This window comes from Leptodactylus fuscus, chromosome 6 (genome assembly GCF_031893055.1).
Source record: "Leptodactylus fuscus isolate aLepFus1 chromosome 6, aLepFus1.hap2, whole genome shotgun sequence".
Classification (NCBI taxonomy): domain Eukaryota; kingdom Metazoa; phylum Chordata; class Amphibia; order Anura; family Leptodactylidae; genus Leptodactylus; species Leptodactylus fuscus.
This window is the reverse complement of record NC_134270.1, coordinates 149,769,932-149,881,910: the sequence shown is the minus strand read 5'-3', so window position 1 is coordinate 149,881,910 and position 111,979 is coordinate 149,769,932. Positions and strand designations below refer to the sequence as shown.

Genomic DNA, 111,979 nt, shown 5'->3' with positions numbered 1-111,979 from the left:
AAGATGAACAATACCCCCTGTGTGTATCTATAAATGAATAACTTCCCCTTATATAAGTACTGCCCCTTTACGTTATGCACCTCCCTCCCCCACCCCCATTCCGCTAAGTACATAAACTTGATGTATTCCTAAATAAAGTGTAAAAACTAATGAAATGGTTATAACTGTACTTCAGTAGCCAAAGAAACGTGGCTAAAAGGTTGAAAAACACTGAAGCAGAAACCTATGAAAACCAAAATTTGTGTCAGTCTGAAAATTTTTAGCCACAATTATATGTGCAAAGAGCATCTCCTGTTTTGTAGGACCTGTCCTGCATTACACAGACAACCCATTGATGTGAATATCAGTCAGTAAATCTCCTTGCTGTCAGTGAATAATATCCCATCTGTAACCAAACAGCCAGAAGTACATACAAGTACATAGAAGACTTTTCTTACATTCTGTAACATGTGCAGAATGTTCAGTCCTTTGCACAGAGCAGTTTAGAGTATGTGAGGAGAATCAGCCCCTCCCCTCTACATCCATTCTGTGAAGACATAACTGATTGGCTGACACACTTGTGCAGCAAAGCGAAGCAAAGACCAGAACATGAAGAGAGACTGTCCGCTAAATTCCCAAACAGGTGATTATAATATATTTGGTATTTCAAGTCTTCCTAGGTATTATTATTATTTTTTTTAATACAATATCATGAACTCTAACATAGGGATTCAATAATACCACCATAGTGCTATTGAATAAAACCCACTATACAAAAACCAGTATTACCAACATACAGTGACCATATATAGTAGATTCTAGTGCTACACAGCTGCAAACACCTCATCCTGCTGCTCCTCCTAAGGTCTAACTGTGGCCCCTGCACACAGTATGATGCCCCATTGTGCATCATCCATGAACATTTATTATACTCAGAGGTCTTTTCAGACTCCAGAGTATAAAGATCGGAGACTCAGGGGAGGATACAAACATAAAAGCCACTGTCACTTACCTCTCCTGAGCTCCGGCGCACTTCCTGCTGATGTTGGCCGTCTTCAATGACGGAAGAGATGTCACTTAAACTGGGTTTGCGCCACGGTGCATAATGACATAATGACGCAAGCCCAGCCCATGTGATATCTAGGACGTCACCAAGTAGACCCAAAGCCTTCCGGAGTGTAGGAGAAGTAAGTAACGCAGTTTTTTATGTTTTTATGTTCCCTCATCTCTCCTAGCCCTCTGATCATTATACCATTATACTTGAGGGTCTGAAAAGACACCCCCTCCCCACCCGAGTATAATGATAGCAGTGTTTGAGGGGTTCGCGGGCCTGCGGCCTTACTTACCGATCCTGGCTCCTGCTCACAGCCACCTCAGAAGAAGGGGAAACGCCAGAGGCCACGTGCAGAAGGCAGGATCGGTAAGTAATTAGGGCCTCCTAATGTCCTGGGCCTTGTAACAGCCACTACCGCTGCTACCCCCGTAATTGCGCCCCTGTTCAGAATGCTACTCCTTCATTTCTATAGGGACCTTGTACATAATCCTGAGATCTGTGCGGGCAGAGAGTCAGTGCCACAAAACACAATACAGGTCCTATTCCCGTCCTGTTTTGCGGCCATGCTCACTGGCCACAATGAATGGGGCCACGGAAACACGATCTATGTAATCTTCAATATTCTGCGCTGACCGTAGAACAAAGCCTTACAAGCTGAGTACAGTATTTTCAGCTTTGCATACATGTGACAAGCCCTGGCATCACTACGTAAGCCGATGCCAGAAAGAACCCAGGACTTGTTTCCGCCGCTAATAAGCCGCTAATGTAATAGGAGCGATGGTGATCTGGTTTACAGAAATGAGACACATGGAAAAAACATGCCATAATGGAGAAACAGCCAAATCGTACAAGTATAGCTGTTACCATCCGCAGCAGATGGGAAGTAAAGACAATTGTATTCACAGAGAGTAGCATTAGACTCATATACACCACAAGCAGATGGACATTAGTACTTCTTGGAAGTTTCCAGCTTCTTCTATATAGAATAACAAGTCCCACAAGTCTGTCATGTATTTTTCTAACCGTAGGGTCTCATGCACGGGAGGAGGCTGTATGAAGACATGCAGAGTCCCCGAGGCTTCATATTACAAATCCATAGGAAGTCCATGCACGTGGCGTGCTGCTCCACTTTGCGTCGCCATATAGAATTATCCTCCTTACCAAGTTATAGCTCTGCCATACATCATCTAATGGAGCGTGCCCAGGTCATTTTAGAGGACATTTATACATAACAGATAAAAACTCGGTATGATATCAGAAGCACGGGGGGGACATGAGGCAGGGGCCAGGATCGGTATGTGATGCCGCGGGCCCCACAGACACTATTATTATGTAACGTCTTGAACGTCATTGAAGATGGCCGACACCACTGAGGACTGCAGCAGAGCTGGAGATAGGTAAGTGACTGTTTTTTTATATTGATTCCCACCCCCCCGATCTCCGATTATTATACTCTGGGGCCTGAAAAGACACCAGAGTATAATAATTGCTCATGGCTGTTCACAGTGGGACATAATACTGTGCATAGGGGCCACTATGGGGCGTAATCGTGTGTACAGGGGCCACTACGGGGCATAATAGAGTGTGCTGGGGCAACTATGGAGCATCATACTGTATGCAGGGGCCATTATGGGGCGTAATACTGTGTGCAGGGGCCACTACGGGGTGTAATAGTGTGTGCAGGGGCCACTACGGGGCATAATACTGTGTGCAGGGGGCCACTATTGGGTATAATACTGTGTGCAGGGGCCACTACGGGGCATAATACTGTGTGCAGGGGCCACTATGGGGCGTAATAGTGTGTGCAGGGGCCACTATGGGGCGTAATAGAGCTGACAGGAAAGCGGCGGGGGGGGGGGGGGTCAGGTCAAAAGTTCGCCACAGGGCCCTGCCATTCCTAGTTACGCCACTGTATATAGACTATATAGAAGTATATAGAACTGTATGGTGTTGTTTTGGGGTCCTTCAAAGCACTAGTATTCCTATTATTTTGTAAGCTATCTTTTCTAAAGCGTACAGGATGCCCCCATACCCCTTGATCGGTCCCTGTGTGCCATGAAGTGCACTTTGCACATTATGTCTTGGCTTTTGAATCGCTCAATTTGTCTGCAAAAAGCACCGAAAACCATTAAGCGAGAGAGAGGGGTATGATTTTCAAGAGTTAAACTTCCATTTTCCGCTAGCGCCATGACCGAGGGCAGACTCATCTAGTGACACACTTTCCAGCCGGCATTGCAGAGAACAGTTAAATACAGACATCAGTATATACAATGGGAGAAGCTTCTGAAAGTAGAACAAAACGGGAGAAATAACAATATTGATCTCAAAGTGAAAATCTTAGTACAATAGGTCTGTTATGTAAGATGAAAACCTTTTGTAAAATAAAACCTTCTGTGGGAGCCCATGCCACATCACCGGCATCTTCCTAATAATGGAGAAATGAGACATCCTCCATCTGCAAAGAACCTTAACATAATGATAGGAAAACCGAATAATGTTCTGCGTCGCCTCCAAACGTCTCAACTTATCTGTAGGATCAGGCTCCAAATGAGTAAAATGTTACATCAAATGTTACTCTGTGCCAGCTTTTTGGTTCCCCTTCATTATCTCTATGGCTCCCTGTTCCGACATATGTTGCAATCATATCCGCGTTCTGCAAACCGGAAACGAAAATGATACTTATATCTGTGCTAAAAGCTCGGATGATGCCATCGTATGTCAGAATTAGTTCATTTTCATTATCTGGCCCAGATTTGTGCTGTACCTTTGTTTTGATGCTACTAGGGCTTGCTGTAGGTGGGATTCTTATAGAATTACAATTACCTGCATACCCCTCTATTAGAAAGTAGTCTGCTACTAGAGATAAGAGACATGTGATGTGTCATATCCAATATTACAGGGAGGAGGAGATTACCCTGTGTTCAGAGTACAGACCTAACACAAGGATGACATGACCAACAGGAGCACAGTCATTTCACTGTATATGAGACTAGTGTATACAGGCTTCTCAGTTACAGACAGTACATTAGTAAGGAATACATTTCTCTCAGTGGCGTAACTAGGAATGGTGGGGCCCCAGGGCGAACATTAGACCTCAGAGTATAATAATCGGAGACCCAGGGGAGGATACAAACATTAAAAAAAAACACTGTTACTTACCTCTCCTGGGCTCCAACGCACTCCCTGCTGATGTCGGCCATCTTCAATGATGGAAGAGACATCACTTGAGCAAGGCTTGTGTTGCGATGCATAAGGACACCAGCCTGGCCCACGTGACGTCTGTGATGTCACCAAGTAGGCCCAAAGCCTGCCAGAGCCCAGGAGAGGTAAGTAATATTGTCTTTTATGACGCCTCACCTTTCCAAGTTCTCCGATCATTATATTCTGGGGGTCTGAAAAGACCCCGGAGTATAATGATAGCAGCGTTTGTGGGGTTTGCGGGTCTGTGGCCTCACTTACTGATCCCAGCTCACAGCCTCCGCAGAAGGGAAAGGGCCAGTGATCGTGAGCAGGAGCGTGGATCGGTAAGTGAATAGGGCCTGTTACCTGCTGGAGTAACCCCAGCCTATTAAAAAATAAAATCCTCAGTGGTAGCGGCTGCGGTTGGGCCCCCTGACAGTCATTGCTGCTGCTACCCCAATAGTTACGCCCCTGATTTCACTGCTGTAAACCATTTGCACAGTATTTTAAGTCAGAAAATCCCTTTAATTCATTCAGTAGACTACATATTGTCTTGCTCATGTGTTTTGGGGCTATGTTCCGTGTGTGTGTGTGTGTGTGTGTGTGTATATTTTTTATTTTAATATATATATATATATATATATATATATATTTATATATATATATTTATTTATTTATTTTTCATTAGATTCAGGTAAATTAGATGACAGAGGAGTGATAACAGGACCGGATCATTTACACATCTCTCCACGGTGGATGACATGGGTGTCAGGAGCTGGAGCGTCTGAGTCATGACACAGGATTCTATCTTCAGCGTTATAAGATCTTATTCAGCAGTGACAGTTGTTCTTAAAAGGCTTCTTAGAATGAAAATCTAATGATACAATGACATGTTCATGGTCTTCAGTTATTCTCTTATTCAGCTGACACATTAGTGGGATGTCAAGGATACATAAGCTAGTAATGTTACCGTATACCAGTGTGACTAAGACCCAACAGCACTGTACAGGGCCGCCACCAGGAATTTTGGGGCCCCATACACCCCAAGTGTCTGGGCCCCCCCCCCCCCCCCCATTTTAACACCACTTTATTTTGTGACATACCAATTATGTATTACGTCCCAACTTTTGAAGAATAGAAAGAGGGAGAAAATGTGCGGCGCGCCCTGCGCGCCGCAACAAGTTTAGCTCCGCCCACTTTTCTGTAAATTACCTGTAAATTATATGTCCCCCCTCTATCTCTCCCCCACTTTCATATACACCCTTCATCTACCCCTAGTTTCATGTCCCCCCCTCCATCTCTGTCCCCAGTTTCATGCTGTTCTCCCCCTTTCAACTGCCCACAGTTTCATGTCCCCCCATCTCTGCCCCAGTGTCATGCCGTTCCCCCCCTCATCTGCCCCAGTGTCATGTCATTCCCCCTTCATCTGCCCCAGTGTCATGCCATTCCTCCCCCTTCATCTGCCCCAGTGTCCATGCCATTCTCTCCCCACCCCCTTCATCTGCCCCAGTGTCATGCCATTCTCCCACTTCATCTGCCCCAGTGTCATGCCATTCTCCCACTTCATCTGCCCCAGTGTAATGCCATTCTCCCCCCCCTTCATCTGCGCCAGTGTCATGCCATTCTCCCCCCCTTCATTTTCCCCAGTGTCATGCCATTCTCTCCCCACCCCCTTCATCTTCCACAGTATCATGCCGTTCCCCCCCTCCCCTTCATTTGCCCCCCAGTTTCATGGGCGCCCTTCATTATGTTAAACACAAAACAAACACTTATTTACACTCACCCTTCCTTCATCGCTCCCTCGCCGCTCCTCTCTCTGACGCTCCTCTCACTTACAGGTGTAAGCGCGATGTGACGTCGTGACGTCATGCCGTCACGTACGATGTGACGCACGCCGAAGCCGGGCGCAGCATTAAAGCAGGAGCTGAGCTGAGCTCCTGCTTTAATCGCCTGTGTATTCAGCTCAACAGCGTCCGACGGACGCCGATGAGCTGAAATCGGGACAGGCAAGTGCTGTGGGGCCCCAAGAGGCTCTGTGGGCCCCGGCACTTGCCCGACTATACTATAGTGACGCCGGCCCAGGGCACAATTGCTGCTGCGGGCGCCAGGGGGCCGGCCAAAACCGGGCCCCCCCCCCATTTTTCAATTTGGCCGGGCCCCTGACACCAGTAGCGGTAATACTGCCCTATTGGCGGCCCTGGCACTGTACATTACTATAACCATATAATGAGCTCTCCCTAAGATGTCACATACAGATCATATATAGCCATAGGCGGAATACACCAAAGAAGGACTCCTCCAAAGGGTAAAGGTCACGCCAAATATTGATGGAATTTACAATTGTCTTTTAATTGTCAACAAATAAATGATTAACCCTTCTATCTCTGAAAGCATTCTTACTTTGCATGTCTAACACTTTGCACAGCACTGCATGTCCAGATATAAAGCACATCCATAGAAATAATCTGCAGAAAGTGGTTGTGATTTGATTCACGTTTGTTCCCACCTTATAAAGAGACAACGTGTTGTTAGGATATACCGTCACTTTATGATCAGTGGGGTCCAATATGTAGGTGCCCCAGTAATCCCGAAAATAAAGTGGCCATAGTACTGTACAGTGCTGATCCCCCTACCATGGTCAGAGAAACAGTGGCGGGTACTCAGGACTGCACCCCCCTTTATTCTTAGGATAACTTGGGGTCCCAGAGGCCGGTCCCTGCAATCATTTGGCATCTAATAATTCTATGACTTTAGAAGATGAGAATTCTCCTCTAGTCACAAGTTTTAGAACGAAAAGACTTCCCTCTGCTGGTCAGAGCTGATATTACCACTCTGTAATTAGTTATTTTTAAAGGGATTGTCTAGTGTTAGGAAGTAAGTTACCTCTAGAAGAGCGGAGAGGTTGTGGCCACCAAAACTGATGTGAACGTAGTCTTAACCCTTTCCCTGCTCTGTGCAGCCTGTAATAGAAGTGGTGGTATTTTGCAATGCATTAAGATAGTAATACATTGTATTAGTGATCAGACCCCCTGGGGTTCAAGATGCCTAAGCCTAAAGCCCCACATTGTAGAAATGCAGCTTTTTTTGTTGTTGCAGATTTTGTTTTTTTCAGCCAAAGCCAGGAGTAGATTGAGCAAAAGGTAGATGTATAAGAACTTCCTTTATATTTCCCATTCCATCTGTAGCCATTCTTGGCTTTGGCTCAAAAAACCGCAACAAAATCTGCAACAAAAAAATCTGCATTTCCAAAATGTGGGCCTCAGCCTAAAGGTATCTAATAATTACAGTAAAAAAATAACTAAAAAAAAATTATATATATATATATATATATATATATATATATATATATATATATAATTTTATATCACCGTAATGTAACCAGTCCATAGAACACAAGTGTCGTGTCATTTTGGCTGCACAGTGAATACCATAAAAACTCACGTCTGTAAGAAAGTCGCAGTTTTTCTACAATTCTACTCCATTCTGGATTTTTCTCCAGCTTCACAGTATATCGTACAGAGTTTTAAATTGTACCATTACAAAGTGTAATTTGTCTCACAAACAGTAAGCCCTCGTATGGCTCTATGAATGGAGTGATAAAAAAGTTATGGGATTTGGAAGGCGGGCAGTCAAAAACAAAAATAGAAAAATGCCTGTGGTTAGAAGGGGTTAATGCAATGCTTTGAACATACTCTGTTAGGCCGTGTTCACACAGGGTTATTGGACCAGATTTTGACGCGGAGGCCGCCTCAGAATCCGGTCCAAAAAACGGCTAGCTACGACAGGACACCGGTGCAGTGCATCGGCATCCAGTCGCAGCATTCGGCTCCGGATTAGGCCCAAGTAAATGTGCCTAGTCAGGAGGGAGGTGTCGCGCTGTGGACTCTGCGCCGGAATCCGCCTCAAGAAAGGGCAGGTTACTTCTTTTTTTCCGGGAACAAACTGCTCACGGAAAAAAGAAACCCATTGAATGCAATGAGAGGCGTTTTTTTGAGCCGGATTCTACAGCAAAATCCTGACCAACAAACCCCGTGTGACCCCGGCTTTAGAAGGGGCCCTTGATGATAAACTGACCACTAGGTGGCACTCTAGCAATCTGCTGGTGAACCTGTTATAATTGTTTTATTTCCCTGCAGCGCCTGCACAGGTATAATTGTACAATACATAGTTCTAGATGAGACCAACTGGATGTTCATGGATTATGTAGCCCTTACTAGTCAAGGGGGCATTTGAAGGGTCCACCCTCTGTAGTCCTGGGTCAGTTCTAATGGACAGACTGGTGACAAAGAGGCGCATTCATGTCCTCTGACATCCGTGTTATTATATCATTCTAGCACACAGTAAGCTTTGCCGGTCTGCGCCCCAGTGCCAGAGATATCTGTGCCATTAGTTTGGGCGCTGATACCACTTCATTGTCAGAGGGGCGGGACTTACAGCTCAGCATCATCGCTGGTCTGTGAGGGACGTCTTCCCTGACAGTGCTTCTCCATAGCCTTGTATTGTCAGGGGGCATTGCTTACAATCTAGCGGTGATACTAAGCTGTGAGGCCTGCTCTTCTGACAGTGCAGGGATATTGGTGCAGAAACTAATGGCACCAATATCTCTGACACCAGGGTGCCTACTAGCAAAGTTAATAGTGTGAATAATTTTTTGGCAGTATAAAATACCGCAGGTGCCAGAGGACATGAAAGGTCTTTAATATTGGCAACAGCAGGTAAAACTGGACACTGCAGGCACTCACTGGACTGTAGCAAAGCCCTGTAAGTCAGCGCCAGTCTGGAACCAAACTGGTTTAGTGAGTCTATAGCTGTCCAACTGCATGGTGTGATCTATGACTAGTCGCTATAGTATGGCACAACATACAGTAGGTCAGAAGATTTCCCTTTAAAATTAAGTTCAGAAAAAAAAAAAAAAAAATTTAGTTTGGGGATTCACCGTCACTTGGGCAGCTATTTTTTAACCCCTTAAGGACGCAGGGTAGTTTCTACGTCAATACTTTTTCATTTTTTAACTTCCCTGCCTTCCAAAATTCCTAACTTTATATTTTTCTGCCCACATAGCTATGTGAGGGCTTATTCTTTGCGTGATGAGTTGTACTTTCATTTGGTAACATTTTTGAGTACATAAAATTTTTTGATTAGCTTTTGTTAATGTTTTTTGGAGGTCCATGTGAAAAAAACAAAAACCCTCACAATTCTACCATAAGTTGTTGCATTTTCTTTTTACGGCGTTCACTCTGCATTATAAATGGCAAGGCAGCGTCGTCCGTGGAGACATTACGATTACGACAATACCATAGTTACTTTGGTTTTATTATGTTTTTTCACATTTACAAATAAAATGTCACTTTTTGAAAATGAGCGATTTTCCTGGGGTCACCATATTCTGACACCTGCAACTTTGTTACTGTTTTGTTGATGGAGATATGTCAGGGCTGTTTATTTGCGGGACAGGTTGTACTTTTCATTGTTACTAATGTTTCTGGTGACAGTAACCTATCTATCTACAGGGCTGGGGTGATATGTTGGGTTCTGGTGACCCTAACCTATCTATCTGCAGTGCTGGATTGATATGCTGGGTTGATATGCTGGGTCTGGTGACCCTAACCTATCTGCAGTGCTATGTCAATATGCTGGGGTCCTAGTGACACTCTCCCTTTAAAGGAGATGGGATGTGTATAGTGCTATTAACCTCTTCGTAGTGGTTTGCATTGAAGAGTCCAAGCTGACATATGGAGACTTACTTACAGACGCATTAAAACCAATTGACTAGTCACATGTTTTTTGGTTTGGCAGTGAAAAACTAGGACATCGCTATTAGTTAGGCTGCTGCGGCATCATCATATCTTAACACAGAAGACATACAAAAAACATTTCTCAATGACTTATTAGTTTTTCTTGTCTTCTGTGATCAGATATCCCGCTGCAGCGGTTTAACCAATTGCAGAAGTTCAGGTTAACTCGGCTACATCTGTATGAATGAACAGGATTACTTTACTGACACATCGGAGATATTTTACAAACTTACACGCACTCCAGGATAGTTCCGCTCTCTTGTAGCCATCATCCCCCCAGTCTTAATGTTGTGCCAGGGGAATATATAGCACCTCACAGCTTCCGATGTGCGCCCATTAATTGCAGCCATTGTTTCTCCTCTCCAAGCAGGAAGACATCTGTCGTACGAACACAAACCACTTATTTCCCAATCAAGACAGAAAAGGAACAGAGAGCTAAAAATACGTTGGGTGTAAAGACTTGGAGAATTGCAGTCATAACAATCGCTCTTAATAGGGGCCATAGCGTTTGTAGAGAATGATGGCGCGGCCTAGAGCACTATTCTTTATATACAGTATATACTATAGCCCGTACATGGCCTGTTTACAAGGACAATGACATCAATCTTACAGAGAAACGGCAGACTGAGGAGAGCTCATAGATTTGGATTTTTATTTTAGCTTGCTATTGAAGGGATTTAGTAATAAGGGATCCTAAGAAACAGCGCCTCCATTGTTCTTGGGTTGCATTTGATATTGCATAGTGGATGACAGAGGCTACACGCATTCAGTCCCATAGTATACCAATACCAAATCCGGATCAGGCCGAATAAGCCGGGGCAAAAAAACAAGAGGGCAAAATATCACAAATATTCATTCAAATCCCAGGTTCAACCATCTAAGTCTGCCAAAACGGACAAAGACAGAGTATGTCTTTGCTCTTCTGACTGTGAAGAGCTACGGAACCGGAACCGATAGCGCTTTACCCGGGGCACAGATCGGGAAAGCCGACAGTGCGCTGAATTCAGCACACTGTCTTCTTTCCAGCAGTACTGCCTGTGCCCCGGACCATGAAAGGTCCTCTTAAGGGGTGTTCCCCTATTTGTACATACTCTGTCCTATAGTTAGGGGTTAAGTGTCTGATTTCTGGCCCAGCAGCTGGGTCCCATATTGATGAGAGGGATGGGGGACTGAAAGTCCCCCTAAGGGTCCATTCACAAAGAGGAAAAGGTGAGGAATTTAGTGTGGAATTTCAGCGCTGAAAAAAAAAAAAAAAGCCTCCCATTGATAGCTACCCCTAAGGGCTCATTCACAGGAAGGGGAGGGGGAGCGGATTTTGGCACCGAGAGTGACGCAGGGAGCCGCGTCACTCTCGGGACAAACCCCCTTCCCCGCCACGACCATCGCAGTCGTGGCTTCCCCCTCCGGAGTCAGCTCAAATGAATGAGCCTACTCTGGAGGTCGCTGCCACCAGGTAGAATCCGCCTGAAGAAAGGAAAGCCCACTTCTTTTTTCCGCTAGCGGCAACATGCTGCTGGCGAAAAAAGAACGCTCGTGGTCTCCATAGACCACCATTGTACGGAGGCGAATTTTGAGGCGAAATCTGCTGTCAAAATCCACCTCCTTGCCCCTGTGATTTGGATATTCTGCTGCTGCTTTGGAAAAATAGAAGTGACGGATAATGTGACTGATTTTAGTCCGAATTTGAAGCTGAATCAATCTCAAAATCAGCTCCAAGTTACCCCATGTGAACATACCCTTAGTACACGACCAGCACTCCATGGATAGAGGGACGACAGAGGAACAAACAAGGTAGGAAGCCTGAGGAACAATACTGTATATGGCGAGACAGAAGCGGTTATCTAGGATGGTAGGAGCTCCTCCCTGCAAAATATAGTCCCATACAGTAATCAGTCAGTGACAGCATTTTGCAGGGACTCCTAGCATCATAGATAAGTGTAATGTTAGGAGTCTATATCCCTGTATACTGTGCAGGCCAGGAAATCCATTGCACACAGAGTTTTTCATGGCCGAAACTTGGTTGTGAATAAGGTCTTAGTTTTGTTTGTCCTACTAATTTTTTTTTCTTCATCCCAGAAGTCTTAAGAATATTTAAGACTCTAAACCAGACGTCTATAGAGATCTGCTAGTGATTTAGCTGACAAGTTCCCTATAAACTTAATCTACACAAGTCTGGATAACACAAGTAACACAGATTATTATATCAAATATACTATAATATAATATACCACAATAATCCTGCACACACACAGTCCGGCTACGTGGAAAGGAATAGAATTGACATAAATGCTGCATTTGAGGAAAAATTTACAGAATTTCTTGTGCAAACATGTATTACCTTCTACTTCTCTTCAACCATCGCATCTGATATCTGATCAAAAGCAAGCATCAGATGGCCCTATCTGCTTACATAGAGCGTGGACTGACGCCGTATCATGAAATTTAACCCCTTTTATGTCTTTCATATATAGACCACAACACTGAGCTGAAAATCTCTTTATTGGAAAAGAACAAGATTTACAGATAACTTAAGCCGAGAGATTTACCAACACATTGGCCATGTCCGCTCCAAGGGAACATCTATGGCGAAGTGCTATCCTAAAGGACCAGGGGGACGGAGGGAAGAAACACACGCTTATAAATACTGTTTAGAGACTAGAGGAAAGCTAAGTGCAGAATACCTTGTGCCTTCATGTACGTCTGTACATAAGTATCGTATCCCTAGGACTGGACCAAGACATCTTCAGTCAAGTTTTTAGAACACCGGGACTCGTGTATATAAAAGAAGTGGTCAGCGTTGTACACAGCCATAAGATACCAGGTCATGTGACTGGTTGCCATGTATGACACTGTTGGGGCAGCTTTATCTATAAGGCCCAAAGTATTTTCACACAATGTTATAGTCCAGGACCACTAAGTCTATGACCACATCTGAGTCAGGCAACTAGAACTGCAGTCAGTGGAATCCATTGGACCTCATGTGACATCACATGGTCACATGGCCTGATCGCGCCTCAAGTGAATGGGCCGAGATGTGATGCCAAGCACAGCCCTGCACAAATGTACGGTGCTGTGCTTGGTCAATACTGAAGAGGTTGTAGCACCCAGCGGAGTACTGCATGGCCAGGGGTCCCTACTGATCTTTAATGACCGATCCAAGGAATAGGTCATCAATTATGTATCATGGAAACCCCCTTTAAGGAAGCAGCTCTTATACTGTAAAGATACTCTATATAATATGTGGGTTACTCTTGCTAAATGCCAATACAGAAAGCTGCCACCATGCTGCAGGACTTTACTCACCATGCGGCCCTAACCTCTGTACCCTGAAGAAACCTGCGACTTCTTGTGGGTCATCAGTCTTCGGGTGAAGGACAAGTATTATTCTTCTGTTCACTATTAACAAATAGCTTTAGAATTAAATAAATTATAATTGAACACAAATCAGGACGTCGACACTGGAGACACACTAAAGGGAGTCTGTCACCAGAACCAAGGATACCAGCCGCCCCTGTATGGTTTAGGTGACCCTTACCTGAGGGCTGGCATGACATGCTGGGGTCTGGTGAGAGACTCCCTTTGAAGGGACAGTTAAAGCAGAAATACATCAAGAACCCTCAAAAAACCAGCAGATCAGCTTATATGGAGATCATAATTCAGCAAACCAGAAGCCAGAGCTGCACGTTCCAGAAGCTCGACGGGTCTGCACAAGTCTTTAGGAATCAACATAAAATACAACTTCGGTTTCTTGTGGTATATTAGAGACACTGATCACAAGATTACTCGGTGTCGGGTATATCCTTGTTTAGGACTCCAGCAGCTCCATGCAAGTGCTATGATTATGCTACAGTGCACACCGTCAGAAACGACTGCTGTAAGTGCGGATTTGTTCATTATATAGAACAGGGGAGAAAATAATTCATTTTCACGGACACGACGTACGGTGCGAGTAGCGGACGTTAATGCGGAGCTGGAGTTGCTAAGTGTAAAGGCCGTTTCAGTATTCATTGCACAAGTCCAGAGATGTCAGGTCGCTAAAATCACAGTCGAACAGTTCGCTTACACCCTCGCTGTTCTCCAGCCCAAAGTGGTACTCGTGGGAGAGGGGAGGAGACAAACTGATGAACTCATCTGAAAGGAAGTCTGGCAGGACCGCGGCGGTGACAGGGGACAGGTGAAGGTCTTCTGTGGAGTAACTCAGGGGGAGATCTGTCTCCGGCGAGAGCAAAGACTCTGGAAACAAGTACGAAATATATTAGTTACCAGGTTTGGTAGTCACATCTACAAGTGAGGGGGGGGGGGGGGGGAAATAGCAACGGAACTACAAAAAATATCATCAAAACTACTGAGGGGGGGGAATATTAAGGCTCATTCCATACAGGCTTTATGTATCACAAGGTAATGCACAAACCCAGAGGAAGAATGTAAACTATGTATAGAAGTACACAGAAGGTCTATAAATCGACAGAGCAAGACATAAACCATTCTGCCTGCACAAATCTTAAACTGTGTGTGTGGGGGAACTCCTGACACTGTCTATAAGGAGATTGAAGTAGTTCCAGCATTTGGGCGAGCCTTATGGCATCTTCAGTACGAGGCACAGCTAGGTACATTGCATTGTGCCACCTGAAGGAGACCATAAATAGTAAAGCCATGGAAAATACCTTTAGGCTATAGCCACACATTGCAGCCTGCTGTAGGAGGTTAGCAGCAGGACAGACCCGCTCGCAGCAAACCAGCTGGTTTTTGTTGCAGGTTTAACCCCTGTTGCTGAAGGGACTTGCCTGCAGTTAACCCCGACAACCTATAAAAAGAGTGTAGGGCTCTCTCTTTGCAGTAACCTTGAAGTTAGGGCACATTAATGTTGCGCTCACTGCAGCCGATAATTTATTAACATACATGAGTATCCCTATGAAGTACTATTGTGAGTACAAAATCAAGTTGGATAAACTGAATACTTTGATAGGATTAAGATTGCAAGAATGCCGTTATTAAGTATAAAACATTTTATTGTGTGTGCATGACATAAAAACCTCAGGTCAGTGGGATTCTGCAAGGAGGCCTATGCAACACCCAAATCATACTGGCGGCGTAAGGTATTGCACATCTTTGTTAGGTGACACAGACAGTTGCAATACAATTTTAGCAGACCCAGCTAGGTACAAAGGGGCCACAACACTCACCCATGTGCCATGTCAGCTGAAACATGGGTGTCAGGTGTTGAACCCCCATGGTTTTGCCTCATTCAATACATGATCCTCTAGAATAATGGTGCAACCATGTGAAGTCCTGTACACCAAAAGTGAAACTGGCTTAAAGACTAGCCTATCTTACAGGTGCATTTCATGCCAGTGTGAGCTGTAGTATATATGTGGGGATAGCCCTCTGCCAAAAAATGAGCCACTGTTGTGTCAAGAAACTGGACTGAGCATAAACCCCCTAGTTATGTTCCTTCAAACAGCACAATAGAGGAACAATACAGTCACTTTACCGAGGAGACAGCACTATGCGGTTTCAACATACAACAGCTGGATACTTACCTTGGTCACAAGGAAGCAACCCTATACCCATGTCCTGAGAAGGTGTCAGCGCCGAGGACCCATTTGGGCTCTGTTTGCTGGGCGAGTTGTCAGAAGAATTAGGAGCTTTGGTAGGGCTTTTAACTGGACTGCAAACCCCAGAAGAGTCATCTGGACAGAGGAACACGTCAATGGGTCCATGGGTGCTCTTAAGAGAAATCTGCAGGGCCTGCAAACAAAAAGCATCCAAAATACTGGGTTATAGCAATGACAACATAATCTACGTCAGATTCAGGTCCTGTACAAGGAGGTGCACAGCTTTGCAGCAATATGGGTGGTGCTCTGCTCCCCTGTTGGGCTTGGATACCCCTGACTTATTTAGGTATTTGCCCTTAAAAAGGCTGTTTACTTTTTGTGCTTCCCTAGTCCGGGCCTATCAGTACAGGCTCTTCTGCTTACCTCTGAAGGATCTGAAACTTGCATCTGTGTTTCTGGAGGGGCTTTAATCACCATCAGCATGCGCTCGGAGGGGTCAGCTATACTACGGAGGTCCTGGCAAGTCACATACCCCAATGTACAGGATGTTAAGGAAAAGCCAAAACTTAAAAACTTCTTGATATAATTTCAAATATGGCATCACCAAGCCATTAAGCCTACATGGCTTCCAATAATAGAAAGTGATGGTCCATCCTTAAGACAGGTCATCAATCTCACTGGGGCTCAACCTCTAGGACAGGGGTAGGGAACGTACGGCTCTTCTGCTGTTGCAAAACTACAACTCCCAGCATGCATACTTGCTCTGCTGTTCTTGGAACTCCCATGGAAGAGAATGGAGCATGATGGGAGTTGTAGTTTCGCAGCAGCTGGAGAGCCGAAGGTTCCCTACCCCTGCTCTAGGATATCAAAATACTTAGTCATCCATAGGTCAAGGTAATGATTAGAGATGAGTGAGTACTATTTGAATAGCATAGCAATAGCAATGAATGGAAGCGGCCGGCACGCAGGGGGTTAAGCGGCCGGCCGCTTCCATTCATTCCTATGCGTGCGTGCTATTCGAAACGGGAGTTTCGAATGGTACTTGCTCATCTCTAGTAATGATCAATGACAATGATAGGGCATCTTAAAAAGCATTTTCCAGGAAACCTCATTTAACAGGTGGCACCTCAGAATACATTCTTCCAAATCTCCATTGTGACAACAATAAGGTTGAAAGACAGTATGAGACGACTTCTAATAGAAAGGATATTGTTGGCTCTCAGACTCCTCGGTAAGAAGTTTCAGCTGTGTGGTGCACATGTGAAGCAGTTCATCTAAGTGCTGCTCCGTGGTCAGAAGCTCCTGACAGTCTTTGGCCAACATCTGGTATCGAGAGTTAGACTCCACCACGGATCTGTTCCCTCTGAAAAACAGCAGGTGGTACATTGTATAAAGGAAAGGATAGAAAAACGTGGTTTGTTAATAATGCAATGGCATCTTCACTCACATTATTAGTATCTACTTTGCCAACAAAACACTAAAGTGTTTTTCTGGATGAAGGTATTTATATACTAGATAGATGAGAACTGTGGGATCCTTGGTTGGCCCCTCCACCAACCTCAGGAATGGTGCATCTTGGTATCTCCACCAGCCATAAAAACCACAGCTTGGAAGTGCCCTGTGCCCCATTAAAGGTTCATGTCACACCTGAGCAGGGTTTTTGGCAACATTTGTCATTGCCACAGATTTTGGATTAAAGAGGACCTTTCATGTCGTGTTATATACGGTCAGCTTTACCGGTAGGTTCCCCTTTAAAGAGATATCAGTAGTTTCAGTTTTGGCATGATATCCCTGCACTGTCAGATGGGCTGGCGTTACAGCTCAGAATCATGACTAGGCGCTCAGGATTGCACCCAAAACTTCAAGGCTATGGAAGTATACTATCCAAAGGGTGAGCCTTCCCCTTCCAGCAATGACGTTGCGTTGTGAGGCCAGCCCCTCTGACAGAGAAGGGTGATCTAAACGAACAGCACAAGTTTCTCTATAACTGGGGCACGTACTGGAAAAGCTGGCGGTGCACTGAATTCGTTGCACGGTCAAGTTTCTAGTGGTATATAATACGGCCAACGTCAGAGGGCATGAAAAAGCCTCTAAGAGCGGTGATCAAGGATGCCCAATGTCATCATATCTAGACTCCTCCTAGCCATGGTCTTTCAGCTGGGGGTCCCAGGTACCCAGCTCCCTATTGTCAGATCCTTACCTATTGAGTAACTATCACATATACAGCGGATTTGGATGTGGCACTTCTTTTATTCTCATTTACAAAACAAGACTTTTAGTAATAGAAGATGGTACGGTATATACTCGAGTATATACGGTACTAAAAAACGAACTGGCAGTAAAGTAGAGAGGACAGAAGGTAGCGATATATGTCAGTATACATTTCTTTACAGCCCTCCCTAATAATTTGACAGAATTCCCATTTCTAGCACTTACAGCCACTGGATGTGGTTTTTAGATTTTTTGGTGATCAAGTGGATCCCTTCCAGCACATTGGTGATGTCATAGATCCTCCTCTTCTGCACATTTAGCACCTGGGCAGCCCAGTTTAGATCGACCACCCCATCGGCAGACTTGCTAAGAAGCTCCAGAAACCTCTTGGTTGTAAGGTTCAGTGAGGTCTCGTATCGGGATCTCTCTCCTGGAGACTTCACACCTACAACAAAGAGAGTCAGGACATGTTCGAATAGAAATAATAATGTAAATATAGTCTCAATATTATAGTATTTCTTATACAGTATTATAAGGGTTACGGCTCAAGAGGTGAATGTATCATGGAAGTCACTGTCACCCCAAGTGTCATCCAGTTATGCCACTGCAAACTCGACCGCCATCATGTGCATGGGATCTTATAACATCTTGGTTTGTTGTTTAATGTATCTTATGAAGTTTATGCGTTGTTATCTTTGCTTAGCTACAATGACAACATTTTAATTTCTCTTTGTTGGGATTAATAAAGTTGTATCTTATCCAAGATGAAAATCTGCGCAGTAGTGAAGTAAATGAAACAAGTGTGAAGCAAAAAGAAAAAGCCTGACTATTGATAAATTTACATACAGGAATTTTGTACAGATTTTGACTCAGATTCTATCTGAAATCCAGAGTCAAATCTGACTCAACAGGAGGCAGAAACCAACGCTGAAAAGTAAGTGGCCTGCTCCATCTTTGCACAGATTCTGAGGCAGTTTCGGCCACGGCACCCACATAGCGGGTCTATAGCTTATTAGCCCCATTCATCTGACCCAAATCAGCAAGCAGGACTCTCTAGGGGCAGAAGGTGGAAGTGTGAACAGACAATGGCGGGTGACACCTACTATAACCCAAGTACACAAACCTCTAGCAGGATTTCTTGTCTTTCCACGCGGTGTCTGAAGTCCTTCTGCAATATACTTGTGTCCTGCCTCCAAATCCAACTTTCTTTTCACCTAAAACAGAAGAGGGGGCAGATAGTTAATAAGGGAAAGGCAATAGGACTTGTCTTATAAGGAAACCTTGCACCCCATATGACAGCGGTGTAAACATGGCAGTACATGGAGTCTTCTCTAGTCCTGTATTATGGAGCATTCTGAACTCTGTAAGCCGATATAGGGTATGTGATGATATATTATAGGAACGTCTCACATATGGGCAATGCTAAAGGTTGTGTCACATATCTGGATTGTTGATCACGTCCGTTGAGGTCTGTATTGACACCAACCAACACTACAGTAGGTGCCCCTCTCAATTTGGGACTATACAGATGTGCCGGAACCTTAAGAATTGCCATACACATTAGGTATTAGGTGGACTCATATGTCAGGGTCTTCTGACTTTCTCTCAGTGGCAGAAGGACCAGGCAAATGGATTTCAACATGCCCAATCTTTCTTCTATGGGAGATAAGAGGTGCCTGGCTGTGGTTTTCTCCAGTACACATGCATGCTCAGCTGTACCATCTGTGCACGTGAATAGGGGAGGTCAGAAGAGACAGCTGTTGGCCAAAGGAGCATCTGCCTGACAGCTACGCAACGTGTATTGCCAGCCTTACGCCGATTACATCAGCCAGGTGTTCCAGTCTGAAAACTATAGCTGCCGCGTTCAGTTTAACCCCTTATGATATTCACGTATTGATCTCTGTGACAGCAGACGCCATGTTTGGTCAGCTCCCTGAGAAATAGAGAGATACTTGATATGCTGTATGCGGCCTAGTAGCACATTTTCTGCAGCACTCCACGCAACAAATATAATTATTTTGTGTATTTTGCATTCGAGGGTTAAATCTGCAGAAAGACTACACATAAGGCAAGGTTAAAGCCTGTACAGCACAGACATATTTCACAGCTTGTGTCATACACATTGATGCTACATTGCAGATTTTCCATCCGCAAACCCAGATGGAGAATCCACAGCGTTCGCATTACTTGCAGATGTCCCTTAAAATGCGAGTTCATTATCAGCGAGCTCCATGTACAATATGGAGAATCTGAATTTCAGGCATTTGCTGAAGGCAGAGACTTTAGAGGTAGTACTGTGATAGACATGCTTCTCTCCTCGGACATACCTCAGCGCCATGAGGAACACGTTTGTCTCGCTAGACGCCACACCTTGGCTAACATCTGCTCAATGAATTTCTCCACCACAGCCCATGCTGGTTTCCCAAGTTCGGAGCGTGGGTGAGAGTCTTCCACCAACCTATCCCATATTTGTTTCTCCACATCTACAAGACGCTCCCCTACAAGCCTGCCAGAGGGAGATGCATCACATTACACAGACATGAGAAACCCAGTGAGGGAGGGGGAAGCGACTTATCTAGAAGGAATCCTACATCTCTCTCATATCTCTGTAGACAGAGGGGCCAGATATTAGAAAAACATGGCCTTATCAGAATCACTCGTCAATGGCTTGTGACTGGTATTGCAGGTCATAGCTTCACCAAATTAAATGGAGCGATGCTGCAATGGTGCGAACAACCAGGGGGCAGAGGTGGTACCAAAAATAAATAAATTAAATATCTATTTCTAATCTTGGACAAACCCTATAAATCATTCTGGATTCGGTTTCCATTTTTCTAGGTACTATAAGTGGTATCCATGTCCTCAGATACTGGAGGGAATAAGACCCAAGATATTGCTGGAGTCCATTTATCTAGAGATGTCTCATGTGCAGATGGTTTTATGTCTCAGCAGTGATGAGGTAAAGTGAGAGTCTCTCCAGGTCAAAAACCTTTCCCATTATTCACACGAGACGTCGCTCCAGAGATTGCAGCCTCTCAATATTAATGATTAAACTACATAATAAACTGAACTACCAGGCCGGGTCACCTGAGGACATAGTCTAATTCTACTATACAGTGAGAGAGAAGCTGAGCTCTGTGATATATAGGGTTATATAATAGAGGAGAGAAGCTGAGCTCTGTAATATATAGGGTTATATGATAGAGGAGAGAAGCTGAGCTCTGTGATATATATATAGGGTTATGTGATAGAGGAGAGAAGCTGAGCTCTGTGATATATATATAGGGTTATGTGATAGAGGAGAGAAGCTGAGCTCTGTGATATATAGGGTTATATGATAGAGGAGAGAAGCTGAGCTCTGTGATATATAGGGTTATATAATAGAGGAGAGAAGCTGAGCTCTGTGATATATAGGGATATATGATAGAGGAGAGAAGCTGAGCTCTGTGATATATAGGGATATATGATAGAGGAGAGAAGCTGAGCTCTGTGATATATAGGGTTATATGATAGAGGAGAGAAGCTGAGCGCTGTGATATATAGGGTTATATGATAGAGGAGAGAAGCTGAGCTCTGTGATATATACAGTCCTATGAAAAAGTTTGGGCACCCCTATTAAACTTCATTTTTAGTTCTAAATATTTTGGTGTTTGCAGCAGCCATTTCAGTTTGATATATCTAATAACTGATGGACACAGTAATATTTCAGGATTGAAATGAGGTTTATTGTACTAACAGAAAATGTGCAATATGCATTAAACCAAAATTTGACCGATGCAAAAGTATGGGCACCTCAACAGAAAAGTGACAGTAATATTTAGTAGATCCTCCTTTTGCAAAGATAACAGCCTCTAGTCTCTTCCTGTAGCTTTTAATCAGTTCCTGGATGAAGGGATTTTGCACCATTCCTCTTTACAAAACAATTAATATCACTTTTCTGTTGAGGTGCCCATACTTTTGCATCGGTCAAATTTTGGTTTAATGCATATTGCGCATTTTCTGTTAGTACAATAAACCTCATTTCAATCCTGAAATATTACTGTGTCCATCAGTTATTAGATATATCAAACTGAAATGGCTACTGCAAACACCAAAATATTTAGAACTAAAAATGATTAAGATTAATAGGGGTGCCCAAACTTTTTCATAGGACTGTAGGTTATATGATAGAGGAGAGAAGCTGAGCTGTGTGATATATAGGGTTATATGATAGAAGAGAGAAGCTGAGCTCTGTGATATATAGGTGTCACGGAGCGAAGGTATACGTCTTCCTCCGGAAGGTCTTTTGAATCAACACGGACGCAAGAGGTCGGGAGACAACAGCAATTTATTGTAATCCACAAAGTTAGTAGCCGGCGGCAGTCACATCAACCGTAATAACAATAAGTCCACAGAAGTCACAATCCAATGATAGCTTTGGCTCCTTGGTCCTGTAACTAAATCCTGGCTCTCTGCAGAGCTGTGCACAGGCCGGCTAACACATACTAACTGCTAGCTACATACTATATACTAAGACTGTTACATCCTATATCTGTGGGTGGGAAGGGCTGAGTCACAGATCCTTCCCCCCTCACCTATACCAAGGAGAGCAGACTCCCTGTCTCCTGTGGACAATGCACCATCCAACATCTTCTTGGAGACACTGATCAGATTATCTCCACCCATTGTCCTCACTGGTCCTCACTAGTTAGAGGTATTTGCATACAATGTGCTAACACACTAGACCCTAATCAGCCAACTACACATTGATGTATACAAAAGGTTAGAGAATACATTCCACATGAAATATATATTACACATTGCCTATAGTATAGACTCTAACCATCCCGTGACAATAGGGTTATGTGATAGAGGAGAGAAGCTGAGCTCTGTGATATATAGGGTTATATGATAGAGGAGAGAAGCTGAGCTCTGTGATATATAGGGTTATATGATAGAGGGAGAGAAGCTGAGCTCTGTGATATATAGGGTTATATGATAGAGGAGAGAAGCTGAGCTCTGTGATATATAGGGTTATATGATAGAGGAGAGAAGCTGAGCTCTGTGATATATAGGGTTATATGATAGAGGGAGAGAAGCTGAGCTCTGTGATATATAGGGTTATATGATAGAGGAGAGAAGCTGAGCTCTGTGATATATAGGGTTATATGATAGAGGAGAGAAGTTGAGCTCTGTGATATATAGGGTTATATGATAGAGGAGAGAAGCTGAGCTCTGTGATATATAGGGTTATATGATAGAGGAGAGAAGCTGAGCTCTGTGTTATATAGGGATATATGATAGAGGAGAGAAGCTGAGCTCTGTGATACATAGGTTATATGATAGAGGGAGAGAAGCTGAGCTCTGTGATATATAGGTTATGTGATAGAGGAGAGAAGCTGAGCTCTGTGATATATAGGGTTATATGATAGAGGGAGAGAAGCTGAGCTCTGTGATATATAGGTTATGTGATAGAGGAGAGAAGCTGAGCTCTGTGATATATAGGGTTATATGATAGAGGAGAGAAGCTGAGCTCTGTGATATATAGGGTTATATGATAGAGGAGAGAAGCTGAGCTCTGTGATATATAGGGTTATATGATAGAGGAGAGAAGCTGAGCTCTGTGATATATAGGGTTATATGATAGAGGGAGAGAAGCTGAGCTCTGTGATATATAGGTTATATGATAGAGGAGAGAAGCTGAGCTCTGTGATATATAGGGTTATATGATAGAGGAGAGAAGCTGAGCTCTGTGATATATAGGATTATATGATAGAGGAGAGAAGCTGAGCTCTGTGATATATAGATATATGATAGAGGAGAGAAGCTGAGCTCTGTGATATATAGGTTATGTGATAGATGAGAGAAGCCAGCTTTGCAGATAGATAGGTTAGGGTCACCTGAATCATACAATGTGTTCCACTTGTGATTTTCATCTTCCATTGCAGATAGATGAAGGCATTTTTCAATATGCAAATGAGCTCTTATCTTTGTATCTTACCTCTGAGGAGCAGGACAACCCCCTCATTACTTCAAAAAACTTATTTGCATATTGACAAAAAAATGAGGCCGCTATTCACAAGCAGAACACAACATTCTGAACGGAATTTGTCCCATTTAAAGGGTTTAGGCCACAAAACATTTGCCCGCTCTCCATAGCATAACATTGTCTGATCAGTATGTGAACTGACCACCGAGACCCCCACTGAGAACGGAAGGGGGGGGGGGGGGGAGAGGGTCAACAATGTATCCTCTGTGTTATAGTGCTGCGGCATACCCAACTTCATCCTATGGATCTGTGATTCTTCTCCAATCTTTACCTACAGGTCAGTTCTATTAGAACATGACGGAGTAAGGGAAGGACACGACATATGATCATTTACACAGTGTGGCGGCACTACTCCTACACGAGGCCCACTATATGCAGTATAGATTACAAGATGGAGGAGAACATCTGAAACTTTCTCACATCATAAACTTGACCCTTTACCTGCAGCTGGTAGATAAGACCATTCAGTGTTAACCCCATTCATTGCCAGACTGTACGCACTATTCCAGGGTGTCGTATACCGTCATAATGGCAGGTTTATAGCTGACAGTAAGGGAAGCTCAAAGGTTGTCTCAGCACAACAGGCCATCCCTGTACTACAGGCACTTAAATATACCCGGAATATGGCCGCTCCCATACAGACCCATGTGTGTCTTAAAGGACCTGCAGCAGATGTATCACTGACAATATAACAGGCCAATAGAACAAAGAAGCAGCTGAACAGAATTATTCAGAACGGTGTATGGTGACGGTCCTCTGTTATTCCTACTGGAAATGTATCAGTGAAAAGGGTTTGTTTTCTCTTTGTTTTTAAATATAGATTGTGAGCCCCATATAGGGAGATATATATAGGGATCACAATGTACATTTATTTTCCGATCAGTATGTCTTTGTAGAATGGGAGGAAATCCACACAAACACGGGGAGAACATACAAACTCCTTACAGATGTTGTTCCTGGCGGGGTTCGAACCCAGGACCCCAGCACTGCAAGGCTGCATTGCTAACCACTGAGCCACCGTCTGTTTTTGTTTTTTATACCACACCTTCTCTGTGGGTTTTTAGACGTTGCACCTCAGGCTTTTAGGTTGGTTCTGACCCCGGGTCACATCCAGGGTTGCTCGGTCTCCTCTCCCGTTTGCAGCACTAGTTACCTGTGCTATAGGGGTGGCTTTATTACAGTCTACCTGGAAACACCCTTTAAATTGACAACTGGTTGTTAGCACTTTGCTTGTCAAAGGGGCGTGTCCTCAGTCTGATCTGATTGGACACACGCCAAACTAGAAACAACCAGAGGTCAATTTATTTGTACATTTCTGCAAAGAATAACAAAGGCCATGTTCACATCTGCATTGTTTTGCCCGTTCTGGATCATTGCAGGACCACAAGGATGGAAAAGCGCTCCATCTAATGACAAACACCAATAGTCCCTAATGACTAGTCCCTAATCCCTAATAATGGGCAGCATGGTGGCTCAGTGGTTCGCACTGCAGCCTTGCAGCGCTGGAGTCCTAGGTTCAAATCCCGCCAAGGACAACATCTGCAAGTAGTTTGTATGTTCTCCCCGTGTTTGCGTGGGTTTCCTCTGGGTAACGGGACTGTTGGTTGACCGGTTTTAAGATTTGGGAAAAACTAAGGCTCGTTTCAGATCTGCGTTCGGGCCATTCCGTTCCCCTCTCCGCATGAAAAACGTGGAGAGAAAGTCCTGCAAGCAGCACTTTTCTCTCCGCATTTTTTGTACGAAAACCACATGGACCCCTATTATAGTCTATGGGGTCTGCGGGTTTCCTATGGAAACTGATTTCTTATGTGGATTAGGTTTATGTATGGGGGGGATCCCATGCACAGATGAGAACAGGGCCTTTTGTTTTGGGATTTCTGATGGACTCCGTGCCAGGTTTCTGATGCAGACGTGACCGTAGCCCGGTGCCATGACGCCCCCAATGCTTTGTTACAGATGCAATTAGACGACAAGGACCCTTTATAAAATTAAGAAAAATCATATTACCGGAGGCCGTCCAAGGGTTGGCTTCTGCCCCGCACATCCTGGGCTTGGTCCTTGTGGGGTTGTAAAAAGCATCAGTTCAGCCTCACTGAGGCCGGCGTTTGCGGATCCATCTCCAGGGACGTCCGGAGTCGATATAATGACAATCTGCTGTTCGGCCACATGGATGGTGCCCCCGCTTTCCCAAACTGTCCCAAGTTCTCCTTCGACGCATCCATAAGTGACCCCAAAGTCCTGGGACATGATCAGAGGGGTTATTCCCTCAATTTCCCAAAAAGCCCTCGTCCCATGTTCTTAAATCACGGCCAATCCTACATCGGAAGGAACCTCCAACCAGACCCGGCAGTCTTCAAGGAGCAACATCCATATCTGGGAAAAAAACAATTGTAGAAAAAAATTAAATTAAGTCATTTATCAAAACTTGTCTGAGTTGTAGTAAGACAAGGGAGGTAGTCCCAGCAATGTATACATACGTGAGGTCATGGGTTGTGTCCGTGCCAGGAAATCTATAGAAGGTCAACAAAGGGGAGGGGGTTTAAAGCTCCATCGCGGCCAAGGATCCAGGAAGGTTATAGCTGGGGGGTGTCAAAAATACCCCAAAAATACACAGAACACTACAGCCACCCATGTACTAGGTCCAGGACAATACAAAGCCCATTCAAAGTCAATAGGAAGAAGCAAAACTGCTGCAGAAGTCTCCAATCTATAAATACATACACAGATATCGCCAGCAATCGATCAACAGATCATCTATCGCAAAATTCCAAGGACTAGGTTCACAAAGTGCGTGTAAAAAAGCCGCATACAATCCGCATGGGTCATTGATGTCGCCGCAGTTAAAGGCCAGTTCACATCAGACGTCCTGAGACATCACAATCCACTGACATGTGATTGACTCATTGAAAGACAAAGTCTCCAGGCAGTGTCCGGCCGGGGCGGAGGGCAGTGGCGGCCGAGCCCGTTGTCCCAGGAGCGCTATTGTTTTCGCCCCCCAGCTGATCCCCGGATCTCCCAGCTCTCGCCCATTTGCGCGCCAATTCCTTTTTTGCCGCGAAACTTTAGCCTACGTCATTGGCGACTTGGGATTGGCTACTGGGGTCTGATGAGACGCGTCGGATTGGCTGAGAGGCAGTTCGAAATGGGCGGGCGGGAAAGAAGGCTTTGATTGACGCGGTGAGGGACCAATGGAGGAAGAGAATGGAGCAAAACAAGAGCAGGGATTGGTGACATGCACGGCGGTGGGCTGGCCTGTGTGTCCTGACAGGAAAATACAGTCTGGTAGAGAGACTATAAAGGAGGATGAATGGGCAGTGATGTTTACTGCCTGAGAGAAGTTTCCATAGAGCTGCGGGGAATGTCTATGAGAGTTCTATAGTATTAGCATTTCTAGTGACCTGACGAGTCATGTATATACATGTATATGCCCACATTGTGTGTGTATATATATATATATATATATATATATACACATATATATATGTGTGTATATATATATATATATATATTATATATAAAATCATTAAACTAAGGCCTGACATAAAATAACTCCCAATTTTCAAAGGACTGAAAGAAGAACAAAATCCGTAGTGTGCACGGTGGTGAATTTACCTCAAATAAGCCACAAATCTAACTGCCCTAATCCTCGCCCCATTCCAAGGTATCATACCCCCTTGTGGGCCATACACAATATAATAACCACCATAATGTCCCCCTTTTTAGCCCCCACACTATAATGCCCATTACTGTTGCCCCCACACAGTATAACTAATTTCCCACATAGTGTCGCCCCCACAATATAATGCCCCCTTATTATTGCCCTGCATAGTATAAATAATGCCCCCACACTATAATACAAGACTTCTCCCGAGTTGCACCACTTCTCTGGAATGCTCTACCCCGGACAATCAGATTAACTCCCAATTTCTACAGCTTCAAGCGCAAACTAAAGACACAACTTTTCCTAATGAAAATCCGTCTGTACCGTAATTAGAATTCCTAAAACGAACCCTCCTCTGTACACACTCCCACATGATATGATGCCATTTTAGGCTAACGTTATATGTCCAAGCTCCATCCACATGTTAAAGGACACGACTGGTGACGGCTCATAAAGTCTTATGTTTATGTAATGACAGTCACCTCTATTACAAAATTGTCTGACCTCTGTATAAGCAATGCCGCCCCTGCTACCTCTTGTGTCACCCCCTCTACCTCATAGATTGTAAGCTCTTGTGAGCAGGGCCCTCAGTCCCATTGTGTGAAGTAACTATTTCTTTCTTATGTATCTTTTGTCTGTACAGTATAAATAATACCCGTCATATTGTGTCTCCCACACTATAATTCCCCCTTATTGTTGCCATGCATGGTATAACTAATCCTCACTGTGGCCCTCACACTATAATGTCCTCTTCTTGTGGCCCTCACACTATAATGTCCTCTTCTTGTGGCCCTCACACTATAATGTCCTCTTCTTGTGGCCTCTACAGAAAAACGCACACCAAAAAAAAAAAAAAAAATCTGGTCTTGCTTGGGGGCAGCAGGAGTGGTGTAATGATGTCACTACGTTGCCCCTTCCTACTTCCAAGCTGCCAGGAGCAGAAACGGGCAGAGTGGTGAAAGAGAGATCGCACACCAGTCATAGCTTCCCATTTGTCCTCGACTTTATGGGGGACTTTATCAAGCCCTCTACGTAAGAAAACTGGTGTAAAGGGGTTGATAATGTTCCCCCATTAAATTAAAATGTGTCATATTTTTGGTGCAAGGCGCCCTCTTGTACCGAAGGTACAACACTTCCCCCGTTCTGTGCCTCGCTTGCCACTTTCCACAAATTGGTTGGATCAGGGCAAGTTATGGTTTGGATGTCTCAGCCCAAAATATTGACTATAACGCCTGCCAGTAATACGATGGGACTTATACTATCGAATTCCTGACTGGCTTAGCTCTTCATTCTGACGCACGGGTGTGCAGTGATTTAGGAAGAGTCTGGAGCTTCTTCATAAATTGACCTTTCTTAAGACTCTCATATAAAAGCCAGCCTTAATAAATCGGCCCCTAGCTGAGTCTGAGATGAAGCCAGCCATCCACCATCCAAGACAAAGGGTCTGCACCCCAAATCCATGAATGAAGCCCCAACAGACTTGTGTTACCAACTCTCCATTTTCTTTATTGGGGCTTACAGGACGATCATCTGCACTATCCCAGTGAATTGAATGGAGTGTTGATCACACAAGAGCACTGGAGCTTCATTCAGAAGGACTTTTTGAGCTCCCCTTCTCCAGATCGCTGGAGGTCCCAGCAGACAGACCCCCAGTAGTGGAAGGGGCACATTGTGTAAGTTCTGGGTGACAGACTGGCCGCTGTCTAGTAGGAAGACTTTAGTGCTGAGTGTTCATCTGGGCAGAGCACTTACAAGGTTACACACTGAGCAATGTGATAAGCAGATAAGCTACCAGCAAGGCATTAGTCATGATATCATGTACACGTATGCACTCTGTATGTAACACTGCATCCACGACAGCTCGGTTTAGGATACCACATTTGTATTTTGTAGCAAATCGATAAGTTCCCTAGACTTGAGTACATCATACAGTTTGTACTGAAAACAATGGGCTGTCTGTGGAATACAAGGATGTGTTGGAGCTATACATGCGACTAGTCACTGGAATGAATGGTGGTCTTTGTTACGCTAGGGTCACACCGGTGTTGCCTCTCAGTTGTTCTGGCTTGTTGGAGGAGCAGAACACTATATAGGCGGATCGCTAAAATAGCGGCAACACATGGCTCAATGACTATAGTAGGATCTGTCAAAGTCTTTTACCTCTGACGAATTTCAGGCAAACTCTGCAATGGAGTCTCAAATAGATTCACAGATGTGAACATAGCCTAACATTGATGCATTGGCTCTTCCCAGCAAGAACTCCTTCATCAGACTGGTTAGTGTCCCCCCGCTATAATGTAGACATGTCCCAAACTGGTGATGCCCTAGTAAACAACCCTTTTAAGGCCTTATTCACACATCAGTGTTTGTATGCCAAAACAGGAGCAAGAAGAGGTGCAGATCTTTCCATTTATCTATATGCACTTTTGACTCTTGTTCTAGCGAACAAACACTGATGTGTGAATAAAGTCGTATATAGTTGTTGATAGTGATGGTTATGGGTGCTAAGGAGTTTTAACAACCTTAGGCAGGGTTCACATCTGCGTCTGGTATCCGTCCGCGTGCAAACAGTTTGAAGAGAAAAAAGTTTGGTACAAAAAGGATTCCAAATGGTTACTCATTGGATACCCATTTTTTAGACGGATTAGGGGGCCTTCACACTTGCACCCCTATTTCCGCCCGCCAAGTCTCTGTCCTATTCCCCAGGGAAACTGCATAGGGGACGACTTCCCGGAAGTCAGTTTTAAAACCTATTCATTTGAATAGGTTGTAAAAGAAAACCGCCGGTGTGCGTATGCAGCCTCTCCGCGGGGAAACCGTTTTTTCAGGCCAGACACAAAGTCCTGCACGTTGGTGCAAAAAAAATTATACAGTTTGGTTGGTGACTGTCTGGAATCCTTATTTTTAGCACGAAGACAAAGTCCTGCAAGTTCTACTTTTCTCTCTGCACAAAAACAGCAGAAACCAGACGGAACTGATTCCGCCATGCTACACGTCCCCATCAGGGTGTGCCGATATGCATCTTCTGCAGCCCATGGTCTGGCCAGAGACCCCGGGGTGGTAGTAGCCCCCAGTACCTGTCCAGTATTGAGGCCTAGACGGACTTCCTCTATAGACTACAATACACATGTTTTGCAGTCTATAGTGCTGAACCAGGATCAGTGCATGGCTGGTTCAGGTTCCCTAGGGGAACACCACTAAACACGACTGCAAGGTGAAGCGCTCTGCACCACCATATAGGCTGTTTTTTTCACGAGATTCCTCACAAGTTAATTCAGATCAAATGATATTGGAAAATTTTGCGAAGCTACCGAATTGAATTTTTGAAAAATTGTCTCAACCCTTCCACCCCTCAGATCCCCCATGATGAGATTGCGGGCTCCAAGCTCCACAGACCTCTGTCAACCTACCCCTATTCCACATAGGGATAATATGTGCGATGTACTGCAACACAGAAATATTGCAGAACATTGTACTGGGGATCAAGAGATCCCGAGTACCCATCCCCTTGATGGAAAGAAAAAATCTAAAAATATAAAAAAAAAACAATGTAAAAACATATTAGTGATCCTCATGTGTGTTTGCATTATCCAAAATTAGTGTTATTTATCCCCAGTTCCAGTCCTCTTTAGGAACAGGGGAAAAAAAAAATAAATTGTAATATACAAAAAAAATACATAAATGTAAAAAAAGAATAATTAGTTACCCCATAAATAGTGTTATTTATCCGGTACGTCACATGTCCTCGCTGTATCTCCGTCCCACCAGCGGCATTATGAACCATAGCAACTAGCAACTAAACAATATATGACGGCATGCTGGTTATGTAGTGAAGAGACTACATACTACAACCTCTCCCAGCATCATGACCAGTGGCGCAACTAGGAGTGGCGGGGCCTTGTGGCGAACCTTTGACACGCCCCCCCCCCCCTCCCCCAGGATGAAGACCTTAACCAACCCCCCCCCCCCCCCCCACATTCCTACTCTGGGGTCTTTTCAGAGTATAATAGACCGAGAGGGGGGATACAAACATAAACACTATTACTTACCTAACCCTGCGCTCCCCGCTGTTGGCTATCTTCAATGACTTCAGGGACGTCATGTGACCGGTGGCCTGCATCGTGATGCATAAGGACGCAGATTCCGGTCATGTGACGTCTGAGACGTCATACAAGTAGGCCCCGAAGCCTTCGCGGAGCATGGAGAGGTAAGTAACACTGTTTGTTATGTTCACTTACCTCTCCTGGGCCTCCGATCATTATATTCGGGGTCTGAAATGACCCCCCCCCCCCCTCCAAGTATAATAATGATGTTTGCGGGGCCGCGGTAAAGGCCTATTAACAAAAAACAAACAAACAACGCAGCGGTAGCGGCTGTTGCTGGGACCCCTAATGACCCGGGCCCTGTGGCAGCTGCCTCCACTGCTTCCCTGGTAGTTACGCCACTGATCGTGGCCAATCTGATATGGATGTCTTATCCTAAGGGGCTCATGGTATCCAAAAATTCATCACTGATAAACCAGCCCAGATAATTCCTTTACAATTTACATTGTAAGCTCTTTCGGACACGTCCTCCCATGTTGAACGTCACTGGATGTTCACATACGTGCTCCCACCTGTTAGGGTAAGTTCACACTGGGTTTTTTGGGCAGGAATTTGAGGCCGTATCTGCCCTTATAATCCTGACCAAAAAGATGTCTTCCATTGAAATCAATGGGAGCCGGTCAGTTCTTTTTTCCGGCAGTCGTTTGTTCCGGCTCCTGGAAAAAAGAAGCATCATGCTCATTCTTTCAGGCGGATTCACCTCGCAACATCCGCCTGCAGACCCTCCGACCAGGACCATTCATTTGGGCCTAATCTGCAGCAGAGTGCGCGACTGGATCCCGGTGCACTGTATCGGCATCCAGTCACAGCTACCCGTATTTTGGTCTGGAACCTAAGATGGCCTCCACCTCAGGTTCTGGACCCAAAAACCCCGTGTGAACTTACCTTTACAAAGTACTGTGGAAAATATTATCACTTAACAGATATTTCTACCGCACAATATGATCCGGGAACACAATGAAAAAAACAAAAACAGACAGACTATTGTGAAGGTAAGATTTATTAAATTATTAATATTCCATATTTACAATTTATTCTCATTGGAAACCACAGACATAACAGGAGTTACATTTTTTAGGTGGACTGAATTTAAGAAATAATTTCATTGTCCTTTCATGACATTACAGTACATACGATATAGTGACGTTGGGCTTAAGTCCTTACTAACACCCAGATGTTCGGTGGTAGAACTACAACCCCCAGCATGCTCTCACAGGTGCAGGGGCTGTTGTATTAATGGAGGGAATTTTTAAAAGGGGTTATCCGGTTACTGATATTGGTGGCCTATCCTTAGGGTAAGCAATTAATATTAGATCTGCAGGAGACCCCCACAGATCAGCTATTTGAGAGTGCAACTCCCAGTAATGTTTACAAACCACGACCTGCGCTGTGCTGCCGTACAATCTGAAGTGGCTAGTGTAGGTATTGCATCGCTTTACCACTGAAGTCTATAGGACAGCACTGCGGTACCTACAACCGCCACAGACGAGTAAGCATTACTGAGAGCCACACTCTCTCAACATAGGTGATCTGCAAGCGTAGCGTGTCAGACCCCCGCAGGTGTAATATTGATCACCTATTTTAGGGATAGGCCATCAATACCAGAAGCCGGAGAACCTCTTTATTGACTTTTCTCATGATTGAGACTTTATCACCTATACACAGGATAAATCCAAGATATAGCCTTATCAGCTGGGTCCGATCAGTGGGAACCCTACCACAGATCACAAGGAGGAGGGTTCAGGGGTCCTGTTTGGGTGGAGCAGTGGATAAACAGTCATTCTACTTCTTTATTCATTGACGGCCAAGTTCAGAATACAACATTCAGCTATCTCCAGCAGTACCATAGCGTGTGAACGTAGTTGTAGTCAACATACTTGGTCTCCCCACCATTTAAATAGGGCACATGAGACTGACACCTACTTTGTAGATGGGTTACAAAGCTGCAATCTTAGGAAATAAATTTAAAAAGTAGATACAATTATAAAAATAACATCAGAAATGAATAGTACAGGCGAATATAAGAAACTTTGTAATATATCTTATTAAAGGAAACTGCTTCTTTCTCCACTTATCAGACTGCTCTCTTCCCCCTACCCTTCACTTAGCCTGTTATCACTAATAGGACCTGTAGAGGACCCAGAGAGGAGATGGAAGGTCGGCCGCACACAAAGAAATCTCATTCCACCATAAGCTTATGAGTGCAAGTCTATCTACACTCTGATAACAGACGATGGGCTGATAAATGGAGGACAAAACAGATCTCTTTAATAAAGATATATTAAAAAGTCTCTTATATTCACCTGAACTAAACCACTAAGTCAATGTGTTTGGCTGTATCCATAGGGGGCATTCATACGGAGGAAGCTGGCACTGATTCTGGCGCGATAACAGAATCCACGCGGAAATAAAGCCTCCCATGGATTCCGTTTTCCACACGGAACCCAATAAAATCAATGGGAGGCCTATTCCGCATGGAAAACGGAATCCATTAAAGTCAACGCAAGGCTTTATTTCCATGCGGATTCTGACGCGAGTTATTGCACCAGAATGAGTGCCAACTTCCTCCGTGTGAATGCCCTCTTGGGTGGTGGTGGTGGTGGTGGTGGTGGTGGTGGTGGGGGGGGGGCAGTCAAGCCATGCCCTGCTGCCCAATCTGACTTCAACTATATACTGGACAGTCCAGAGACTGAGGCAATTGCTCAACACCAGTGACTGGGAATCGGGAAAGGGTCTCATTAACTAGAATTGGTCCAAACTAATGGGACCCATGAGCAACCCAACTGCCTAGCGTGATGCCGTACCTCTCCATGTCCCATCCCCGGGATAGTATTCTTGGACAACCCCTTTAGGCTAAGGCCCACGTTGCAGAAAAGTTAATTTTTTTTGGCATTTTTTTTTGAGCCAAAGTCAAGAGTAACAACAATAGGAAAGGGAAATACTGTATATAGGAAGTTCTGGAGAAGAAAGGGTGTAAGGTCACGTCACACAGTTATATATCCAGTATTATAAAATGTAGAAACTTGCTTCTGGTGTCGTATGAAAGAGGAGATTCTCAAGACGCTAAAGACATGCAGTTCTACATGTATTACTTCCAGAGATATCACAGTAATGATTGAGAGCGCCTGCATATAAATATCCTGATCCCAAGTGGTAGATTTAGAAATAGCGAAGTAGAACTGCAGAGTCATATAAAAGATGAGAATCTCCTCTATCATAAGACACCAGAATCTCATTTCTATGTGATATAATTGTGTGAAGCGACCCTCTCCCCCCCACTTATTTTCTTGCATTACACCCAGGCCCGTACACCATACACAGTGAGAGGCAGGGACTACATAGAGAAACAAAATGTTACAATATAAAACCGTATGGCTCCTACCTGCATAACAGGTGTGGTACATTCAGCAGGAGCACAGGCTGTGTGTGTAACCAATACCAATCCCTCTATATAGCCATGATATACAGAGGCTGCACATACAATGTTATGTACAAAGCCCTAACACCTGCTACTCTAAACCCACCTATTACAGCTGCTACTTCTAACATGTTAGTGAGGACCTGTCCTATGTCCACTGCAAAACAAAACGTACATCCTTATGTACAGTCCTATGAAAAAGTTTGGGCACCCCTATTAATCTTAATCATTATTAGTTCTAAATATTTTGGTGTTTGCAGCAGCCATTTCAGTTTGATATATCTAATAACTGATGGACACAGTAATATTTCAGGATTGAAATGAGGTTTATTGTACTAGCAGAAAATGTGCAATATGCATTAAACCAAAATTTGACCAGTGCAAAAGTATGGGCACCTCAACAGAAAAGTGACATTAATATTTAGTAGATCCTCCTTTTGCAAAGATAACAGCCTCTAGTCGCTTCCTGTAGCTTTTAATCAGTTCCTGGATCCTGGATTAAGGGATTTTGGACCATTCCTCTTTACAAAACAATTCAAGTTCAGTTAAGTTTGATGGTCGCCGAGCATGGACAGCCCGCTTCAAATCATCCCACAGATGTTCAATGATATTCAGGTCTGGGGACTGGGATGGCCATTCCAGAACATTGTACTTGTTCCTCTGCATGAATGCCTGAGTCGATTTGGAGCGGTGTTTTGGATCATTGTCTTGCTGAAATATCCATCCCCGGCGTAACTTCAACTTCGTCACTGATTCTTGAACATTATTCTCAAGAATCTGCTGATACTGAGTGGAATCCATGCGACCCTCAACTTTACCAAGATTCCCGGTGCCGGCATTGGCCACACAGCCCCAAAGCATGATGGAACTTCCACCAAATTTTACAGTGGGTAGCAAGTGTTTTTCTTGGAACGCTGTTTTTTTTTTGGACGCCATGCATAACGCCTTTTTGTATGACCAAACAACTCAATCTTTGTTTCAACAGTCCACAGGCTTGTCCAAATGTGCTTTTACATACCTAAGGGGGCTCTGTTTGTGGTGTGGTTGCAGAAACAGCTTCTTTCTCATCAATCTCCCATACAGCTTCTCCTTGTGCAAAGTGCGCTGTATTGTTGACCGATGCACAATGACACCATCTACAGCAAGATGATGCTGCAGCTCTTTGGAGGTGGTCTGTGGATTGTCCTTGACTGTTCTCACCATTCTTCTTCTCTGCCTTTCTGATATTTTTCTTGGCCTGCCACTTCTGGGCTTAACAAGAACTGTCCCTGTGGTCTTCCATTTCCTTACTATGTTCCTCACAGTGGAAACTGACAGGTTAAATCTCTGAGACAACGTTTTGTATCCTTCCCCTGAACAACTTTGTTGAACAATCTTTGTTTTCAGATAATTTGAGAGCGGGCTGTCCATGCTCGGCGACCATCAAACTTAACTGAACGTGAATTGTTTTGTAAAGGGGAATGGTCCAAAATCCCTTCATCCAGGAACTGATTAAAAGCTACAGGAAGCGACTAGAGGCTGTTATCTCTGCAAAAGGAGGATCTACTAAATATTAATGTCACTTTTCTGTTGAGGTGCCCATACTTTTGCACCGGTCAAATTTTGGTTTAATGCATATTGCACATTTTCTGTTAGTACAATAAACCTCATTTCAATCCTGAAATATTACTGTGTCCATCAGTTATTAGATATATCAAACTGAAATGGCTGCTGCAAACACCAAAATATTTAGAACTAAAAATGATTAAAATTAATAGGGGTGCCCAAACTTTTTCATAGGACTGTATATATAGAACAGTATATCAAAATACTATGTGTACTGTATATACATGTAACAGCGCTGTAGTATGACAGTACATTCTTAGCTGTGGCGACAGTACATACAGATGAACCATATTAGAAATCAATGGGGACAGATTTTTATCTTCAGATTACTCAACCTATTACAAGAAAATAAAATTTTGCTTAGAAATCTTTATCATGAAGTGCCGCAAACTGCAGGCTATTGCTATGTACCTCTCTGACAACAGACAATCCACTGGAAATCACTTACCAACATAGACATTAGCAGGAAATACCGCAGAAATGTTATAAAAAATAGATTAAACCAAGAAAATGTGCAAGTAATGACTAGTCACTAGTGTATGTTATGAGAAGGAAGTAATGCTGATTTACTTAGACTCTGAAATGTGCAAATCCCTCATAATCTGGCAGGGGCAATAATAATCTCCATGTCAGATTACCAAAACAGAGGCCAGTGGGAAAGCATGCCCACAAGTACCATCAAGTGCTCCTTTACCCCAGTATTGCATTGTATGCAACAAATGTAAGGCAGAGAGTCAAGCCTTAAAGGGATCTTATCATTGGATACCCTTTTTTTCGGACTAACACGTAGGGATAGCCTTAAGAAAGTCTATTCTTCTCCTACCTTTAGATGTCTTCTCTGCACCGCCGTTCGGTAGAAATCTGGGTTTTCTTCGGTATGCAAATGAGTTCTCTCGCAGCACTGGGGGCGTCCCCAATGCTGCGAGAGAACTCTCCAGTGCCGCCTCCATCTTCTTCTGGAACGCCCTCTCCCTGAGTCTTCTTCCGTCCTGGGTTTCAATCTTCTAGGCTTCGGGCAGAGCCGACTGCGCACAGACCAGCTTACTATGTAAGCGGCCACAAGAAAATGGACGCTTTCACAGCTTACTGTGTAAGCAGCCATTTTCTTTTGGATGCGGACATGCGCAGTCGGCTCTACCCGAGGCCTAGGAGATTGAAACCCAGGACGGAAGAAGGCACAGGGAGAGGGCGTTCCAGAAGAAGATAGAGATTTCTCTCGCAGCATTGGGGACGCCCCCAGTGCTGCGAGAGAACTCATTTGCATCCCGAAGAAAACCGGGATTTCTACTGAATGGCGGAGCGAAGAAGACATCTAAAGGTAGGAGAAGAATAGACTTTCTTAAGACTATTCCTACGTGTTAGTCAGAAAAAAAGGGTATCCTATAAAGGGGTATTCCAGTTAAAACAAGTAACTTGCTAATCGGTGGGTGTCTCACCGCTGGGACCCCCCCAATCTGGAGTAAGCATTGTTGTGCTGTGTGACCAGGCATTCTGGTGGGAATTAGGGTTTTTTAGAACAGTGTGGGTCGCAGATGTGGGACCCCCCACCGATCCCGAAGATGCACCTTTCCTGTGGATGAGGAGTAATGTGTTCTAACTAGAGATGAGCGAATAATATGCAGTTTCGTATACCTCGCTCCAAAGGAACGAATGGGAGCGGCCGTGCGCCGGCCAGCGCTCAACCCCCCTGCAGTTCGCCCACACCCATTCATTACTATGGAAATTTGGAATAGTATTCACTCATCTCTAGTTCGAACGGGAATAGCCCTTTAAGAGAATGGCCTGAAGGGTGTACTGAAACATAATGGCGGTGCACTGCTTGCCACGTAGCATGTGAGGTTACTGCCATTCTGCAGCCACACAGGTGAAACTCCTCGAAATCCCAGCCATGGCAATTATCGGTAAAGACGCATGCAACATAAAATAAACGTTATGTCTGAATACACCCCAAGGCAGAGGGGAAAGGACATATGTGCAAGTTTTTCAGAATCTTCTTCTAAGAATTGCTTTCTCAGTGACTACCGGTCACTTGTAGGGCCAGCCGTGCCAAACTATAAGAAATTTACTGCAAATCTGACCAATGTAATGTTGTTACATCTGAGGAAATCAGCACCATTCAAGAAAAGCTATGTCCGCTGCTACCGTCCCTGATATCCAAGTCGCTCCATGAGGTTTGCAGTGCGAGGTCGTCCTGTGTTGCTCTATTTTACAGGCTTAGGTTTGTTGTATACCAAGAAGTCGGAGATGTCGTGCCAGATATTGCTGTCGTCGTACAGATAAGTCATGGAGGACTGCAAAGATGGCTGCAGAGTGTGTCTGTGGTATTCAAAGAGCCACAGCACGAAACCCCAAACTAAGGCGGCAAACCAGGGAAACACCTCGTGTTTAGGTTCAGGGATATAACCTTTCTCAACCGACAGTTTTGCAAGAGCGAAAAGGACGCGAGATAACAGGTACATATTGATCTGCAAGGAAACAAAAGGGTTAATACAACAGGTTTTATTCACAAGCGACCACACTTGTCCAAGCATGAGAAATGTATCAGCGAGCAGCAGCGGGGCATGGAAGTATATGGGGCCCGTGAAGGGTGCCCGGATACCTATCGTAACTTGCCTTTATATCGCTTAGAAGAAAGCAATACAGCATCAGATGAATATGGTCATGTGTTCAAAGAAGAAAAAACTTAAGGGAAAGTCCATGTTTTTGCAGTTAAAGTTTGTAACACAGACTAATGCAGATTTCTAATATACTTTGTGTTTCAATTCTTTACCATATTCAAGATAATAACCATCTTCCCTATAAGTTACATAGTGGCAACATATTCTACAGTGCAGTACAATTTAGGAAGTGACAAACAAAGTGAAAAAACAATGAGACATGAGGAAAGAGGTCCCTGCCCACAAGAGCTTCAATCTACATGAAGTGGGACGAGTGACAGTAAGTATATGTTGCTAGCGTGGGGAATATAAACAACCCTGCATAATCTTGGGGCAACACGGTGGCTCACTGCAGCCTTGCAGCGCTGGAGTCCTGGGTTTGAATTCTGCCAAGGACAAAATATCTGCAAGGAGTTTGTATGTTCTCCCCGTGTTTGCGCGGATTTCCTCCCATCCTGCAGAGACATACTGGGAGGAAAAAAAAAAAGAAGTCCATTGTGATCCCTATATGGGGGCTCACAATTTAAATAAAATAAAATAACCCTGCATAATCTATCACCTGATGATTTTATCGCTAACATGGATATAAGGTGTAGAGGATTGAATGTGAAGGTGTAGTAAATGGAGAACAAAGAGCGGTGTTATTTGTGACCAGGTACAGACTTATTGTAGAATAGAATTCAGAACCTGCTTAAAGGGGTTTTCCAAGAAGAATTGTTTATTTTTATTTTTTTTTAAAGAAATGTCTTAGTGCTAGTGATGGGTTAATAAGTATACCCATATATATTTAACAGTTATTGGAGCGATTTCTGAGTGTCTCTGGTTGCTGCTAGCATCCTCTGTGTTTGTTTATATGGTGTTAGTTTCCTGCTGTGCAGCTTCCTGTTTAAGCTGCTGCACTAACTCCCTCTAACTCAGTCCCTCCTCCCTCACTCTGTTACAAAACCCTCCACCTCATTATCCTAGCCCATCCCACTGTACCTGTCACACTAAGCCTAGTCCCTCCCACTCACTGACTAGAGATCCCACCCATTACTAGCCCCTCCCACTCTCCCTAGCTAACCTATTCTGCCCACTACTAAAAGACAGGAAGAAGGGGAGGACCCGTTCCCCGGACACAGGAAGGCTTGGTAAGAATTGCTGGGGAAAGGGGAGGGGGGGATGAATGATGGTGACGTTCTGTTTTAGAAGTTGTGAAACGGAATGTCACCGGATTATCAGAAAGTGTAATAATCTTTATTAATATGCCTGGAAAACCTCTTTAAAACTGGCAATGATAAGAGCACGTTTAAAGGCAAGAGGGTGCGAATTCCATAGAAAAGCTGCAGCACGGGAGAAGTCCTACAGATGGGAGCAAGAGAAGGCAATAATGGTAAGTCACTGGCTGAGTGAAGAACATGAGCGGCTTAGTAGACGAAGAGGACTGTAAAAGTGTACAACATGGTAGACAGCTCTCAACTACAAAAAGTGTTTGCAAAAAAAAAATTCTTGAATAAATAAATGATCGACAGAGACCAAAGGTTAGAATATCCACTGGACAGAGAGATCAGCCTGGCTGGTTCGCGTAGTGAAATGCGGGTCAGTAATGAGTTAATGTGACTGAGGCAAGAAATGAAAGGAGCCTGGATAATGGAAACTACTGAGCAACCGAAAGCAAAATATACTGGAAAGTTTCAGAAAGTTATAAGAAGAGCCCAGGGCCTAATGTTTTGTCGCTCCTTACCTCTTTCCTAGCAGGAAGACTTAGTTTATGTGAAGTCATGTGACCCAAGACTGCCAGGTCGTGTTGCTACACCGCACATAGTGACAGGCAGCAGGGGTTGTGCTGCATATTTTTTTTCCAGCAGAGTAAAAATAATCCTCTTAGTATTATACAGGAGTATTTTTACCCAAGAAAGAGCATGAAATCTGCAGAAAGGAAATATTGCAATGATTGCTATTCACGCGGCTATAAGGCTCCATTCAGATGACATTTTTCAAGATCATTTTGCATCTGTTGGCAAAAATAAGGCATGTCCTATTTTTTGATGGATCATTGGAATGGACCATCAAAAAGCAGTAGTGTTCATCATGTCTGTGTGAATAGAGCCGGTCTTCATGGCATAAATAGTGATGGGATGGAGGAACTCTACGCAATGCTATACCCCCTGGCCGCCTCAGCACCAGTACAATCTCTTCAGACAGAGTGTGAAGTCTGATGTGGGGCCAAGTTTTCTGCAGAATGTACTTGGAAGATACTCGGAGAGACAGAGTGCATTCTGTGATGGTCGCAACACTATGGGGCTTTCGATGCGTTCTGTTCCGATAACACAGAACCAGACATGACCTTCTCTATATTCATCAGAAGAGGCGGATTGGCAATGTATATCACCATGAACATTCCCAGTTGGCTGACAGACTGGATACAGAATATAGGCCACTGGGCCGGCAAGCTCCCTACTCTAAGGCCCGTTACCCTGACTATTACAGCAAAGGCCGCACTGACAGTATTTGATAAGCAAACCTTGTGAAGTTCACCCAGTGGTTTTGTTCAGACCCAACAGGTCCAAAATAAACCTGCTCTCCAGTCCCCAGAGGAGGTGATTAAACATAATGAACAGTATTACTCACCTCTCCTGGGCTCTTTCACAATTTCATTCAGAGAGGCATGTGATCAGGGTGGGATATGCCAGCGTCAATTTGTGCCATGAACGCTGACGTGACCGCTGAGGCCCAATTACAGGCCTAAGCAGTCTCTAACTCCAACACTGGAGCTTGGGAGAGGCGAGTAACACCGTTTATTATGCCTACTCACTGACCTTATATAGTGTGGGCTTCATTGACGAGATACAATGAATTTGCTGACAGAAAGCCATATTTTCAGACTATACTAAATAAATCTCACTTAAAACATAACTTTTACTCTTCCACCACTAAATGAACACTAACTATAGAAGAAGTTCCTACCTAGATCTCTATATTCTGGGGCCTCCTGAATCTTCCCCCCTGGCAGATGTTGGGGGAAATAAGAAATAGGCCGTTGGTTTTCAATGACCCAAATCCTTATGTTCCTGGAGAAAAGCCACGGCTAAAAGTCTGAGATGGCTAAGTATTCGGTCACCGGCCATCCTATATGTGTATGGCCGGGCCAAGGCATCAATGTTTTCCATCTAGGCTGACGGGACAGCTTTATACCAAACCTCGGACTCTCCTTACCTGGCTATTAATGTGATTATTCTCTCCGAACACCAGCCATCCGCCTACACAAGCTGCCAGGAAGGAGTGGAATTGCCATTTGCTTCCTTGTATTTTCTCTTGAGCTGCCAGGAGACCCTTATAGGTGAAGACGAAGTAAGCCAGATTCCGTGAATGTGTGAATGTCGCCTGCAGGATCGCCTTCAGCTTCTCTTTCAGACTGGAGACATAAGTAGTAAGAATTCAGTAACATGGAGCACAACAGTCATGACACTTACCATATAATGGTCACAGGTTGCTATTAAAAGGATTTTCTATAGCAGATAGCTATCACCTATCCACAAGAGAGGTGATCAGTGTTTGACTACGAGGACCCCGATGGTCATCAGAACAGGGGTCCTGTGTCCCCTCGTATATGTCTCTATGTGCTTGACCATAGTGTATGTATGGAGAGGAGGCAAAACGCGTGTGCTACCACCCCATACAGGATCTATGGTGGTTATATGGACAACTGAGCACGTTACTGGGGTACTTCCATCTTATGTAGTAATAACATACTGCTAGAATACGCCCGCACTTTATGACGGTGGGAGTCGCAGCTTTAGGATTCCCACTATCCTGATAATAACAGTGCCGAAGTGCTGATGTAGGGCTGTAGGATGTGTCCCCATCACTTTCCCCACACAGCGGGATACAGGTCACTGCAATACAACTCCATTCCAGTTATGGGAACGGCTGCCGTTCTCTGGATAGCCAGTTGGCCACATGTGAAGATGAGGAACTCACAAGGATACGCAGAGCGACACCAGAGCCCCAACCCCATCATTTTCAGGACTCCTGACTAATCATAAAGTGAGGGCATACCCTGGGGCTTTAAAGGGCTTCTTAAGGGGGAGTCTCTGAATACTCACATCCTCCGGGGATTTTTAGGTGATGAATCCAGAAGTTCTGGCCTGGTTCCAACTTTAGATCATGTGATTGGAACCAGCCCCAACCTCCCCGAATTACTCTGCCTCCTCCCATATTCACTAGTATTACCTGTACCATAGGGGATGGCAGACTAGATCATTCTAATAGTAAATCCAGCCCCTACTGAACGGGCAACTACCTGGGAGAGGAGGCGGAGAAACTTGGGGGCCAGGTGCTGCTTCTGATCATGGGACCCAAGTTGGGAACCAGCATGGAACCCTTGGGTTTGTTACCTAAAAGCTGGGAATATGCCTTTAATGCATAATGAACCATTAGAACTAGGCTTCATCTTTGTCAGACACCCCCTACTCCACTAAACAGCTACAATCTTATGGATGACACTCAAGAGGGTTTCCCTCATCCATTACCCCAAAACCCATCCAGTTACATATCCCATCCTCCATCGCCTATAGAGAGACTTACCTTCCACTTTTAAACAAGAATGTCATCACCAGTGCGTGTGGGGCCCGGATTTTAGCCCCATACCTTAAAAGAAAAAGGAATTTATTATAATTCATTGATAACATCAGAAAATATGTATATGTTTTAGGAGAATCAAAGTCCTAGATGTCACAGCAAAGAGGATCTACCTGCTGCGGTCCCCAGAGGCGAAGCTACTGCTAAGAAAACAAGGATATGCAAATATCCCCCCTAAGAGCCCAACGTACATCAGATCACATGATATCACCCCCTATAGAAGGTTACTGTCACCATCCTTTACACGCCCACCCTGAGTAGTCAGCAGCCCTTGCCCACAGCACAGTCCTCATGTCACATTACAGATCACTGAAGCTACAGACTGCAAGTGTAAAGGATGGATATGGTGCAGATGACTAGAGAAACAACATAGATAAGAAGAGTCAGGGGTGGTGAGCAGAGCAGCCGGACTCAACTGGATAAAACAAAAACACTGGGGCAGAGTGCTGACCCATCTTAAGATAGGTCACCAATATCAGATTGGTGGAGGACTGACATTCGCACCCTTAGTGATCAGGTGTTCTCAGCAGCTGATATGCAGAGAATGGATCAGGAAGCAGACAGCGCTGTTCTCTGTGTAGTGGCCACACCAGGTACTGCAGGTCAGACCCTATTCACTCAATAAGATAATCAGATAAGATAATCCTTTAATAGTCCCACAGTGGGGAAATTTCAGTATGTTACAGCAGCATAGTAATACAGGTACAGGATAATACACAGTAATATAATACAGACGTAGACATACATAAGCTGAGAAGATATACTAGGAGTCCGTAGCAGCTAAGGAAAAACAGAAGAGAAAGAAGGAAGACTTCAGGGTTTCTTAGTTCTCTGTGCGAAGTGATCTTCGCTTGGTCTGATGTAGATTATACAGCCTGGTCGCGGTTGGAAGGAAGGACTTGCGATAGCTCCTTCTCACACTTGGGGTGAAGCAGACGGTCACTTACAGTGCTGCCAAGTGCCATCAAGGTCCCATACATGGGGTGGGATTTGTTCTCCCGAGGTCACCACGGATAGTATCTTTCTGTCACCCACCACCTGTACTGGGTCCAGGGGGCTCCCCAGGACAGAGCTGGCCCTTCTGATCAGCCTGTCAAGTCTATTTCTGTCCCTGGTTGATATACTGCTCCCCCAGCAGGCCACACCGAAAAAGATGGCTGATGCTACCACAGAGTTGAAAAAAGCCCTATGAAGTGTCCCCTGGACTCCGAAGGCCCTCAGTCTCCTGAGCAGGTAGAGTCTGCTGTGGCCCTTTCTGTGCAGCACATCCAGGTGATCAGCCCAGTCTAGTTTATTGTTGAGGAGCACACCCAGATACTTATAGGTCCTGACTATCTCAATGCATGTCCCCTGGATCTCCACCGGGGTCGGAGCACTTCTCTGTTTACTAAAGTCCACCACCATCTCCGTCTTCCCAGCAATAATCCTGAGCTGGTTCTGCTGGCACCATTCCACAAAGTCCTGGTTTAAGTCTCTGTATTCCCTATCATCACCATCAGTAGTCACTACTAGAGATGAGCGAGTACTGTTCGGATCAGCCGATCCGAACAGCACGCTCGCATAGAAATGAATGGACGTAGCCGGCACGCGGGTGGTTAAGCGCGCTGGCTACGTCCAAGCGGAAGTACCAGGTGCGTCCATTCATTTCTATGGAGCGTGCTGTTCGGATCGGCTGATCCGAACAGTACTCGCTCATCTCTAGTCACTACATAACAGAGCTGTCTGCTCCATATCAGCTGCTGAGACCTGTGGGGATGATAGGGGTTAGACCCCCACCAATCTGATATTGATGAAATAGCCTTAGGAGAGGTCAGCAATATTTTTAACCTGGAATACCCCTTTAAGCTGTCTATACACATGACGCTGGGTTCACACTAGCGTTCGGCACTCCGTATTAGGTTTCCGTCTTCTGCTGGCAGAAGACAGAAACCTGTCATGCTGAGTCCGGCCGTCAGTGCTGGTGAGCGTTTTGAGCTCTCCACGGCAAAAACGTTTTTTTTTTTTTTTTTAAAACCGGACACAGAGTACTGCATGTCCGACTCTGTGTCCGGTTAAAAAAAAAACAAAAACGGTTTCGCCGCGGATAGCATAAAACGCTCACCGGCGCTCACGGCCGGACACTTTTCAAACCCATTCAAATGAATGGATTTGAAAAATGCCTGCAGGTTTCCGTCCCCTGTCCTGATTCGTGCAGGAAACGGAAACCTGCAGAACGGAGTACCGGGCGCAGATGTGCACGAGCCCTGAGATGATTGTCAGCTCAATCTGGGGATTTCAGAAGGTTCATCGGTCAAGTCTGATGCAGATGTGCACCCAGCCTACAATAAAGATAACTGTATACAAGCGCCGTACATTGTCCTTTAACTCATTGAGAGTCATGTTAAACTTGGCTACATCTGTATATGTCAATGTGATACATTGTAGTAAAGAGTCAGAGAAAACCTGAGCTGCTTCTAGAGTGGATATAACTATATGTACATGTCAGCTGGGACCAGGTTCTAGGTCTGGAGGAGTTTTTGGTCTCGTGAGGGTTTTCATTTAGTGACAGGAAACGGAGATGTTGCCCTATATTCACACAAATGTCATAATAGGCCACGACAAGGTTACATTAAAATTCATTCACGTGAATGGGGGCTATTCACACGACTGATAGTTTGACAATCTGTTTTAACTCTTAACACTACAATGATGTATATGGATATTCTTGCAGAGTTAAGAAGAAGGGGGCCGGCTGCTCCTTCTATAGGGAACCTTCGGCTCTCCAGCTGCTGTGAAACTACATCTCCCAGCATGCTCCACTCACTTCTAGCAGAGTTCCAAGAACAGCAGAGCAAGTATGCATGCTGGGAGTTGTAGTATTGCAACGGCTGGAGAGCCAAGGTTCCCTACCCCTGGTCTATAGGGAAGGCAGGGTTAGTTTATTACTATCCCTGCCTTCCCCATTGCTCAATGAGCGGCACCACGGGCACATCACAGGTTCTAGCCTCGCCCCAGCCATACAACAATTCGTCGCCAAAAGAAGACGCAAAAATTATTTGAAGAGCCAAAAAGTTAAAAAAAAACTGCATGTATGGAAAAAAAAAGAAAAAGAAAAAAATGCGTCTGGCTATATGGTTAAAGAGAACCTATGACCATCTCCAACTCTTTGCATACGCCAGTAGGGGTCGCTACACGTATTTCATAGCAGTTGAAGTTGTTTCTCTAGCCCTTACTGATCCCGAGCAATCAGTCTGTTTAGGCTGGGTTCACAGAGGCTTTTTTGGACCGGATTTTGACGCGGAATTCGCCTCAGAATCCAGTCCAAAAAAAACGCCTCACATTGACTTCAGTGGGAGCCGTTCACTTCCTTTTTTCCGTGAGCGGTTTCCTCCTGCAAGAAGCAACATGCCTTTTCTTGCTGTGGATTACGTGGCGACACTCCCTCCCGACTAGGCCCATTCATTTGGGCCTAATCCGGAGTGGAATGCTACAAGAGACGTTTTTTGGACCAGATTCTGAGGCGGATTCTAGCGTCAAAATCCAGTCCAAAAAACCTCGCGTGAACCCAGCCTTAAATGAAGAACAATTATGGTCTGTACAGTCAGGTAGGTGGCCCCTGACTATCTGCTTCAACCCAGGACCTTCAGCAGAGTGTATAACTGTGCTGAAAATAACAGCAATGACTGCTCAGGAATGGTGGGAACTAGAGAAAAAATTCAAACTGTGCTGGAATCAGTGGAGTAATATGTATTGGAGGATGCAAAGAGTTGGGCGAGGTGAAAGGTCCCCTTTAAAAGGAGTCTGTCAACAGGAATGAATAAATGGAAGTAAACACACTATAAGATACCTTATGGTCACCTGAAGACTCTGGGACCAGAGAGAGAAGATAAGCGGGAAAGGTGAGCAATAAGGGTTTCTCTTTGTTTGATATATACAGTGAGGACAACTAAAGGAGGACATGAAACTGTGGGGGAAACCTGAAGGGGATCATTATAATATAATGTCTGAGGGGCCAAGAGAAGGTATAAAGTGTGATGCATGCAAGGGAATTTGACTGTGTGATGGGCCACAAAGGGACATTATGTGATATGGGGGAGGGGGAGCACTTATAAAACTGGGCCCACCAATGTGTTAATAAAGGCCCTAGCTTTCATGAAATGTTAACTGCATTGTGTTAGGACGATTTATGTCTTTTGGCTAAAAGTATGTTAGGAGAGCCCTACCAACTATATACCAGGGGTGCCCCAAGTCTGAAAAGGTTGGGAAACACTGCCCCAAGGTATCTTCCATTTACTTATTCCTGATGACAGACTCCCATTAGGAATGAGCTTTAAGCAGGTTCTTCTTCCCTCTTCTGTGTATAGCCCAGGGACAGGTGCACCCCGCTCCTATGTACAGCCCAGTGACCCCCTCCAGTAGCCCTCTCTTGTGTATACAGTGTTGGCCAAAAGTATTGGCACCCCTGCAATTCTGTCAGATAATACTCGTTTTCTTCCAGAAAATGATTGCAAGCACAAACTCTTTGGTATTAATATCTTCATTTATTTTGCTTGCAATGAAAAAAACACAAAAGAGAATGAAAAAAAAAAAGTCAAATCATTGATCATTTTACACAAAACTCCAAAAATGGGCCGGACAGAAGTATTGGCCCCCTCAGCCTAATACTTGGCAGCACAACCTTTAGACACAATAACTGCGCACAACCGCTTCCGGTAACCAGCAATGAGTTTCTTACAAGGCTCTGCTGGAATTTTAGACCATTCTTCTTTGGCAAACTGCTCCAGGTCCCTGAGATGTGAAGGGGGCCTTCTCCAAACTGCCATCAAGAGATCTCTCCTCCCCCACAGGTGTCCTATGGGATTCAGGTCTGGACTCATTGCTGCCACTTTACAAGTCTCCAGGGCTTTCTCTCAAACCATTTTCTAGTGCTGACCTGAAGTGTGTTTTGGGTCATTGTCCTGCTGGAAGACCCATGACCTCTGAGGGAGACCCAGCTTTCTCACACTGGGCGCTACATTATGCTGCACAATGTCTTGGTAGCGTTCAGACTTCATAATGCCATGCACACGGTCAAGCAGTCCAGTGCTAGAGGCAGAAAAGCAACCCCAAAACATCAGGGAACCTCCGCCATGTTTGACTGTAGGGACCGTGTTCTTTTCTTTGAAGGCCTCTTTTTTTCCTGTAAACTCTATGTTGATGCCTTTTCCTACTTTTGTCTCATCTGACCAGAGAACATTCTTCCAAAACGTTTTTGGCTTTCTCAGGTAAGTTTTGGCAAACTCCAGCCTGGCTTTTTTATGTCTGTGGGTAAGAAGTGGGGTCTTCCTGGGTCTCCTACCATATAGTCCCTTCTCATTCAGAGGCCGGTGGATAGTACAGGGTGACACTGGTGTACCCTCGGACTGCAGGGCAGCTTGAACTTGTTTGGATGTTAGTCGAGGCTCTTTATCCACCATCCGCACAATCTTGCGTCAATTTTTCTTTTCCGTCCACATCTAGGGAGGTTAGCCACAGTGCCATGGGCTTTAAACTTCTTGATGACACTGCGCACGGTAGATACAGGAACATTCAGGTCTTTGGAGATGGACTTGTAGCCTTGAGATTGCTCATGCTTCCTCACAATTTTGCTTCTCAAGTCCTCAGACAGCTCTTTGGTCTTCTTTCTTTTCTCCATGCTCAATGTGGTACACACAAGGACAGAGGATGAGGCAACTTTAATCCATTTCAAATGGCTGCAAGTGTGTTTTGGTTATTGCCACCACCTGTTAGGTGCCTCAGGTAAGTAACAGGTGCTGTTAATTACACAAATTAGAGAAGCATCACTTGATTTTTCAAACAGTGCCAATACTTTTGTCCACCCCCTTTTTTATGTGTGGTGTGGGATTATATCCAATTTGGCTTTTTGACAATTCTTTTTGTGGTTTTCCATTGAAGACAAATTAAATGAAGATAATACCAAGGAATTTGTGATTGCAATCATTTTCTGGAAGAAAATGAGTATTATCTGACAGAATTGAAGGGGTGCCAATAATTTTGGCCAACACTGTAGCCCAGTGCCCCCCTCCAGCAGCCCTCTCCTGTGTACAGCCCAGTGCCCCCCTCCAGCAGCCCTCTCCTGTGTACAGCCCAGTGCCCCCCTCCAGCAGCCCTCTCCTGTCTGTAGCCCAGTGACCCCCTCCAGCAGCCCTCTCCTGTGTACAGCCCAGTGACCCCCTCCAGCAGCCCTCTCCTGTGTACAGCCCAGTCACCCCCTCCAGCAGCCCTCTCCTGTGTATAGCCCAGTGACCCCCTCCAGCAGCTCTCTCCTGTGTACAGCCCAGTGACCCCCTCCAGCAGCCCTCTCCTGTGTACAGCCCAGTCACCCCCTCCAGCAGCCCTCTCCTGTGTATAGCCCAGTGACCCCCTCCAGCAGCCCTCTCCTGTGTACAGCCCAGTGACCCCCTCCAGCAGCCCTCTCCTGTGTACAGCCCAGTCACCCCCTCCAGCAGCCCTCTCCTGTGTACAGCCCAGTGACCCCCTCCAGCAGCCCTCTCCTGTGTACAGCCCAGTCACCCCTCCAGCAGCCCTCTCCTGTGTACAGCCCAGTGCCCCCCTCCAGCAGCCCTCTCCTGTCTGTAGCCCAGTGACCCCCTCCAGCAGCCCTCTCCTGTCTGTAGCCCATTGACCCCCTCCAGCAGCCCTCTCCTGTGTACAGCCCATTGACCCCCTCCAGCAGCCCTCTCCTGTGTACAGCCCAGTGACCCCCTCCAGCAGCCCTCTCCTGTGTACAGCCCAGTCACCCCCTCCAGCAGCCCTCTCCTGTGTATAGCCCAGTGACCCCCTCCAGCAGCCCTCTCCTGTGTACAGACCAGTGCCCCCCTCCAGCAGCCCTCTCCTGTGTACAGCCCAGTGACCCCCTCCAGCAGCCCTCTCCTGTGTACAGACCAGTGACCCCCTCCAGCAGCCCTCTCCTGTGTACAGACCAGTGACCCCCTCCAGCAGCCCTCTCCTGTGTACAGACCAGTGACCCCCTCCAGCAGCCCTCTCCTGTGTATAGCCCAGTCACCCCCTCCAGCAGCCCTCTCCTGTGTATAGTCCAGTGACCCCCTCCAGCAGCCCTCTCCTGTGTACAGTCCAGTGACCCCCTCCAGCAGCCCTCTCCTGTGTACAGACCAGTGACCCCCTCCAGCAGCCCTCTCCTGTGTACAGCCCAGTGACCCCCTCCAGCAGCCCTCTCCTGTGTATAGCCCAGTGACCCCCTCCAGCAGCCCTCTCCTGTGTATAGCCCAGTGACCCCCTCCAGCAGCCCTCTCCTGTCTGTAGCCCAGTGCCCCCTCCAGTAGCCCTCTCCTATGTATAGCCCAGTGCCCCCCTCCAGCAGCCCTCTCCTGTGTACAGACCAGTGACCCCCTCCAGCAGCCCTCTCCTGTGTACAGACCAGTGACCCCCTCCAGCAGCCCTCTCCTGTGTACAGACCAGTGACCCCCTCCAGCAGCCCTCTCCTGTGTACAGCCCAGTGACCCCCTCCAGCAGCCCTCTCCTGTGTATAGCCCAGTCACCCCCTCCAGCAGCCCTCTCCTGTGTACAGTCCAGTGACCCCCTCCAGCAGCTCTCTCCTGTGTACAGCCCAGTCACCCCCTCCAGCAGCCCTCTCTTGTGTACAGACCAGTGACCCCCTCCAGCAGCCCTCTCCTGTGTATAGCCCAGTGACCCCCTCCAGCAGCCCTCTCCTGTGTACAGCCCAGTGACCCCCTCCAGCAGCCCTCTCCTGTGTACAGACCAGTGACCCCCTCCAGCAGCCCTCTCCTGTGTATAGCCCAGTCACCCCCTCCAGTAGCCCTCTCCTGTCTGTAGCCCAGTGACCCCCTCCAGCAGCCCTCTCCTGTGTATAGCCCAGTGACCCCCTCCAGCAGCCCTCTCCTGTGTATAGCCCAGTGCCCCCCTCCAGCAGCCCTCTCCTGTGTACAGACCAGTGCCCCCCTCCAGCAGCCCTCTCCTATGTATAGCCCAGTCACCCCCTCCAGCAGCCCTCTCCTGTGTACAGACCAGTGACCCCCTCCAGCAGCCCTCTCCTGTGTATAACCCAGTGACCCCCTCCAGCAGCCCTCTCCTGTGTACAGCCCAGTGACCCCCTCCAGCAGCCCTCTCCTGTGTACAGCCCAGTGACCCCCTCCAGCAGCCCTCTCCTGTGTACAGACCAGTGACCCCCTCCAGCAGCCCTCTCCTGTATATAGCCCAGTCACCCCCTCCAGCAGCCCTCTCCTGTCTGTAGCCCAGTGACCCCCTCCAGCAGCCCTCTCCTGTGTATAGCCCAGTGACCCCCTCCAGCAGCCCTCTCCTGTGTATAGCCCAGTGACCCCCTCCAGCAGCCCTCTCCTGTGTACAGACCAGTGCCCCCCTCCAGCAGCCCTCTCCTATGTATAGCCCAGTCACCCCCTCCAGCAGCCCTCTCCTGTGTACAGCCCAGTGACCCCCTCCAGCAGCTCTCTCCTGTGTACAGCCCAGTGACCCCCTCCAGCAGCTCTCTCCTGTATATAGCCCAGTGCCCCCCTCCAGCAGCTCTCTCCTGTGTATAGCCCAGTGACCCCCTCCAGCAGCTCTCTCTTGTCTGTAGCCCAGTGCCCCCCTCCAGCAGCCCTCTCCTGTGTATAGCCCAGTGCCCCCCTCCAGCAGCCCTCTCCTGTGTACAGACCAGTGCCCCCCTCCAGCAGCCCTCTCCTGTGTACAGACCAGTGCCCCCCTCCAGCAGCCCTCTCCTGTGTACAGCCCAGTGCCCCCCTCCAGCAGCCCTCTCCTGTGTACAGACCAGTGCCCCCCTCCAGCAGCCCTCTCCTGTGTATAGCCCAGTGCCCCCCTCCAGCAGCCCTCTCCTGTGTACAGACCAGTGCCCCCCTCCAGCAGCCCTCTCCTGTGTATAGCCCAGTCACCCCCTCCAGCAGCCCTCTCCTGTATATAGCCCAGTGACCCCCTCCAGCAGCCCTCTCCTGTGTATAGCCCAGTGACCCCCTCCGGCAGCCCTCTCCTGTGTATAGCCCAGTGACCCTCTCCTGTATATAGATCAGTGACCCCCTCCAGCAGCCCTCTCCTGTGTACAGCCCAGTGACCCCCTCCAGCAGCCCTCTCCTGTCTGTAGCCCAGTGACCCCCCTCCAGCAGCCCTCTCCTGTGTACAGTCCAGTGACCCCCTCCAGCAGCCCTCTCCTGTCTGTAGCCCAGTCACCCCCTCCGGTAGCCCTCCATTGCCTCACTCACACGGCTCCATTACGGAATCCTTTGACCACGGCCAGAGCCGCTCGGTATCTCTTCCTCTTGAGCAGCTCATTGACAGCTCGGAGCAGAGACCTCGGGAACACGGCTCCTGCCATCCTGACAGCCTGCAACTCGCCACTTCCGGGTTCAGAGACCACTTGCGTTCCACCGGCGGTCAGGTGCACCCGTTAAGTGCGTCCGTGGAAGAACAAATCCTCCTGCACTTAGTTCCATGTACAAATTATTTGCACTCATCTTAATCTGGACTATAATTTTTACAATATATTTTTTGAAACCAATAACTAATTATTTTATTATTTAGCCCTGTTCTCATAATTCTATAATAATTAACTATCTCACCATACATCACACATGGCCCTATGTGTGTATTCATCGTGTGCTATGTCTCTATATTATGTATTTGTTTATTCATTCACCCTGATGTGTTACATTGTATATATACAACATAGTATCTGTTTGTGTTTACATTGTGAAGTTACCAATTCCTACTATGAGACACATCTATGTGTAAGCGAGCTCCGTCTGCTGGTCACCCTCGGTCTTGCACCTGGGCGCATTTCCCATAATGCTGCTCTTAGGACATCTGCAGCCTGCAAGATGGCGCAAGCAATATTCGAGGCATTTGAAGGTAAAAACGTAAAACTAGCTGATATTTTAGGATGCATGTGAAATGAGGGCTATATTTGGTGTGGTTTGTGCTTGTGGGGCAGGGGAGGGAGTGCCTAGGGAAGAGCCGGGGACAGGAGGGGGGCGGCTGATGGAAGAGCACAGGGGTTGTTAGGTGCAGCAGAGGGGGGCAGGCTTCCGGGAAAAGCTGCTATATCAGGGAGGAGGGTGGCAGCTGGAAGAGCAGCAGAGGACAATGGTCATGGGCATCTCCATCTATCCCTGACCTATGTCTATAGTGTGCATGGACTATATTCACACCCTGCAGATAACGCTGTGTGCAGGACTGCAAGCATCAGCAGGGCAACACTACAGTATAAAGCTGCCTATACACACCACAGCTTAACATGCACCTGCAGATCTTTATACAGTCCTTTTCATAGGGAACAATTTTCATCATTGCAGATATGTTGTCATGTATGGCCCTTTAACATGGCGGTGGTCAGATGTGGGTCAGGATGTCCTGTATCCTAGTACAGTCATGTCAGGGGATAGCAAGGGTCGGTAAAGCCATCAAACTCCTCTGGTGGATTCTGTAAAGTGCCTTTTATTTTTATTATATATAGTATATTATATATAGTATAGTCAAAAAGATGCAAGTAAAATAAAAGCTGATTTATTATCTGTATAACCGATCACAAGATGGGACCCTTTAAGCCGGCTGGAAATCCAACCTTGCATGGTAGCAGGTATAGAGTTGTGTAACACAATAGGGTAACAACATCCTGCGTGTGCAGAACAGACCTTTAGGCTAAGACTCCACATAGTGAAGCGGAAACTCATTACTTTTCTTTTTTCTGCAGTGTTTATCATTGCAATCTCGCAGAATTTTCCTCTGTGGATTTTTATTTTTATGTAGATTGTGAGCCCCATATAGGGATCACAATGTGCATTTTTTTCCCTATCAGTATGTCTTTGTAGAATGGGAGGAAATCCATACAAACACGGGGAGAACATACAAACGCAGATGTTCCTGGTGGGATTCGAACCCAGGACTCCAGTGCTGCAAGGCTGTAGTGCTAACCACTGAGCCACCGTGTTGCCCCTACTAGTGTTTATCTGTTAGTTGTTCGAGTTCAAATGAGGATCCAAAAGAAGGAGAACCTGTCCATTAAAAAAAAGCAGTTACCCGCAGACCCCATAGACCAGGGGGAGGCAACCTTAGGCACGCCAGCTGTTGTACAAGTACAACTCCTATGGAAGTGAATGGAGCATGTTGGGAGTTGTAATTTCACAGTAGCTGGAGTGTGTAAGTTTGCTGACCCCTGGTATAGACTATAATGCAGTCCTCCGGGTGTCTGTCACTTTTATACTGAAACAGGCAGAGAGAAAACTCCTCCGTGCAGGGCATTTCACTGATCTTAGATCAACGCAGATGTGAACTGATCCTTAGCCAGAATCCCACCCACTTTGCATTTTTTGCCGCTGCGTTTTCACAATGTGGTGCTTCAGTCTTGAAAGAATCCTGTCATGGAGAACATGTGATCTGATCTGCAAGCACCATGTTAGGGTATGTTCACGCGGTGGAAACTTTTTTCGCTGTCTGTTTTTTTTTTTTGCACGGCTACCCACGACAGAATGCTCATGCAGTGAATCCCTTCGCGCGGCATCCTGCTCCTGATTAGCCCCGGATGAATGGACCTAAGCAGGAGGGTGTCACGAGCTGTGGACACCGCGGCTGAGGCAGCCACAGAATCCGCATGAAGATAGGGCATGTTACATTTTTTTTCTGCTAGCTGAAAAAAAAATCACTAGTGGAAAAAAAAACTAACTCCCATTGAAATGAATGGGAAGAATTTTCGCAGGCGGATTTTGAGGCGGATTCCATGTCAAAATCCACCTTCAAAAAACTCTTTTTTTTTTGTAGCTTGTGAGCCCCATATAGGGCTCACAATGTACATTTTTCCCTATCAGTATGGGAAGAAATCCACACAATCACAGGGAGACCATACAAACTCCTTGCAGATGTTGTTCCTGGCAGGATTTGAACCCAGGACTCCAGCGCTGCAAGACTGCAGTGCTAACCACTGAGCCACCGTGTTGCCCTTAGTTGCCTGCAAAAAAAACTCTGTGTGAACATACCCTTATAGAGCAGGAGGAGCCGAACAGATTTATATATAGTTATATGGGAATAGATTCAGGATATCCTGTCATTGATACATTTACCATGTCACATGGATCTACTTTTGGGAAAGTTCACACTTATGCTGTGTACGTCTGTTGCCCTCGTTCGCCATAGGATGAGAACAATGGACTTTCACAGCAACAGAGTGACGGACGCAGATGGAGCCTGCTCCATGTACCTCAGCACAACAGATGTGCAGGAATTTCTCTTCTGTCAGAAAAGCAAAAAATATGATGGAGGAAAGCACCAGTCATGGTTTGTAACATGAGAGTGAACGCAGACAGACACCAGATGGAGGGGGCTCCGTCTACACCGTCTAATGTTCGTTGCTCTTATCCCATGATGGATGACCCCAACAGACATTCATAACAGTAGTGTAAACCCACCCTCATAGAGCAGGAGAACCTGACCGTCCGACTACTTGACTTGTCGGCATAGAAAGAGCTGAGATTTCAGTGGATAAATGACAGCTTATGCTGAATCTTTTCCCACAAATCTTTCCATCCTAGGTTATATTTTTAATTTAGCTCCTTTCCCAATGTAGAAGAAGCTGTAAGGTTATGGGAATAGCCGGTGTCACTAACATCTGCAAATGATCAAATTTTCAAGCCCCTATCCCCATTCTGTGGCAAGTGGGAGGAGCATAAAAGACTTCTGATCTTTGACGTGCCAGTTATCGCCAATTGGAGACAAAGTCCATGCACTGGGAGATCTTGGTTTATCACTCTAGCACAGGGATAGGGAACCTTCGGCTCTCCAGCTGCTGTGAAACTACAACTCCCATCATGCTCCATTCACTTCCATGGGAGTTCCAAGAACAGCAGAGCAAGTATGCATGCTGGGAGATGTAGTTTTGCAACAGCTGGAGAGCCGTACGTTCCCTACCCCTGCTCTAGCAGATTGGTATACTACGAGGCCGAGATGTCAGCAGTATTCAGTGTTGCGTGCCCTGATGATTGGGAGAACAATATTGGACTGGTAGTGGTCCACATCATAAGCAAATGGTGTCGGCAAAAACGCATTTTTACGACATTGAGCTATAAGCCAGATGTCCACCTGCAGATGTTCTGTTGACCTCATGATATCTATCTCCAAGACTGTCATGGTAAACAGTAAGATGGCAAAGGAGGGTGGCATGGAGGGCTCAGATGCAGTTATATCCAGAGATTGGTAGAGAGACTACATGGGTAATAAAGGAAAGTCACAGAGCCCTGCTCCGGTGGTGGCATGATGTACAGTAAATGGACCCGCTTCATTTTTGATACACTAACAGCTCTATGACGTACCTAAGTGATGAGTCTTTATATGATAGAAAGAGAACCCCTAACAAACCCTGCTTGCGTCCATGAGTCATAGCATGTGCTCAATATTCAGTCCCGTAAGATCATGTTATTACTCCTCCACAATAATCCTACACAAGTATGTTACATGTCACCATTGTCATACGCCATATATCGGATTTTTCTTTTATTGTGATATTTCACACAATATTATATGTCAGTCTCACAGTTCTGTGTTAAATACTGAATTACTTTTTTTTTTCTTTTCTAGGCATGGACAACCAGACTGTCCTTGCTGTTCAGTCACTGCTGGATGGACAAGGTGGTGTATCGGACCCTACAACGCAAAATGTCAGCAGTTCTGCAGCCCTCCAGGGACTTGGTATGACAGTGGTGTTTTTTTTTTTTTTTACATTATTCATGGTTTAAAGAACCCAGCATATCACCCCAGCCCTGCAGATAGATAGGTTAGTGTCTCTAGAATACAGCATATCACCCCAGCCCTGCAGATAGATAGGTTAGTGTCACCAGAACCAGCATATCACCGCAGCCCTGCAGATAGATAGGTTAGTGTCTCTAGAATACAGCATATCACCCCAGCCCTGCAGATAGATAGGTTAGTGTCTCTAGAATACAGCATATCACCCCAGCCCTGCAGATAGATAGGTTAGTGTCTCCAGAACCCAGAATATCAACCTAGCTCTGTAGATAGATAGGTTAGTGTCACCAGATCCCAGCATATCACCCCAACCCTACAGATAAGATAAGATATTCCTTTAATAGTCCCACAATGGGGAAATTTCAGTGATACAGTTTCATAGAAGGTACAGTAGTATATAACAGGAGAGAAACACATACAAGCTCATGGCAGATAGAGAAATCTTAGGAATCATAGCAACTAAAAAGAAAGAAACACAGACACACTGCAGGATCATTTAGTTCTCTGTGCGGATAGATAGGTTAGGGTCACCAGAACCAGTATATCACCCCAGCCCTGCAGATAGATAGGTTAGTACCAGGGCAATTATTCGGGCATTTTACCTCTATTTCAAGTCATGTAGATTATTAAAGCCATGTCCCTTTTACAATATGATTAAGTGCTGGGCAAATCCTGTGAGATTTGCCTCATGGTTGCATTTGGACTGAAAATGGCTGAACCAAAACTGCTTTTATTATACTGTGCCTTCTCTTCAGACCACAGAGTATAATAAGTGGAGGACCAAGGAAGGTGAGGAAACATGAAAACAGCGTTACAAGTGTTACCTCTCCTGCGCTGACTTTGGTACTCTTGGCTGACTGTAGCTCAAGCGTCGCAACACCATATGACGTTAGCCAGAAGTGTAGAAGAAAGCATGGAGTCAGACCAGAGTATTGACACAGTCATGCAGATAGGTTTGGGTCACCTGAATGAAGCAGTACTTTCCACTTTCTCTAGGCCAAGATATCACTGTTTTTGTCAATGTGCAAATTAGCTCTCTGGTACAATGAGGACGCTGTCATTGCTCCAAATAGGTAAGCAGCAACACCCCCATTGCGTCATAGAGCTTATTTGCATATTGACAAAAACAGTGATATCTCAGCAATGAGGGCAGCAATTCACAAGGGGGGAAACATTGTATGATTGTAGTGATTTTAACCTATCTATCTGTGGTTGATATGCTGGGCTCTGGTGGCAGATTCCCTTTAAGAGAGTGGGATGAATTTACATGTGGCAGAATTTTATGCTACAGACAAACCCACTGCAAAATCTGCATGTCTACCATTTTGTGCAGCGTTTAGTGCAGGGGGCATTGGTGCAGATTTGCTGCTTTTTCATTCTATGGCAAAAGGTAAAATCTGCAACAATTCTTTGGCAAATCCGCATTAAAAAAATGTAAAAAAATTATTTTATATATACCGTATTTTTCGGACTATAAGACGCACCTAGGTTTTAGAGGAGGAAAATAGGGGAAAAAATTTTTGAAGCAAAAGTAATGGTAAAATATTTAATATATGGGAGTTGTAGTTTTGCAACAGCTGCAAGGCCACATTGACAGGTGACCCTGCAGCTGTACGGAGATCCATAGAGCTTTTTTTTTTGCGGGGCCAGATGTACTTTTTAGTTATACCATTTTGGGGAATGTCTATTGCTTAGGGGGCGTTCACACTACCGTTGGTGTCCGATAGCTAGTGTCCGCTGCTAATGTCCATTCAAAATCTTGTGCTGACATTAGCATTGAACACTAGCTGTGTCCATGACATTTTGCATTGATTCAAATGGACATCGGGTGCGTTCTTTTGCTGTCCGGGGGTGTCCTTAACTGTACGTTCCCAAAGATGTCTGACTTTTCAAGTGGACAGCAAAACCCGACATATATGGGAATATATATAGAAATACAGCATGTGGTATCAATGCACATATACATATATATGTTGTGTCACTGATGAAATACTACATATACAAACAACAAACCCAAAGCAAACCATTGTGACGAAAATAACACACAATGTGCTGATTCCAGAGCCCATTCCAAGACGCTGCTTCTCTTTACAGATGATGAAGATGTCTTTCTGTGCGGCAAGTGCAAAAAACAGTTTAACTCTCTGCCGGCTTTTATGATCCACAAGCGGGAGCAGTGTCATGGCAATACACCTTCCCTGGCATCAGTCTCCTTGGGTAACCACAGTGTATATACACCGCCCGTCAGTTCTGTACAGCAACCCCCAGTAAACCGACAGGTAAGTAGATTTAGACATTGAGCTTTTTTGCATCTGGTGGAGATTCAGCCCGGGCAGTGGCTCAGCTATAGGGGGATCAGAGGTAGAAATTGCTACCGGGCCCAGGAGCCTCAGGGGCCCAAAGACATCTCGACAACATAGGAAGACACCAGTATTATAGATAGCACTTGGTAAGTAGGGGCCCCATTGCATATTTTGCATTGGGGCCCAGGAGATCACTGTCCAACATGTGTCCACCAGCCACCAAATCAGGGGAAGATGAGACCCCATGGACTGTTATACCGCAAACTATATGAGTTTGTTGGAATCCCAGCCCCAGACAATAGGGGATGACCATGGGCTGGTGTAGATTTGAGCTGTACACCCGTTTCTGGAATACATTATAATGGATCTCCTAGGCAGTGGGAGGCCACGCTTGTTTCGATTAAGCCCTGACCCCGACAATGGCCCCTTTATGAAACATGTCATGAGGGGCACAAAATGTCTATAAATTGCAATGAGGGTTGTGGAGTCGGTAGGCCAAAATACGGACTCTGTCCATAGTCCAAAGCAGTAAAGATCCTCTAATTCCCAAGAATATCAAGAATTGACTTTGTATAATAGATTAAAGGGATTGTCCAGGCTAAAATTGTATTGTTTAATTGGATCGGGGAAGTTGAAACCCCTCAAAAAACCATACCGCTGCTAGGTGCTCCGGTGCATCCCAGTGCGGTCCTGGTGCCTTCGTTGTTTTCTTCTGATGGAAGTCCCCACCACACGTGACCACTGAGATCAATCAGCAGCCTCCTCGAAGGGCACGTGACATCACTACCTGTGACGTCCCCAGGTCCATTCCTTAGGATTGGACTCAGCGGTCTTAATCTTCCATTACAAACATGATGGAAGCTGGCTGATGTTGTTTACATCAGTGTTAAAGGGAACGGACACAGAATCAGTCTGTGACGCTTTAATGTCCGTTGCTGTCATCCTATGACAGAAGACTGCAACGGACATTAGTAAAGGCAGTGTGAACTCTTCCTTTGGCTTGTGAGTGACTGCTGGACTATGAAAACGCAGGTAATGAAGCTTCTGATCGATGGTTCTTCTCTCTTCCAGAGACTGCTTGGAGCTAAGTAGTGAGCGACTGGTGATTTTTATCTGTACTCATTGACCTGTCTTTGTGAGATTGCATTGTCAACCTGACCACGACTAAGCTGTGGTTACTTCTAGACGCTTTCACTTCCCAGTAATAGCATCCTCAGGTATTGAGTAAGACTTAGCATATCAGAAATTTCACTAACTTACATGTGGCAAAGGTGGCATCTTATAATAGTGTAACGTCTAAGATTCTTCACTGCACAACATGAGAAGAAGCATTACATGTAGCAAGGAGCAAACCTCAGGTTTTTTTGGCATAAATCAACAGTAAATTTGTCTAAAAATGTAAATGGGCGGTGCTCCATGGTGATATTATCACCATGTGTTACATCGCTCACAGTGTCATCACTGAGCAATTGGGGATTATACATACCTATACACACAGGTACTATTTAAAGGGATTCAATCATTAAAATTCAATCTTTTCTCCCTACCACGTCGGAATAGCCTTAAGAAAGGCTATTCTTCTTGTACCTGTAGATATCTTTTCTGCACCACCGTTCGGTAGAATCCCATTTTTCTTCTGTATACAAATGAGTTCTCTCGCAGCACTGGGGGCGGTACTCAGTGCTCAAACAGCACTGGAGGCGTCCCTAAAGCTGCAAGAGAAATCTCCAGCGCCGCCTCCATCTTCGCCTGGAACGGCCTCTCCCCACGTCTTCTTCCGTCACTGGCTTCAAACTTCTAGGCATGCACAGTTGGCTCTGCCATTGGGCCTCAGGCAGGGCCAACTGCGCATGCCTGTGGTGATTTTCTTGTGGCCACTTACTCCAGCTTACTGTGTAAGCGGCCATAAGAAAATGGCCACTTACATCAGTTTACTGTGTAAGCGGCCACAGAAAAATTGCCCCGGGCATGCGCAGCCAATTCTGCCCGAGGCCCGACGGCAAAGCCGACTGCGCATGCCTAGAAGTTTGAAGCCAACTCCGGAAGAAGACGTGGGGAGAGGCCGTTCTAGAAAAAGATGGAGGTGGCACTGGAGAGTTCTCTCGCAGCATTGGGGACGCCTCCAGTGCTGTTTGAGCGCTGAGTACCGCCCCCAGTGCTGCGAGAGAACTCATTTGCATACCGGAGAAAACCAGTATTTCAAAGCAAACAGCGGCAAGGAGAAGACTTATAAAGGTAGGAGATGAATAGCCTCTCTTAAGGCTATTCCGACGTGGTAGGGAGAAAAAAAATGTATTTAAATGATAGGATCCCTTTAAATGTGTTGCTGGACTTCTACCTTGTAGCCCCCTGACAAAACTAGGGGCAAAACATACATTGGGGCTCGAGGTGGAGGTCTTGACCTATCCTCGGTACATTTGCTTTTTTATTTACATGTATGTATAAGGGTTTTACCATATGTCTGTACTTTACAACTCTAAACCTTATACGGTACTTCTGCATTACATGTATGGGGGATTCTAACCACATTGTCACTATATATGATATGAATTGGTAACTTATTCTATGAACTGATCACTGGAGATGAGCGAGTACTGTTCAGATCAGCCGATCCGAAAAGCACGCTCCATAGAAATGAATGGATGCACCTGGTACTTCCGCTTTGACGTCGGCCGGCCGCTTAACCCCCCGCGTGCCGGCTACGTCCATTCATTTCTATGCGAGCGTGCTGTTCGGATCGGCTGATCCCAACAGTACTCGCTCATCTCTACTGATCACTTATATGTATATGGGGTGTATATAATAATATCATATTGCATCATATACTCTATTTATTACCACATATGAATTACTTACATGCCTGTAACATTATATACATCGCTGTCAATCAATGAAATTGATGTTATCGCATTATTTAATTGGGATAAGAATTGTTACCCAGCACGTGGCACATTATTTGCAATCTTACATTGTAGTCGGGATCCTCGCCTTAAATTTGGTTTTTAATGGGTTTTTATATTTAGTGTTGTCTAATTGTCAATAAAATGAATAATCCTGAATTATTTATGTGGTATTTTCCTACGTGTCGGGGCTGGATCCATATAGGTATTACATTGATGCATGGCGGATCAGCACTTCTGTATACGGCTAGGAATTTGGGGATTTGTAGGCTAAAATGAATGGTCTTATGGGTTTATCCTATATAACTTGCTGTATGTATTTGTGATCTACACCTCAGCATATTCCCTTTATGCCCTGTCACGCAGATATCCACCTATATAGCAGTTCCGCCATCTCCTCTCATCCAGACTCTGGTACAAGGAAACGTCTTGGTGAATGATGAAGTCCTGCTTTCTGCAATGTCAGCTCTTACCTCGCTGGATCAGCCCATGCCACCCACTCCAGCCCCTGTGCAGGTAACAGAAAGCAGTCCTGTAGCGTCATGTATATAGAGACCAGAACATGTACATTAAAAGTCCAGTATATAATAATGGACAATGTTACTAGATACATCACAATACCTATTAGTGAGGCTGCTTTCCTGGCAAGTCAACTGGTGGCTCAGAGCTGGCTCGTGGCTGCCAAATAATAGCTTAGGGCGCCCGTGCCCGCTTTAGGAAATCCTTCCGGTTTCCGTCTTCTGCTCCGAGATACTGGACAGGGTACGGAAACCCGGCAGTCAGTTTTCAAACTCATTCACTTGAATGGGATTGCAAAGTGACTGCCCATGAGCATCTTCTGCCTCTCCGCGGCAAAACCGTTTTTTTAACCAGACACAAAGTCGGACATGCAGGACTTTGTGTCCGGTTAAAAAAAAATGGTTTTGCCGCGGAGAGGCAGAAGATGCTCGTGGGTGGTCACTTTGCAAACCCATTCAAGTGAATGGGTTTGAAAACTGACTGCTGGGTCTCCGTCTCCTGTCCAGTGTCTCGGGCAGAAGATGGAAACCTGCAAAGTGGAGACCGGGCGCAGGTGTGAACCACCCTTATCGGTGAAGACAGTTGATGATCATATAAGGTGGTAACGCACAGTCCTCCAGAGCCCTAATGGAGTGTTGTGCCCAGGTAGGAGACTTATCTGTAGGATGTCCATATATTCTAACAGGCAGAGACAATCCTGTCATTTCAGGGGCACACAGCAAAATTATGTCTGGGGGTCCCTAGTCAAAATTTTAGGCCATTACCAGAACTGCCCACCATTTGCAGGTCATAAAATTCCCCTTCATTGGCCCTCACAGTATAAAGCCTCCTTTACCAGTCCCCGTAATATATAACCCCTATACTGGCCCACCTATATTCTATTGTTCTCTTTTTTGTGGACCCCACACAATGACATGATGGGCCACTACTTATTGGATCATTCCACCATGTAGCAGAAAATATTTGACTCCAGACCAGGCCCTCCTCCGTTTCAGCCTGTAGGGTACACATGACGTCCCGAGATGGAATAACATTTGGACTACATGTATTGACATTCCTCGTGTGCTGTGCCGCTTCCTCCAATAGGTAGTGACCGATTAAAAAATATCTCGTGACACATCGCTGCGGGGCCCCCAATTGTATGGCTTGTGCTGTGGCCAAATCCAACCCGGCTAATAGGGTTTATTTTATGATTTTATCTTTTTCAGAGTAACCTGAGCATGCACACCGGTGGCACCTATCTGCACGCGCCCTCACTGCCTCCCCGGCATCCGCATCCGCCAACCCCAGCAGCGCCAGGGCAGAACCTTATGGGGGTCCCTGTCCAAGCAAACAGCGGCAGCTGCAGTACCGTAGTGCAAGTCTACAGCTCTCCCATCAGTATGCCAGGAAATACGGGCATGGAAATCCATGGATTGGGTATGGCACCCTACACCCAGATAGAGGTAATTACCATTGTGGAAGGTTTTTATCTTAAAGTGTAAGTGAACTTTTCTTTATTATTTTTTCATAATTCTACAGTGGAGGTGAAGGGAACAAACTGAGCAATATATTGCACTAAAGAAAAGCCTTTGTCTTTAAGTATTACTCCTGTCTTCACTTCTTATCTGAGTGATTTCACACATAAGCAGTGTCAGTTTACAATGAAGTCTATGGAGAGGCGAAGAGCAGAATGGCTATCTACAGAATTAAATGAGTCATTTCTGTCAGGAGAAGGCTGGCTATGTCTCTCTGCGGAGGAGCTCTCCTCTTCATCCCCCCTCATTGAAGCCGAGGTGTACTCCTTTTTTTATGTAGATTGTGATCCCCATACAGGGATCACAATGTACATTTTCCCCCATCAGTATGACTTTGGAGTATGAGAGGAAAGCCACGCAAACACGCGGAGAACATACAAACTCCTTGCAGATGTTGTTCCTGGCAGGATTTGAACCCAGGACTCCCACACTGCAAGGCTGCAGTGCTAACCACTGAGCCACCGTGTTGCCCTGAAGCTTTTTTATTTTTATTGTGGGCACAGATGGCTTTATAATAGGGCTTTTGGGACACTAAAGCCCTGGTCCATAAGGATCTATGGGTGGTGTAGTGTCCCAAGTTGCCCTGACAGATTTCCTTTAAGATAATAAGTAAGTAGAAGATTATTTCTAGGTAATGATTTCTTTGGATGATTCTCTCTGCAGGTTCCAAGCCAGTGTGTAGAGAGCACGGTCTATAACACCCCTCCTGTATACAGCCCAGGAAAACAGGGGCTGAAATCAAAAACTACAAGTAGCTGTTCTCCTTGTGCTGATGGAAATGGGAACAGTATGGGAAACCTGGAGTCTGCCATGTCCAGCAAGCCCCGCCGATCAAAGACGGACAGCAATGGTCAGAATGGTGAGTGTAAGGAACGCATTGCTGAAAGTCAGGATAATAACTTTATTAGTGACGCTTGGACCAAAAGCAAGTTAATAGACACATACAGTATTATATATATTTTATATATACAGTAAGTTGTGGAAGAATGCTGCAATGTAAGAATGCTTTCAGGGATAGAAGGGTTAATAGATTCTATCAATTAATAACATGAAATGAATGGAAAATAAATGAAAATAAATGTAAATCCCAGCAATATTTGGTGTGACCCTGGAAGTGATGATATGGCTCCCGCAGATATAGCCCTGATCTCATCATCCTCCAGTCTGTCTGGGATGACATGAAGATATATATATATATACCGTATATACTCGAGTATAAGTCGACCCGAATATAAGCCGAGGCCCCGAATTTTACCACAAAAAACTGGGAAAACTTATTGACTCAAGTATAAGCAGCAGCTACTACTGGAAAATTTCAAAAATGAAAATGGTCGGAGTTTTTGGGTGCAGTAGTTGCTGGGGAAGGGGAGGGGGTGTTTTGGTTGTCTGTCTGCCCTTTCCCTGAGCTTGAGGACTGTTTTTTCTTCCCCCCACTTGGAATTCAGCCTGGCTGTATATAGGGGATCTGCAGTGCCCTATTAACCCCTTCCCAACGGAACAGGAGCAGATCCCCTATATTCAGTAGACCGAGCAGGTCAGACACAGGGATACCTAATGTGTTTGTGTTTCACAGTCATTCTCTACTTTTGTATGTATTCTAGGGAAAGGAGGGATTAAGAACTTTTATTTTTTTAAATCTTTTTTTTTTTTGCACTATTTTACGGGAGATTCTATACATTGATATTGTGGCTGGTCATAGACCCCCCCCCTCACCCTCCTAAAAAAAAAAAAAAAAATTATTTTTTTTTTGCTGACTCGAGTATAAGCCGAGGGAGGCTTTTTCAGCACAAAAACTGGGCTGAAAAATTCGGCTTATACTTGAGTATATACGGTATATATATATATATATATATATATATATATATATATATATATATATATACACACACACAGATGTGTCACATATTGATGACTTCCCTCCTTCTGACTTACATACGTATTTAGGAAAGCTGAAATCTCCCAAGCTGAAATGTACCTTCTGTGATAAAGCCTTCGGGAAGAACTTTGATCTCCAGCAGCACATTAGAAGGTAAGACATGTTTCTGTGGATCAAAAATAGTTCAGATCACTTTCCACGTTGCCGAAATGCAGTTTTTTGGTTTTTTTTTTTTTTTTGCCAAAGAAAGGAGTGGATTGAGCAGAAGGTAGAAGTATAAGAACTTCCTTTATATTTCCCATTCCCTCTGTAGCCATTCTTGGCTTTGGCTCAAAAAACTGCAGTAAAATCTGCAACAAAAAAAGCTGCATTTCCGCAACGTGGGGCCTCAGCCTAATGGGGTTTTCCGGCCCCAAATGGATTTTTGCAAACTGATGATATATCCACAGGATAGGTCATCATTATCTGTTATGTGGGGGGTCCAACACCTGGAGCCTGCGCAGATCAGCTGATCCTGCAGCCTCTGGGCACTATAAGCTGCTGAAGTGGATGTGGAACACATACAGTCTACTCCTGCTCAATAGGAACGGCACAGCAGCCCCGTCCACTGTATAGTGGCGATTCCAGGGAACTGCAGTGCCACTCCTATTACTTTAATAGAAGCAGACTGCACACACTCCCTGTCTACTGCAGGAACCTGGTACCCAGAGGCTGCTGAAACAATTGATCTGTGAGGGGTCTGGTTGTCAGATCTCCATAGATCAGATACTGATCACTTATCCTATGATAGGTCATCAGTACGAAAAATCCATTTGGGGCTAGTAAACCCTATTCAGTAATACAGGGGTTGTCCCACAATAGCAGTTTTTCACCTATTGAGTGCCATGTCCCCATTTTATTGGAGCAATGCTCGCACATACATACTGCCAATGTATTGAAAGTCTCTAATGGTACAAAATATATTTTTTTTTTACTTTTTATTTTTCATGCAGTCATACTGGGGAGAAGCCTTTCCAGTGCATTGTATGCGGGCGAGCATTCGCACAGAAGTCCAATGTGAAAAAACATATGCAGACACACAAAGTGTGGCCGAGAGCTCCAAATACCACCAACACGCAAGGATCCATGACCTTACAGGTGGTGCCCATTAACCCTTCACAGCCAGAAGAAGAAAGTGTTGAAAATGGAGGTAAAAGGAGTGTAGCTGTCATCTAGTACTTCTATAGAACGTCTATATGTCTGGACTCCTCCTCCTAATATTGATATTTTTCAGTCTCCAGCCAGGTCCCACCTGAAGACGCCTCTTCTCAGGACATTGACACCTCTCAGAGTGGACCATGCGATGGATCTGAGGCCAAGCAGGGTGTGATGATTGACAGCTCCTATCACTGCCAGTTCTGTAGCAGCAAGTTCAGTAGCTATTTCCAGCTGAAGTCCCATATGACTCAACACAAACAGGAACAGGTTAGAACCCGGAGGCCTTCTTATAATGTATAATTGGCCTAATATTTTATTGTTGTGTATATTTATTCATGTTACCTTTGCCTCTTACTTCAAGGTACTGTCTCATAAAGTAAATCCTACCTATATCCCCTATTAAAGAGGATCTTTCAATAGGTGCCGTTCCACTGATTCTGGCGCAGTTAGAATTTTTTCTCTAGCCCCCACCCTTCCCGAGAAATCTATGCTGATAGTTTCAGCACCAATATGCTAATTAGACTCTTTTCAGTCAGGTGGGCGGTTCTTGACTAGAGCAGATAGTCTGGGACCACCCACCTGACAGTTGATAACCTAATTAGCATAGTGGGTACTGAAACGATCAGCACTGATTGCTCAGGGACAGTGTGGGCTAGAGAAAAAATTCCAACTGTGTCAGAAACAGTAGAGCAGCAGCTATGATATAATGGAAAGAGTTGGAGTTGGTGGAGCGAGCGAAAGGTCTTCTTTAAGGAATAGAGACTCTCTTCTGGTGGTCTTCAACCATTTGTTACCCGAAGGGCTGAATGTATCACTACAATGTCTGGCTGATGTTGGCTTCTCACTCAATATCAGCTGTTTTTCAATGGTCCCTCAGCACTTTCTGAAAAAGGAGCATGGTGTGGACATGCTGTGGTTGGTTGGTCATAAATTGGGGGCATTCTCTGCAGGTCCTTGAGATATTGGTGGAAACAGCGGTCTTGAGAAATCCTCCCTTCTGTTTATGTAGTAACAAGGAAAGGTTGTGTTTGTAATAAAACAAAGGATTGAATACAGGTCAGAAATAATGATATCCTTATGATTAAGTAAATTCTATTATCCAGTAGGAAACTAACAACAATTTTGCTGTGAACCATCAAAAAATCCCTAATAAAAAACAAACTTCCTATGGTTCATCTTTTAGTTGTGAGATTCCTTCTTTGTAAACTCATTGTTAAAAGTCTGTGTCAGTCACCTCGTCCTGACATCTTAGGTATTTACCTACCATCTTCCAAGAGCCAACTCTTCTAAGCATTGCCTTTTTCTCAACATTGTCATATGGGGGGCTTGTTTTTTGCAGGACAAAATTGCTTTTAATATTCTCTTTTTTTAATCACTTAATGTCTCGTATAAGATATTGAGAACTGTAAAAAGAAAAAAATAAGTTTGGGATGGAATGGAAAAAATACACAATTCCGTTATTGGTTTCAGGGTTTTGTTTTTGTGGTATTCACTGTACTTGAAAAATGACATGTATTGGGGTTTAGTACGATTTATGGCAATGCCAAGTTTATTTAATTTCTTAATGTTTTATCATTTCAAAAGTGATTAAAAAAAATTACATTGTATTGTTATATTCTGCAACCCATGACTGAATTTTTCTTAATTTTCTGTGGGCAAATCTCAGTGAGTAGAATTTGTTTCAGTTTTTCGTGGTTTTCTAGACCTCGGTAGACAATAAGAACCCAACCTAGTCATGTAATGGAGTTGTAGGTTCTTATATAATTCTGACTGATGTATACATGCAGGTCCATAACGTATATATACCGGTAATACTGACAGCTGTATATATTGTAGTCACTGTTACATTTTGCAGGTGTACAAGTGTGTGGTAAAGGGCTGCGTTCACACATCCCAGAAGCTGGACCAGTTTTTGGAACATATCAAAACTCACCAGGAAGAGATGACGTACCGATGCCACATCTGTAACAAAGACTTCTCTTCTCTGTATGAGATGGGCGTGCACCAGTATTCTCATAGTTTGCTGCCCCTCATTGCCCCCAAGAAGGAAATGGCAGTGTACAAGTGAAGTATTAGCTTATCTTATGTATTATGCATGCCCCATACTAAGTGATTCAGGATAAGGTTTGGTGGAGTCTCACTAAATAACTAGAATCCCCTGGGCTTTGCAATATCTGTAATGCAGCCCCTATTTACCATCTGCTATATAAAATACTGGTGTCTTATGTGGTAAAGAGGCCTTTGGGTGCCTGAGCCTTCACGGTCCAGTGGGCAATCCTACTTCTGCACCGCCTATAGCTATGCCCCTGACCCCACAGTTCTAACAGTTGTTCCTTACTTAGTAGATAGGGGATAACTAAGTTGGATTATGGTGTCAGACCCCCAACCATTAGATACTAATGACCTATCCTTTGGAAGGGTCATCAGTAGAGATGAGCGAATAGTATTCAATCGAATATTCAATGCGCTTAACCCCTGTTCGGCCGCTAACACGCATTCCTATGGGAGCGAGGTATTCGATTGACTACTACTCGCTCATCTCTAGTCATCAGTATTTCATACACATGGGGTCTTGGACAACCCTTATAATAAATGTGTCGTATCCCATGCCTGTGCCAGATTTAAAATGGAAGCTAGGAGCTGGTTTAGCTTTCAGCTATAATTTTAGTACAATTTTAGGCTGTAAAAGGCCACCCTTGCTCTGCCCACTTCCTGCACTCGCTCTGCCCACTCCCTGGACTCGTTCTGCCCACTCCCTGAGTTCGCTCTACCCACTCCCTGGACTCGTTCTGCCCACTCCCTGAGCTCGCTCTACCCACTCCCTGGACTTGCTCTGCCCACTCCCTGCAATGCTCTCGCTCTGCCCACTCCCTGCACTCGCTCTGCCCACTCCCTGCAATGCTCTCGCTCTGCCCACTCCCTGCACTCGCTCTGCCCACTCCCTGCAATGCTCACGCTCTGTCCACTCCCTGCACTTGCTCTGCCCACTCCCTGGATTCGCTCTGCGCACTCCTTGCAATGCTCTCGCTCTGCCCACTCCCTGCACTCACTCTTCCCACTCCCTGGACTTGCTCTGCCCACTCCCTGCACTCACTCTGCCCACTCCCTGCAATACTATCACTCTGCCCACTCCCTGCACTTGCTCTGCCCACTCCCTGCAATGCTCTGCTGACTTTTCTCCGAAGTGGCAGTAACAGCAGGAAAATCCAGACATTACCAATTGCACCAGTTTTTGGACTGAATTCTGGTTCATGGTCAGTGGTAACTTTGCCCCAGTTTATTTTCCAATCCTAATCTCATCTTGGGTCCATCTGTCGGCCCCCACTGATCAGATATTTATGACTTAGCATAGTGATGAGCCATAAAAGAATAAATCCTAGATAACCCCTTTACTAACTGCGTCCCCCTTTATTTCAGATGTTTGAAGTGCATGAATAAATACTCCACCCCAGAGGCATTGGAGCAACATCTACAGACCGCCACACACAGCTACCCCTGCCCACACTGCCAGAAGGTAAGAATATCCACCGACGTCCTCTTAGTAAGTCAGCGTTTAGACGGCCATTTTAGTATTTACGTTGCGTCCAAAAGACTGGCTCAAGGAAGGGAAAAGTAGTCTTTGAACAAGGGGTGGGTTTTGAGGGCTCTGGGTGGCCAATAAATTTACTTTTAAATTTCTGTTTTTAGGTGTTTCCATGTGAAAGATATCTAAGGAGACATCTACCCACCCATGGAGGAGGTGGTCGTTACAAGTGTCAGATCTGTAAGAAATTATTTCGAAGGGAACACTACCTAAAACTACACAGTCACATCCATTCAGGTACAGTCCTGTATCATTTTCTTAGACTTATATTTTGGAAACTTGTAAGCTAAGAAGGGGTGTAACTAGAGAGACAACTCAGAGAGGAGATCAAAGAAGCTTTTCAGCTCTAGTGCAGCGAGGGTGACCCGTGTAGCCCCTGTGGCTACTGGGCCCAGTCAAGGCCACGGCCACTGCAACCCCTACAGTTACACCAATGAAGCTAGGGTTTCCTTCATCTGTGCTTAAAACTCAGTTTGGAACCCGAGCCCTGTAGCAGAATACCCTGGCCAAGGCCCAGTGGCTCATTTTGGTTGTCTCAGTACCAGGGGCACATAGTCCACTTGTTCCTACTTAGCTATGCTTCTGCATATATCATCATTCTGCGAGCAAAGTCCTCCATATTGTCTGTACATGTACACTTACAGTTTCTTTGTTTATGTTTCAGGTGAAAAGCCATTCCGATGTACATTGTGCGAGTCTGCATTCAATCGCAAGGACAAGTTGAAGAGACACATGCTGATCCACGAGCCCTACAAACAGTACAAGTGCCCCTTTGCGTATGTGTTTACCTCTTTTACTGCTTGCAAACTATTAATATATTGCCTTAAAGGGTACGTGCACAAAAGCTGAACAATAGAGAGGTTATATTCTTCCCATAGTAATCTATAGAGTGGGGTGGTGGAGGAGCAATGAGCTGCTTGAGGGCAACAGAGGCAGAGAGATTTATTAATATGTAGCTGCAGCTTCTGGTAAGTGTTGTATCTCACCCCTGTGCTGGATATGCAACCACATAACTGACTACAAGGTCAGTCCCCCTTTGGATGGTCATTCATGAAATATCCTTGTACCCTTTGATCATCTTCTTTGAAAACACGTTGGTCCAGATGGTCTCCATCGTGTCCACTTTACAAGTCGGGCTTGAGAGCCTCCAGCTGGTGCTCCCTCATGAACCGTGTACCAGTTGCAAGGGAAGGAGCTGTCCCACTTGTCCCAGCCGAGTCCTTGCCAAAGGGGACGAAGTGTTGGCACATGGCCTTGGCCGCAGATCCATTTGCAGTCCACAATTGCATATAAAAGTGATCCGAAGGAGGATATCCGAAATACCTTTCCCGCCCTTGTGGGGGTCCTTGTACATGATGGTCTGCTTAACTCTTTCCATTCTGGAGCCCCAAATATTCAGTCACCATATATGACAGAGGACTTGTAATTGTAATAGTGTGGTGATGCTGTTGGACATTTTGCTGTAGGATAGAATATCATTATTTTTATTGACCTATTGTATGGCTTATTGTCCGTGACATTGGATAAAGTGGTCTTAGTTATTTCTTATTTGTCTGATTCTTGTGTCACCCTTGTTATATCCATTATCTTTGCTGCCACAACGCTATATGAATTTTTTTTCACTGTGTCATGATCTTTCTTCTCAAACAAAGAGGCTGAATGCTTATATAATGGGGGAGGGCGCATATCTAAGATGTATGGCCACTTTACTGCACAGAATTCACAGAATATCTTCTTTTCTATAAACCTTTCCATAGATCTCACACTGGTTGCAACAAGGAGTTTAATCGTCCGGATAAGCTAAAAGCTCATGTTCTGTCACATTCAGGTAAGTCTGAAGACTTGTGTCTTCAAGGTGAATTAAAAAAGGAGGCAGGTGGCAAAAGTTGCCAAGGTGAAGGTTCATAATCTCGATCTCACTGACTACCAAATTGCCGTGTTTTGTTGTGTGCACAGATGAAAGATTGATCGACTGTGCTAGATACTTTTAACGGGTTCCTTAGGATAGGTCATCAATTAAAGTTCCAGGGAAATCCAAAACCCAGGACCCCTATGGGTCAGCTGCTGGAAGTGGCCATGTTCCACCTCACAGGTCAGGTGACATCACATTCATCGGTCACACATTTAGGATACCAAACACAACCACTGTACAGATATACGGCGCTGTGCTTGGTAAGTACTGAAGTGGCTGCAGCACCCCCCGAATGCAGCGGCTTCTCTCTTCTCTAAGCAGTTGATCTGCAAGGGGCCAGGTTGTTGGCCCCCTGACGATCTTTAATTGATGACCTATCCTAGGTCAAACACAATCTCCTCACCTTCTCCTCCATGTCCTCCTTCATCTACTTGCTAGTGACGGCACAGATGGAATTCTTATTTTATTTTTTTAATGTACCGTATATACTCGAGTATAAGCCAACCCGAATATAAGCCGAGGCCCCTAATTTTACCACAAAAACTGGATAAACTTATTGACTCGAGTATAAGCCGAGGGGGGGAGGGGGGGAATGCAGCAGCTACTGGAAAATTTCAAAAATTAAAATGGTTTTTGGGTGCAGTGGACGCTGAAGGAAATCCTCGCAAACACAGGGAGAACATACAAACTCCTTGCAGATGTTGTTCCTGGCAGGATTCGAACCCAGGACTCCAGTGCTGCAAGGCTGCAGTGCTAACCACTGAGCCACCGTGTTGCCCCTGATGATGGAATTTTTTCTCTAGCCTGAGCAGTCAATATAATAAGTAGGCTTTAGATTGTCAGGTGGGTGGTCCCAGGCTGTCATGGATCGCCCAACTGACAATATAGAGTATATTGAGTGATGAAACTAACAGAACCGATTACTGGGGAATGGCAGGAGCTAGAGAAAAAATTCTAAGTTAGTTAGAATCAGTGGAGCAGTATCTACGTAGTCAGAAATAGGCGCATGGATTGCTAAACAGCTCCTCTGTGCAAATGGCTGCACAAGTCTCAGCTTCCTGTTACTTAATGATTATAACTTAGAGCAGTGGGTCCGATTCTTTCCTGGAGTAAATGTATATATTGTATATAGTCATCATATAGCCTAAAAATACAGTAATGTCATTACAGACATTTCTATTGTGTGCAATGGATTTTTATTACATCCCAGTGGTTGCATGAAATTTAAATCCGTATTTGTCCTGTCTGTTTCCCAAACCAGGAATGAAAATGCACAAGTGCCAGTATTGCTCAAAGTCATTTAGTCGACGGGCGCACATGATAGAACATCAGCGGAGCCATACAGGGAATTACAGGTTCTGCTGCCCCAACTGCGGCAAAGGCTTTACCCGTCAGAAGTATCTAAAGGAACATAAGTGTCGCCTGCATCTAGAAAGCGAGAAAGAACAGGTGAGCAGAGGAATGATGACTTTGAGCAATAGTTTTATAATTAAATGGGTTGTCTGACCCCAAATTAATTTTTCATACTGATTGACTTGTCCATAGTATAGGTCATCATTATTTTATCTGTGGGGGTCTGACACCCGGACCCCGCACAGATCAGCTGCTCTGGCAGCCTTTGGGTGCTGGAAGCTTCTAGTAGACATGGAGTGTGTGCAGCTCCTATACAAGTAATAGGATTGGGGCAGCAATTCTCCAATTTGCAGTGAATGGGGCTGCTGCACAACTCCTATTACTTGAATAGTTGCGGTGCTGCCTGCTCCTAGCCGCCTCCGGGCTGTGTGGGATGTGGGTTTTCTGTGGATAGGTCAACAGTAAGAAAAATCAGTTTTGGGTTGCAAGACCCCTTTAGGGAAGATCATCAATATCATATCAGCGATTGTCCAACTCGCAGCTACTTGGTTTTGGCGTGGCAGAATATGACAGCTTCGACCTATAAAAGTGATCATTCAGTAATTCTTGGCAAATGGGTTTGGCTGCAATGTATTTTAGAAAATATTCCCCTCTCCCAAATTCATCTTCATGAACTTAGCCCATGAATACATTTCATGGCCGGGTTCAGTTTGTCCATGAGCCTCCCACTACAATCGGACTTCAGTAATTTTTTTTTTTTTCATTCGATTTTTATTAAGGCTTTTTAGCATAATTAATATTACATACCATACCATATCATATACAAATAGAAGCATAAGGTAACAGGCGTTGTGTGAAACCCAGGCAGATATATAGGTCAGGAGAAGCCATCCATAGCGGCGACATGGAAATATTAAAGGGATTGTCCTATGAAAAGCATCATATCTATATTACTAGTTTATGTGGATATAAGATTTTTCCTAAATACATTGCTTTATCAACACTGCTTTGTTTGGCCGCTTCATTGTTGACACTGCGTTTCTATGGCCACTGGACTTATCTGCTCAGTTCCCAAGTGACTAGCTGCCTGCTGTCTGGGCGAGAGGGAGGGGCTGAGTGCTGGGAGCAGCTCGTGGCTTTTATGTCTAACAAGTAATGGAGCTCCTCAGATAGGGGAGGGGGGAGGTGAGAGCTCTGGGATTACTGTGCTGTCTATCTTCAGCTTTTCCACTTATCAGCCGGTTTAATTGAATTTGGCTGATAGGGTCTGAGATAAGGAGTCTGTTAACTCTGTATGTAATGCAAGCTGACTCAAATCCAAATCTGCTACATCAGTTTCCACATCAGCGTCATACTGTGGTAATGCATTTACAACCAATCCCTCATTACTGACTGCAAACATAGCAGATAGCAGAGCAAGTGAAACCCCGCCCACCAATGTGCGAGAAATCCAGGAAGTGAAGAGAGCACAGAGCCTGCAGGCTGCAGAACAAGAGTTATGGGAACACCGTTTTAAAAGGCATGGCAAACAAAGCATAATATAATACAAGGTGTATACTCCTGATATCTGGTGGCAGAAATAAAGCTGGGATGACAATGTTGAGCTGCTTGGTGCCTGGAGATTAAGATCTGATGATGGTAATTATACCTTCTGGGAGAATCTCTCTTTGTCCCTAATGGGGGTTTGCAAGAGGTCGAGGAACAATAGAAGATAGAAACATGCTAAAGGTACAATTGTATGCACTCTACTATAAAGCAGGGCCAGCAAAAGAGCACGTAATGCAAAAAAGCAATATCAGGTATCAATAAGTCATTAACCAGGAGATACATCCGGACATAAGACCCAGAACCGTAACCTGTGAAGATGGAGTCTAGAAGTAGACATCTTAGTAAAGACATCTCTAAAGTGGATTAAAGAGGAATGGCTGTTCATTAAAGGGATTGTCCTACTGCTTAGTAGGTTTTGGGTGCTCAAAGAAATGATGGTCCAGGCAGAAGAGCGACCAATGTGGAAGACGAGACTAGATCAGTTAGGGGGCGTTCACACTACCGTCAGTGTCTGACAGGTAATGTCCGTTCCTAGTGTCCATTCAAAATCTGGCACGGACATTAGGAGCGGACACTAGCTGTGTCCGTGACTCTTGTCATTCATTTAAATGGCGATCGGGTGCGTTCTTTTGCACTCCGTGCCCATCCTTCACTGTCCGCATGTAAAGATGTTCGACTTTTCAAGCTGACAGAAAAACCCGACATGTAGGTTTTTTCTGTCCGCTTGAAAAGTCGAACATCTTTACAGACGGAGAGTGAAGGACAGGCATGGAGTGCAAAAGAACGCACCCGATCGCCATTTAAATGAATGACAAGTGTCACGAACACAGCTAGTGTCCGCTCCTAATGTCCGTGCCAGATTTTGAACGGACACTGCCTGTCGGACACTGACGGTAGTGTGAACGCCCAGACATCACAGCTGATGTTGGCAGAGGTAGGCCATCTGTAATCCACATTTGCATACACCCCTTTATGGTGCCTTCTATGAGGGCAGTATAAGGTAGTGACACACACTGTGAATTTAGTCTCCGTCATGTTGGCAGCACTGACACTACCTGCTCTCCTGATGCCAACCGACAGCTTTCTCCCTATTCCTGCGTAACTCATAGTTATACCAGTTAGTTTAGATTCTTAGGTTTGTGTGCATTGTATGCATTTCATGAATTTAGATAACTGTACAATTTCAATAATGTGACATTTCTGGACTGTCAAAGTATGAGTTTCAAAAAGTTCAGAACTATTGGAAGTTTGGGCACGCATACGTTACTGCACAGAAAGTTTTAGACTTGGAAAAAATCAGGCGAAGTAAGAATATTTTCAGAAAAAGGTAATAGTTAATAGTTTCATTATGTTTGTTAACAAAATGCAGCGAATGCAAGAAAAGAGAAAAATAAATCCCATCAATATTTGGTGTGACCTTTGCCCTTTGCCTTCCATCAGTTCTTCTCGGTACTTGTAGACAGTTCTTGCAGGAAATCGGCAGGGAGGTTGTTCCCGCCGCCATCTTGGAGAACTAAGCCCAGATCTTCTGGAGATGTAGGCTTGCTCCAATCCGTCTCTAATCAAGTCTCTTCATGTCATCCCAGACAGACTGGACGATGATGAGATCAGGGCTATATCTGTGGGGGCCATGTCATCACTTCCGGTACTCCTCCTCCTTAAGGCCAAATGTTGCACCAAATATTGACGAGATTTACATTTTTTTCTTTTCTTAATTTATTTAATTCTGTTAATTGACAAAATTAACTATTAACCCTTCTATTTCTGAAGCATTTTTACTTTGGAGCATTTTTTTACACCTGCTTGAAACTTTTGCACACTACTGTATATACATAAAGTTAATAGCAGAGGCTGGTCCTTAGCTGTAAAATGCCCACACTAAGACCCACTCTGCTGGCAAACTGTAGGGGACAGATTTCCTCCATATTCCAGTGTCTCTATGTATTGCCCCTATGCTTTGAGACTGTATAGGCCTTTTAGCAATGGCCGCTTCCACGTCACTATCCCTGTTTACAGCACCAGCATTTTAGGGAAGGTATTGGGAACCACTTGGTCACAAAAACCAGCCGTATGTATAAACAAGAGCTGTTTGCGTTGCATGCTGTATTATTGGGATTTCTGGACTGATGGATTACTGTACGTGTCTGTCTTGTTGATTTTAGGTAAGGAAGGGGCAGAGAAAGCGAGGACGAGGGAAGCCAGATGAAGAGACCAGTCCTGAGGAGGAGGAGACCACATTGACAGAGTTGAAGAGCAGTAGGGAGCAACTCGATGAAGCGGGTCCTGCAGAGGAGAATTATCAGCAATCGGATGCCGTGCTTTCTATTGTGGTTGATGGATCTGCAGCTGCCAGGGAAAGTTTGGCAGTGCCCTCCAGCCAAGACACAACTACCACCACTGTGACACTAGCGGAGCTGCAGAATGCCACTGACCCCTCCTGTTCAATGCTGGCAGTGCCCATATATATACAAAGTCCAGAGTGACCGGAGGACAGGGTGGGACATATGAACACTAAAGGGCTTGGCCATTCTTATTTATTTCTAGGGATGAGTGAACTGATTTGGTTAGAACCAGATTCGACCCAAAGGTTTTGGGTCCCCCACCCACAAAACACTATTACACTCTAGGGTCTCCAGACCCCAAAGTATAATAAATCGAGGCAAGTAAAAATAACCGTGAGTTATGCCCATCTTTCCTGAATTCTCCTGGGCATCTGATCATTCACAGAATCCTCTTCAAGCCCCTTCCATCCTTTGACTGACATCACGTGCCTCTAAGGCCCTTGATTGAGTCCCAGTGGTCACATGGGGAGCGCTGACGTCTTGACACAATGATTGGGCCTCATTGGTGACCCCAGGGATCTTGACATTAGGCAGAGGCCTGAAGAGGCCATAAGAATGCCCAGGAGAGGTGAGTATAATTCTTTGTTGTTCTTAATCATCTAGGCCTCTGCTTATTATACAGTGGGGTTTGAGAAGACCCTAGAGTATAATAATAGGAATTCCAGTTTGACCAAAAACGTTTGTCCTGAAACAAAACGAAGAGCTGAGCCTCACAAATATTTGTTGAAACAAATCTTGTGAGGTTCGCCCATCACTGTTTATTTCCAATAGCTGTGAAAAGAGGAGATTGCTTTAAAGGGATTCTATCATTAAAACTGCATCTTTTCTCACTAACATGTAGGAATAGCCTTAAGAAAGCTTTTAGATGTCTTCACTGCGCCGTCGTTCCGTAGAAATCCTGGTTTTCATCAGTATGCAAATGAATTCTCTCGCAGCACTGGGGGCGTCCCCAGTGCTGCGAGAGAAATCTCCAGCGACGGCCTCTACTTCTTCTTCTTGAATGCCCTCTCCCTGTGTCTTCTTCCGTCCTGGATTTCAATCTTCTAGGCCTTGGGCAGAGCCGACTGCGCATGCAAGGGCCACAAGAAAATGGCCGCTTACACCAGCTTACTGTGTAAGCGGCTACAAAAAAAATGGCCATTTTCTTGTGGCTCGGGCATGTGCAGTCGGCTCTGCCCGAGGCCTAGAAGATTGAAATCCAGGACGGAAGAAGACACAGGGAGATGGCATTAAAGAAGAAGATGGAGGCGTCGCTGGAGAGTTCTCTCGCAGCATTGGGGACACCCTCAGTGCTGTTTGAGCGCTGAGGACCTCCCCAGTGCTGCGAGAAAACTCATTTGCATTCCGAAGAAAACCAGGATTTCTACTGAATGACGGCGCGGAGAAGACATCTAAATGTAGGAGAAGAATAGCCTCTCATAAGGCTATTCATACGTGTTAGCGAAAAAAAATGCAGTTTTAATGATAGAATCCCTTTAAATGATGATCTGTAACTTCGTGAACCTGCCAGGTGAGTTCTGCAGCCCTATCTGAAAGCAGCTGAGCTCTGTGATATATAGGATTATATGGTTTGGAACGGGATTTCTAAGTAATTTAACAGGACTCCTAGTAGAGACCGTGAGAGTCCTGTTCACCCCACCCATACACAGTGATTGGCAGCCTACTGTGTACACACACTGATACAGGGTCGGACTGGGGTGCCTAGGTCCCACCAGTGGGATTATTTCCAGGGGCCCACCCTACTGCCATATGTAATATCGCCCCTCCAGTTTTTGCCATTATGCACGTTTAAAGTGCACTTTCACGCACAATACAGTGTGCAAAACAGCTATGGCTACACTACTACTTCCTTCATGCAACCAAAGATCACAGTGTCCCTTTGGGACTCTTTCACATTAGTGAATGGAGTCGCATTGGGTCCCTCAGGTTGCAATGTGACTCCATTCACTAACATGAGTGAAAGAATCACAGGGCGACACATCTTTGGTTGTATGACAGAAGTTATAGTGTAGCCATAGCCTTATGCTAGGTTCACAACAGGGGGCGGGCCCAAATAGCTAGGGACATTCTCCCGCCCCCTAGCCCCGAGTATAATATCAGCGGCAGTGGGATCACGGCCTGGCCCGGGCCTATTCACTACCGCCCGCCGCGGCCTAAAGTACAAGGGGAAGCGGGGGCGGCAGTGAACAAGTCCGGGTTGGTAAATAGGCTGCTGCCTGCTGGTAGATACTCCAGCAGGCAGCGGCCTATTATAAAACAAAAAAAGTTATTATACTTACTGTCCGACCGCGCGCTGCTGCTGCTCCCGCTGCTGCCGCATCCTCTTCTCTCAGACGTCTGTGTATCAGCGTGATGACGCCGCCTACGCTGATACGTAGATGTCTGAACCAGCACAAGGAGAGCGGCAGCTCTCCTTGCGCTGGAGGAAAAAAAAAAAACGCCCAGTCTGCCGCCCTAAGCGCCTCCCCTAATCCTCCTCTGACATGGACAGGGGCCCGATTGAAATGTCAGGGCCCCGATCGGGCCCTTAACCATCCCGATCCAGGCCATGATCATCAAGATCGGGCCCCTGCCTATGCTATGTAAAATGAGCAGCAGTATAGTCGGGGCCCGGGGCCCACCGGGGGATTCCCCGGTGCTCCGGCAGGCCAGTCCGACCTTGCACTGATACTGGGAGACCTGTCAATCACTGTGTTTGGGCGGGGTCAGCAGGACTCTCACTGTCTATACTAGGAGTCCTCTTAGGAATTACAGAAATCCTGATCCAAATCATATAAACCTATATATATATCACAGATCTCAACTGCTCTCCCTCTATCATATCCTGCTCTAAGGCTCGGGTTCACATTTGCGCTTGGGTTTTTGTTTGGGGAGTTCACATGGGGACCCCCTGAATGGAAATCTAATCTGCATAAAAAAACAGTTACCATAGGAAACCCATGGACCCCATAGACTATAATGGGATCGGTGTGTTTGCAGCGCTTTTCTCTCCACATTTTTCATGCAGGGAGGGGAACGGAATGGCTCGAACGCAGATGTGAACCGGGCCCTAGGTAGGAACCCCAAAATCATCTGAGTTTTACTCTAATGTCTCTGCCACTGCAGCACATCTTCTCCTTTATGCCAGTTCTTACCATTTGATAACCTCCATACAATGAGCCAAACCCACCGTATAGATATATCCTATCTTAGAAGGTAAATCAAAGTATTTATGCACATTCTGTATATACAAAACTAATTTATATATTTTTTTCACTTTACATGTGTGTAGATGTATTTTATGTGAGTGTACGGATTATTAAACGTGTATTTATACTAAGAAATTTCCTTCATTTTATATGACGGACAAAGACGTCATGTGTCACTGGCTATTGATGAGGATTATTTTTAGCATTTTACCTGCAATTCCACATAAGTGGATGAAACCATGCGGTCTGCTTCACTTATATATATAGGGAATGTACGGTTCAGTGGGAAATACGCTAAGGCCATATGTGTCCGCTGTAGGATGTCAATTGTCAACTTCACATCAGCTAAGCTGCTACAAGTACATCACACATAATACATATCACATGGGCTAAGTTAAAGGGAATCTGTCGCTTGGGTGAAGTATATTAAACCAGTAAAGCCGGGTTCAGACGGGGTGTTTGGTCTGGAATTTGACGCGGATTCCGCCTCACATTGAATTCAACGGGTTCCTTTTTCCGTGAGTGGTTTGTTCCCGCTCATGGAAAAAAGAAGCGACATGCCCTTTCTTCAGGTGGATTCCATGATGCAACACTCCCTCCCGACAAGGCCCATTCATTTGGGCCTAATCCGGAGCGGAATGCCGCGACTGGATGCCGATCCACTGCATTGGCATCTGGTCGCAGCTAGCCGTTTTTTGGACCGGATTCTGAGGTGGCCTCCACGTCAAAATCCGGTCCAAAAAATCCCCATGTGACCCCAGCTTAACACAGATAGATCAGGCTTACCTAAATGTAACGCCATGAAAACTTGTGTCTCTGCTGCTGAGATATTCATTTATTTCAGAATATGCAAATGAGCAACCTGGAACATTGAGGGCGTCTCTGTCGCTACAAATTGCTATGCCCTTTAAATGCTCTCATACGCCTTACTTCTTCCTTTCTTCTTCGAGAGACAGGGCCAGGAGAGATTTCAATATATATATATATATATATATATATATATATATATATATATATATATATTATATATATATCCTACTAATATTATAAATGTGAAAGTTTGTGTGTTTGGATGTTTGTGAGTTTGGATGTTTGTTCCTCAGTCACGCTAAAACGCCTGGACGGATTTGCGTGCAATTTTCCACAAACAGCCTTGACTTGCATTGGGATCGGAATTGGGATCGAGATCGGGTTCGAATGAAAAATGATCGGAAATCGGATTTCAAGATCGATCCTGAAAAGTCAAGATCGGCTCAACCCTACCTCTCTTACTATCTCCATGTGTTGTAACAGGACAAGGAGCATGAGACAAGTAAGATACACGAGACAAGCCTCATTACTGTCCTGCAGGCAGATAAAACACTCCTGCTCTTATCTTCTCTGCAGTGCATAGTACAATTCTGATCCAATGCATCATGTGAGCGAGCTTTGCATGTGCCAGGTCTCCCTTATCTCCTTATTACCATCTGATCTCACAGGGGATTTTCTACTCCCATTATATGAGTTCTCATTGTTTCCATAGTTCATATTAGTTTATCACTGGACTAGAAACCAAACACTTCCTCCTCTCCTTTTTCATGTCTGAGTCACCTGACGGGATCTTTTTCAATGTCACATGATGATGACGTAATGGGATCTCGGTGCCTCGTGCTGGATTGATACTAGTTAGCTATGTAGAATATGTCAGCTTCCTTCTCCATCAAAACCGAGACATTCTTCATAGCTGAAATTCAATGACTGTGGTGGTTTCTATACTGCTGACCTGGCTTCGAATCTGACCATAGAGACATCCTCATGAAGTTTTTTTTGCATCTTCCTTTTGGACCTCCATTGCTACTGCTCTGGTTTTCCAGCCATGTAATGCAATTCCAGAGCTGATCCTGTTATTCCGAGGGATGAATCCAAAGTGAGCCTGAGAGACGGTTACCAGGAGTGTTGAGCGCAAACCCCTGTGAGAACTGGGCAAGCACTGAGTGTGCCATGGGATTGTTGTCCTCATGGTACAAGAAGTGCTCTGTATCTGTCATGTGGACTGCTGATGTTGATCCTGGTTGTTTCCTACTCCTGATTGACTGATGTTAACTTGAGTTGTGCTAAACTTCATCTATCTAGTAAACCCTAGTGACTGTATGAACAGAGCGTGACACCCAGTGGTGTAACTACCGCCATAGCAGCAGAGGCAGCCGCCACAGGGCCCGGGACATTAGGGGCCCGGTGACAGCCTCTACCGCTGCTATTATAATGATTGGCGGACCGGGAGAAGTAAGAAACATAAAAAACACTGTTACTTACCTCTCCATGATCCTGGCCAGGCCTCCTTCCTTGTTGTCTGACGTCACATGAACCCGGCCTGCGTCCCGGGTCATGTGACGTCCGACGTCATTGAAGAAGGCCGACAGCGGAGGCCGACAGCGTAGGAGCCGGGGGACAGGTAAGAAACAGTAGTTTTTTATGTTTTTATTGCCCCAGGTCTCCGATTATTATACTCTGGGGTCTGAAAAGACCCCAGAGTATAATGATTGTTTATGTGTGTCCACAGTGGGACATAATAGTGTGTGCAGGGGCCACTATGGGGTACAATACTGTGTGCAGGGGTCACTAAGGGACATAATACAGTGTGCAGGGGCCACTATGGGGGATAATACTGTGTGCAGGGGCCACTATGGGACATAATACTGTGTACAGGGGTCACTATAGGGGATAATACTGTGTGCAGGGGACACTATGGGGTACAATACTGTGTGCAGGGGCCACTATGGGGGATAATACTGTGTGCAGGGGCCACTATGGGGGATAATACTGTGTGCAGGGGACACTATGGGGTATAATACTGTGTGCAGGAGCCACTAAGGGACATAATACTGTGTGCAGGGGCCACTAAGGTTCATAATACTGTGTGCAGGGGCCACTATGGGGGATAATACTGTATGCAGGAGCCACTAAGGTACATAATACTGTGTACAGGGGTCACTATAGGGGATAATACTGTGTGCAGGGGTCACTAAGGGACATAATACTGTGTGCAGGGGCCACTATGGGGGATAATACTGTGTGCAGGGGCCACTATGGGGGATAATACTGTGTGCAGGGGCCACTATGGGGCATAATACTGTGTGCAGGGGCCACTATGGGACATAATACTGTGTGCAGGAGCCACTAAGGTATATAATACTGTGTGAAGTGGTTGCTATGGGCAACAGTTTACTTAATCCCCCCCCCAGTGTATATAGGTGACATAGTACAGTGTGACCTCACTAGCACATGACTGTGACACACAACTTCCATGAGTAGCAATAGCCTTAGCTACGTCACCTAACCCAGCCCGCACACACCCTGGCTTAATGCGCATGCGGCCCCAGTCTGACGTCACATGGCACTAGTTGCTACTCATTAGCTTCCTTCTCACGGTACGCCAGGAGCGGACATCTTTGAAATGGTTAAACCCCTAGTTTTCATCCCTAGAATATTGAACTATGAACCTTGGAAGTAAAACATTCCCGTCTAAACTAACAACACATCAGTAAGAAAGAACTGCCGCGACGTCCTCTGAGGTTTTGCAAGGGATTGATCATACGCGCCCGAAAGTAAAATGGCTTCCGCGCAGTCAGAGACACGCCCCCATGCCGTGTGAGGTGAACGCGTGACTTTGGTGACGTCAGTACGCTGGGGCTGACGGGAATAGTCCGGTTGTTGTCGTCGCTGGGAAGGAGCGTTCTCCCAGTCAGTCGTGGAAGCCGAACTGCGTGCGCTAGGCCCGGACTCCAGGGGGCTCCGTATAGTAGAGTGACGTCCTTACACCGGGGAAATGTCGGTGCTTGGGAAGCTGTTCGGTACCGGGGGCAAGAGTGGCAAAGGCCCCAGCCCCCAGGAGGCCATCCAGAAGCTGCGCGACACCGAGGAGATGCTGGCTAAGAAGCAAGAGTTTCTGGAGAAGAAGATAGAGCAGGAGCTGACGACGGCGAGGAAACATGGCACCAAGAACAAGAGAGGTGAGGGGCAGGGCCGGCCAGAGGCACCTAGGGGCAGGACCAGGGGGGAGAAGGACCTGGGGCACCTAGGGGCAGGACCAGGGGGCAGAAGGGAAGGACATGGGGGCAACAAGAGAGGTGAGGGACAGGGCCGGCCGGGGGCACCTAGGGGCAGGACCAGGGGGGAGAAGGACCTGGGGCACCAAGAACAAGAGAGGTGAGGGACAGGGCCGGCCGGGGGCACCTAGGGGCAGGACCAGGGGGCAGAAGGAGAAGGACATGGGGGCACCAAGAACAAGAGAGGTGAGGGGCAGGGCCGGCCGGGGGCACCTAGGGGCAGGACCAGGGGGCAGAAGGAGAAGGACCTAGGGGCAGGACCAGTTGGGCAGAAGGAGAAGGACCTAGGGGCAGGACCAGGGGGGCAGAAGGAGAAGGACCTAGGGGCAGAACTAGGGGGCAGAAGGAGCAAGGGCCAGGGTGCAGCAGGTCAAGGAGCAAAGGCCAGAGGGCACCTGCTGGATAGAAGGAGCAAGGCGAGGGGCACCCTGGGGACTCAAGGATATTGACCAGTGTTTATAGGTAACAGAGTTATCCCTGATGTATGTAATCAGGATAATAGACATTAAAGTGGTCTGCACCACTGAATTACTGCTAGTGGAAGAGATCTGCACCACTGAACTACACCATGTATCTTCAAGGGGGTCAAAGCATTTGTGGAATATTTCATAATCTGTACACTGATCAGTAAAGGAGTCTGCACCACTGCTACCTAGAGGGCTGAGCTACACCTTGGATGGTCTCCACTTGTATTTTGTTGTAATTGTGTGGGGGTTGGGTTAGTGCCTGCTGGGATTGGTGATATTTCTCCCAATCTGGTTATAAAAGGAGTCTGCACCACTAGTGCTAAAAGAAGTCTGCACTACTGAACAACACCTTTGTTGGTCTCCACACTTTTTTTTATGTTTTATTTTGTAATGTTAGAGTGGGGGTCAGAGCCTGCTGGGATTTGTAGTATTTCTCACATGTTTTGTGCTCATCAGGAAAGAGTCCGCACCACCGGTACTAAAACAGGTCTGCACTACTGAGCTCCAATTTTCTCATAGGATCTGGCCTCAGGTGGTTAGGGCATGCTGAGAGTTGTGCTTTACCAACAAGCATTAGAACATTACTGTAATGATCAGGTGATGGGGGTCTATCTACTGCCCCCTACTGATCCTTTGTGTCCCCATCTGAATGGAGCAGCAGACATGTTGTCGCTGCAGTTACCTCTAGGACTGTCTGAGTGGAGCGGGGTCCAGTAATTGACTATATTCAGCACCCTAGAAGTAGTATGGTGGCAGTGCACAGGATCAGTGAGGGCTCCTGCCGACCATTTACTTCTCTTATGTAAATAATAACATTGGCACAATCTGGGCCTGGGCTACTTAATGACTTGTGCCACAGGCTGCTGGGAGGGTATAGCGCTTTCCCTTAAAATCTGCAGCACAATGAACCTAACACCCTTGTCTCTGACAGGAATACACATTGATGGCCTATATACTGATAGAAGAAGTTTACACCTTCACTGATCTTCAGAGCAAAGGCACTGTAACATTTGCTGGGCCCTTCATTTTTGATCCCGAGCTTTTAGAGCAAGGGTAGGGAACCTACGGCTCTCCAGCTGTTGCAAAACTACATCTCCCAGCATGCATACTTGCTCTGCTGTTCTTGGATCTCCCGCAGAAGTGAATGGAGGATGTTGGGAGTTGTAGTTTCACAGCAGCTGGAGAGCCGAAGGTTCCCTACCCCGGTGTATGTGGCTCGATCTCCAGATCAGTTTCATCCACTGATCGCATATCTATGACCTAGCCTAAGAATAGGCCAACAATATGTATTCCTGGAAAACCCTTTTACAGCAGTTCTTGCTTTGTGACTGCGCTCTTACATGGTTAAGGATATTTATGGTTAGCAAAAAAAAAAAAAAATGAAACGATTCTTCTGGAAATAGAAGAGATGTGACACTGATACTGGCACTTCAGGAAGTCCTTTATCTACAGAGTCCGCTTGCCAGAGGGGGGGACGTAGGACTGGAAAATCCAGGTTGAAGTGAAAGACTGTTTGCAATGAAATACAGGCGGTCTAACTCTGAGAATTTCCTGTCTGCTCTGTGTAACTGGAGTAGATCAGAGTCTCTATGTAATGTGGCTGTAGCCCATTAAACTCGGGGTGGATGACAGGAGTCAACTGCCGGAACGGCCTGTTTTATATAGCCCATAAAGGAGGTATGCTAAGCTCCGCCCATAGCCCAGCTTATCCACAACCCAAATCTGACGCCTTCACAAATGGCCTCACATCTATTAGAATCTAGTGATCGGTTCCTATGAAGATAACTATGTAACAAACTGTACACCTAAGGGTTGGTTCACATCTGCGTTTGTATTCTGTCCGGGGGAGTCCGCATGGGGACTCCCTGAACGGAATACCAAACGCAATTGCAAGGGCTGGTGCAGTAAAAGCACACGGACCCCATGGACTATAATGGGGTCCGTGTGCTTGCCGCCAGATCTCTGCACAGAACGTTCGGACAGGAAGGTAGTTCACAATCGATTTTCCTCTCCGCATGATTTATGCGGGCAGCGCATGGCAAGCACATGCACCCCATTATAGTCTATGGGGTCTGTGTGCTTATACTGCGCAGTGTTTGGTATTCTGTTCGGGGGGGTCCCCATGCGGACTCCCCGAACAGATTACCAAACGCAAATGTGAACGAGGGGTAAGGCTTAGGTTATTAGCTGCGTTGGAGACTGTTGAAACTCAGAGGAGAAGAGAATCCTGCACGCTTTGCTTTGAACCGATGGACCCTATTATAATCATTGTGGTCATTGGATCTCCCCGTGTAAGCACCATTGTAGTGGTCCGGCTCCCCCAGTGAACCCAAATGACTCGGCCGTACGTGTGAGACTAGTGTCCTATATTAAACAGTGCTAATAATTCTATCATATGATTAATCCTTTTATTTTGAAGCCGGAGTCTATAATTTATTTCCAACAACACCCAATATTGCTCCCGACTCTGACTCCACAGCCCTGGCTTTAGTTGGATTTTGACTACTCCTTTGACCTGGGAAAGAGCTGCAATTTTTTTTCTTGTCAGAAATTGTGGCATTTGTTTAGTTCTCTGCACAGGGCATATTCTGCAATGAGAAATTATTTAGCGTACGTCTGATTTTTGTCCACATGGCAGAGTTCAGTACCGGCTGGCTTCTGTGCGCCTGCACGGCATGGCGAGCTAATATGTAATGGGGCCGAGACGTACCGACCTCAGATTTGTCAGAGAACCTCACATGAGCGCTGCGCTCCTCTCTGACTGTATGCTACATTTAGAGGGGTTGGCCCACAGTAGCTCAGGGCTACACAGCAATTTTGGACACACCCAAAGGTCACCGGTGACTCCAGTGCATCTTCATTCATTAACCACTTCAGTACCGGGCCAATTTGTGGTCCAGGACCAGACACATTGTAGGTTTATTTTGTGTGTGCAGTTTTGAGGGCTGTAAGGTTTTTCTCATACGTCTCATTCAACTAATTTTTGCGTCTTTTTTTTCGGGGACACATAGGGCTTTATTTTTATGTTATTTTTATATTCGAATATGCTTTAATTTTTTTTTATTTTTTTTTTTATATCCGGGAAAATATAAACAAAATAGGAGGGAAATTGTCTGTTTTTCACTTTTTTTTTTTTTAAATTTAATAACACAAATTGCTACTGAAAAACTTTATAAAATAGTTTTTCCTCTCTGTTACGGTAATTTTTATTTTGTATGGTGTTGTCGGGGTGGGGCTATAACCTTTAATAATGGAGTTTTATTGGCGTATTTTATTATTTTTTAAATTATTTTATTTACATTATTTTTAAGCTTTTGTTATTAATTATTTATATATATATTTCCAGATTGTGTCCCCATAAGGTTATAAGAGACCTTTGGCGACATCTGATCCCTTTTTTCCTTTGTTAGGGAGGCTGATTTCCCCTGTACATTTAGCCCCATTTGCAGGAGGAATAAAGCCTCCTGTATGCTACTGCACACGTTACTAGAGCTGATCTGGGTCCTGTAGGACCCAGCAGCTCTTGCAATATGCCAGAGGGCAGCCGCATCATGGCGGCACCCACAGCTGTGTATACAGAGCTCATTGAGCGCTGTATACAGAGCGATACAGAAGGTAATAAACCTTCCCTGTCTTCTCCGTGGAAGCTCCGGGTGAAGGTACAGCCGGCTCCCAGTATCAGCAGCTGCACCATCTCGTATCCGAACGTCCTGTCAGAACAAGGCAACCAACCGGACGTTTATAGTCTATGGGCGGTCTGGAAGTGGTTAATATGAGTGAAGGGATCAGATGATGGGAATTATGGCCACATTTCTGTGTAGCCTGAGCCTAAGTCATAACGGTTTGTTAACCAGGGGACCAGTTACTGTGACCTGTCCCATCTCCTTAGGCCCTATGCACACGGGGACATCCCGCCTAGAAAATCTGATCCGTACTTTGGCCTGGTTTCCGGGCCCGAACTCAGGAGACCGATACTGTGTACATGACAGTGATCTGTACTCCGCTGTCTGTACTATATACAGTATGGGCAGTGACTGCCGCCATCATAGAGCCTGACTGAAATTAAGCCAGGAAATCTGACCAGTGTAAAGAACAAATTTTCCAGCTTTCTATAGTGTAAGAACAGTCCGCCCTATCACATAAATATATATGAGCAGATACTGATCTGTCTTAGACTTACAAGGAGCAGGGCTCATGTGCCTGATGTTAACCTTTGCCTCCTGGAGAAGGGAGATAAAGCAGTATCAGGTGTAAGCTGTATAGTGGACAGGTAACTACAGGCGTGGCGGACAGTGTAGGGGGGAATCCGGTCCGTACACTGGCTGCATTTCCCAGCCTGAACCCAGTTAGGAGACCAGGACTCCTTATATCTTTAGTGATCTATGATCCTGAGAGTCCCTGCCTCCTTGTGTCCATGCTACGAGGAGGCAGGGACCACCAGGATAACCCCTTGTGTGTATTGTAGGGTAAGCAGGTTTCCTCCTGCAGTGCCCATGGTGATCCTGTAGTAGTTATATCTCCTGCAGTGAGTAACAGGTCTACAGGCGGACTGTGTGCGGACAGGGAGGGGGCGGACTGTTGCTAGGACAGTTGCTGGGTGTGTATTGGCTGGTCAGGGTGCAGGGAGAATGTGCTATGGCTGCCGTGTGGGGCTGTGAGGCAGGTTTAGGCAATGATATGGGAACTTCGCTGACGTATGGGGAAGTTGCTCTTGTCCCCTACTGCTCACTATAGTAATAGGACTAAGTGGTGCACAAATGCTGTGTATACTAACGCCCTGCTGGTTCTCCATTGAGAGCACACACAAGATAATACCAGAGCTCAGTAAACCAGTTATTGTACAGAGCTGAGGTCGGGTAAATGCAATGCAGTCACTTGTCACTAAAATCACTTCTAAATGGGATTATGTTGAGAGGAAACACATGGATTTCTACCAACCTCCTTAAGGTGGATGGAGCAAATCTGCCATGTGTGACTATGCCATTAAGAGCTGCAGTAAATCCTTATGTATTATTTGGATTTTACCTCTGGTTTCTGTCTTGAAGGGGAAAGTTTTTAGAAATTTGCAACTTATAGGTTATGAAATTTCCCCAATGTGGGACTATTAAAGGATTATCTTATCTTATAGTTGTGAATTATATTTTTTTGCACCTTCCCTTTAAAGAGGGTTTTCCGGCCTCAAATCAAATCTATTCACAAGATAGGTCATCATCATGTGACCTGTGGGGGCCAACACCCGGCCACCGCACAGATCTGCTGCTACTGGATGGGTGCGGGGGGGTTACAGCATTGTCCCTATTCAAGTAATATGAGCGCTGGTGCAATTTTCTGGAACCACAGCTTTGCCATGGACAGAGATGCCGTGCCACACCAATTACTTACATAGGAGCGGTGCTGCACACTATCCTGTCCGGGCGTTGGACCCCCCCACACATCACATAGTAATGGCCTATCCTATAGATAGTTCATCAGTATGAAAAAATAACTCAATTTGAGGATGGAAAATCCCTTTAATTCTGCAGTCCATGGGGCAGATTTACTAATCCTGTTTCATAATCTGCACAGTGTAAAGCTAAGACCCTTGTACAAAAGTCTATTATTGAGGCACCTATTGATCAGAAACTGCAACAAGTGACCGCTACTGTAGCAATGTCTGTCCCTTACCATTATCTACTAGTATGGGCCTGTATATGGCTACATGCACACAGCGGCAGCGGTTTTTACTGTCCACAAAAACACACTTCCATATTGCAGTCGTCAATATAATTTATATGATCCTCTGCACTTGTACGGGCGGGTCTGTGCTGTAAACACAGGCAGTAACGGTGATGAAGGTTTGTATGGGGCCATAGAAATATATACAGACATTATCCATGTACCATTTTACCACAGAGCCGGTACATGCGCACGAGCTGGTGTAACATCTTAGTCATCTGTACTGAGACCAGGAGGGGTATACAAATGACCTGAGGGGGTTTCTGTGTATCTCCAGAGCTGCCACCAATGACTCCAGTAAATAAACCAGGAAGATTTCCAGCTCGTAATTCATCTGGGCAGCACGGCCATCATAGCTCTGTCTACTTGGATAATTGGGTTTCATTAATTTTATTGTGGAGCAGGAAATGATTACTATTCCCATATTATATTAGAGGGTTTGTTGGCAAGGATAACCATCTGAAACCAGTCACAGCAGACATTATACTGAGCACCATCCTTCCTTCATATTGTGCAGTGGATGCGCCATTTACATGATTATTAGCCCATATGCCGTACAGAACCGAATGGCCCAGGCAGGGGCAGGAGCTGCTTGTGTGCCAGTAAGGAGACGCCAGCGGTCAGCGTCATAGCCTGGGCCGCCCCTCAAGATTAGGGGGACACGGCTGGGTAGAGATTTGGTACTGGCGCTGGCAGACCCAAGTTACACGTGAAACTCATTTGCATATTTATATAAAAAAACAAAACCTTATTTTTGTGAAAGTGGTGCATCTATTGGAATATATAAGGGCATGCACACACAGAAGAATCTAGACCCAAAAAATCCAGTCTGTCCTATTTCTTGGCCTGAGCTCCAGTGACGCAGACTCCTTGTTTCGTGGTAATTGACGAAGATGATACCGAGATTCTTGGTGTCCAGGCTGAGTTCGGGCACCGTTCTCAGCATCTGGTACACAGAGAATGGAGTAGGAAGTAGACGGCGCTGTTTGCTGCGTAGTGGCAGAACTGAGTCACTACAGCGAATGGTAACTGCAATTCCTGGTCTGACCACTATACAAAGAACAGCACTGTCCGCTTCCTGCTCCATTCCTGTGCATCAGCTGCTGACAACAGTTGATGGGTCGGTCTATCGGGTGTCAGACCTCCACCAATCTGATACTTATAACCTGTGCTTAGCATAGGCCATCAGTATATTTAGCCTGGGAACCCCTTTAACCCTTTCTTCTACCACTCACGGCTCTATGTAAATAATCTTGTCTCTTGCCATTGCATTAAATGGATCTCTGGTTTTTGCTGTATGTGTATATATATATATATATATATATATATATTTATTTATTTATTTATTTATTGAGTTACAGAAGCAAGAACTAGGGACTCTGTGTGAAAACTGCCAGAATATTTTAACATTTTCTCCAATTTTTGATCTTAGCTGCCCTGCAAGCCCTTAAACGTAAGAAGAGATACGAGAAGCAGTTGGCGCAGATCGATGGGACGTTATCCACTATCGAGTTCCAGAGGGAAGCCTTAGAAAATGCCAACACCAACACAGAAGTCCTTAAGAACATGGGATTTGCAGCTAAAGCTATGAAAGCTGCTCATGACAACATGTAAGTAAAAAGTTGCCTCATGATGATGGCGCCGCTCTACCCAGTGCTGGGTTATACAGATAAGAACCAAACATGGGTGCACAACGCCCTCACTACAGTGTTATACAGAGACTGGCAGCAGTTTTGACCTTTGACCAAGGTATCCATCTTTTAATCTGACCTGTGGAGTTCTCTGCACTTAAAGCTCCCTGGATCCTTCTCTGTCCGGGGTGATGGCTCTAACATCTCATCAGCTGACCACTAGAGGTGCCAGAGGGGGCGCTGTACATAAAAGGTAGCTGTAGTTGTGCTGCGGATTGTATTAAAAACATGGATTCTTTGGTCAGACGTGACTGTCATCCCAGGTTTATTTACTCTGCTCTGCTTGTTTTGGGTCATTAAAGGGGTTGTCCAGAGACTTCTTTTTTAAGTGGCTTTGGTCAGCATGTCTTCATGCACAATCTGGGAGTTCTGGGTTAGTTTTGACCTCAGGTCATATGATGGGAACCAGCCTCCTCCCATTTTTGTCACCGGTACTGTGGGACTGGCTTTAATATAGTCAGCCAGCTCCATATCACCTGTGGAGAGAGGAGAGGAGACAGCGACCCAACCCGGATCCAGTTCCTGCATGAAGAATCTGCAGACCATGTAAGTTAAATAGAAGTCTACAGACCGTCCCTTTAAAGAGATCCTTTCACCACCTTCCCTTTTATCCATTAATAAAAGCTGAAATTCATGTTGTAATTTTTTTGTAGCCCCCACCATTCCCAAGCATTAAGTGCTGTTAGTTTTGGTGTCTGATATGCTGCTGCTTTTTGTTATGGTTGGAGATTGTCACCGCCATGACTAAGAATGTGAAGGCTACTATAGCTTCTAGTCCCCTGGCACTTTATGAATAATGACCTTCCATCTAATACAACGACATGACGGGGTCAGTTTTTGGAAACTCTGTAAACGGCAACGTCACTATGGTCACTTGGGTATATGAGTGTCATAGTGGGGTGAGAGGCTTGTCAGGATGTTTCCTTGGTGCATTCTCATGTATCACGTATCCGCTTTGGCTCACATGTTTTTCTCCATAGGGACATCGATAAGGTCGATGAACTCATGCAAGACATCGCTGAGCAGCAGGAGTTGGCTGACGAAATTTCTCAGGCAATCTCTAAACCTGTTGGAATTGGAGAAGACTTTGATGAGGTAAGTAGCAGAACCCTTTACCTCCTCACACAAGGTGAAGGACTTGCCCATCTGGCTAGTATAATACATCAGTCATTGTCAGACATGTGCACCACTATCGGAGCCAGAAGTAGGATCCAGGTGGTCCACGACTTGCTGACTGTGAGCCCAGGAAAGGAAATCTCCAGTCGTGAGACTTTATTTTTAACCCTTTTTGCCGCAGCCTTTTTTTTTCTTCTCTGTTTCTCCATCCTCAGAGCTGTATGATAGCTTATCTTTGCAGGGTAGACTGTAATTCAGTGTCACCATTTAATATATTGTACAATGTACTTTGAAGCTGCAAAAACTTTGACTGAAGCGGCTTTAGAAGAAAAAAAAATTGCACAATTTTCTTATGAGGTTGGTTTTTAGGGCTTTAACTTTGCAGCCGCAGTTGTTCCGATTGCGTCTGTACCAAGTAGTTTATAGCTTTTGTAACATTTTAGCACCCAAAGTCCAAAACTTTGAAACAAAAAATTCTTGGAGTCGCCGTAGCCGATTTTTACATGTCCCCAGCTTGAGCATTTTCAGAGGCGTGGATACATCATTTTATTAATTTTTTTTTAATTTTATTTGGAATCTAGTAAGAGGAGGGGGATTTCAACTTTCAGGGTTTTTTTTAAATGTTTTTAAAATTTTGTCTATGGGAAAATCCCAATGTATCTTCAGTACTATGACAGGCCTGGGAACCTTCACAAGACTCCCAGCTGTATATCATAAAAGCAGGTAGTTGGGGCTGTTACAAAGGGTTAATGCTCACGGGGCAACACGGTGGCTCAGTGGTTAGCACTGCAGCCTTGCAGCGCTGGAGTCCTGGGTTTGAATCCCACCAGGAACAACATGTGCAAGGGGTTTGTATGTTCTCCCCATGTTTGCGTGGATTTCCTCCCATTCTACAAAGACATACTGATAGGAAAAAAAATGTACATTGTGATCCCTATATGGGGTTCACTACATTATAAAAAAAAAAAAAAAAAGGGTTAATGCTCGCGGTCAGAGGAGACTCCGATGGGGAATTACCGTTTCGTCTCCACTGTCTGTTGGGTTATGAACAGGCACCATATTTAAAGACCTGACATCATCCGTATGTGGGCGATCCAATGTTGTCACCTTTGGCCACTGATCAGTCCTCATTCGTTGGTAGTGTCGGTATGAATGGCCGTAGTGCTCAGTATTTGTGTGAGGCTGCTGTTTTGTGGCTCGGTTGTCCTCAGGTTGCGTCTGGTTTGTGCAGTAAATAGGATTATAGGCTGTGCGGTTCCTGCAGCAATGACTATATATAGCCACGCTGTACTCGGCCCCTCTAATTACCGCCATGCCAGGCTAAACGCTCGGGCGCTGGCATCGGGATTACAGGAAGAAGTTAAATTAAGGCTGACTGTAAAGTAACTTGTCAGGGCTCCTGTAACGCTCTGTGAGCACAAGCTCATTTATGGTGCAGCTATGTGTCATGTCCAGTTTGTATGGTATGAGAACCTTACACAACCCTCCACTGTGCTGAATCCCTCATCTGTTACTGTATCAGGACCTTCTACATACACATACATGTACAGATCTATATACTCACATGTCTTCAGTGGGTTTCTTGTTCTGACCGATTTCCCTTCATTCCAGGATGAATTGATGGCTGAGCTGGAAGAACTAGAACAGGAGGAACTAGACAAGAATCTTCTGGAGGTCCATGGGCCAGAAAATGTACCCCTTCCAAATGTGCCTGCTTCTTGTCTACCCGCAAAGCCTGGTAAGTGCTATTGGCAAAGTTCAGATCTTTATAAAACAATTTATAATCCTATACCATTCCTTTAAGTAAATTTATATTACTTTCACTGAGTTCACCTTTCCACCAGGTGTTCACCCGCCACAGATCTATAAGCCACTTGTACTGTAAAGGGGGACAAGACTAGACTGGTATAAAGGAGTGGGGTGCAGGTTGAGGGGGTAGCATATTTGTAATCTAGACTAATTCTGTAAAGGTGCCTTAGATGCATCGGAGAGGTAAAGGAATAATTGGTTGTGATAGTGAATATGGCCTTAAAGACGTCTTCTCTAGCCGCACGGGTTGAGGCTACACATTGCAGAAAAGCTGCGATTTTGTTGCTATATATATATATATATATATATATATATATATATATATATATATATTTATATTTATAATCTCCACAATCCTCTTCTGACCTCAGCCTGAAGGGGTGTTCTGGCTAGGTCCACTATGGAGACTATAGTTTGATAACTGATCGGTGAGGAAAAGGGGGCGCTATTCTTCTGTCTGAATGGCTGTTCTCCAGCAGGTCCATAGAAAGCTGCTGCATTCACACTGGGATATAAGGCGCCCCTGTTCTTATGATTGGTAGAGGTCCTAGCTGTCGGTCCCTCATCAGTATAGTAGTATTGCCCCATTTGGCAACTTGAAAAGCTATAGAATCTCCCTGATCCTTCTGCCAGACTGGGAGGGAGTCTGCTCCACAGTGGCCGATACACAGTACAATTTGCTCCACAGTGGCCGATACACAGTACAATCTGACCCACAGATGGGTGTCCACAAAGAGGGCGTGCCATAGCGTCGTGATCATGAACTTAGGGTATATCCCCAGGGGGCTGGAATCGCAGGATATTACAGACAGATCTTATTGCAGATCCATTACAAAGGGTGATCCTATAACAGAAATGGACATGCTGTAATGTAAGAGTCACTATTAGTGCAGTTTCCATGCAGATTTTTTTCTCCCTCAAGACCACAAATCAGAAATCTACATTCCATAAACTAATCTGTATTCTGTTTCACTTTTTAGCCAAGAAAAAGCAAGAGGAGGATGATGATGATATGAGAGAACTAGAGAACTGGGCCGCAGTGTAAAGTCTGGAGAAATGGTACGAGGTCCACTGACACAGACTGATAACTTGTTGGATTTGGGTGTACATATATATATATGGAATGGAAGGGGAAGGGGTACAGAAAAGTACTCGGCGTCTTTCTCCACCCCTACTTCTTTCTCTGCCTGAAGCCTGGAACGTGAATTCATACAGACACAATAGAAGGCGGCCATAGCTCACATTTGGCCTGAACGGGATACGGTGGCGACGTTTGTCATCTATCACTTTAAAGTCCAACATTTGGCTCAACCTAGGGATGGCAAGCAGACTGCCATCATCCAGCCCTCGATGGTTGCTTCCCCTCCTCCGCTTTGGCCTCACGTGCCTGTGCTCTCAATAAAACCACATCACTTCCTTAGCTCTCGTAGTCCGATCCTGTCTCCAAAGCTTGGTCTCCTAAAGTAGCGATGTGCCGCACAGTATACAACACAGGTTTCAGAACTGCGAATGCTCACCATACTCCTCTTTATGCATTTACAGAGATAAGGCAGCAGCACAGAGGACTTCAAGAATATTACTGATGGTCATAAAAGCAGGCAACGAGACCTGGTTAACAATAGACAATTGTATATTGGCTGTACAAGGATCTATTAGGCGTGATGGCTAATGGGTTCTGGAATCCTCCATCTTTATACAATTGAAATCCTGCACTAGGTGGCGCTGTCACCACATACATGTGCTCAGGCTCCACCGAATGCAGGATAATGATTTCTAAAGGTCGTAGTTTTTGGTTTCCCCCCCTCCGTCTGTCCGTCGCTACACTACGAATCACACTGAGATCTACGGTTTGTTCACACGTGAACGCTGGCTTTCATTCCCTTCACGATATCTTGTTTACAAGCATCTCGGAGCCTTTCTTCAATCACCTCTCTCTGCCGGTGGAGGAGCAGGCGGCCATCGGCCTAGAAGAGCTAGATTTAGAAACCAGAGGAAGAAGTTATCATTTTAATTTCACGCTGTATTTCTTCACACCAGTAATGTTACTGTTTAGTTTGGATGATACGTGTGTTTGTTTTTTGTTTTTTTTCGTCGCCCCTCCTCTTATTCATTTGGAAATAGTTTGCACTTTCTAATAAAATCTCTATATTCCTATCTTGTTTTTATGGAACAGTTGCCCCTCCCCCCCTTTTTTTTTTTCCGCTTAGCCAAGAAGCCCCCTTTTAATAAGCTCACCATTAGGAGGCGCCGCTCTGAAAGAAGTGTGTGTATACATAGACAGCGAATGGCTGCACAGCTCTAGCTTTGTACATGGAGTGAATGTATTTTGCAATACCGTACGTCCCTGTTTATAACATTTCCGATTACTTTGAGATCGCATTCGCTATGACTCATGAAAGATAATAAAATCTATTTCGAAAAGTGACTGTGGATGATTTGTTGTCTACTCTAACCCTGCCTAATATAGGTTACTGTGGTTAAAGGGGTTTTAATAGGCGGTCTGTCCTTAGGACATGCCTTCAATATTACTAGGGGGCCTTCACAGATCAGCTGGTCCTGGATATTTACCTGCCCCGAGCTGCGCTGCTCAATCTCTGTACAAAGTGTAGTGGTGGCTTCAGGTTCTGCAGCGCTATCCCATATACTTCAATGGGGCAGTTCTGCTGTTACACTATGTACGGCAGGTGGTAAATGTTATTAGAGGTTAATCTGCAGGGGTCCAAGAGGTCAGGCCACCATAGATATTACTTTGATGGCCTAATCTCATGAGAAACTGAGTAGCAGGAAGCTGAGATATGCGATGGTGTTGATGGGGATCTCACACTAGGCTGGATCACTTCAAATGGTCTTAGGCTGAGTTCTGGCGGGGTTTTTGGTCAGGATTTTGACATGGAATCCGAGTCAAAATCCTGATGTTACTTGGAGCGCCAGTGTTGTACTGTCTTAGAACAATTCTTGACATCCTCTTTTAACGCCTCTCGCCCATGAGTTGTTTACATCCACACGATCATCTTTCATTGGATATTTTCCCTCAATCGCCCCGTTCTCAGTTACTCTCCACAATGCAGAATACCTCCAAATTTTCAAGGCACTGAACACCGTTCTGCCTCCAGCCACACCCACGTTCACCTTGTCTGTGCCTATTCTCAGCCATGTCTCTTTGTGCCCCCTTACAGTGTAACATCTTATTAGGACACCCACAGTATATAAGGTCCCCTCCTGGTGCTCCCATAATGTGCATAATGCCCCCTTGTGGTCTTCCCCCACAAAAAAAAAAAATGAAACCAAAAACTCTGCAGTTCCTTCTTGTATCTCCTGCCAGTGGTATAACAAGGCTGCAGATACAATATGACATCACTACATCCAGGGGTGTTACTTGAGGGGGTGCAGAGGGTGCAGTTGCATCGGGGCCCATAAGCACTGACCTCAGTATTGAGATTGCAGCCTCCATCTGGCCCATAAACCAAGGAGACCCCCAGATCCCCCTCACCACACTATGGTGGATTAAACTCCCTAGTACCCGTAACCATCACTATCAAGAATTCACTGTAGGGATGAGGTAGGACAAAAGATTGCACCCGGGCCCACAAAACTTTAGTTACGCCACTGTCTACACCTCATAGTACCGCTGTCCTGTCACTGAATAACGAGTCTGGTGGTTTTACCTTTGATTGTTTAGTATGGAGAAGGTATAAGCGACATCACATCGCCCCTGCCAGCTGCCCATCTGTGGGGTGGATAGACAGGCTGAATGGTGATGTGATTAGCCACAGTCCAGTCCTATTAACGTGACCAGCGCCTCCTTTTGACGTCAACGTTAAATAACCAATTGCAGAAGGCACGTGTCACCAGCCATCTGGGTGCACTCATCATTGTGGAAGGCACGATGGATCAACACAAGTATGCATCTATCCTTGCGGACCATGTTCACCCCTACATGTGAATTGTTTTTCCTCAGGATGATGGCATCTACCAGCACGACAATGCGACGTGTCATAAAGCTCGCAGTGTACGTGCGTGGTTCGAGGAGCACCAGGATGAGTTTACCGTACTCTGTTGGCCAGCAAATTCCCCGGACTTGAACCCGATCAAGAATCTGTGGGACCACCTCGATCGTGCCATGGATGCTCAACCGTGTAACCTAGCGCAGCTGGCCACGGCACTGGAGTCGGCATGGGTCCACATCCCAGTGAACATCATCACAACATCCTCTATCTTCCTGCACGTCTCGCTGCGGTCCATTGTCGAAACTGGTATTTACCTCCTGCCGCCTGGGATCGCGGGACAGCACCAGAAATCTAGGACTTTCCTGCTGAATCCAGGACAGTTTGGAGTTTTGACTGATGCACTGAAAGCCTCACAAAGTTGGCCGTTATTGCAATATTGCCCTTGCTAGTCCAGCACCAAAGACCATGGCTAGTTCCAAGTATCTCAGATCACTCAGTTATCCTATTGTCATGTGGATTGGCACTGAAGCAGATCCACAGAAAACTTGTCCCTTGATGTTACCGTGTACCCCGGGGTCACATGTCTAATTTCCATACAAGGAAGCTCCAATCACAAAGTGGCAGGTGTCTCTAATAAAGTGGCCATTCATACGTCTGTATAGTAGCACCCTATCCTGCAGATTCTCCATAATCTTGGGGCACCTTTAGTGCTTATTTACGTTGTGCTTTTGCAGCTCAGTAAACTCGCTGTAATCTTCATTAGTATTTTAATCACCTCTAATTAAACGGCGCTGAAAGCATTTTCTGCTCTGACGCTCATTCGAGCTCAGCTGAAAAGCAACAAAACAAAGCGATGGGTGCTGCATGAGTAATACGGGTCTCTAGGAAGGGCTATGGGCCTGGAAATGTCCCCCCCCCCCCCCCTATTAATATTGTTGCATTTAATACCCTATGAGAATTTTTGTTATTCAGTCTGATAGCGGTGTTACTAATTTTTAATGGGGACTGCGGAAGAAAGAGTCCTTAATAAAGAGATAAGTGGCCGCCAGATGGGTTGTCAGATGCTTATCTCTGTGGGGAACAAACTCTCAAGACTGTGAGAATCAGCAGGACAAACATCTAAGGTTTAATACGAGGTATATAGTGCTGAGCAAAAGTTTTAGGCAGCGGTGGGGGGAAAATGCTGCAAGACATAGAAGGGTTAATGGTTTATTTTTGTCAAGAAAAATGAAATAATGAAGAGAAGCGAAATGTTATTGTAGAATTGTTATTTTCATATTATATGTTTAAGAATCCTTAAAACTCTGCAATTCTGACTCTGGACACTAGACCAAATAATAATCAGAGACTTCCTATTTTGTGTAGGCCAAGGAGACCCCCAGATTACCCTAACCACACTAAGGTGGATTAAACTCCATAGTACCCGTAACCATCACTATCAAGAATTCACTGTAGGGATGAGGAAGGGGTCCCTGGACAAAAGATTGCACCGGGGCCCACAAGAGTTTAGTTGTGCCACTGATGTAGATACTCCCCTTTCACTACACAGGTCACAGAGCATGCCTAGAAAATTTCCCATAGAAGTCAATAGGGCCTGCTCCAGACCATTGTGTCCATGTCCCGGAGACAGGAAGTCAAAAACAATTTTAGGTTTAGTGGCAAGAGTTAGAATTGCAAGACTTTTATGACTTTTAAAAATATGGATATCCTATTATGGGAAATTAAATTTAAAACATGATCAAAAATCCTTTAAACATATATATAACCCCTCTGGACATCTGCTGTACTATTACGTCAGTATTTAAATATGGCCGTCGCTCAGGAGCTGAGCTTCCACTATAGCCACTGGGTCTCTGCTGTATTATATAGCAAATACCTGACGCTAATGTCTGCTAATTCCCAGCATTAAAGCCCCTGATTCCTCAGTGAAAACTAACCAAGATGCCATTTTGGTAAATATTGTCAGTCCACGAAACAAGATGAAGGCTTTGGGAGCTATGTCTATTAACTCTGTGTAAACACAAAGATAACACTCAGTCTGTTTCCTGTAGAAGCATGGTAAGTGTTCTCTTCAACCCTATGTAATGTAATATATATTTACTGTGCATACATTTGATCTGCATTTATATTAGATTTCTAGAAATCATAACAAATAATCATTTATGGCAAAGTCTATATTGTGATACTTCATAGTGTCCTGTTCTTAAAACAGTCAAAGCTGCCTCCCCCCAGCTTGCTGAAGAATACAGGAAGTGGGAAGAAGCGATAGCAGGTAAAGCTTCTGAGACAGGGAGATGGGTAAACCCTATTAACTTCTATTACAGGCTGCTGTACAGTGTGCTCTAGGTAGCCTGTATTAGAACTTTTGATATTTTGCAATTCATTCGCATTGTAATGCATTACATTAGTGATAAGAGCCCCGGGGGTTTACTAAATATTGAATAAAATATTAAAATAAATATAAATTTTAAAAAATATTAAAATTTTTTAATTTGAATCACAGCCCTTTCCATAGAGCACATGTAAAAGTAATAAAATACAGTGAAACACATACACATTAGGAATCCCTATGTCCAAAAATGCCCGCTCTACAAACTTCTAAAATTATTTTTCATGTACAGTGAACACCATAGCGGGAAAAAACCCCAAAAGAGCCTCTGCTAAAAATTTTTACAAAAAGTGGTTAAGGCGAAAAGACATAACTATATAGTACACCCGGCCCCGCAAAAAAAGACACTTTATGCATCCCTGTATACGGAAATATAAAAAAGTTAGAATTTGGCAACTCTAAAAGAAAAAACTTTTTTTTTGCAATGTTTTGGATTTTTTTTTGAAGGGGTTAAAACAAATAACTAGAGATGAGCGAATACTATTCGAAACTGCAGTATCGAATAGCACGTTCCCATAGGAATGAATGGACGCAGCCGGCACGTAGACGGCATCCGGCCGCTTAACCCCCTGCGCGCCGGCTGCTCCCATTCATTCCTATTGGAGCGTGCTATTGGAAACTACCGTTTCAAATAGTATTCGCTCATCTCTATAAATAACACAATATACATTTGGTATCCCCAGAATTGTACCGACCCATAGAATACAGATGACGTGTAATTTTGGCTGCACAGAGAACACCATAAAAACGAAGCCCATAAGCAAGTCGCACAAATGCAGTTTTTTTCCAATTCCACTCTATTCTCAGTTTTTCTCCAGCTTTCCAGTACATTGCATAGGATATTAAATTGTACCATTATGAAGAACAATTTGTCCCACAAATAATATGATGTTACATGGCTCTGTGAATGGAAAAATAAAAACGCTATGGGGTTTGGAAGGCGGGAAGTCAAAAAAACAAAAGTCAAAATCGGAAAAATGGCTGCGGTGGGAAGGGGTTAATATAAATTGATATATATAAGTATAATAAAAATATAAAATGTGATTTAAACAATAGGTCATTTCCCTTTAAGGATACAGTATATAGATATATAGGCTCTGAATAAGAGAATTACCCGATCTCCTTCTCTTAGATAAACCTTGGCTGGATTCAGCGGTCACCCAGTGTTGCAGATACACGCTTACAAAGAGAACATTTCCATGACCTTCTATACAAACAATAGAAACGTTTCCTCACAGTCTGCCGAACACGTTCTATCCACAGTCACAGCCGGCTTCCTATGCATGGCTAGAAACTAGTAATAGAATTCTCCGCAATAATGGCAATCTCTGCAGACTCTCATAGCCATTCCTCCTCTCTGAGTTTTAAGCCCCGGACCCCCGCACTGTGGTTCTAGTGGTAGATCCTGCATCGCCATAGGGTCCTCTGGTGATCTAAGTTCAGTGGAAGAGCAGGGGTCCGGTTCTTGTGACCGTATTATAAGATGACATAGTTACTAAAATAATCATTTATAGGACTTTGTAGAGTGGGCCAAAGACTAGATATGAAATTGTAGGGTAACCATTCCACAAACAGCCAATCTCCCTTGTTCGGGACCACATACATTTTTTTTTTTTTTTTTTTTTTTTTCATATATGCAGTTTTTAGGTCTAGAATATGTTTTTTTGTTTGGATTATTCAAATAATTTTTGAGTCTTTTTTCAGTGACACAGCGCTTTTTTTGCATGTTTTTTCTTCTCTTTTTTTGTATACACTGCGCTCTCCTGGTTCTCACTTTCAGTGTATCATTTGCGGGCTCTGTTTCCTCCCCTCTTTCCCTTGCAGTTGGGGTTCCTCAGGGCTCAGTCCTAGGCCCCCTGCTCTTCTCTCTCTACACAACTCCTATTGGACAAATCATCACCAGATTTGGCTTCCGGTACCATCTTTATGCTGATGATACCCAATTATACACATCTTCCCGTGACATCACCCCTGCACTAATACACAACACCAGTGACTGTCTTTCTGCTGTCTCTAATATCATGTCCTCACTCTATCTGAAACTGAAACTTTCAAAGTTATCCCTCTCCTCCACAAGGCTCTCCATAATGCCGCACCTCCTACATTTCCTCCCTCATCTCCATCTACCGCCCAACCCGTGTTCTCTGTTCACTCAATGACCTAACACTTACGTCCTGTATTATCAGAACCTCCCACGCTCGTATTCAAGACTTCTCCCGAGCTGCACCACTTCTCTGGAATGCTCTACCCCGGACAATCAGATTAACTCCCAATTTTTACAGCTTCAAGCGTAAACTAAAGACGCATCTTTTCAGACAGGCCTATTACAATTCCTAATGTAAACCCTTACATAGTTAGAATCCCTAAAACAAACCCCTCTCTGTTCCCGCTCCCACATTACCCCACAGGATATGATGTCACATCGGACTGTAACTATATATGTCCTGTCGCCATCTGCACACGACTGGTGACGGCTCATAGAGTTTTATTTACAGTCCTATGAAAAAGTTTGGGCACCCCTATTAATCTTAATCATTTTTTGTTCTAAATATTTTGGTGTTTGCAACAGCCATTTCAGTTTGATATATCTAATAACTGATGGACACAGTAATATTTCAGGATTGAAATTAGGTTTATTGTACTAACAGAAAATGTGCAATATGCATTAAACCAAAATTTGACTGGTGCAAAAGTATGGGTACCCTTATCATTTTATTGATTTGAATTCCCCTAACTACTTTTTACTGACTTACTGAAGCACAAAATTGGTTTTGTAACCTCAGTGAGCTTTGAACTTCATAGCCAGATGTATCCAATCATAAGAAAAGGTATTTAAGGTGGCCAATTGCAAGTTGATCTCCTATTTGAATCTCCTCTGAAGAGTGGCATCATGGGCTACTCAAAACAACTCTCAAATGATCTGAAAACAAAGATTGTTCAACATAGTTGTTCAGGGGAAGGATACAAAAAGTTGTCTCAGAGATTTAACCTGTCAGTTTCCACTGTGAGGAACATAGTAAGGAAATGGAAGACCACAGGGACAGTTCTTGTTAAGCCCAGAAGTGGCAGGCCAAGAAAAATATCAGAAAGGCAGAGAAGAAGAATGGTGAGAACAGTCAAGGACAATCCACAGACCACCTCCAAAGAGCTGCAGCATCATCTTGCTGCAGATGGTGTCACTGTGCATCGGTCAACTATACAGCGCACTTTGCACAAATAGAAGCTGTATGGGAGAGTGATGAGAAAGAAGCCGTTTCTGCACGTACGCCACAAATAGAGTTGCCTGAGGTATGAAAAAGCACATTTGGACAAGGCAGCTTCATTTTGGAAACAAAAATTGAGTTGTTTGGTTATAAAAAAAAGGCGTTATGCATGGCGTCCAAAAAGAAACAGCATTCCAAGAAAAACACATGCTACCCACTGTAAAATTTGGTGGAGGTTCCATCATGCTTTGGGGCTGTGTGGCCAATGCCGGCACCGGGAATCTTGTTAAAGTTGAGGGTCGCATGGATTCCACTCAGTATCAGCAGATTCTTGAGAATAATGTTCAAGAATCAGTGACGAAGTTGAAGTTACGCCGGGGATGGATATTTCAGCAAGACAATGATCCAAAACACCGCTCCAAATCAACTCAGGCATTCATGCAGAGGAACAATTACAATGTTCTGGAATGGCCATCCCAGTCCCCAGACCTGAATATCATTGAACATCTGTGGGATGATTGGAAGCGGGCTGTCCATGCTCGGTGACCATCTAACTTAACTGAACTTGAATTGTTTGTCCAAAATACCTTTATCCAGGATCCAGGAACTGATTAAAAGCTACAGGAAGCGACTAGAGACTGTTATCTTTGCAAAAGGAGGATGTACTAAATATTAATGTCACTTTTCTGTTGAGGTGCCCATACTTTTGCACCGGTCAAATTTTGGTTTAATGCATATTGCGCATTTTCTGTTAGTACAATAAACCTCATTTCAATCCTGAAATATTACTGTGTCCATCAGTTATTAGATATATCAAACTGAAATGGCTGTTGCAAATACCAAAATATTTAGAACTAAAAATGATTAAGATTAATAGGGGTGCCCAAACTTTTTCATAGGACTGTATATACTGTATATGTGTAATGAAAATAACTTTTAGTGCGAAAATGCCTGGACCCCTGTATAAGCAATGCTACCTCCGATGCCGCCCCTGCTACCTCTTGTGTCACCCCCTTCTACCTCATAGATTGTAAGCTCTTGCGAGCAGGGCCCTCAGTCCCATTGTGTGAAATGACTTTCTTTGTAATGTATCTTTCTGTCTGTATTTGAACCCTACAAATTGTACAGCGCTGCAGAATATGTTGGCCACATATAAGTAATTATGATAATTATGCTAATTATATTATTATTACATGTGGAAGTACTGTTGGAGTCATCATGTTGCCCATGGTGCCCTGTGGGAGCTATTATGTTACACATGGGGCCATTAGGTTACACATAGGGGTACTGTGGGAGCTATTATATTGTACACAGGGGTTATTATATTGCATGTGGGAATACTGTGCTGTCATTATGTTCCCATGGGGCACTGTGGGGACTGTTATGTTACACATGGGGGCCATTACATTGTACGTGGGGTCATTATGTCATATATGGGAGCACTGTGGGAGTCATTATTTTAAGCATAGGGGCTATAAAGTTACTCATGGGTATACAGTGAGGACCATTAAGTTACTTGTGGGGGGCAATATGGTGGCCATTGTAATACACATGAAGGACTTGTGAGGGCCAATATATGTGGGGAAGATTTTACTATACTTGGCGGCACTGTATCATTGTATGATACTCCTGGGGACACTGTGGGGGCTTATATGTTACATGTGGGCGGGGCAATGTAGTGGCCATTATACTACATGTAAGGACACTGTGGGGCTGTTATATTACGTGGGGGAACAATTTTACTATACATGGAGGCACAGAAGGGGTCATTACATAGCTGTTGTAAGTCATTTATAAGCGACCAATACATTGGAGGAGTTTGGTTGGGAATTTATCACTCTTGGCCTGTAACCAAGTCTATTGCAGAACTGTAGAGAGATTCGGGGCCTATAAACCGCGCGATGACGGTTTTGTGAAGTCTAAGCCTCCCTCCGATTAGTCCTCGCTCACCTTTCCTGTCACCACATCTTAGTGGCCAAAGCCAAGCAAACAGCGTTTTCGTTCTAATGGATATTCTGCTGAGTATGGTTATGGATTTCTTCGGAAATGTAATGTATCTAATATATCACCGTGATTCATGCCGGGCACCAGACGTGGGAAGGATTTATGCCCTGACTACCAGCGACAGAAGTTCTGCTCCTCCTGAAGACTGCCAATAGGACCTGGAGATTTACAGGAGGGACGCCAATAAGACAACCTGATCCTTTACTCAATTCCCTCCCGAGAAACATTTGTGTTTCTTTATTTCTATGTATTTCCAGTATGACAGGAAAAAGAAATCCGTATCGCAGTAACGTCTCTCATCTGGAGGACTTAGTCCCACTCGGTATATCAACACTGTATAGAAAGGTTTGGCACAAATGTGTGAAATGAGGAAAACTGAGAAATTATAATTGGTGACTAATGATCCTATATAATAACAGCAATGTCATATTCTCTACCACAAATATCAATATCATTATTGTAGTGCATTCCTCCAGGATTTAAGAGGACCTTTCACCACCTCCATCTCTTTAATAGGCTCCGCTCTACTGATTCTGGCATAGTTGGAATTTTTTCTCTAGCCCCCGCCATTCCTGAGCAATCATCTCTGTTAGTTTCAGCATCCAATATGCTAATTAGACTCTCTATTGACAGATTTGAATGGAGAGCTGGTCATATGAGCACACTGGCAGTCCATTCACAAGGAAGCTTTCAGGAGACTTTCGGACGGGCCCCCATCAATCGGAACCTATCTCATGTCCTGTGTATAGGAGATAAGTGTCAGTATCAGTACAAATCTTTAACCCTTTCCTGACATCCGCCATACTAGTACGGTGGATGCTGGGTGTTTAACTACGGTGGCTGCCTGGCCATAGCCACCTGCTGCCTGCTTTTTCATACAGCAGACACCATGTGCTGATGCCCGCGGTCGGTGCCCGCACCGTTCACGGGCAGTAACCCTTCTGGCACCTCGGTCAAAGCTGACCGAGGCGCCGTTTTCCTAGTAGCGCATGGGTGCTGCCATTTTGCCAGTGATTCCCAGCACCTGGAGCAAGCTCCAGGGCCGACGTCACTTTGACATCGTAAAGTGCCTTGTAAAGTCTCCTGGCTTCTCTGCAATGATTTTCTTTTGCAGGCTACTGTATGTAGACTGCAAAAGAAATGACAAGTTTTTACAATGCATTAGCATTGTAATACATTGCATTAGTGATCCGACCACCTGGAGTTCAAGAAAAAAACGTATTAAAAATTCATATCACCCCCTTTCCCTAGAACACATATAAAAGTACTTAAGTACTGTGAAACACCTACACATTAGGTATCCCTGTGTCCGAAAACGCCCGCTCTACAAATCAAATTAACTATTTTTCCCATACAGTAAACGTCGTCGTGGGAAAAAAAGTCAAAAGTGCCAAACCGCCATTTTTTCACTGTTTTGCCTCAGATAAAAATTTTAATAAAAAGTGATCAAAGCAATACCAATTCCCCAAAATGGTAGAATTAAAAAGTACACCTGATGCCACAAAAAAAGACGCCCTATGCATCCCCGTACACTGACGTATAAAAAAGTTACGGGTTCAGAACATGGCAACTTTTAGAAAGAAAAATTTTCGGCACAGTTTTGTATTTTTATTAAAGGGTTAAAATGTAAATAAAACCATATCAATTTGGTATTCCTGGAATCGTAATGAAACACAGAATACAGGGGACATGTCATTTTGGCTGCACAGTGAACTCCGTAAAACCAAATCCCGTAAGAAAATCGCACAAATGCAGTTTTTCTTCAAATCCCCCCCATTCTGATTTTTTTTCCAGTTTCCCGGTATGTTGTACAGAATAATTAATGGCAGGATCATGAAGAACAATTTGTCTTGCAAACATGAAGACCTCATATGGCTCTGAGAGCGGAGAAATAAAAAAGTTATGGGGTTTGGAAGTGGGGGAGTGAAAAATGAAAATCGAAAAATGGCGGCGGAATACGGAAGGGGTTAAATTCCTCTTCTATTTCTGATTCTCACCCAAAATACGTATTTATGGCAGCTATGTATAAAGAGGTGCCTATAACGTAATAGGACAGATGGCGTAGATAACGTAGACACTGATTTACGTATATCTATATACCGCCCCGCCATGGCTGGCTCTATAATACGTTTCTATCCCAATATACTATCACTGACATGGCCAGAGTCGCTCTGGTACGTTATTCGCTATTTATATTCATTCCCTTTAAATCTAATGTTATATCTGATTTTTTCGGTCACGCAGCGGAATATTCACGTTTTCATCTTCCAAAGCGTATTATGTAAAAAGTAGGATCCGAGATTGAAAAGCATCAGCCTAATTTTGCATGCAAGTCAGCCCATTCGCCTTGTCTCTAACCCCTGTTGCTTTTTAGATTGACAGCCGAGAATAACATCGTATGTTTAGTGTCACCGGCTGTCCCTGGTGATTTTAACATGACAGACAGAGCTTTGTCGCCATCGCCGTCCACCACTAAGGGGCACTGTCGTACCGTAGCTGCCAGTGTCGACCCCGTTCCAAAACTCCCATAGAACATGACAGCATGTGTTGATGTGTCAGATCTCATTTAGTATAGATGTGTTATAAAATAGGGACTATACAACTCGAAACATGACAGCAATGGGCCTGAACAATGCAAAATTATCTGTGCGCACAAGACAGAAAATTTCACACTTCGACGTCGCCTAAAAATCCGTCTGTGATTGTACTAAAGATGTTTAATCAGTGATGTTTATTCCTCCTGCCGAGCTTTGTGTGATATGACAGGCGGACGGAGGATGCTATAAGTATAGGAAATGTGCCCCTTACAGGCAGGACTCGTACAAGCGCTTACGTATACATTGGGTTTTATTGAGTAGTTAGGGCTTATTCACATGCCCCTTTTTTATAGGGCCCTGTCATGTTGATGAATTTACTGTCCATGAAAAAAAATGACCCCTTGGATCCGTTATAGTGAGCAGATCCCATAAAGTACTATGACTTGTGCGGACACCACGCGGAAAACACACAGACCCCATTATAGTCTATGGGGTCCATGTGCTTTCAGTGCTCACCACTTGTCAATGCGTTCGGTATTCTGTTTGGGGGTCCCCAAGTGGACTCAGTGGACACAGATGTGAACCAAGCCTTAGTAATTCTGGGCCATCTTGCACCTGGCGCAGAATGAATGAAGACTGGCATAAGTAAGGGCAGTCTTGATAAATTCCACCCCAGATATTTTCAACATGCAATAGTCTGTCCTGGAACGTGAAATCGGATTGCACATACAATTCATGGCTGGAGGGTCCCACGCATCATCATGGTCATGCACTGACTGGGTGACTAGTGGCGCCTCCCTACACTATAGTGTAGTACTACGTGTTCTGCACTTCTCTATACCTAGGCCAGGATGAGTAGCTGCACTGGACGCCATGTTCGAGCAGTGTGACTAGATTTTAGCACATGCACTGTGTAGACCAGGGCTCAGTAACCTTCGGCTCTCCAGCTGCTGTCAAACTACAACTCCCAACATGCTCCATACACTTCCATGGGAGTTCCAAGAACAGCAGTGCAAGTATGCATGCTGGGAGTTGTAGTGTGACATTGGCTGGAGTGCCAAAGGTTGCCTATCTCCAGTATAGACTTTTCATACCTGTCACCACAACATAAAGCGCTTTACAGCTTCCACCACATCCATCTGACTTTATAGCTATATTATTTATCTTTTGATTTT

General features: G+C 45.0%; 4 protein-coding genes across 4 annotated transcripts; 2 read left to right on the top strand and 2 right to left on the bottom strand.

Annotated features, from left to right (window-relative positions):
- Nucleotides 1-13,980: 13,980 nt before the first annotated feature.
- On the bottom strand, nt 13,981-26,092 carry E2F1 (E2F transcription factor 1). The gene is made up of 7 exons (XM_075278785.1): nt 25,810-26,092; nt 18,898-18,988; nt 18,000-18,219; nt 16,774-16,926; nt 15,987-16,101; nt 15,549-15,756; nt 13,981-14,241 (listed from the first exon to the last, which is right to left on the bottom strand). The coding sequence occupies exons 1-7, from the start codon at nt 26,047-26,049 to the stop codon at nt 14,006-14,008; spliced, it is 1,263 nt and encodes a 420-aa protein (XP_075134886.1). The 5' UTR covers nt 26,050-26,092; the 3' UTR covers nt 13,981-14,005.
- Nucleotides 26,093-37,912: 11,820 nt separating this feature from the next.
- On the bottom strand, nt 37,913-53,193 carry PXMP4 (peroxisomal membrane protein 4). The gene is made up of 4 exons (XM_075278784.1): nt 53,076-53,193; nt 43,813-43,875; nt 42,442-42,640; nt 37,913-39,054 (listed from the first exon to the last, which is right to left on the bottom strand). Exons 1-4 carry the CDS (start codon nt 53,186-53,188, stop codon nt 38,791-38,793), a joined length of 639 nt encoding a protein of 212 aa, XP_075134885.1. The 5' UTR covers nt 53,189-53,193; the 3' UTR covers nt 37,913-38,790.
- Nucleotides 53,194-53,673: 480 nt separating this feature from the next.
- Nucleotides 53,674-79,742, top strand: ZNF341 (zinc finger protein 341). The gene is made up of 16 exons (XM_075277538.1): nt 53,674-53,721; nt 57,436-57,546; nt 59,698-59,882; nt 63,173-63,322; nt 64,534-64,770; nt 65,506-65,701; nt 66,787-66,871; nt 67,711-67,907; nt 67,992-68,182; nt 69,771-69,979; nt 71,333-71,429; nt 71,603-71,735; nt 72,163-72,274; nt 73,256-73,326; nt 74,672-74,859; nt 78,474-79,742. Exons 1-16 carry the CDS (start codon nt 53,691-53,693, stop codon nt 78,792-78,794), a joined length of 2,514 nt encoding a protein of 837 aa, XP_075133639.1. The 5' UTR covers nt 53,674-53,690; the 3' UTR covers nt 78,795-79,742.
- Nucleotides 79,743-85,491: 5,749 nt separating this feature from the next.
- CHMP4B (charged multivesicular body protein 4B) lies at nt 85,492-99,147 on the top strand. Its single transcript, XM_075277504.1, has 5 exons — nt 85,492-85,830; nt 93,541-93,718; nt 94,780-94,894; nt 96,527-96,653; nt 97,705-99,147. Exons 1-5 carry the CDS (start codon nt 85,647-85,649, stop codon nt 97,767-97,769), a joined length of 669 nt encoding a protein of 222 aa, XP_075133605.1. The 5' UTR covers nt 85,492-85,646; the 3' UTR covers nt 97,770-99,147.
- The last annotated feature ends 12,832 nt before the right edge of the window (nt 99,148-111,979 follow it).

Bases quoted from the DNA above. Each gene is read 5' to 3' on its own strand.
- PXMP4 (XM_075278784.1), bottom strand. From the start codon at position 53,188: ATGGCAGGAGCCGTGTTCCCGAGGTCTCTGCTCCGAGCTGTCAATGAG. The intron at 43,876-53,075 runs GTGAGTGAGGCA...TTTTCTTTTAAG, and splicing joins GGATTCCGTAATGGAGCCGT to GTATGGGGCTAAAATCCGGG. The intron at 42,641-43,812 runs GTAAGTCTCTCT...TTATGTCTCCAG, and splicing joins TTCTTGTTTAAAAGTGGAAG to TCTGAAAGAGAAGCTGAAGG.
- CHMP4B (XM_075277504.1), top strand. From the start codon at position 85,647: ATGTCGGTGCTTGGGAAGCTGTTCGGTACCGGGGGCAAGAGTGGCAAA. The intron at 93,719-94,779 runs GTAAGTAAAAAG...TTTTCTCCATAG, and splicing joins AAAGCTGCTCATGACAACAT to GGACATCGATAAGGTCGATG. The intron at 96,654-97,704 runs GTAAGTGCTATT...TTCACTTTTTAG, and splicing joins TTGTCTACCCGCAAAGCCTG to CCAAGAAAAAGCAAGAGGAG.
- E2F1 (XM_075278785.1), bottom strand. From the start codon at position 26,049: ATGTCCCAGGACTTTGGGGTCACTTATGGATGCGTCGAAGGAGAACTT. The intron at 18,220-18,897 runs GTTTGTGTACTT...TCTTTGTTGTAG, and splicing joins GACAAGAAATCCTGCTAGAG to GTGTGAAGTCTCCAGGAGAG. The intron at 16,102-16,773 runs ATATCCTTTCTA...AACATCCTGTAC, and splicing joins GAGGAGTCTGAGAGCCAACA to ATTGGGGTATGTGACTTGCC.
- ZNF341 (XM_075277538.1), top strand. From the start codon at position 53,691: ATGGCGCAAGCAATATTCGAGGCATTTGAAG. The intron at 65,702-66,786 runs GTGAGTGTAAGG...ATACGTATTTAG, and splicing joins GGACAGCAATGGTCAGAATG to GAAAGCTGAAATCTCCCAAG. The intron at 68,183-69,770 runs GTTAGAACCCGG...TACATTTTGCAG, and splicing joins CTCAACACAAACAGGAACAG to GTGTACAAGTGTGTGGTAAA.